Below are 144,179 nucleotides of genomic sequence, written 5' to 3'. Positions count from 1 at the left end.
ACTTGTGTCCAGGATGCATAGCAATGGCTGTGAAGATGTGTTTATACTAATTTTGATGCTATTCCCAGTAAAGTCTATTTCATTGCGGTATCCATACATTTTACGCTATCGTTTGTTTTATCTGACTTTGCTGAATACGTGTATTTATACTCGCAACAAAATAAATGTCAATCAATCATTAGGTGCTTGATGGTGATACTGCAGATAATATCAGTTTGTCAAGTAGGGCAATGCCTTTCACACTATAGCACTGAAATGACTGGGCGCCGCACCTTATTATCCTGACACTACAGTGCTTGCACCTAAAAGACGTGAATCTTTGAATATAGCTTTTTAGTTTCACTTTAAGAGTAAAGTAGGCTAGTGGTATCACATGCTACTTTTGGTCTGAGTAGCATTAACATGGTAGTATTTTGACATATTGTAGCGATAGCACATTACTTTCAAAGTAGCAGATGCCCACCTCTGGCTTTTTCTGCTTTTCTTTTACAAGTCAGTTCATGTTCACATCAATATTATTTATGTAACTTTTTGAACAGCTATGAATTCAACTACATGATTTTGAATTGTTTGTTGAGCACGTTTGCTTCTGCTCATTCTGAGGTGTTCAACATTTGTGCTAAAAATAAAACAGCTTGAAATTCCTCAGCTAGAATTGAAACTTTACCATTTTTACTGTAGCCTAATACAGCAACTGCATTCCTGGCTAACTAAATTGGTTGAACAAAGCACCTCTTAATTAGTTATTCTTTTACAAACCATCAAATTAAAAAACACCACCATCCCTCTTGCTAGATCGCTATTTGAATTTTCTTGATTTTTTAATTTGCGTGATGTTTCATTTATAGTTACTTCAAGAGTATCAGTAGTTGAAAGTGTTTCTTTATATTGTGATAATCGATATATATGTAATGGCAAAACGAATTTTGTTAATTTGTTCGGCAGCTTGACAATTGTATAGATCGGTAGATTAATGGTGATAGTGTCCACTTCTGAATTGGATGTAGGTTTGTTATTCTATTGGGTTACACTTTTATACTGTTGTTTATACGGTTACACTTTTTAAAAATGATACTTAATCGTATTCCTGCTTGGCACTCAGCAAAGGAATGGATTCAATGTAATTATGTATTTGCTACACCTTTATATGGCTGCACTGGCACTGTTTCCTATATAGATTTGTCTTAGTGACTGTTAAATGGTTGTTGAATGTTGGGGATGTTATTTTATGTTAGCCATGATTGTATATATTGTTTAATGTGAATCTGTTTTAGTGTAAATGATGCAAAGATCTTGTGCATTGTATTCATCGTAAAACTACTTCTTGTTCAACAATAGAGCACGATTTTGTTCATGATCTTGATTTATGTTTGCTCTGCAATTGTTTTACGTTGTTTTTGTTAAGAGTGCTGGATAAGATTTCAAATTATTATAGCTCAGTGAAAAGTTAATTTATTAAGGCCTCAATCAAACGAAATTGGAAGACCCAATACTCGAGTTTCACCCTTGTTTGAAACCATTAGTGGTGCATAATATCCAAAATCCATGTTTCTGAGCGGGAATCGAACTTCTAACTTGATGGAAATTGTGCACGTGAAAATGAAACAAGAGCAGTGCAACAAGTTTTCTGTTGAAACAAATTGTTGGAAAATATTTTGTTTCAAGCACTAGTAATAAGCCTGGATTGTTCGTATCTTTTGTTTTAGATTTTGAACTAATTGGATCGTTCTATTTTTAATGAAATGAAACCAAGATAAAGAATGTTGTGCTGAAGCGAACCAGGCTATGTTGAAGTATTTTCGTTTTGGACAGCCGAGAATGTGCAAACTGCAAAGCTTTACTTTCGATGAATAAATGCATGTGCAGGACATTACTGAACTGAAGTGTTGATGATGCTAGTTTTCATAATCCTGTTAGTATTCATGTTTTTGTGTTCATATTAATATAAAAACTCAAGACATATTAAACTGTTCAGTCAAGTTTTTGTTAAGTCAGTACCGTAGTCGTTTTTTATTTCATTTTAGCCAATTTGTTTGAACTGAGTAAATAAAAACTTACCCAACATTATTTTATTGTTGTTTTTGTAAATATTAATTAATCTTTTGCTGCATTTCAGATAGAAAAGTACACAACTCTTTTGGCTTTGTGAGAAATTAGTGTAGATATTTAAGTGTATTTTTTTTGCAATAAGTTTGGAAAACCAAAGAGTCTTTAAGAAGATCAAAATCAATCTATGCTTTGCAAGAGTCAGGTGTTTTTTTGTTATTACGTACTTGTTTATAAGCCATTGGATCTATGCAGTGCTTAGTAGACCTCCCCAATCACCGGACTTTCTTTTGTTTTCATCTATATTGTGACTTTTCTGCATGGGTTTTCAATGCTGATTTCAAAAATATCCATAAAATTTTTTTTCGATCAACGTCTGGGAAGTTATTCGCTGTTGCTTAGCAACAACTTTTCATAAAAATTTCAAAAATCCTCTTTAAAACCCCTTTCCTTTTAACCTAGTATCCTGATATTTAGATTATCTGAAAGCATTTGTTCTGCTGAAGAATTTAAAAAAAAAAATATTAAAATTGGACTATCCGTACCAGAGTTATGACCGTTTAAGTAGCCAAATTATGCAGTCACGCATGACTGATTTTTGTTAATTTATTGCCAAATGATACTAGAAAAATGGTGAAAGTTGCTGTCAAAGGGTTTTTGGGGGTAAGGAGTTCAAAAAATATATTAAAAAGTGTCTCAGAGCAACAGAAAAAAAGTTATTAAAAAATTGATACGAACAGTCATGCATGGATGATTTTGTCGCAGTTGCTTCATTCCTACAACGAGATGTATTCCTTAGGCACCACAAACGTTTTGGAATGTTTTAAAGGTGGCAAACATTTGGAATGTTTTAAAGGTGGCAAACATTTGGAATGTTTTAAAGGTGTTTTAAATGTTTTAAAGGTGGTTTTAAAACATCATGGAATGCAAGCAGGCTGCCATACTTTTGCTAGACATACTGCTGTATCCCAAGCTGCGAGCTGCCCACTCTGGTGGTTACGAGGAGTTAATTGAAGATAATATATGTGTTTCTGAAGAACATCTCCAGTAGTTGGTCTAAATTGTCCTTCCTTAAAATGTTTTAAAGGCTGCAAATTACCAAGCAAACCACCATTGTTCATTTTATTCTTCCTCAGCTCCATGATGGATACATAAATACACACGGAATATTAGACAGTAGAAGTGTATACAATACGTTATATAATAATCATACAAGATTCAAGTAGAAAATGCTAACTGATCAATAATGAAACTTGAAATGCATTACAGAAGGTTATCGTTAAGTTCAGCTGACTTAGTCCATTTTTTGCCACATGATTTAGATACATAGACTACATTATGCTGGGTGAGAGATGCTATTGAAATTGTGGCGGACCGTGACCATCTTGCACTTGATCAGAGCTCTTTCCGAGCAATGAAGTGTGTATTCCAACATCAAGTGCAATAGGTACCCAGATATTAGCTACATTGAGATGATCGGTTCCATGTTATACTGTATATGACTCCAGGCATTTAACGTTTGTGGTGCCTAAGGAATACATCTCGTTGTAGGAATGAAGCAACTGCGACAAAATCATTCATGCATGACTGTTCGTATTAATTTTTTAATAACTTTTTTTCTGTTGCTCTGAGACACTTTTTAATATATTTTTTGAACTTCTTACCCCCAAAAACCCCTTGACAGCAACTTTCACCATTTTTCTAGTATCATTTGGCAATAAATTAACAAAAATCAGTCATGCGTGGCAATAAATTAACAAAAATCAGTCATGCGTGACTGCGTAATCTGGGTACTTAAACGGTCATAATTCTGGTACGGATTGTCCAATTTTAATAATTTTTTTTTAATTCTTCAGCAGTAGAAATGCTTTCAGATAATCTAGATATCAGCATACTAGGTTAAAAGTAAAGGGGTTTTAAAGGGGATTTTTGTAATTTTTATAAAAAGTTGTTGCTAAGCAACAGCAAATAACTTCCCAGACGTTGATCGAAAAAAAAAATTATGCTTATTTTTGAAATCAGCATTGTAAACCCATGCAGAAAAGTCACAATATAGATGAAAACAAAAGAAAGTCCGGGGATTGGGGAGGTCTAGACTGCTTAACTTTCTCAAAATGTCTTCATAAATGCAGGTTTACTGTTGAGTTATTATCGGCTGCATAGCCGAGTGGTGAGAGTCATGGTTCGACGTTCGAAATGCCGCCGGTTCGACACCGCTCAAGAGTATGTGGCTGTGCCTTTGGCAGGACACTTGCCGTCGTTTGCGGAGTTGCGCCCCTTCGACTACATAGCCCTTGATTTCTCATGATTATGAGCAACTTATTAGCTGCTCTAGAAAGAAAGGCCTACGGCCCTTAGGGCTATGGCTTGCTGAACTGATTATTGTTTAGTGTGGGAGTTGTTTGCTAAAAGCATATGTTTGTGAAAAAGCAACAAAACTATCATATATCTCTTAATTAGCTACCTAGTACCTACCATGAGTGGGGATCCTGCCGCCTCTTTTAATCAAGGCCTATGGTAAAATATTGTTACAAAACATAACTGTGTGTTTGAACGATTTTAAGATGTAAACGTGACACATTGATCACTAACTTCGTATGGTTACAATATACAAAGTACAACTGTTTCGTCGTTGTATTTTATTTCAGTTTACCGGTATACTCCTTTTTACTTTATTTTCAGGTTTATTAAGTAATGAAAATGGCTGGAAATGTTGAAGATTTTGTGAGTAACGTGAGAACATTCTCTTCACAAGGCCAGTTTAGCCAACTGTGTGATTATATGAATAAATCATGGAATGTACTCGTCAAGAATATATGTCATTTGGATACGGCTTTAGAAGCACTAGATTTGCAAGACCATTCTCTTGGAGTTTTGTACATTATGTACTGCAAAGTGACAATGCTGGCTTCAGCTAACGCCACAGTAGAAGAATTCGAACAGGTTTTCTTTCAATATCAGCTCTTTATCACTCAATGCGTGGCTTCGCAAGTTCAATTCGCTACCGGCAATTTCGCTCAAATGTGTCATGTGATCACTGGTGAGTTGTGCAAGCGTGGAATGGCAATCCGAGGCATTAGAACACTGTGCAATGCTATTGAAAAAGTTCAGAACCACCCAACACAACTAACGTCTTTGCATTCAGATCTATGCCAGTTATGTTTGGAGGCAAAATGTCTCAAACCTGCTTTGAAATTCATTGACGTGGAAATGACCGAAATCGCGAAGGAGGCTGGCTGGTACGAGTGCAAACACTTTCTAACTTATTATTACTACAGTGGAATGATATACACCGCGCTCAAGAAATATAACCAGGCCATTTATTGTTTTGAACAAGCTATTACTTGTCCTGCCACGGCTGTAAGCCACATAATGTTGGAAGCATTTAAAAAGTTTATGCTGATTCGCATGATAACTGAAGGCGATTCTTTGCCCCTTCCTAAATACACGTCACAAGTGATAACCCGTTTTGTGAAGCTTTTTAGTGTGGAATATAACGAATTGATGCAAGCTTTCTGCACGAAAGATCCAGCAAAGATTAACGCAGTTGTTGAGTCTCACTCCAGCGTATATGCAAGTGACAAAAATCTGGGATTAGTCAAACAAGTCTTGGAGTCTCTGCAGAAGCGAAATATCCAAAGATTAACGAAGACATTTATAACACTTTCCCTATCTGACGTTGCGTCTCGCACTTTTCTTGAAGGTCCTGATCAAGCTGAGTTACATCTAAGACAAATGATCGAAGATAAAGAAATTGTTGCTCGAATAGACCAAGATAGCCAGATGGTGAGCTTCTTCGACGACTCTGAAAAGTACAACACGGAAAACATGTTTAGGGAAATTGACAGCCACGTGCAAAGAGTGATGGAGCTTGACCGTAAAGTAACTTCAATGGATCAATCAATACAAGTCAACCCGATGTACGTCCAAAAAGTGAAGACGAGTTCATCTCAAGAGGACGATTTTGATGGAGGCTTATTAACAAGCTCATCATCTGCATCTTCTTCTAGATCTATATCCTTACTTTCAAAAATGCAATTCAAGTGACAGTGTATTTTCTCCAAAGTTTACAATATGCTCGTAAATGAAGACCTGAGTTGAAGAACTAGGCTACTTTCCAAAATATCACTTTTTAATAAGATAAACCAAGTTTTTTCAACTTTGTTTAATCGTTTATTTCTATGCAAACACAAACGTGTGTTTAACGAAATTAAGCCGTTTTTCTAAATCAAATTTAGCTCGGGGACAAGCGTTGACCATCATACAACATATTTTGGTGATAATTCAATTTCCACAAAATGTAACTTAGGCTAAGTAGTTCTACAACTCTGATCTTCAAATACTAATAATGTTTTATTGTATAATGGTTCTTTGTATGTGAAGCTTGTGACACAGAAGATTGTTTTGACAGTAAAGATTGTCATTGCTAGTCTTATCAAATCATAGTGGCTTTTCAGTTCTAAACTTCAACTTTAAATCATTTAGTAGTTTTTATGCATAATAATCGGATGATAACAATTAACAAACATAAACAAATTGAATTTCTCAAACTATTAAGCTTATTTTCTTGTTAGCTCAGGTGCAAAAATAATGATACCAATTTTGTCTGATGATGATTAATAGTTCACTTTCCACATTGTGCATTGGTGAAAGCAGCGTATATCTGTGCTGAATAGGCTATTGAGAAATGTTACTTGGAAAAAACTGCTGCTTTTTCCCCGGAATATGACGATTCGGAATTGTCCAAATTCAGAGACAGTCTTTTTCGGAGACGACCGATTCGGTGCATAGATGTTATTCTGTTGTGTTGATTCACCGTAGATGCTAGAGCAGCGCTCTTCAATCTTTGTGTACCTAATCGCGGAACCTCTGATTTACTTTCGCGTTTGTCACGGAAACGCCACGAATAAATATTTAAAAATTACAAATTGTTTGTATGAAAATTAAATATTTCATTATTATCTACGCTTCAAACAGTAATTTCACACTTACAAATAAACAGTTATTACAAAAGTTACAAAGTCAGAAATTTAATGACTTTGCTGTTTTTGCAACCTCAACTTTCAACCTCTTGTTGCGTGAATGTGGCCACTGTGATCTGAAAATTGAAAATGACGCATCAAGTGAGTGACAACACACGGATTATGACGTCGGTTCGAGACAGACCGAAGCGACGATCGCTTTTCCAAGTCCTTTAGTTGTATTTGTCCTAGAAGTAACAGGGGTTCTTAACCAGGGGAACGAGACCTGTGCCTACAGGTGGTGCGGAGATGCTGAATTATCAAGGTTGTTATAATATGACGTAAAAAGCAAAGTTGTTTTACTAAATTTCAACAAAAAAATTCAAACTGTAGGCGATTATTACTTTTCAGCCAATCCTAGAAGGGTGTGCGAGAACTGGTTGGTAATTTCAAGGTGGTGCCAACAAGCATGGGCGCCGATCGCTCTCTAAGATTGGTGGGGACATTTACTAAGAAAGAAAGGGGAGACGAGCGAGCTAGAAAGATCGAGGTCTGTTCAACAAACAAACAAATACAGTAACTTAGGTACAAGTCCAATGCGATGTATTTTAATTGTCAGTGTCAGCATTGGACAGCAGATGTCTAAACACTGCAACATGGCAACGAGTCTCCGGCGAATTAAAAACGAAGTCCTTGGAGAGGTAATGGAAGTTGATCGAATTCAAAACTTTTTTGTGCACATGGCAGACCATTGCATGATTTGGCTGTTTCTGTGTCATAGTAGATCGTAACCAAGTTTTGACACGTCGCATAGGCTAGTTGAAACTGACCGTTCAGCTGAACACGAGCTGGCTGGTGAAATGAGCAAAAGTTCCACACTGCGGAAACATTTGCCGAACAGCGGATGGCATCTTCTTGAATATGCCATCCGCTGTTCGGCAGAATATGGCATCCAAGTTGGCATCTTGTTCAAAGAATATGGCATCCGCTGTTCGGGACTCTATTACACTTGTGCAAGGGACTCTGTTTCAGTGGGCAGCAGTGGCCGAGTGGTTAGCGCGTTGGGCTTGCAGTCAAGAGCCTGCATGTTCGACTCCAGCCACCCGCACTTGCTGTTTCTTTGGGCAAGAAACTACGATAATTGCCTCCACCCAGTGATCGATTTCGAGTAATGGGTAGTACCAAATTTAAGTCATAAATAGAGTAGACAACCGGAAACAGACATTGCAGTCGGCTGCAGCGTGGGTCAGGTGTACGTCGGAAGGCGTACACCGATGCATAGCGCTCAAGTCCGCTTTCCCGCAATGCAGGATAAAGATAATCAAACAAAATAAAAAACTCAGGATAATCGTATACCACATGTGATTGTAGCTTTCCACTAAAGAGTGATTCTTGTAGAATTTTGTAGTGCTCAAGATCGGTCGACTTGAAATAGTCAGTAAGATTTTGTGCGCGCTGTCAATGACTATAAAATACTCTGACCAATATTTCGTCTCTGGTGTTTGAAGTTTAGGAGGTTGACCATGTCCATACTGAAGACGATTTGGAACGTGACAAGTCTTTCAAAAATTGGTTAGGGTAAGAATTTTTTTAATTGAAAAAAAGCTGCCTGTCAGCCTTCCAACTGCTTCTTCTATCGAGTCTTCTAAAGTTCGTTGATACACCACAGATTGACACATTCTTCCGCAACGGAGTTATACACTGACAGGTCCCACCTACTACACCGGGTGGTAAGCAGAGGGCAAACAAGAAGGTGGTCCGCTGTTTGGGGCTCGGTGCCACAGATACATGCAACTGGGCCCGTGTCGTAGCCCCACTCTACCATTGCAGACTTAGTGCGTCCAACACCAGTTCGGAGTCGGTTTAATGTTTTCCACTTTGCCCAAGGAGCGTTCCACTTTCCTCTTTGCCCAACCTTCCAACTGCTGATTTGGCCTATAGGCTATACAATTTTTGCCAAACCGGCAAAGACGTTTCAGCAGCTCTTAACCTCAATGTAATAATAACTGAAAAAATAACTTTTTTCTTATACAAAATAAGTAACACAAGCTAAACTTAGTGCACTACATGCTTTTAGGACTCTTTCTAAGTACCGTACCGTAATTCTAAAACTCTGCACTGTCTGGCCCTGGCGTAACCAACACAAATACAATTTGCGAGTTGCACCAGGGTTTCTCCACCTAATAAAACATTTCTACTACGGTTGGGGCTTCCTCGCATAAAACAAAAATGTTGTCCCCTCTATTCAATATATTTTAAACGTCTGACTGATAAAATTGTGACATTCGGTTAATATTTTCCTGCATAGCCGAGTGGTAAGAGCCCTGGAACGACGTTCGAAAGGGCGCCGGTTCGACACCGCTCAAGAGCATGCGGCTGTGTCTTTCGCAGGACACTTCTTCTTCATCGTGTGTCACACGGCCGTAGCCCAGAGCATCACGCAGGCTCTTGCTGTATCGTTGAACTCAGCCAAATCCTGTGCAGAGCACCTTGCTTTTAGGTCAGGGCATTCGAGTAGATGTTGCATCGTTTGCTCCTGTCCGCATTTGCAACTTGTGCTCCCCATGGAATGGAATACCCATACTTTTTCGATATGGGATTTGTATGTGAGGGACCTATCTAATTTGACACCGAGGTATGTGGGACTGATACAGTGTGCCAGTTTGGTTCCATTCCAGGAAATGTTTAGTTGGCTTGATGCATCCCGGGATCTAAGGTGGAATGCGCAGACTTGGGTTTTATTGGGGTTGGCACGCAGGTGGTTGTCCGTGTAGTATGTTGTCAGCCCATCCAGAGCATCGCTGAGTACTCTCTCCGCGGAAGTAAAGTGTTTGTGTTGTGTTGTTATACACAAATCGTCAGCGTATATGAAGCTTCTTGTACCAGGATGGATTGGTTGGTCGTTTGTATAACACTTAAAGGCATGTCGTTTGCATGACACTTAAAGGCATGCCTGAAGGTGGACACGAAGATTGGCTTCCTTGCCTTCCCGTCCACTTAATCTAAATCTTCAAACACCGGGTGTAGGCCTGGATACGACAAACAAACAATACTTTTCCTTTTACGTTACAAAAATAATGTAAAAAGATGGTGGGGACATGTCCCCACTGTCCTATAGGGATCGGCGCCCATGCCAACAAGGCAATAGATTAAGAACCGCTGTCCCAGAGGAAGGGATTTTGATAAATTTTGTTGAGATATATATAAAAAATATAGTAGCCCAGCCTATGATTTCAAAAATTGTATCATCCAACTCGCCAGTAGGCCTAGGCTGTAGGCTACGCCAAAAAATTTTGGGAAATTTTTGACTTTGTTCGAAACAGATGACTAAGTTTTTAGCAAGAAATTATGAGATATCTCGATCTCATGTTACCAAAATTTGAAATTTTAAACAACAAAGCATGTACAAATACATCTGTTCACGAAATTATGCCCAAGCTATCTGTCTTTGTATTGTGACATAATTGTGGCTCAATCGTGACGTCATCATTGCGATGCACTGTCACGCCATAGCGACAATCACTCGTTATTCTTTCTCTATTTTTTGTAACTAGTGCTTTCGCGACTTAGCGAAAACGTGGTTCGGCTTTCTTTATGATGTGATGTGTGAATGTATCGGACGGACGTGCCGTAATAAGAGTGTGCAGTGACTATTCCACATCACAATTGAACCCGTCTCTTTTTGACAATATAGGCTACCGTCTTAATTCAACTCATGTGGAACTTGATGAGTCAAAAGTTAGAAAGAAGACAGGTTGGGTAACAGTTAATGCATAGCTGTTACCAGAAAGAAAGAACAACATCTATAAAGTATAGAACCATTAAAGCAAAAATCAAGATTTTTCTATTACTGGTTGGCTTACTTTTTAACTCTATTTGTTTTCGATGAACTGTGCAAAATTATTTCTAAATTTGCTGGTGTAGTGGTGTCTAGTCTACACATGTGAATATTTGCAGGAGGTGTTTTACAATTGGACGTAGTCACTAGGCCTATGTTTCGATGACGTGAGTTCGATTCCCAACCCTGCCATAACACTTTTTTGTTCTGTAATTACCAAACAAAGTTCAAAGTAAGATGAACTCTCTGGCTGAATGCTAGAGGGGTCACAATTGGACGGTAGCCTAGTCACTGAAACATGTTTTGATTGGTCGGCGGTGTCTTAGGCTACAGAGAATTGTCACGTTCAAGTGGCTACCGTGTTACATAGCGTTCTATATACTTCATAGTGTTTTAAAAGTATCTGACCTAGGTTGTAAAACAGCAGAAACCGAGAAGATTGGTAGCCTATCTGGTGGAGCTCAGATAGTCCAATGCTAAACAGTTAGTGTAGGCATATTTGTAATTTCGTGTTTTTTTTTTGTTAAAAGCAAAAACTCACTTGTTTTTGAAAAAAAACATACTAAGCTTAAAAAAAATTAGGGTGGCATTTTTTCTGAACATTTTTGGGCCACAAAATCCAAGATGGCGTCCAAAATGGGGCACAACAATAATTATGCAGTATTTTCGCAAGTATATAGGCTACAATTACAAATAAAATATATGTTTTCTGAGCCAGGAAATCTAATGGGATCATCGAATTTAGGTTTCATATATGATATACATGTGCCAAATTTTAAAATGTTATTCAAAATACCCCCCGCGCACCCGAAATGTATGCTAACCTACCTAGGTAATTTTGTAATTTTACACAAAGGACTGTATTAACTTAAATGCATGCATTTTCACAAAGAATACGCAACTAGAAAGCCAATGAACTGATATAAATACAATGAAACTTGAATTAATGTTCGATCCTTCAAGTCGTATTACACGCGAAAGATGTAAGAAGTCTTAGGCCTTCTGATTAAATGGCAGTTATCGTTAACAGTGACGATCGGCGAGGGAAAGCAAGGAAAGCAGTGCTTACCTTAGCAAAAACTATGCAAAATATAATGACTGAATTCTAGGTTTAGGCCTAACTTATTATTTTTATCACGTCTATTTTAACTTGAAAATTACTGTATTCGTGACTGGAATTACTCGTAACGCTTGTGAGTAGTCTAAGTCCTCACCAAACCGCATGTCTTGCCTATAAATGCCAATGAACGCAAACGCTTCTGTCAGAAACAATCACTGAGGCTCCAGGTAAGCAACTATCAAACTTGCTTTCCCAGATTCAAAAATGTCAAAAAACGCCTTCGTTTTAACCAATCCTCACCCGTTTTGCAAAACGTCACCAGCTGCTTAGCCAATCAGATGTGTTATGGTAGGTTAGTTGTGCTTTCCCAGTGACGTCAATGCGTACATTCGCTAAAGTGACTAGACTAACTCGTCAGAGTGGTATCTCGTCACAGCATCATAATGCCAAAAAGCTTGTTGCTGTTTCTTGATGTCTCCTCGCCATGTACTTTAGCCTACTGTACTAGCTTTCATAGTCATGCCTTTGCCCTTTTTACAGCGTTGATATGACGTTACTTCGCCAATGAACGTTCGGGTGCGGGTGCAATATTTAGTTTGTTAAGCTTCTATACGCAGGAGACAAACTTATCCAGCTTTTTGTACAATTTGCTTGCGGTTGTAATGTTTAGGCCTAAGTGTTAGTTTTTGTAGTGTAGGCTTAACTGAATATCTGAGAATGAACATTCATGACGAATTAAACATTTAGACAACTATTATTCCATGTCTAACTCAGGATTTTGGTCCTGCAACGTTAAAATTAAGATTGTTCATGACTTCTAAACATTAAATGGATGTATGATCACGACATAGGCGCAGCACAATTTGACAGACTTTTATTTTTGATTTGTTTTAGAAATGCTCTCACAGCGCACCAAATTGGAAGTGTTTTTCAAAAATTTGTTAGCTTTGTTATTCATAGTCCGAATTTCCTCCAAATCCTACGGTTATGCTCCGAAGTTTATTACTTTACTTCTGGCCTTTTCAATATCAAATTAATTGGCCCATAAAACATATTTTTTTCATATAATGATGTAGCCTAACCTAACTTGTAATATCGCCATGGTATTATGTGCATTTCTACATCACTCCTGTACGCAACGTTGGTCTTTAGCATACTAACATATCCAGTGGCGTACGCAGGATTTTCTCAAAGGGGGGGCCATTAACGGTTGCGTAGCCAGGAAATTTTGAAGGGTGGGTTTGATGACCGGCGGGCGAAGCCCGACGGCATTTTCGCCTAAGACGACACCCAGCGGCGGGGGGTCTGGGGGGCCTCCCCCAGAAAATTTTGAAAAATTACTTTAAATTTGGTGCATTCTGAGAGCATTTTCAACAAAAATGTGGGTATGAATATTCCTGTAGAATGGTGGTGTCAGGTGGCATAGCAAAAGGATAAGATCATGTTTTCTTCGACATTTTTCGGAAATAAAGCTAAGTCTACGTTTTCTTGTTGCTAATTCCTGGCTGAGATGTTTGAATGTTTGGTATTGGCAAAACTCGCTCTTTTAATTCAGTTTTGTTTAAAATTAGGCAAGTTTTTTTTAGACTGAAAGCATCATTCCCAAGCATAAAGAGACTGAAAGCATCATTCTCAATATCGTGACGTCACACAACATCTTAAGGGGGGGAGGCCATGGCCCAATGCCCCCCCCCCCTGCGTACGCTAGTGAACATATCGTAGATGTCGTTTTATTTGGACAGTTGCTCATAGTACTCCCAGAGCTAAATATATTGCCAACGTGTTGCAGATAATCTATATCGCACCTTTAGAGGAATTCATCATTACGATTTTACATACCGTAATTCAAGAGTTTGCCGCAATAATCAGGAATGCTTTGTGTCTTATTCAAAGTATTTTTCATCTCATAAATGACAAAGTGCCATGAGACATCAAAATGACGTAGAATAGCTGTAAAGTTTATAAGTTTTGCGCAAAGAAATTAAAATTAGCCAGGATACTTTGTTTTCTGTCCGATATAAACTCATCTATATTTGTCTAAATAGGTTGAATGACAGTAAATTGGCATGATTTGACGGTTACAACCGATTACACAAATTTGTGAAGCGTATAATGATTTTTAGCAATGATGGGACCGCTTGAAGTACCTCTCATTCTTCATTGTAGGGACGCTATGAACTCATAACGAAAATCAATGACCTAGAATTCATTACACCGTGGTGCTGACAAAACACGTTATGTATGTAGCATGACAGGTGTTATATTATATTGTATCGACGCTCTACGAGATAAATAAAAGTGAATATACTTACAAGAATCTAAGGTACGATAAGGCGTTGTGAAATAAATGATCGAGCAATTTTGTTATGATTATGGGAATACAACATGCATCAAAAAGAATCAAATCAAAAATAATTAAATTTGGGCTTCAGCATCTTCTAAGAAACAAGCGTATTTATGACTTCGGCAATGTCGTCGAACAAGGGTAGAGCACATAAAAAGATAAAATCGTAATGTTTGATTTGTAGTTTGTGCGATAGGCTACAATCAAAGTAAGCAACATATTGTTACAATAATGATCAAGCATTTTACGTTGATTCAACCATGATTCAACGTAGAAATGCATCGACAAAATATCAGGGACAGACTTTCTGTAACGGAATAAAGCTTGTTTATTCTATCTGGAAAGCAGCGAAATGTGGAAAGCAGTCGCAATTCTAAGGGCATTGTTCGAACACACACAAGATTGTAATTAAAACCCCACAATCCTATTTTACGCTTTTGCGGCGAAGCAACGCCTCGGGGTAGGATTAGAACGAATGTCCTAAAAGGATATATTGGATAATTGGATCACACAGCGGGAGAAAAACTTCCCACGACAATTAACTGCTGTAATGTAGGCAGTTTCATGAAAATGTCTAGCCACCTGGCAGGCGCGGATTTATGGGGGGGGCCCAGGGGGCCCGGGCCCCCCCCGAAATTTTGTGAAAAATTGTATGTTTCCGCATCAAATGGTTTGATATGCTTTTAAACAGCTGATATTAGTCCCTCGGCATCACAATTGATGAAAATGGTTGTTTTAATGTCTATTTTCTAGCATATCGTATATGTCGTAGTATCATTGTTCATATCTGTTTAGCTTTTTCTTTCTTTTTAATTGATTTTCAAATTTTCTGGCCCCCCCCGAAAAAAACTCTTAGATTCGCGCCTGCCACCTGGGATAAAATGCTTATTGTGAATGGTAGGAAGGTAGAAAAAAGACCAGGGTAGCCTAGGGTTAAAAAATTCGCAAAGAATAAAAACTAAAAGTCAAGAAATTTCACATTTCTAGCATATTTCCTTCTGTGAAATATTTCACTACTAGAGTGGGGCGTCCTCATTTGACCCCGTGTCGTCTTAAGATAGGGTTAATCTGCCCTTTCGCGTAAGGAAAGTTTTAGGGCGGAATTCAGAAACCAAACTTAAGGCGGCTTAAGTCTGTCTGGACAAAAGTCTGCGTTAAGCGTCGATTTTGCGATTCAGAAAGCAGGCTTACGCTTTAGCAAGGCTTATACTCGGCTTAAAAGCCGAAAGATATAAGCCAACTGCGGAGGTGGTTTAAGCCTCTGTTGAAGGAAAAAGTGTTTGGCTAATACTGTAGGTATTGAAAGTAGGAGGTTTGTTACAGCATTTTTTTTAAAAATAGACTATCTGGTGCAAAGGCCACGAGACTTTTTTGATAGTTTTTAATGTGAAACAGGTGTGCCTGTTATCTTAGCTTGGTTGCAGGCAGAGTTTCGGTCTGACAGTTGGCTTGGTTGTTGAATAACTACACTTCTTTCAGACGCTGACAATAGTAGGTTACTAGTGTTATCATAGCCGTAAAAGAGTAAAAAAATTTGGGGGGGCGAACAAAATTTGCCCAAATTTTCCAAACTTTGCCCAAATTTTGCCTTTGCAAACATATTGTGAAAAACACAATATTACTCACAACCTCTGAGATAGTGTAGTCTAAGAACTCCACAATCATCAACTTGGCAGTGTACAAAAACACAGGCAGCAAAACAAGGCTGAATTAACTTTAAACTAAATAAACCATCAAATTGAAATAAGTCATCAAATTCAAAAAACATTCATCAACTTGGCAGTGTAGGCTACTTTAAAAACACAGGCAGCAAAACAAGGCTGAATTAACTTTACACTTAATAAACCATCAAATTGAAATAATTTTCTTGTGGCACAAAAATATGTATATATATATATACAGGCCTAACTGGATTCAACAACAAATTAAACTGAGAATTCAACAATAACTGGACAGCAGTGGCTAAATATCCATGCCCTCAGATCATTTCAAAATCTCAAGACTCAAGGTTCGTAAATTTGCATTGAAAAAATCTAAAATGACAACCTATTTACTCATCAAACTAAAGTAACATTACTTACTCCATGCTACTTAAAACCTTGCAACCTGAAAAGAATTCGACAATTTATCATACTATGAGCATCAAATTTGCACCTTTGAAGAAAACTAAGTTGCTATTAATTAGTATGAATATTGATCTCATTACAGTGAAGTTGTAGCCAATGTTTTTTCATTAACATCATTACCAAGATATTTTAAGTTCATGATGAAGCAACTACTGAAATCGTAGGCACTGAACTAAAACAACTCATAGGCCTATCCTATAGGTAATAGTTTCAAACTCAATCCTTGCCAGAAAATACAGACAACATCATCAATATCATACTATCTACATTGCCCGATATATTAACTGCATGAATTGGATGCCAAAACAACATAACACTTGCCTGTATATTTGATCATTGATTGCTATAATACTGTGTCATTCATGGTAAATAGCTGAGCATATCAACCCTAGGACCAGTAAACACAAACAGCAGTTAATACAAAAAATTCTTTTTATAGAAAACAATTCAACTGTAGCCCACAAAAACATGAAATCAAACACTGGAAAATTCACAGGTACTAAAACTAAGCTTAACATTCTCCACAAATTGCAACATACCAAATACAATATTTTCCAAAATTGAAGATGGCACTGTTTACATTCATAGGAAAATTTTAATGTATGTCATACAAAATATTACACTATAACAATATACAAAGTTTTTAAACTGGTAAGATGTTCAAAACTCATGGTAAGATTGATTCTCTCAATAACTGGACATTTTTACAAATAAATTTATTAGTAGAATATAGATAAAGAAGCAAAAAACCTCATAAGATTACCAGTACAAAGCAGGGTTTCAAAATTCCACCAATGAAGAAATGTGTATATCCTAATGATTATTAGTAATAGCGTACCTCTGCCTTCTTATTGCATTATTTTACATTTTGCAGATATGATATATCATATATATACTAAATCGAAGCTTAATATTCTGCCCAAATTGCAATATACCAAATACAAAAGTTTTAAAATTGATGACACTACATTTAACATTTAAAAAAAATGTTAATGTATTTCATACAAAATGCAACACTATAAACAAATTCCTAAACTAGAAAGATTTTGAAAACTCATGGTAAGATTGATTTGCCCAATAACTGAACATTTTTGCCCAAATATTTTTACAAATACATAGGCTATCATACATTAGTAGAATATAGAGAAAGAAGCAAAAAACCTCATAAGATTACCAGTACAAAGCAAGGTTTCAAAATTCCACCAGCGAAAAAATGTAGGCTACCGTAGTGTATATCCTAATTCCAAATGAACTTCAGTAATAAGCTTACCGGTACCTCTGCTTGCTAATTGCATTTTTTTACATTGACGCTCTGCAGATATATACTGAATCGTGAATCGAAGCTTAACATTTTGCCCAAATTGCAATATAACAAATACAAAAGTTCCAAAATTGATGACACTACATTTAACATTTAAAGAAAAATGTTAATGTATATATTACGTACAAAATGCACATAAAGTAATAAGCAAAAACCTCATAAGGTTATTAGCAGGCTACCCAGCAAGCTTAGAAATCTCACCTGTGAAGAAATGCAGCCTATGTACATGCTGGTGAATATCGGTACTAATAAGCTTAACTTTGCTTGCCAATTATGTTCTTTTACACTTTACTTTTTGCAGGTGGTGTTGAATCGAAACTTATCATTGTGCCCAAATTGCAATACCACATGCAACAATTTTCAAAATCGATGAAAATGCATTTTACATTGATTGGAAAATATTAATGTATATATCTCATAAATTATAACAATTACGTAAAGTTTCTAAACTGGTAAAATGTCGAAATATCATGATAAGATTGATTTGCCCAAATAAGTGCAGATTTTTGCCCAAATTCGCGGCGTTTTTTTTTCAGCGGGGGAGCGACCGCCCCCCCTGCCCCCCATCTCCTACGGCTTTGAGTGTTATTGCTGGTGGTGTAAATTTTGAAATGCCTATTTTGTGTTGTTGAATTACCAGACGCTGACACGCAGTTTAGTAATACTGCTTGTAACATCACTTTTGCAAACATACAATTGTGATTGGTCATACTTTTTCCTTTGTCTGCAATGCCAGGAAAAGCAAGTCTATTAACTATCTTACATTTGACAGTTTTCAGACCAAAGAGAGTCTATGCGCCCGCCCTTTTAGTCATAAACTGGCAACAGTATTCCTACAATTGTACTATTTTTAACTTTCAAGGCATCAAAAAATAACCTGAGTTATCTGATTCTTTCAAATTGATGAATTATTGCAAACGAAAATCATGTGCGTATTGGCATAACGTTGTCTTAACGTTGTTTCAGTGCTGAGTATTACTTGCTTGTGAAGGAAATTTTTGCGCCAGATCTGTTGCGTCATGGATTACTTGGCATCTACGTAAACGAACGACTTACTGATGCAACTACAACGTTTCTATTTCAACGTCACAAAAAACGACTTTTTTTCTAGTTGTAGGTTTAAATAGCACAACATTGCATTATTTGCAACATTGCATTATTTATCATGAATATAGCTCAGCTATACGCAAACACTTCTTCGCGTCAGTTAGCTATCGCTAAGATATGAACTACTGATTTAAATTCAGTGAGCAACTTGATGAGCGAGTTTGCTGCGCTTTCAGATAAAGATAGTTTATACAAATTCCCGTAACCCTTTAATGTAAATTGCATTATCATTTCTTATTTCAATAAAAATACCAAGAGGATTTAATTACAACGATTCTGAACGCCAACTGCTTATTGACCTCATCAAAGACTTTCCAGTGGTGGAAAATAAATAAAAAAAGTGATAAAAAAGCCTTTCCAAAATAATCAAACGAGGAATGATTTAACTAAAGTTTTTAACGCGAACAGCTCTACTGAAAGGACCACCCAGAGAGCAAAACCCGTTATATTTACATTGATTCAACGTCTGCAGGCGTTGAATCAATGTAAAAATGACGAATCTTGCTGTCTGGGCACAGATCAGTTGAAAAAGTTAGGGTTAGTTAGTCCATCTGAAACATGCCGCTATTGACACAGATTTTGGTTTGATACTTAGGTCACAGTATATTATTGCATATAATTGTATTTTCGTTTTCTCACAAATTTTCAAACCATTGCTTTTAGGCAACTCTTCGATGAAGAGTATGCAAATATTTGCATTGAAAGGCCTGTTCGCGATCATGCAGATCCTTTTAATCAACTTAACGACAAGCAGTTTTGTCAACGTTTTCGTCTTAGCAAAACTGCAACTATGGAACTCTTTGAATTGTTTAAAAATGACGAAACGTTGACAGCCCGATTGCATGCAATACGCCCATACTGCAGCTATTGGTAAGCCTTCGATTTTTTGCAAGTGGCCATTTCCAGAGAAGCGATGGCGACTTGGCCGGGGTTAGTCAAAGTTCTGTTTGCAGAATTGTAGCGCGTATTTCTCGGTGCATACCCATTGTCACCCAATAGGATTCCATCAATTTCTCGATTCTCAAATTTATCTCGAATGATGCTGTTGTCAAAAATCCGCGCATCATGTGTCAATCCTGGCCATGATTGTGCAAGCAAAGTCAAAACTTTCCTATTTAGGCATCAAAAATAACTTGAGTAACCTGATTCTTTCAAATTTATGAATTATTGACTAAACGAAAGCCATGTGCATATTGCCATAACGTTGTTTTACGTTGTTTCATTGTTAAATGAGTATTCCTTGCTTGTGAATGAACTTTTTGTGCTAGATCTGTTGCGTCATGGATTACTTGGCATCTACGTTAGTTAACGAACGACTTACTGATGCAACTATAACATATTTCAACATCATAAAAAAGTGCTTTTTTCTAGTTGTGAGTTTAAAGCACAACATTGCCTTATTTGGTGGTTCAGCAGGAATGTCGCTCAGCTTTACAGCCTTCAGTTTCACGCTTCATTACCTCAACCAAAGAGTTGCTATAGCAATTTCTCTTTCGCGCGAAAACAAAGAGGCTTAATACGGTCTTATATAAGTCGCGCGTAAGTCAAGTTTCTGCATCGCAAATAAGCTTCTCGTATAAGCCTGGCCTATATAAGTCTGACTTACGCATAACACTGACTTATTTTGAGACGCAAATCTGAATTCCGCCCTTAGACCCGGGTAAGTGTGGATACATGTAGATGAGCAACAACAAGATGTCCGAGTCTGGGGAACTGACAACCAGTTCTGTTTCATTGGAAACAGTTAGAGCGCGCAGAACAATCAAAGTGTCTGCCTCTTCTTGCCTGTGAGTCAGGAGCGAGTCTGGAATATTAACATTGCTCTTGGTTTGTATTTCCGATGCCACCAGTAGTTTTTTCAGTCTGTTGTTGGAGCTCTTGCTGTGATGTACAACCTTTTCAGCTAAATACTCGGTCAATTCTCCTTTGGTGCGGATATCTGAGAGAAAGTCCTTCAGGGAAATATTCTGGATTAAAGTGTTGTCTTTCACGTGGTAATATGTTGACTTTCCCTTGGTCCTCTTTGTTCGCATCTGTTGCTTGAGTGATGTTTCGATGTACCGGTCAAACACCAACCTGATCTCGTCATGCTATGTACAGGGGCGTTGACAGGGGGGTCTAGGTGGTACTTTTGGACCCGGGCCCGGGATATTTAAGGGGCCCAGATTTAAAAAATTCCCCGCGACTTCAAACATTATCAAGATCTTGATATAATCAGATCTAAAGGAATTGCCATCAGAGGTTAAAACCGTTTTTCAGATTGCAGCAATCAGCAAATGTTTGAACCAGGCCCAAACATCTTTCCCAAATCAAATTGTAAACTTTCTGACTGTCTGCACCACCTTTGCTGTAGATTCTCTTCTGGTGAGTCTAGAATGACCAGTGAAACATCAATGGAATCGGGAAGTAATACTCTAGCGCCATGTGACAAATAAAAGTTCAAAAAAGCAACCGCAAGTTTTGCGATTCAAGAAATTTTAAGATTGCGCAAGATTTGTTAAATGACCATGCTTAAACGACATCTACAAAAGTTTGTACACAACCTTTATATTCCTAACATTGTCGATGAAGGGGGCCGAAAATAAATTGGTACCGGGCCCGAGAAATCCTGTCAACGGCCCTGACTATGTAGCCTACCCATGTTACAAATTATCTGAAGAAAGACTTCGGCAAAGTCTTGGCATGTTTTCATTTGTTCCGTTTTGGTAACTGCGTTTACCATAGCCCTCCCATCAATGATGATCACTTGGTGAGTTGTCAGTTCATCTGGTAGGTCCACAGTGGTATATTCAACTGCTGTGTCTGTCATCTTTAAAGGTACTTGGAATGAATGGTTATCAGACCGCTGGTAACAGTTACCTCATTCCTGTCAACTTGTACCCGTTGTCTGTTACTACCGGTATCCAGCAGCTTCTCAAGATGACTGAGTATAGCAGTGACGTTCGGTGGCTTAAACCATTGGGAAAGCAACTTGGAAATATGTTGCAGCAAGGTAGTAGGCACGAGGGGCGTAAACGTCGGGCGAAGCCCGAAGGCGTGTTGCCGAAGGCAACACTTCCAGCGGGGGGTCTGGGGGGCCACCCCCAGAAAATTTTGAAAAACACTTCCAATTTGGTGCGCTCTGAGAGCATTTCCAAAACAAAATCTTCGGACTTTCCCAGTCCGAGGATAAAGATTCAATCAATCAATCACTCAAACTGGGACTAGTCTAGAATGTTGGCTGCTTTTTTAGACTGAGCACAAAAACTTATTGTCAATGTCATCTGTAAGCATTTACGACATGCATTGGACTGGTGCACTAGTAAAGAGCAAATAATTAGCCTATAAATTAAGCTAGTCCATTCTTGAAGAACACAAGTATGTTTGCTCTGAACTTGTGATGTCACTCTATTGACCCAAAGAATTTAAAAAACACTTGTGCTGTTTCAGTACTGGTTGGTTAATGTACCCTTTGGAATTGCATGTCTTATTGTAGAATCTATGTTTTTTTTGGTAAGAGAACCAGCTTTATTTTCAGCGTACTCAGTAGCCTATAGTTACAAGCCCGAAAATCACTCATGCGTAGAGGCTGTATTCCTTTCGCCTGAAACCAAAAGCAGCCGCTATGAGATACGCATTGACGTCACTGGGAAAGCAACTTTAACCATAACACCAGATAACACATCTGATTGGCTAAGCAGCTGGTGTCGTTTTGCAAAACGATTGAGGATTGGATAAAACGAAGGCGTTTTTCAATGTAGGGTAAGCAATTTTGAAAGTTGATTTCCCTGGAGCTTCAGTGATGGTTTCTGACAAAAGCGTTTGCGTTAATTGGCATTTATAGGCAAGAAATGCGGTTTGGTGAGGACTTAGACTACTCACAAGCGTTACGAGTAATTCTAGTCACGAACACAGTAATTTTCAAGTTAAAATAGACTTGATAAAAATAATAAGAAGTTAAACCTAGAATTCAGTCATTATATTTTGCATAGTTTTCGCTCAGGTAAGCACTGCTTTCCTTGCTTTCCCTCACCGATCGTCACTGAATCATATGCCAGCAGGAGGGATCCATCTGAAGCAAACAGGGATCGGGGCACCACACCAAACTCATACGTTCCGATGCATTCCTTGAGGTGTATCTCCGGTCGACTTCTTGATATTACAATGAAACGCTGCAACAGTCCTTGCTCTTCTTTAATTTTGATTACCTTGTCTCCCATGCTGATTTTGCAATTGCATTGGCACTTTCGAATATAGACAGTTTCTTTCTGGTCATTTTGTCCCACATGGAAAGTTTTCCTTCTACAAGACGTTCACTCGTTCAGTGACGAAACTTTCGAAAATCTGTTGCCCAATCTCATCACGCCGAAGGATGTTGTTGGTAGCAGTTTTATTCATAACTGCTTTGGTGAGCAAATTGTAAATTTCATCTTCGTCGGAGGATTCAAATGGGTTTCTATGCTCGTGAAATACTACGCTGAGTTTGATAGCATTTTGCGTTATTCGGGAGAGTTTTCCTCCTGCGAGCTCATGGTGTTGCGTTCTCTTTGCCTTGCTACCAGAGTAGTACTTTTTCTCAAAGTCATGCTGCAAATTTGAGAGTTTGGGTGCGATGAGAAAGTATTTTTCCAGTGACTTTTGATTCTGTGTAATTCCAACTATGCCTCCAATAACCTTGAGTTCACGATTTTCTTGTTCAATCCCGTGGTCTGCACCTATTGATGTGAATCCAGCAACACCTTTGGTTACGCAGAAATTCCCTTTCATGAACTCTGCCAAGATCTCTGGGTGCTCCTTTTCTGTTTGCTGCATTGTAGAAATGTAAAGTGGTAAAAGGCGTGCATAATTTAAATGATCATGGGCAATAGTGGTTTATTTGTGCATCACATGTTATCATTAGACACTCTGGCTACTCGCAGACTGTTTGCTTCACAGATCATCGCCAGAAACTATTTCTACGTAAAAAGCAGCCACTATGAGTTCTTCAATTTATTAAAAATCTTTAACAGGCTGTTTCGCCCTTTACTCCAGCATTACTTCTTTGTTATTTTTATCCAGCAGCCTGAGTAAACCTGTAAAAACCGTTATGACGTCGCAAATTATAAAAAACAGCTGATTAAATGATTCAATAAGCTTGCTGTATGTGCGTCACAAAGTAACTTTGTTACAAAGTATTTACGTCATAAAGTTTATTTGCAAATTTTTTACTGTTAATGAATGGGGCCAAAATTTCATTTTTGCCATTTTGATAGAGGATTTCAGGTCATTAGAGTGCACAGAAAAAATGCCACCCTAATTTTTTTTCATCTATATTGTATCATCTGACAATATCAAGAAAGTTTAAACTAGCCGTTGCAAATTAAAACATTATCGTCAATGCAAGCTGAGTAGGCTACCTACCTATGCCAGATTGCCAGTAACCTATCGGCTTTTTATTAGCAAATGGGCGTTTTTATTTTTTTTTCGTTTCGATTCAAAAGCATTTTCAATGCCCCCCCCCTTGAGAAAATCCTGCGTACGCCACTGGCCTTCGGTCCTGGAAAAATTCGGCTTTCAATTTTATTAAGGTTAAATTTTGTAAGGCTGATAGTGATACAGATCCAATACCAGAACAGTATACACTATACAGTAAGCCTACAATTTTGCTTAAAAACGGATGACTGAGTTTAGTCAATAGGCTATATGAAAAACCCATTTTCAAAACCGCGTAGGCGCCAAATGCATTTTTGTAGCCTAGCTTGGTTTGCAGAATTAGGCCCTTCTCTAGTAAACAGCATTAGGCCTACACTACAGTACCCTTAATCCGGCCCTGGGCCTAGCTTATTGGAAGGAATTATAGGCCTACGACTACGTGCTTTTGTTATCGAAGCCATTTTCATTTTTGCAGTAAATTAATAGAAAATGCTTTTCTTAGCTGTTTAAAAATCGTTAAGCAATGCTTTGAAATTACAACCCTTCTATTAAAACTTTAGTTTCTTTGCAATTTGCATTGATTTCTTTTATCTGTTGTAGATAATGTTGCAACCTAACAAAATAAAGCTAAATGTTTGTTCATCAACAGACAACGTAGGAGTAAGATCACAAAGCTTTTATGAAAAACCATGCCTCGCGGAAGCAATTTTTATTACATCAGTCAAATATCCAAATGAAATGAAGTAACAAATGCAACCAGTGACGGACGCTTCTGCTACCTGTAGATTGAGATACGAGCAATGTCCGTTGGAAAACTTTGAAAGCCATTCTCTTAACATAGTTTTGGTTGTTTTAGAGTGGTAGGCTAATAGAACTCTACAATTCCTGTTATATTGGAACGGGAAAAATATTCCAATATTAGGACATAGGACATCTTGAGGTTGGGGTGGTGGCAGTAACAACTAACTTTCTTGAACCAATGGCTCAGCTGACTAAGACTGCTCTTCGTCGTGTATGTACAAATCAGACCCATGCTCATGTAGCTCAGTTGATTTATTTATCAAATTTGACAAAATTTAAACAAAATATCAAATAATTGACACAGGAAGTTACAAATTGATTTAACATCACGAGTCATCGAAACAATACAAAATTGTCTAAAGGTAACATTGAAAAAACAATCTATAAAACTTGTTGTGCCTAAAGTAAAAGATGAAACAAACCATTTAATAAATAATTTACACTAAGATATGGCTAGTGTGAAGTAGCTGCAAAGGAAAGTCTCGCATTTCTCAACAAAAGTGCGATTTTATTTAAACATACTTTTTATATCTCTGTATTGTTGCAATACAAAACGCAACAAACAATGAAATGCCACAGTGAATTGATTTATGACGACAGAAATGAAAATTAAATAAAAAAATTTGCAGGTAGATTGTTTCATGAAAAGCATAAGGTGAAGGTAAAATGTGTAACGAGTACGCAAAGAAAACACTGTAAAAAAAAACAAGATGCAAACGATAAACTAACTGGTACTTCAGATTTGCGGTCCGCTTAAACATTGCAATTTTATGAAATTACACAAAAATTTGCATGCAAAAAACGTTGATTGCGAGCTGTCGTTTTTTATTGATTTGAAATATCTATGATGCGGTTGAACAAGTTTTATTTTCAATTTTAGCACTGACGATAACAAGAGTTTTGAAGCACAATATAATTTAATAACAATTGGTCTACTTTCAAAATTTTGGTTATATTTTTTATTCGGTGTTTAGCAATGGTTAGGCTATAGCTTGTTTTTCCTTTTTCATTTACCAGTTGCACTCTTCATCAACAGAAAACCACCGCTGAGTTGAAGAACAAAGGAGGTAAAATGCTAAAGCTTTGGCAAAATCTTGTCTTTCAATTGACACTAATATACTTGTCAACACCAGACACGCCATTGCCTGATATTTACTTAAAATAAAAGCGCAGCGTCCATTGCCTGATATTTACTTAAAATAAAAGCGCAGCGTTATTAATTTATAAATTAATAATTTATTTTATAAATTAACATATAGGTTCCATCATCCAAGGTACGCGGGAAGGTAAAGTGGAAGACAATGTTTTCACGCATGCGTAAGTTTACGTAAAAAAATCTGACGTTTTATGTTGAAATAAGTTACTAAATCTTCACGAAAACGTAGGCTATAAACATGGCCACTTATAAACGTTTTGTAATGACATATGCTTGGACTTTCGTAAGACATAAAACACAGATTGGTAAAAAAAATAACGAAAAAGTAGCCTACTAAAGCAAAATTTTAATTTTTGCATTGATTACGATTTACAAAACGCACTTCATAAATTTTGAGAGGAAATTGCTGAACTTTTTTATACATTAAAGTTAGTTGATGACAAAACAAAACTGTTAATAATGCAAATGTTAATACGCGTTGCATTAAGAATAACAAAAACACATGTTATTGTTGTTTAAATTATAAACAGAAAACACTTTACCTTTTAACAAGGCCGAAAGGTTACAGGGTAAGTAACAACAAAGTCTTATTTACTGAAGTTTGATACAACAGGTCATTGTGTTCCACGCATTTGTAAATCCGGGAATTGTCTGTACATTAACATCACTTAACGTTTTCTTTTCCGATGCTGTTGTTATCTGTTGCATTATAATTACCATTGTCTATTTTCAGTCAAGCATCGTTGCAAAATAAAGTGTGAACATAAAACATAGATGAACTTAATCAAAAACACGTCAGGGGTAGAACCCTAATAACTTTACTGGTTTAGCGCTGACACCAATAATTTGGACAAAACACCGAATAGAGCTAGCTCAAAGGAGGCATATGCGAGTGTGAAACTGCTGCTTGAATCATTTCGTCTATGTTACGCTTGCATAACGTAACCATCCAGCAAAAGTTGCTATGTTTACATGCTTTCGATGTATCCTGAAAATGCAAAAATGGCAACGTTTGCTGTCTCGGTTACGTTAGATCAGAAATAGGTTGAGCAACTGTCACGAGAAAACAGTAACTGACAAGCAAGTTCTCAACCAGCGGTCAGCATTGTAGGCTCTTCAGAAAAGCCAGAAGAAGTTTTCGTTTTTGTCTCGTTGGACCGATAGTGTGTGGGTACTGCTGTTGCTATAGCAACCACTTTCGATAAGGCGGTAGGCTTGTCTACTGGTAGTCCCGTCGAACTAGTTGAGGCAAGATCTCCTCCCAAGATCGTGACTCCTTCCTCTTCCGGAAGGGGATAGAAAGATTCTTTTGCTTCACTAGAGGAGCCTTTTAATTTAGGGTCTTGAAGATTTAAAGCTGTATTCGGACCGGTAGAAGAACCAGAGGGGTAAGGCTTTTTCTGAGGTAATGGGGCTCGTCTGCTACTGAGTGGGTCGATTACTTTTCGTGGTGTTATAAGACTAGGTGACTGGGTTACCACGGGCACTTTTAAAGGGACTTTGTGACCCTTTGTCTCATTTTGCGAAGTGGGGCTAGTGGTCCCATCAGTAGTTCGAGGTGAATTGTCATTAACTCTCGACCTTAGACGCCAGATGACCTTTTCCTCTCCAGATAGACGCGGTCGACGATTGGTTTGGGTGGAGGAATCAGATTTTGTTTTGTTGCTTATGTAGGAGGCGAGCTTCGATTGAGCCTGAACAAAACAAACGTTTGAGGTAGGATACAGAGGTACAGTGTTTCGACAAAGATGACGACAAAACAAAAATTCACGTCCACAGTTGTCTGAATATACTAATTGCCTATAAAGATTTTTTTTTTAAAGTTGCTTTAAAGTTTTTTTAAAGTAACGTTTCAAATCGTTCTTTCCAAAACACTTGATAGGTTTTTATAAAAAATATTATAAGCTTCAGTAATGAAGGCAGTAAAATGTAGCTCTACACACCTGACCTGTTATGATGACAAACCTTGATGCAACTTCAGCGTTAACTAGATTTGTGTTAGTTAAATGGTGCCAGGAATTAGGCTCAAGGAATGAAGAGTTGTTCTTAAATGGCTCGGTACAATAGCATGGTCTCAAATTTCGACCATGTTTTGTTCTATTAGATTTCTCAATTGTCATATCAGAAGCGTCAACTTTGCTGAGGAAATATTCGAAGATCTCAATCCAGAAAGACTACACGACAAAGTATTTTGAACCCACTCACCATCGAACTGTTTTGTAACGGCACTCCTCCGTACACGACAGACCCCCCGGAGAGGTGACTCTGTCTATAATCCTGATCGGAACTGATGTTCGGTTGGCTATTGACGTGAGTAGCCGCCAAGTATATCAAAGCAGAAGAAGCCACAACCTCGTGATGACTTTCTGGAATAGCATAGAAATGATGTAAATGAGCAACAATACTACATGACAATAAGAGGCGAACCAGAAAGACAGAGTTTTGTCTTAATAAAACACGAAACTTAGTGTAGGAACTCCGCCCAACGAGCACAATTGATTATTTTTTACACTGATTAAGCGTCTGTAAACGTTGATTTAAAGTAAAAAATACTATGTTTGATAGCTGGGCAAATTTCAAAACGAAGCACAGTTCAACCAAGTAGCATTGTGCTAAGATGTAGAAGTAACGTAATTTGACATTCAAAGGTTGACAATTTATTTCAATAACTTTATTGTGTGACTTGAAACAACTGCCATTTATGGAAGGCAAGACAAGAATATGTCTGACCGAAAAAAAACAAAAAAAAAAAACGGAAAGAACTGGAAAAACAAGCTCAACATACCAACAGGGTGATGCTGTCCGGCATTCATTAGCTTTAATCGAGTCGCGTTGCTCAGTTTGCGGTTGGAAGGATACGTGTCATTGGACAACGAATTGGAAAGCTTGCCTGGAAAAACAAACTTTGTTACCTTGCGTTGTTGCACATAGTGTAGTTCATTATTTGCATGGAATACTGGGATTGGAAATGAAACACGGAAATGCACAATGTTAGGTTGGAGAACATGGGTAGAACAACGTCTATCGGTTTAGGAGAACCTAATAAACGGATCAGCGATATACAACACCACTTTAACTCAAGATTTCAACCTTAGTGTCAGCGCTTGTGGCAATGGTCTAATACCTACACCATTATGCGAACGTAGTTTTAAAATCCATCTTGATTTGATCGGCAAGTAGAATATTTCGGCGAGAAATAGTTGACAAAAAAAAAACAGTGTGACGTGATATTGTGTAGATTTATAACGAGCTTAATAACAAAAAAACTTGAAGACAATGTAATAAAAAGTAACTTTCTTTTGTTGAAGCAGGACGGTCTACTTGAGTCACGGTCTGTTCGTCACGCAGTTGAGCAGTCTAACAGTGCATGAAAATTTTTGGAAGTTAAGTAATTTGTTGAAATATAATGTTTCTGAATTACGTTTTCGTGCTGGATATGTGCATAGGAAGAGAACATGGATAAAATCGGAAATTGTGTTAAACCTTCAAAGGGGCTAAACTTGAAGAATCTGTGATAAACTGAGAAACTCTGGTTTACCTGATGAAGAAACAGCAATTAATCCTCTTCGAGATTTTGGCCCTATCTCTAGAGTGCACGTAGTGGCAGGCAAACTTTGCCTTATTCTTACAGTAGTAGGCGCTCTAAACTGCATCTGCAAGACAACAAAGTCGATGAATTGTCAGCTTAGCCAGCACAGTAGGCACAGATTCAAAGTCAGCGGAGGTTAACATTCCAATAAATTATGTATTTCAGCAAAAAAAGAAAATGATTGGTATAAGGAGATACAAGCCACCGAAGATACAATCCACCTTGCTTCCTGGGTCCAAGGATGAAGAGCATGGGGAAGATTGGGACATTGAAACGGATGGAAGAGGAAGATCTAAGAGAAAAACAAATTGATAAAAGCAGCATTTAGGTTGGTGCAAAGATGCCTTAAGCACATAATATTACGACTACTATTGTCCTCGGATTCTCAGGTTTTAAAGTTGACCATGTCGATTCAAATGTTTTGGGCGGATTGCGCTTTTTTAAGCATCGTGATCGAGCACGGTTCGGCTTTCGAGTCGCAACTCTCGAATCTCTTTGTTCACGTTTTTTTTCCGACTTTTTCGGACGTTCGCACCAGGAAGTTCATAAAACATGACACTCTTGGACCATATCCAGTCAAGCATGCGTTACTAGTGTCAACACCATTTCAAGCAAAAACCTCAAAAATCCATCTCAATACAAAATGAAAGTTTTTGACATCTATCTCCTGATCACCTATCTGACATAGTTCAGCTCAGCAAGCCATAGCACTAAGAAGGGCAGTAGGCATTTCTTTCTAGAGCAGCATACTGTTCATACATGCGAGAAATTTAGGGCTACTGTATAGTCGAAGGGGCGCCATTCCGCAATCGACGCCGTGTCTTTGCAAAGACACGGTCACATGCTCTTGAGAAGTGTCGAACTAGCGTCCTTTCGAACGTCGAACCATGGCTCTCAGCACTCGGCTATGCAGCCAACACCATATCTGACACAGATCATGTAATTTATTTCTCGATAAGTTGCATTGATGAAAAGTCTACTCGTCTTTCTTGTATCTAATGTTAAAATGTGATGCTCAGTTTCAGCAGTACCATTTGTATCTTCAATCTTTCGTGCCATAAAGTTTGATTTCTATTACTATCATTGCAAATTTAGAATTCCTAATGGTGGCTCCATGCAAGATGAAAATGTGAATTAAAATTATCTTCTATTCTCAGTTATTGCTTAGATTAATATATTTGAGATACAAAAATTAAACTTAACAAAAGTTCTATACCAGTTGATTAAAAAAAGATAATAATTACAGAATATTAGTTCCATTAAATTATTATGTAAGATAGTTTAAAGTTTAAGATATTTACAATTTTTAAGCAAGAAGACCTTTTAAGCTTAAAGTCAAAACCAAATCAAGATAATGATAACAATGATGTGCATGATGATGATGCTTACCAACATTACCCTTGACAGACAGAGAAGCTATTCGACTGATTTTCTTGTGTATATTTTGAAGAGGTTGGGAGGAGTTTCTTGACCATGTTGACAAACCATTGGCTGTTGAATAAAAACTTTTGAAATTTCGCAATAAAAAAACAGGCAAATTGTAACTTGAATGGTGAGTTTGAAAACTGCTTTGTTTTTTTTCTGTTGTTTTTTGTGTGTTGAAATCTAACCTTAAAATATCTTCAGAATCAAGAAATAAGATAAAGCTGTCAACGACTCCACATTCGATTACATTTTGTATAGCCTACAGAATACAGATGTAACACACGCTGCCCGTTGTAGCGAAAAATAGTTCTCTGTCTTTTAAAAAATCATGGAGCTTTGGTAGAGTGCTCGCTGTTGCAGCTACTACAAATATAACACTGAGTAAAGTCAATGGGTTTAACCAATTTGGGTTTAACATTTTTTGTTCCCAAAAATATGCGATGTAACATAAACAAACAATTAAAAAACGTTCAAACTTTTTAACGCATCGTTCAGTCCTTATCAAGAATAGGTTTTAAAAAATGTGTATCACATACTACAATATCAGCATACGGCGATGCAGACCAACAAATACCCACAGAGTATGAGTCCCCCAGAAATTGAGTTGTTGTGGTAGTATGAAGGCAGTTTTGCAGATGGACGTCGTATCAGTTCAGGAGAGGAAGACCTTACGATTCCGAGAATTTCTTCTTCATCTTCAGTGTCAATCTCATCCTCTTCTTCAAGTATTTGTTCGAATAACTTTTCACGTTCAACCTCTTCTGAAAATTTTGAGATTGAAAAATGTAAAAATTATATTCATGGTAAGCTGAATAAATACGAAATATCGTGTTTATCTGACAACTGAGAAAGCGTGTTTAGTTTTACATGCTGGAAGATTTTAAATAACTGACTCAAATCCAGTTCCTGAAGTTAAAGTTCTGTTAAGTAAAGAGTTGTCACTTGAAAATATTCCGCCATATATGTTCCACAAAGCAGAAGACTGTCACATGGACAAGTCGCCCATCTGTGGTTTGTGCAATCAAAATGATGCTCAAGCTATTTCGTATCGAATCCAGAAACTACAACAAAACAACCAGAAATTGAGAGTGTGGTGCTGTGCACTATAATTCACAGCACAATATGTTGTAACAATTAAGCAACTCATTAAAGTGATTGTCACGCATACAAGAAAACTAAAACAAGATTCGCTTTTTTAGCAAAAAATCAACAATTTCCATTCACCGATTTCTTCATTTAGATCCCTCAAGAATGCCTCATCAACTGCCATTTGGTTCTCAGAATAAATGTCCTTCATCTCCGATGAGATTCCGTCGTCTCTCTTAGGAGTGAGGAGAATAGATTTTGCTTGGTTCAGCTGCAAAGAAAAAAAAAAAAAGAATACGTTACAACAAAACCTCCTTGGCGTACATGCACAAGAAAGGGACTTACCACCTTAGAGCTAGACGCTGCGGTCAAAGCTGCGTTACTCATGCTGTCTCTCCTTTGGCTTTCAATCGGGTACAAGTTGTTGTGGCTCATAATTCTCGACTCGACTTGGGCGTATTTCTTGTTAAATTTTGGGGCTGAGTAAGGACGACTTGCGACAGTGCCTGTAGCAAACTATTTATTTAAGTATTAGAAGGGACAGCAAGTTGGAACGTTTTTGACAAATGTTGGTGAAAGATTAAGATTCGTGAGCAAAAAATGGCTTGAACCAAACACAGTACAAGGATAAAATTTGTTTCGCATCAGAAGCGGTTTCGGAACTCATTTACTTAGAGGAAACCGATTAGTATAACGTAAAATGACATCATAATAATAACAATTTTGCTGAAGCCTTCTTAAACATCTATGTGCCAAGTAACTATTCTGTGTTTAGTTGAAGGCACTTCCTACAGATCATTCTTAATTGCTTAAAAAAATTTAAGTAATAATAAATATTAATTAGAAAATTTTAATTCCAAATCATATAGTTGTAACTTGTAAGCAAAAGCGCTTTTTAAAAAGTGTTTGCCATCTTCCCACCTTCACAATGAATCAGGTATGAAAACAAAACATTCAAAATGATACCTTTACTTTGATTAAACTAGCCAGTTGTAAGAGATCACTCCGGCTTCACTTAGATAGTACATTAAGCAATAAAATTGTTCTCACCTCCTGCATAGAAAGGTTTTAAAGAAACATTCGGTGTACTCTTAGACTTTGTGACCCGCTGCTGGGACGAGGCAGTTAGGGCAGTAACGGTGGAAGATGGCAGGTTAAACGTGCGAAAAGACTGCGTTGTAAATGTAGTGCTTCCGGTAGGCGAAGTGTTAGTAGTAGGTACCACAGTGGCCATTGTTGAAGGGCTGTACGACATGCCTCTGTTGTTATAGGTAGAGTTTGATGTGGTCATAATAACAGTGCTTTGGCTAGACGACGATGGGTTAGGGTTACTAGTGGCAGTAGCAGTCGTGGTGCTGACTGTGGACGTGGTGCTTGTTGTCGATGGGTTAGTAACACTTCGCTTGTACTGAAAAATTAAAAAAAGGGTTGTTGATAAACGGCATGGCATCATTTTCAATGCTGTACGAAGCAAGCAGAGTGTGAAACAAAGTAGCAAGAGAATTTTTAACGTGAGAAAATATATCTATCGTCAAAAGACACATCCTTTGCAGCGGAAAGCTGGATAGGCTCCGACAAAAAATGAAAAAAGGGAAACATGAAGGCCAAAGCGCGCTCATGCAGATCAGAGTATTCATTCAAAATTCTAAAAAAAGATAAAACACCTGCTCTTTTTATTAAGAATATATTCAGAACACTCAACAAAACAAAAATACGAGTACATCATTTTCTTGCATATTCGTTCCTTAATCAATTATGTCACGTTTGTTGATACCTTGTTGAGGCCGATAATTGATAACACGGACCGATTCAAAACATCAATTATGAAAACACTTCGCTCTGTGAACTTCGGTGACTGGGTTTGCGATTTAAGTCTCGGGAAAAATACGAAGCTATTTGCATTGAAAGCTTTCTCGTGCTCTTGATCGTGTCACTTGTCACTTGTGACTACAACTTACCACAAATTGTCCGGGAACAAAACGCTTTCGTCTCTGGGCGCTCCTTGCTCTCCGTCTGGCCTCTGCAGCTGATTGCAAGCGCTCCCTTCTTTCTGCTGCCTCGATAGCATCGCCATTGTAAAGTAAGCTGAAGTGGCTTTGAGAGGCGAGAGGCATGATCCTTTCTTTTTTCAACGCTTTGTCGAAAATTTCTAACGATAGTTCTGTAAGAGAAGTAAAATAAAAACTTTATGATTTTTCAAAGTAGTAGCTATAGCTTTCAACGCATCATTTTTAGTGACAAAGTAGTAACCTAGCTAGCAAACATTGTCGTTTTAACATTATCAAACAGCGTTTTAACGTCGCCAGTTGTGAAAGCAATATGAAAGAACCAATTTTAGTATCTAAAAATGTCCGTTATTGGGCGATTTTATCTTTCATGCAACCATTGACTGTTTTATGAAGATAACTTGTTATTAATTACAAGCGACATGCTGAGCTTTAGCAGAGTAGGAAGTATTAACGACTGGGTTTTGGAATAAAAAGAAACTTAACAAAAAGCAGTTGAAGTAAAACTGTAAAAGTTTTATGTATTTAGTAATGCTTTCCATGTGATCACAACTTGCGCATGTTTGAAGTACGGACTCCACCAATACAGTGCATGACGAGTAACAAGACGTCACTCGACACCGAGCATGCTATCAGCATAAAATGCCAAATAATATAACAAGTCAATTAGCATAAGGTACAGAACACCATACTCTGCTAATCAAGATACGCTGCCACAACGGCTTTAACAAACGACGAGCAAAGTTTACTTGGTTTTCAGATATTGGTAACAACACTCACTTAAAGTTTCGCCAACGACTAGAGGCATTATTTCTCTAAGAGCTTCACAGTTCATATGCAACGCTGGATTGCAGTTCATTTCTAATAAAGACACCTGGAATAATCAATAACTTTAGCGATTTGTACTCTAGAGCAGGGGTTCTTATCTCAAGGGTGTAAAATCTGCTCTACGGGTGTGTGGATGCTATATGGATGAATCGTTAAAATTATTTATAAAATAGCGTAAGAAGTTATGGCGTGTTTACCTGAGTTTCAATCAGTATTGTGGATGATTATTACTATCAGCCACTTTAGAAAGTACTACGGGAAAAAGCAATGCATCCATTGCTTACATTTATTATTGTTATGGCAATAAAAGAACATGGTATTATTAATTTTTGTGCGACTGGCTACTACTATTTAATCGAAAAACAATGTAATAGTAATACATAAAAATCATGTTTTATTATGGTGAGGGCACTAACTAATCCGCCACCGAAAGGAGGAGGCTTGGTTTGGTTGCCTTGAAGTATAAATTGCAGTTTTCTGCTTCATGAAACAAATGTGAATGAATGAGTACCAGTGAAAACATATTTTAAAATCCTGCATCAAAATTTATGTAGAATGATGTTTTGTTGTAACTCTACCAACTCGTAAATCTCTACTTACCTTGAAATCATCATCGACAATAAAATCGCATCCAATAAGATCAAAGAATCCTAAGCGACATTCCAATTTATGCTTCACTGCTTGAAAGCAGTGAAGCATTATTTGTTGGCAACGTTTCTAAAAATCAAACAACCAGAAATTTAACACGTCAGCGTGGAAAGACCTCATAAAAATCTCTACCTACTTGAGAAAGGTGAAATCTTAACACTTCCTTATTTACACGGAAAAATTCCAATGCTAAGGTTACGTATTTTTTGTTTGTTGACGTTTCGCGCAAGATGTTACTACGCATCCTCAGTGAAAATAGTAGGCCACATACTACATATTAATTTATAACAAATTAAAAGGTAATAAACAATAGTTGTCTTTGCATATTAGCATGAGCTTTAAAATATCGGTTCAGGTTATACACAATTATTCATATTACTTTGCAAAGTACAAAAAATTCCACCGATCAATAAAAGAATACACACTTTCCACAAGAATAAATAGAGAATCAGTAAGGAAAAATATAAGCAAAATTTAAGTAAAAACATACAATGGCATCACACAAAATCAATCTTGTCTTGTTGAACAAGAGCACTGCATAGTTGAGAACCATTGTCCCACCTTTAAAACCGTATGGACCCAGTCCTCTGGTAAGTTTTTCGTTTGCATAAAATTTTCATTGACGTAATCATTGAACCTGTCCATGTGCCACACGGTGTCTTCCTTTACTTCTTCATAGAGAGGATTTTTCTTTTGCATGAACTGCGATGACAAACAAAATTGTTTAGCTGATACAATAGACTAGTTTGATAACAGAACCACCCCAGTTTAAGCCAATCAATTTATACAAAACTGATGCAAAACAAACAAAAGTAGAGCTTTACAGTTACAGAAAAAAAAGTAATCATAAAAATAGTTGCAAAACAAAAATCAAAAATTTGATCGATCTGAATCAGCAGCTCAGAACGTGCAGTTGCACAAAGATACCAAGCCAACAGCTTGACATCCGTTGATATGCTGCGCCTACCTGGTTGGTCAAGTGACCTGTTAGGTCAGTGCTGTGGTGATCATAGGCCATACAGGTCAGTCGGCAGTAACCATCTCCATAAAACACAACCAGTGGGTTAGCGCAGGCAATGAGTAAATAATTTCGAACGTCAAATTTCCTTCCATCCAGCAGCAAAGGATTCGTCACATATCTAGAAAGTATGAAATTTTTATTGGAAACGAAACCTTTGCCATGGAAGTCCACAAATTTCGCTTTCGGTTATAGTTAGTAGCCTACAGTGTGCTTTGGCACGGTTTCAGAATAAGCTATACATAAATATCAAAAGTAGTCCGATATACCTAGTTTTGTGCTGTATGATTTTCAGAAGACAAAAAAATCATAATGTTAACAATTAAACCAAATAGTAAGGTGGTTAGATTGGTTTTCCACTGGTCACAGTTTCGTTTTGTCGATGGCCAGAAGTCGTGTTATGGATTAACTATACAGAGAAGATCAATTCAATTGTCCGTAGATAAGCTAACAATCAACTTACCTCTGAACAACTCGGGCTAGGGGCATTTTGAAAGGGAGCTTCCTTGCCATTTGTACGTCTTCTTCAATCTCAGCTATACGTTCTCTGCAAAATATATAAGTTACTTGCCATGACTATGGGACTTGAATGTTCACATCTATTACGTAAGCAACGATTAATTTGTAACTCAAACAAAACTGTCAAGTGTCAGAACTTACTCTGAATTTCGTTTAATGCACTAAAAATAATACAGGGGCAAATCAGTTTTCTTAACATCCATTGAAAATAAGGGAAGCCTAGATATAGGAAATCACAATTTTCATTGAACAATCCATCAGTAGAATATTGCTTAGTCAATTAGTCATGCAATTGTATTTGTCTCGTAAGGTTTAAAATTGAATGAACAGATGTTACTGAACATACTGAAGCCTTTCAATGTCTTCTCTTGACCGGAGTAAGTAAATTCCTTTGCCTTGGTTCATTCCTGTTGGTTTAGAAATCCATATCTCATCGTCTAAAACAACGTTTCATTAGAAATAGTTGGATATTATTAAATAGCCTACCTACATTACGGAACTTATCAGCAATTTCACAAAATTTCAGATGGATCAAAAATTAGCGTGAAACAAAGATTTAGATACTTTAATTTTTTCAAAAAATTTTAAAAAATAAAACTTTACTTTTTATAAAAAGCCGAAACCATAATATTGTATTCAAAATAAGTTGGCAAATATCTTATAACAATTTAGAGTTAAAGCAGGATCGCAAATAATTATGTAATACAGCACGCTATTTACCAATATAAGTTTCGAAAAACAATTCTCGGTCGTCTTTAACATCCAACCTGTAGGTTTCAGGAAAGAAGTCTTGATATCTCATTATCCTGGATCGAAAAAGAAATGATTGTATAGTAAACAAAACATTTCAAATTAAGTAAGTTCTTTACAATTGAAAAACAGAGAGAATAGATCGTGCATTTCAGGTAAAAACCATGTAGAAATATTGGATATAGCCACTAAGCTAACAATTACTGTATCTACCTAGGTCGTCCTTTCTTAACTTTATTCATGACCCTGTCGTATTCTTGCAAGGTTGTAAGAAGGCCGATCTTTGTTGTCAGTAGCTTATTATTCGGGATCTGGTAACACATCTGGTCTCCTATTGAAGAAATAAATCAAATCAATCAGATTTTTGATTTAAAGGAGAGTTAGCTTTGCTGCAATACATCACCTAAGATTGTTGTTCAGGTGATATGCTAAAAAATAAAATCCAACGGATCTTGCAGCTAAAGCAATTGTAAATGCTAATAAATGAATACAAAAATTGTGATTGATAGAAAAACGCGAAAAAATGATGAACTCAATTTTGGGCTTAAAACTACAAATATGGGTGTGACCATATTTTACATTTTGACCGCTTTGAAACAGCTGACAAAATTAATGCTGTTTTAAGAAGTTTTGTCTCACAAAAGACTACACAGCATTCTTAATGAAAAAAGTGGATTGTTTGTGAAACAATCAAATCCTAACTTAAACCCCCAAAATAAACTCAAATTTCACATAACATCTTATCACAAACTTATACATGAAATAATTTTATATTAATACGACATAATTCTGCATATTCATGACACAAAATTCTTTGAGTAATAAGCTACTATGCTCACCTTCTCTGAAGCTGTGGTAATTGTTGTGGGATTTTATTTCACACCATTTCAGTTTAAAATCTTCTCTATTTTTGTCTGAAATCCTTTCCCAACCAAGAGAGGTCAGATTTTCGTCAACCCTAAACGCACAAAATGAAAGCCATCAAGTAGACATTTGGGATAAAATAGCCAACTTTTAACATGACATCGTGCATTGAACTTAGAAGCAACACAAGGCTAATAAACAAACTAAACAGTGGTAAGAAAGAGTTTCAAGCATGAAAGATGCTTCAAAGCTCTGCTGGATTGCAGAAACCAATGCTCTACGAAAACTCTAGTTGGGACAAAGCATGTCTTGAAAAAAAGTTTAACTTCTTTTTGTAACTTATTAAATTATAACAAAAATTGTTTTGTCAAAACAAACAGATCAAGCATTTAAAGGTTTAAAATCTACTTTACATAAATTTTTAGAACTTACACTTAGCTATAGATTGGGCTGGACATGATGAATAAGCAACAATTTCATAAATAACATGGCGAGCAGGTTTGTAAAGTCTAGTCACAATTGTCTTAAGACACTTTTGCAGGGTTCTTTGTTCTTTTGATAAATAATATCTGACGTTTTTTAACGTGAGTTAAATTTACAGCACATGAAATGGCATGCTCATTAAAATACAAAACAGGACATTTTAGTGCAATGCAACTTATTTCTCGCATAAAAATAACGACTAAACAATGCCGCTACTACTCACAGATGGGCTCCATTGTTGCCGCCTATGTAGAAGTAAATTTTAGGCTTCTTCACTTTCCTCCGACGATGGTGGGTTTTCTCCGATGATGAAGATGCCTCAACCTCGTCACCTTCAAGGTCTGCCTTCTCATTTTCTTTTGCTTCTTCAGTCACTGATGACCTTAGAAGGAAATTAAATGTCTAGAAGATATTTTAATTAATTTGTTGCATGTAATAATAATTTAATGAGTAAATAGTAGGAATAGTGAAGTTAAACAATTATTTGAATAACTTCAAAATAAACTTCAAATTAAACTTTGTGAAGAAAGGAGCGTTCTTCCTGGGTGTCAGTACAAGGCTGAATACTCGCTGGTACAGCGAGCAATTGCAATTTGCCAACCATAACGGTGTAGCTTCCACACTAGCTGTTTAGACCATCCAATCAACTATATGTTTCTCGGCAGCCGATAATAGCAAGAATTGACAACGATATAGACTGTGTTTCGCCCATGAGGCTGGGCTCTTTTTTAATATTTCTCGCAACCGCTCAGAGTTCAAGATGGATTGGATACCACTACACCTTGCAGGCTAGGCTTTTTTTGTCAGTATCGCACCACCAATTTATGCCACAAGGGTATTCGACCACCGGCTTTACCAGTCAATTTAACTCTTATTCTTGTGGAAAGAAAAGATTCAACAAAACCAGCAAGCACTAAGGGAGGACATTGTGAAGAAGGGAGCGTTCTTCCTGGCTATCAGCACAAGACTGAGTACTCACTAGTACAGCGAGGAATTGCAATTCGCCAACAATAACGGTGTATCTTCCAAGCTAGCCATTTAGAGTTTTAGACCATTCAATCAACTATATATATGTTTCTCGGCAGCTGATTGTAGCAAAAATTAGAGTTTAGAGTTGAACTGATTGAATAAGAGTTAAGAATAATAGTTAAGTTAATAAGAATAAGAGTCAAACTGACTGGTAAAGGCGGTGATTGAGTACCCTTGTGACGTGAATTAGTGATGTGATACTGACGAGCCCAGAATCATGGACGAAACACAGTCTCTATCGTTGTCAATTCTTGCTACAATCGGCTGCCGAGAAACAAAATATCTTTAGTTAGGAAGTATGAGTAGCCTAAACCAAAAGAGAAATGTTTTTAGTCGTTTTTTAAAACAAGTAGCAGAGCTGCCATTATATAATGCGATAAAAGTGTTCAAAGTGCTCGACCCAAAATATTGGAATGGTGTAAAACAAAAACGCATAATCTTTTGTGTTATCAAAGCTGGGCGACAGAAAACTGCATGGAAGTTTATTTCGTAAGTTTGTTTAGTAAACAAACAGTCAAACAACCAACCAAGTACTTAGTACATGGGCTAGTCCTAGTACTGTAGGCTACTACCCATCCACACAGTCTTAAACAAAAATTTGCAAGGATCCGCATCTCATTAATGTCACAATCCATTTAAGGGTTAATTTAATTTTTCACAAATATGAAAATATGTTATGAATAGATGCTTTAACAAATGAACTGGAAAAGACAATGAAAGAATTTTGTACACTGACGATTTATACAACTGGTTGACCCTGATGTCTCGGGATGAAAACCAGCTGTTGTTTAAAAAAAATAGAGAGATATGAAAATATGATATTGAACTTAAATTATATCAGGGATGCTACATCACATAACATCTTAATGACATTACAATCCATTTTAATACATTCCACTTTTGAAATCTAAGTTATATATACATTTTTTTGCTATTTCAGACAACAACTTCCGATCAACTTACTTTCGCGCAGAAGATTTGTTTTTTACTTCTTCCTTGTCATTATTTTCTTTTTCCATTTTAACTGCTAAAAGTAAGAAATGTCAATTAATTAGTTTTTAAACATCGATATGAGAAGGGGTTTGATCGTTTTTTAATGCTTCATTTACAAAGAAAACACTGTATTGGTATTTACAACTTAAAAGTAAAAAAGTGAAAAGTAAAATGAAAAGCATTGATCTTTGATCAAACACATATATGAAGTTGAAAATTTAAATTGGAATCATTAACTTCATTTCACAATATAGTTTGAAGTAGCATTATCAAGCATTAAATAAGGGAAAAGTGCTGAGACAGGATAATGTGCTATTATTGCAATGCTAGCCAATCTAACTGTTAATGTCATTTAGTGAAAACTGTGTACCGTATGTGAGAAAAGATGCTTTTTCTTGAAAGACTAATACAACAATTTGCCAAATACAGCATAACAATACTTCTCATCTCTTTGAAAAATGCATGTTTTGATTTAAATTTTGCAAACTAACTAACTACTAAGCTAACTACTAACTAGCTTAACTACCGAGCACTCGGCGGTATTTTGCTCTACTTCGGTATCACAGTTCCAAGAATTGCCACCGACTTCTGGCGTATGAGGCTATGAGCGCTTCTGACGAGCTAGTTTCCCTGATAGAGGAAATGCCATCTAAACACATCTGTTGGTTTACATTGAGGTAGAGATTTGCAACTGAGAGTGGTCAATATCTGAGATTAGTAAAGAAGGAAAACTTGTAAACCCAGCTTTTCTCTGACAGCTGTAAAATTATTGGAGTTGGTGTTAGGAAGGGCATCCAGCTGTCATATCTTGCCTCAATTACAAATGATAAAGTCAATCTTGAATAGTAGCTTACAGATCAGAGAAGGCCACCACCGGACCCTCGAAGGTCGATCAGGAATGCACATCGGCAACCCCGGACTGATGTGACAGAAGTGAACAGGGTTTCATCCCAGCAGCCTCAGACTGGTATGCAACTTCTGAACAGAGGAAGATTGACAGAAAAAAGAAAAATCAAACTACATATTGGAACTTAAATGTCGGAACCATGCGGGGAAGAGCAAGCGAAATTCGGGAGACTTTAACACGTAGAGGCATTGACATCTGTTGTATTTAAGAAACTCAAAGGAGAGGAGCATCCACAAGATTTATTTAAGGAAAGAATAAAAAATACAAGCTTTTCTGGAAAGGTGAAGAAGATGGTTTTGGTGGCGTGGGGATTCTTAACAGAACAATGGGTCGACAAAGTTTTGTCTGTATCTCGCATTTGCAGCCGAATAGTTGTTTTAGAACTTTAAATGAACACGATGTTATAAATGTGTTCAATGCTCGTGCTCCTCAGGTTGGTGGTCTCAAAAAGAGAAAAAGATGTTTTATGACATATTCCTAAGTAACCTTTCTGCTGTCCCTAACATTAAATTGTTTCTGGTTGGTGGTGTTTTAATTGTCACATTGGTGAATCTGCAAACGGTTTTACCAGCTTTTGAAGTGTCCATGGTGTCTTTGGGTTCGGTAAAATAAATATTGAAGGTATTAGACTGCTGGACTTTTAAAAAGCTGTTTTGCGGCTGATAACTTATCTAAGTCTGGGTCTATAACTACTCAGGTTGAGTACATTCTGGTGAGAAGGTCTAACCTAAAATTAGTAAGGAATGCTAAAGTTATTGGAAGTGAAGAATGCACATAACATAAAATGCTGATATTTGACATGAACATCAACATGAAAGGGCATGAGCAAAAAACTTCTGTCCTCAGACCCCAAGTTTCAGATTTGGTAGCTTAAAAGTCACTGGAAAGTCGCTCTGCATGTGAAGAGCATGTGTCTGACCAACTAGAAGCTGCTGATATCGATAGTAGTAGTAGATAGATAGATAGAGATAGTAATGAAATAAAAAGTGTAAGTATCTTTTTCATTTGAATCACATTATTTATAACTCTCTTCCCGTGACGACAACAACCTCAAAACCATTACTGACAATTCTCTTATCTGGCTCCGACACTGGCGTGACAAGCTACTATATTAGCAATTTATAACCTTCACTGCAGAACGAAGGAGTGTTTAATGTGCAACATTAACTTTGCATGTCACAAAATTATGTTATTACAAAATGACTGAAATTATCAGTAATTATCTGGGGTGGCAACTTGCAGGTGACAGCTGACTTTGGTGACCTTTTGGTCTTTCGTTGCCATCCTTATTGCGCAAATGATATATTTGTTTGTGTCAGCATAATTTTGTTTTATTGCCAACAAAACAAAATAAACAGAGCTGAACTTATCTGTCACAACATTTAGTTTCTACTGTAGTGCACAATTGCATGTTTATTATACCATTATTAGTAAAAAAAAGCGGCAAAAAAAACATGAAATATTTTTATCATCTTTAGCATAAACATTGAATAGCAAAAATTTAAATAAAAAAATGAGCATGTAATCAAAAAATGAAGAAACCAAAATGTAGATACAGTACTAAACAAACTCTTGTATTTATAATTAAAATCCATATTTTCTGCTCTATATTTTTTAATTAGATTGACAACGTATTTTAACCACTTTGCTCCAAAATAAGAAAGGTATACCAACATGGTTAATTTCACATCAGACAGGAAGCTGGGAAAAACTATAAGAGCCATTGAGAGTTGCTTTAAGCTTAGGATGATGAAATCAGACATTCATAATTTTAGACCATGAAGGTATAAAAATAAACTTAAAAAATAACAGTTAAGAGCAGAGTCAATTCTCTATCTTGCCAAAATTTTAAATCTGAATGTACTATGAATGACAAAGAAAAATGAAAAATGAATGAAAAATATGAATGAAAAATGACAAAAGTATCTATTTTTTCAAATGAAAACCTATCAGTAGAATTACTCCAAAATAAATTACACATGAAATTGGTTAAATGCATAAGGTAAATGCGCCAATAGTTTTATTGCATATAATTCTTGAACCTCAAACCATACAATGAACTTGTGTACTTTAACTCTTTTTTGTGATACACCTTTCTTAACATTACAAGAATGTTGTACATCTCAGTAGCCTACATACTGTTATGTTTAATTGTATTAAATGAAAAACAAAGAAAAATCTAAAAAACGTTTAGTAATAACCCTTTTGAATGTATGATTTTGTTAAGCTTAATAACAGGGTAAACATTATTTCCAATTGGCAGTACCAAAAGACATTTTAAATCATTTGGAAATCCGATTTGAAAAAAATCAATTTGAAAATCCTTATATGTCTTAATACATAGGCTACCGTACTATACTTTAATAATGTTTTACAAATAATGAAAAAAAGCGACATTAGAAATCCACAAGGAGGCTGTAACCTTTTAAATACCCTTTCTCAGTTTTATACTTTATTTAAATCTAATACATTTCAGTACACCTGGTAGAAGAGCACTGCAATGATCAGATAATCTGAATCAAATAAATACACATATCAGCTAAAGTAATGAAAAAGTTTTAAAGTTAGATTTACAGAAACCTGGCAATCAAATAGTCATATGGAAATTGACAAGCTCCTTTATGCGAATTCAAACAATATTTATATGCAATCATACAATATTATTAATAGGTATGCAATCAATCAGATAATCTTAAAATCCTTTAGTTTAAAAGTTAGGAATCTTTATGTTAAAATGGTATCTGACATGCTTTAATGCTTACGTATATATCATGGGATGCAACCTATACATCCCCTGAACACTTTGTCCCCCAATTTCGTCCCCTGAAAATATTGAGAAAAAAAATAGAACTAAGCCGATGTCACTGATCTGAGTTTCCACAAACATTTTAAAAGTTTAAGAGTTCCCTTGCATTAGTCGTTGAATTTTTATGGGCCACCACAAAATAAGTGTGACTAACCCTAACTCTGACCCTAATCTTAATTCGATAACCCTAAGTCAGTGGTTACCAAACTTTTTCTATTCATGTACCATTTAGCAGTTTCATACAGTGCACGCGTACCACCAACGACGCTACAACCAGAAAATCTCAAAAATGTACAATAAAAAGCAAGAAAGTTTAACAAATTTTAGCACAGCGCTTCAAGACTAAAAGATTTTAATATTAGACTAAATATAATTACAGTAAGCTATTGAGCTGTCAGATTATAGTAGAATACCCATAAATAGGGTGCACTACTAGTGCCACTATCAGTAGCAACATTGAAAACTGAAAAGTTTTGGCTTTTCTGTTCAACGACCTAGGTCAGAGGTTCTCAAAGTGTGCGTCGCCACGCTCTTGGTGCGTAGTTTTAATTTTTCAAGGGCGTCACACAATGATTCCGCTTCGTATCTAAACTCAATTGCATAATAAAGCACTCACAGATATTGTTATCCCCTCACATGTGCATGAGAACTCATCATTGCAAAACTGTAGCAAATGCTTATGGTTTAACAATCACATAGCGCAATTCTAAATTCATTTCGTCGAGCAACAAATAAAGGCTAGAGAGAGACACAAATAAATAAAAATTACTGAAATTCTTATCGCTGAGTGAGTCACAAGTCCAATAAAGATTTTCGAAAACGTCGCAACAAAAAAGTTTAAAAACTACTGACCTAAATGTTGCGTCATAAACGCTTGAATCTCCTATGAATAACATTGATTATGACACAATAATGCACATTGAGTAATTTGAAAGTTTGCACAAATTGTATTCAGTTATTTTACTTTAACTGCTGTCAACCATGGACGTCCACGTGTCAACTTCAGTGAGTTTCTCGCGTACCATCTGAAAGACCTTCGCGTACCACTAGTGGTATGCGTACCACAGTTTGGGAACCACTGCCCTAAGTAGAAAGTGAGGTTCGATTAATCAACTATTATTTTAAGATACTTAGCGCGGTCAACGATTTCGAAAACTCCGCCAATGGCAACTCCGATCAGCGACTTTGCGCTTCTGTATTTTTTCTTCTTTTCAAAGGAAAAACTTTAAAATTTTTGCGGCAACTCCAATCACCGACTTCGGCTCTATTGAATTTTTTTCTTGATCTTTTTAGTGGATAAAATCAGGAGACGAAATTGGTTACACCCTATATTATATTATGCATTCAACCAGAAGCCTGTGACATTGAGACTACCATACCGTAACTGATTTTGTTTGTGATAGTAAGGTGCAATTTTTTAATTCCCAAATTGCTATTGGTTTACTCATGACTTTTAAAATATGTGTGTTTTTATAGCCACCTGGTTGTTTCTATGCATTTTTGTGTGAGTAAATTGTGTGTATGCAGACAAAGTAAAACACTGCAAATATTGTCAATCTACTGTAACATAAATGCTAAGTGGCATAACAAAATAGTGATATTATGTGGCTTTTAGTATAGGACTGTATCATGTCAGTTTTTCATTCTCTTAGTAGCCTACTTTCAAGTCAGTTTCAGTGCAGTAGGAATGTAGTGATGTAGCAATTTATTTTAGGCTGCCTGATGCTAGGCTTAAACAATTAAAAATAATACGGTACAACATCTATTCAAATACAGATTATTATATAAACAACATATTTATGATAGTAGATAAATAGTATACTCACCAAACTTTGAATATTGCCTCGAAAATGCTTATTCCTTTACGTTTGTCATAGCAAAGATGCCAACACAGTAGAAACATACAGGTAGACTGGACACAGACGTAGTCACTGCCATGTGCAGGCTAACAAAAAAGAAATACCAAAGGATATAAAAAAAACTTTAGTTTATGTGGCCAACGTAATCTGTGCTCATCAAGCAATTTTGAATTTTTCTTATAGCAGGAGATTACCTCAATCACATCGGGACAACAAAGAAACGAATGGCACAAAACAGCCACAATCCATTCAGCACAACAAACAATTTGTACATACAAACTCTACGTATCCAACAGGGTCAAAAATATTTTTGGTCCTAAACAAAACAAAAATACTGCGTTAAATAATTTTAGATTTATCGCTCAAATTCAAACAACCATATAAGTTACGGTATCATTTTTTGTTAAAAATGTTATAATTCGAGTTTCTATTTTCAAGGTCAGGTTACCAAGACATCAACGCCAGAGAAATTGATGAAGCGTAACATTGCTTTTTTTTTAAACAGCGTCACCAAACGCGAAAATTATTATAATTCATATAAGGGAAAATTAATGGAAAATAAAGAAAAATTCATTGCTTCACCTCTATTTTACCAACAAAAAAGATACCCAAAATTCTCAAAGAAGCTCTAATGATTGTAATCTACAAGAAAGGTAATATACCCGATTACAGCAACTGCCGTTCAATCAGCTTACTCAGGTAGCCTATATCTATAAACTCTTTATCACTATTATCGATACACGAGTAGGCTAATAGTGATTTAAAAGCATCTTTCCCCCAAACACAAGCAGCTTACCAACCAGGAAGAGGAACAATCAAACAAATACTAGCCTTAGATCAAATTAGAAATTTTTTTATCGAATTTAACAGGCCAGTTCATCTAGTCTAGTCTTCGTTGACTTCAAAAAGGCCTTTGGTAGAGATAGCGTTATAAACTACTTTACCTCTGGCAACTTTTAGAGAGAGAGGAACCTTTTGTTTCGTCTGTTGCGAAAATAGTAGGCTATACGGTACAAATATAAACAATGCCAACAAAATACCACCATAACAATCTAGATTCCAAAGGAGATAAAACTTTCATCTTTTAGATAAAATTTTCATCAACAAAAGATAGCTTACGTCAATCTTTTGAAAGCAACCTACGACAACTCAAAAGCACTTATCACAACAAGCATCGGAACAACCAGGTCGATGGATATTCTAAGAGGTGTTAAACTAGGGGATGTTCTGTCCTATGTCCTGTTTTGCATCGTAGAGGCTGCTATTGTCTCAGAAACAGAAGACGTATCCTACAGTAGGCTATAAGCTTTGCTATAAGTGGATTCACGATTGGTGGTCACGTGCCATCTAACCTAACCAATGCAGACGACATGGTCATCACTTTATTTATAGGCCTATTGGATATAAAAACTTTTTTACTTAATTTATTGAGAATAGGCTAGGTTTTATAAAACTCTAAGCTACTTATGGCAGGAAATACGATTTTGGTTAAAATATCAAATTTTTTTTAAAAAGCTCATTAAACACATGAACATTCCTGCGTTACTTAAGTAGCCTAGATAAAACTGATTTATCGTATTATTCTAAGGACTGCTCTCCATTCAGCGGCACAAACTGGATAGAATAATTTTCCGCGGCTACAACACTTCTACGATCGGAAAACTTCACTCTATCAATCTCGGTAACCGACCCTGCGTCAAAAACCTCTGCAAGTAGCCTAGCAGTGCCGGTCTTTGGGATGTGCAAACCGTGCGATCGCACAGGGCCCGCAAATTAGGGGGCCCGCAATTTACTCAGAAAATGCAGTAATTTTTGTCATTTCCAATGAAGCATTTAAATATCTCAGCCAGGAATTACCAACAAGAAAACATAGAGACTCAGCTTTATTTCCGAGAAATGCCAAAGAAAATATGATCTTATCCTTTTGCTATGCCACCGGACAGCACCCAAATTTTTGTTGAACATGCTCTCAGAATGCACCAAATTCAAAGTAATTTTTCAAAAATTTCTGGGGAGGACCCACAAACCCCCCGCCGCTGGGTGTCGCCTTCTTAGAACACCCCGTCAGGCTTCGCCTGCCGACCGTCAAACCCCTCTCCTACCCTTTCGAAATAGCTAGCTACGCTACTCAATTGGATCATTATCATTGGGGCCCGCAAAGCATATTCCGCACAGGGCCCAAAATACCCTAAGACCGGCACTGAGCCTAGCCTATGCGAAACTATCAGGAATAACCTATCAAGGTTTTGTCAGTCCGAGGATAAAGATTCAAAACTAAACCACCATATCATGATCTTGATATTTCTCTGCCTATGGGTGAACATCAAAGAGCAAGATCCAAAAGTAGGCTACACAGTATGACGCGTTCGGTGTCCGACGTTTTTTTCGTAAACAGTTTTTCGTAAAACAATTGTTCGTAAGCAATTGTTCGTAAAGTCAATTCTTCGTAAAGCAATTCTTCGTAAAGCAATTCTTCGGGCATGCAATTGTTTCCCTGCATTGTGATACTTATTTTGGAGCGAAATTAGGCTGAAGAACATTTAGCCTACATCAAAGTGAAACAAAATGTTTCTATACCGGATAGACAGTCAGTAAAGCCTACCAGAGTAAATTCTTTTGTTCCCGATGTAACTTGTCTTCCAATCAATGGATTTATGAACTGATGCGAACCGACTGTTATTATCATTCTTTGTATTTTACATTACGACTCAGCTCCTCGGAGTTGAGTAGCCTACCGGTATCTGCTTTGTTTCTACTTTTTATGTTTGCTTGTAATATGGGCCATCTTGAGTGTGATCAAGCGACCTCACAGGAAAAGTTCTCGAATTTCTAACCTTTCGTTGAATCCACTGGAGCATAGCAGTAGCCTAGTAAAACATTTTAGGGGTGGGGCGAACATAATTTGCCCAAATTTTGAATTTGCATATATAATTTCAAAAACGCGAAATTACTCACAATCTCTAAGGTAACTGTACAGTCATCAACTTAGCCGTGTACAAAAACACAGGCAACAAAAATAGCCTACAACAGCAAAACAAGGAAAATAACTAATGACTCCCTGGTAATACCTTCAAACTCAATCCTTGCCAAAAATACAGACCACATTACCAACAACACTGTCTGATGCATCCACTGATTGAATTGGATGACAAGACAACATAACACGTATCTTTATTATTTGATTGTTGTTGTTCTGATACTGTGTCATAGATAGTAAACAGCTGAGCACATCAACCCTAGGACTGGTAAAGACAAACAGCAGTTAATAAGTTATAAAAAATTTCTTTATTAGAAAACAGTTAAACCGTAGCCCACAAAAAAATGAAATCAAATGCTGGAAAATTCAGACTGTTTTTATTTAATAAGTTATAGCCTAGACCTAATTTCTTACTTTGTGCACTGTGCAGGCTTAGAGTAAAATGCCCGGATGAAATTCCCACAAAAGTGGTGCAGGCTATAGCATAGCCTATGTAGCCTCACATCTGTTGATTTTTAAAGTTTATAACAAATGCTTTAGTTGTTTGGCCATATCTAAATTGATAAGCTATCTTCGTGGTATTTCAGTTAAGTTTTGTGAGCATAGCATAACTCATGGTTGGATTGATTTATCCAATTTTTGCCAAATATTTTTACAAACAACTAGATTAATAGGATATAAAAAAAGCAAAAAAACTAACCCAGCTGGGTTTCAAAATTCTACCGATGAAGAAATGTAGGCTAGTGTGTTGAGTGTAATCCTAATGAATACCTGTAATAGCCTAAGTTTACCTCAGCTCGCCAAATGCATTATTTTACATTTATTTTCTGCAAATACTAACTCGAAACTTAGCATTCTGCCTAGATTGCGATACAACACGCAATAGTTTCCAAAATCGATAATACATTTTACATTCATTGGAAAATATTAATGCATCTCATAAATTATAACAATTATATAAAGTTTTTAAACTGATGAGATGCCGAAACATCATGATAAGATTGATTTGCCCAAATGACTGGACATTTTTGCTCAAATGTGAGACGTTTTTATCCAGTGGGGTAGCGACCGCCTCCCTTTTCTCCATCTCCTACGGCTATGCACTGCAGACACAAATTACTACGGCATGTTCATGTCATTTAATCAGTTCTGCACATTCTTTAGTCATATGTCACTATTTATTAAAAGAATATCCAGTCACTCACTTACGTTTCACCCAGGGATATCTAAAGAAGGGGATACGAAGGCTTTTATTACGTCTGACAATAGAAGGGCTTTTGTTTATCGTAAATAATCTGTGTTTATCGTAAAATGACAATTGGCACCGCTAGTAGTTTAATAAATCTTATTATAATGACTTGCATTGCGCTATTAACATCAGGCCTGGATATTCACAGCATGCTCGTGGTTGCTTGTTAATTCAACTACCCATATACTTGCTTTACATCTAGCCTCCTGCAAAGGCTTTGTTATAAAAAACAGCTTACTGGTAACTTTTCAACTGTCTTTGTAAACAAGTATTCTTTAAATATACTCTACGTTACATTTGTTAACGGTCTTCTGTAGCTCGTTGTACCAGCTGCGCTACAAAACTTTCTAAGATTTTAAAAAGAATCACATGTTTAAAGCACTACAAACTACCGTCCTGGTAGTGTCACGAGAATAAGGCAATCGCTGCGAGCCTTCATATCCCCTTCTCTAGATATCCCTGGTTTCACCACGGCAACAAGCATGTAACAAGTGGCAATACAACAAACAAAAATTGCACAGACATATCGCAGTAGCCTACGGAATGAATAGAGTACAAAACAGCCAAATGTAGGCTAAACAAAAATCATGACTTTTTATCAGCCTTTTGACTCGAGAAGAAGTTGATAGTTTTTGAACAAAAACAGAAGTTATTTTACAAACACAAAGCTCAATCAAATCTGCAATTTGTAAACGTTATGTTGGTAAACGCTAATATTAGGGGGCATGTTTAACTTAACATTTCCAACGTAAAACGAAGTGATATTGTTGACTGAGAGACTTGGTAGGTAACCCTGATTTCAGTTTGCATCAGAAATAAAAAGTGCTGGCACGAGCAGAGTGATGTAATAAAGAACTAGTCTGGCGCTTTGTCAAAAACATTTTCACATTCAGGCCTCTTCAGGCTGGCATGCACTCATGCTTGTGGTTGGAGTGAGATTACACAATAAAAAGCAGACTTTGTATCGGGAGCATCAACGCGACAGCTAATTCTTCACGTTCATTTCCTAAGCTTATCAGTGTTCATGTAAATTTCATTCTTAGACAATAAATTTTGAGATGTTAAATCCGATGAACTCTTTTTCTTCGTAATCTGAACAGCATCAGTGAAACAAAGCAATCAAGTTTGAATAAACACTTTTGATTGAATCAAACTAATACGTTTGAACAACGTAAATTTCGAAACAAAGCGATGGAGTTGCAAAACTCTAAAAATAAACACATAAACGAAGAAATATAAACAATACATCTATGAAATCAATTACACAGACCAATCATGAAAGCGATAAACCTTTTGTCTACTACTATTTTGCCATTAGGCCTATAAGGCGAATGTATGTGTTATGTATGTCATGGTCAAAAATTATAAACAGGGCGCTATACGGGAAACACACACTTTAAAGCCTTTTCTTGATTTAAAACATGGAGGGAAAGCGAACAAAGTTTCTTTTTAGTGTTTTGTGTAAACGTTCGGTTAACTTTCAAAAAGATTAGACAAGTTTGAAAACCACACCGCTCTACAATTCCAAAGGTTTAAACAGGTTGAGATCATCGTCTGAGATTCGTCTTTCAAGCATGCAATCTATAAAACTGGGTCACCAAGCAATGTGAAAGCATGCAAAATATTCCATGAAAATTGCCGATCAAATTGGAGTTTTTCTTTTTTCATAATGCATCATCGCAAGCGCATCATGCAGTTGAAACAGCAGCATTGTCTTAAGGTAATTTTTCCGAACAATTGTGTTCGGTTTAACAACCAAAAGCTGATAAGATTAGGTCGAGAAACTTGTGCAACAACAACATCACGATAATGGCAAGCTACGGCAGTAGAAATAATAGAAAAAAATGTCTATGATCAATTAAAAAGTTAATCCTCATCTGAAGACAGTCACAAAAACTACATGAAAATTTCATTTTATTGTGAGTTATAAGCTTTAAAACTTGGCTGGATGTGAACGAGCTTTTGTGTCGGTATTTCAATAGTTTACAGACGGGCATCTACTGTATTTAAATGAAATGTCGTTTCCAAAGAAAGGCTTTAGACATTAATCACATTGTTCAAAAATGTGTTGTTTAAATCTGACCTCACACGTGCTGGTGACAATCGTAAACAAATGATAATACGCCCAAAGATTAAAAAAAAAATAACTGAATGGAAATGATCAAAAATGAAATCTGTGGGATCTTAAAGAATTTTCAGACAAGATGACTTGTGTACAAAAGACAAACTTATTTTAGAATCGGAAACAAACTGAAATTATATTGGCAGAGCATTGAGAAAGCGATAGAAAGCTATTTCGGCTTTCTGGGCCTCATCAGTAGCAAGCTGATTGATCACGTGATATCCACTACCACTCATCACCATCGAAAATCGATTGTTTTTCTCTCCGGTTGTAGAAATAAAACATTCAACTGTTTTAAGATAAGCACAGCTAGTAAGCATAGACAATTAAACACAACTAATTTTAAAATGCTTCCAATGAAAGAGCTTTGTTCAAACTACTCAGCTGATGATTTACAATGAAAAAGCAAAGATATGTTTATGAAGAGAACGTGGACATTCAGAGCAGGACTGGCAAGGTTCTAAGTAAAAGCATAATTTTGCAACGTTTCTTAAAAGGCACGTTGATACAACGAGCAATACACAAAGTGGGCGTGTTGCTAACCTTGTGTGCACAATTATACTAACTGCTAAATTCTTCCTAAAAAGTATACATACATTTGTTCAACATGCAATACAACGTGTAAATTTCACGCAAGTACGTCAACAAGAAGAAATAAACGGTAAGTCTAAAGCAAGGCAGTTGAGTCAACAAAATACACAATTTACAACGCAAAAATAACAGTGTAATAACTGAATGTGAGTGGGTGACAATATGTTGGCAAAGTATCTACCAACGCTTTTCTATACTTCAACAACAAACCAAAAATATCCTACACCGCCACACATAAAAAAAACAAACACTTTGTTAGCGAAAAATTAGATTTCTTTAAACTGCTGATTCAAAAATCGAGTCTCACAGAATGTCACGTCGCTTGGCAGAGAATGGCGCGTGCTGTTTGTTTCGAACAAATTTCTAGGTTTTTGATCAAATGAAACGTTTTCCAACGTTAAAAATGGAAACTTGACAGTGATAGAACGTTCTAAACAAGCGATTAAGACAATTTTCAGAATTATTGAAGAATGGCAATGTACGTCACGGGGACTTTCCCATTGCTATTACCTCGCTGTCCCATCATCCAGTCTTTGCCCAAACCAGGTGCTTCAGTGACGTGAATTATCTGAAATTATACATATATGCAATGTAAAGTTTAAATATGTTTGCTAACAAAAAACATCAATAACGATGCTTTTGAAATATTTTAAAGAGTTTTTAGTTGAAATTTTTTAAAATTGTTTCAAGGGCATCGATGGCAATGGTCGGTGAATCTCATATGTGAGCCTCATCATACCAGAGCTGTTTTGATTTCAGCTTGATATCAATGTAATAACCTGCCTCGGTCTTGACAACACTTTCAGGTCAGTTTAACTTTTTCTTGCATATTCGCACTAAAACAAAAGGTGATAAAATATGCAAAAACTTCCAAAACCTCGTCAGCTAGTAGCGAAAGTTCTGTTGTGTCGGTTGCATCATAGTCATATAGAACCCTCGCTTGCTTAGATGCTGCTGAAGAGATGGTGGAACCGTCAGCGATGTTACTGATCGGTATCGTGGTTCGTTTCGTCCCCGATCGGTTAAAAATCGGTGAAGGTACGGTGTGCCTGGAAAAGCCGTTTTTGTTACATTACAACTCGAGTATGAAAAAGTTCCTTTTTTTACATCGTTTCAACGTCACGATGTAAGTCATAGTAATTGATGATGGAAGAAGTTGTTGTGAAGGTTTAAATATTAATGAATAATATGATATTATTTCCTTTCAGAAAAGTTTCAATGGTTTAAAACCGAATTCCTTAAAGTTTGTACAAGAAAACAAGTGAAAATTTTTATGTGAGAATTAAACTCAAACTTACTTAAGTTTTCCTTGTAATTCCTTCATGCTTTGGTAGCATTTTGAGAAGTACTCAGTTTGTGCGTCAATGTATTCCTTTAAACTTCTTAAATGATGAGCCTTTAAAAAACACACCAAAACAAATTACCGAAAGTACAAGAATCGAATCAAAATAACGATGCAAGTTATTACGATTATTTCAAATAAACTAGCAATTAAAAATGCAACCTTCACTCGTCAATCATGACCAGAAACGGGTAAATAGAAGTGAAATCAACGCATCTTTCAGTGGAACCGCACCTGTGTACTGCTGACCCCTTCCAACAGCAGCCGAGTGATTTCCTGTTGTCGGTCAAAGTCGCTTTGAACAACCCGCAACTCATTCTCGATCTGCATCAACACATTATGTAGTAATTACAATTATGAGAACAGTAACTTTAATTATAAAGTAACAACAAATAAACGTCATAGTAAAAGTAAAAAACAAAATCAAATTCATGGAAAAAAATTTCCCAAAAATACATCAACATCAATTCGAGAACAATGAACGGAAAAACGTACCTACTTGGTGCAGCACATGTATTCAAATGTAAAATTTTGGGTTTCTTAATGTAATCTCATATTTCTAAACATGTTTAGTTTTTAACTTGTGCGGCTGCAAAAGATCATTATTCAGAGCAGTTAAGCTTAGATAGTATTCTTACAAATAGAAACGTAGCCTATGTACTACATTTCATACAAATATTACGTGTTCTTACGCTTTCTCTACTCTCTAATGAGGATGCCTTCCGAGCGCGACTTTTGCAAGCATCCAAATCAAGCCGCTTCTTTTCTAGGGTTTTCTTCTCTTTTTGGATGGTTTTGCAATCTCCTTCCAAGAAGTTGAACAGAGGCTGCAGGAAGTGATGCATCGTGGTGTGCATGAAACTTTGTTGCGCGTCACCTATTTGCATTTGAGTCTCCCCGCATTTCAGCAATACTCCCCCTGCGTAGATCGAATAGATTCACTGATTCGTAAGTGACAATTTGTTTGTCATCCAGTAGCTACTTATTATTACTAGAGACATATGACACAAGTTTAATTAAAATTGGCTACTGCAATCAACTGCAAATGAGTATCACGATTTTACAGCAAAACTTCACCGCACGAGATTTATCAGTATTTTGGTAAAGTCGTCAGACCACTCGGCAAGACTCTGATAAGATATATTAGACGGTATTTTCACCTTGTTAGTTGATGTGTGTAAAAAATAAGTTATTTTTGACCTAATTGCTTTGTCAAATGTCTTCTGAAAAGTCAGCGACAGTATCGGAAAATTTAGCCAACACTGATGTTTCACATTTGGCCGATACCACAGATGTCAATATACCCGAGCAGTATATATTATATATACCTATATTTAGCACAAACTTTATCTGCTGTTACAGAGTAATAAAAAAAACAGTTATTATATATTGGGACAGGCTACATGTCACTGTTTTTTTTTAACTGCCACTGACAAGCCAATACATTATCTCAGACAAAGTGTGAAAACAAGACGCATGATTTACATACAAGGATCGGTGTGTTAGTTGAAATTTTGATGAACTTTCCGAAATAGCACAATGACTTTGAATGAAATATGATACAACAAGAAGTGAAGCGTACAGTGGTGTGAAGATCACGCCACATTCAAATGACGACATGGACTAAGCCAACACAAGTCGGTGCGAAGTTCCATTCTTCAACAAAACTTTCCAGTTGATAAGTGACATATATAACAAAAGCAATCGCAACCGAAAGAAAAAAAAAACAATTCATTGTAATATATACGTATTTTTTTTATGTCAGAATAACCAAACTGCCAATAACAGAACCACGAAGATTAAGAATCTGAATTCTGAATTATATATATTGGAATGCTTTTTGCTATTTCAAGAACTCATACAATATTAAACAACTTCACAAACCGGCAGTAGCACACAAACTGTAATTTTATCTTCACTTTCTTCAGCATATAAATAAACGTCCTTTAGGTGTGACCGTGTGAGTGACATGTTTGTTGTTAACACTTTTATGCTATTATAAGTTAGATAGAAACAAGTCTTTAGTTTATGACGCGATCCGAAAGCCACGAGACTCGCGATCCGAACGCGCACAAGCAAGCGATAGACCGAGATTCTTTGCTGACAAGGTTTTGGTACTTTAGTACGGTGCATACATACATATAGTGTACACTATGCATACCATACTACTGCCTGGTGCATGCTATGCCAAGGTGGCTCATTGCTACCTCAAAGCAGAGCTTCAACTGTGAAAACTCATCAATAGCTTTCGAAAACTGCAAAAAGGTAAAGACGTCTCGACCACGAAATATGTTGGCCGGTTACGAATCGACACGCAAATGACAAGGTACCAAAGGGGGAACGAGAGCATTCAAATACTAGTAAATAGTAAATACTTTTCTTGGAAAGGATCAGCAATCTCAGCCTCACTAAACAGCGTGAGAATTAGAATTTCATACAATTCCGAAATGGAACCTTAAAAATTTGGATAAGGATTGTGTGTGTTATTTTCGTTTTGTATGGTGTCCAACAACTAGTAGGCCTAACGTGGAATGGTGGAAAGACATTGCAACTAATTCAAAACCGGGTATCAACTCAACTTGATTCTAACCATAGAAGCGAAAAATATTACATATATACCGTCAGAAGTCTAAAAACATATACGTAAGCGACAAAACGCAACTTCGACAATATCATGACAGACTAACGAACAGTGATGCGCGTCATTTAGAAATTAATAATTTTACAACATTACACTGTCTGTCACAAAACCATAAGCAATAACCGAGCCTCACACTCACGTCATTACGCCTCTCGCATCTTTCGATTACTGCGGCATTCAGATCATGGAGTTAGATAGTTCATCAATTATGTTGTTCATTCACATGCTTCATTAAAACAACAGTGCTAACTCACCGTATGAAGTCCCGACACCAACATCTTTGCCAGCTTCAGTCATAAGCATTCCCAGTTGCTGTGTGCTGTTGGGACGATCTGGTGGCTTGCGATCGAATTTTAAATATACAGAATCTTCCATTCGGGTGTCTAAAGCACAAAATCAAACACTTTGGCAGGTAATCTTACTGTAATTTGTATATATAATATATATTATCAACATTGTAAGCCTTTACTAGGAACTAGTTACCTTCTCATCATAAGCAAAAATTGCTTCAAAACTCACCAACAAATTCATGATAAAATAAAGTGACCCTTTATGAGCATTGACAGAAGTTAATTGCTATGAGTGTACACTGTGCAGTTCGAAATTAGCATATTTTTACTTCGGCAAAAACGTTGCCGAGGCCAAACGGCAAAAGTTGAAATTGCCTCGACAATTGCTGTGAACATTCATTACGGAAAGATTGTACCGTACCTAAACATGTTAAACGAGAAGCGAAATTCTAGAGTAGTCTATCACGACCGCATTGTTTGATTTGTTGTGATGTAATAATACCAAAAGTAGCGATAAAGCGAGCAACGCGATACGCACGCTGTTACGGTAATTCACGTTAAATTACTCCGGGGGGGGGGGGGGGGGAGTAAGTTAATTTTGGGTTGATTCAACGTTCGAGTCAGCACAAATCGATTTAATTTTCCGGCGGGTTATATTGCGTACCGTACCGGTAACAACAATGTCCAATAAGAAATTTATGTTTGTTTTACATTAATTCGACATCTAGCGACGTTGAATTATCATAAAATAACGCTAATTGCTCAACCGGTAACAAATTAATAGCTCCTTGGGAGTCCCTACGAGAAGATTGCCTCGGTTTACGTATAAGCTAGCTAACATAATTTCGTTACAATTTGGACACTGCGAACAACATAAAGTCTGTTTGATAAAGAACTAGTCAGAATCAGTATGATTAGATGCTGTATCAGCTGGACGAGACAACGGAAAGGGAGGCGCAATAAGGAGTAGATGCTTACAATAATTTGACGTCTACTGGTGTTAAATCAATGCAAATATGGTGATATTTCTATAAAAGATTCAATTCTCCCAGCTAAAAACATCCAGCAATAGTAAGATTGAATCAACATCCTAGTCTGGTGTAGTCTAAGAAAAAATTTTTTTTTTGTAATCTTGTGGTCCTTACAAGCACTCGTGTGGCTTCGGCATTTTTATTACCGACGCTAATGCGCCATTCGTTCATCTGCGTCGGCAATCACCCAGGTGATTGCCGATTGCCGACGCTAATTTCGAGGACTGGTCACTGTATGATGGATGCAGCAGCAATGAATGCCAATGGGAAAGGGTGGAAAAATTTGTGGAAGAGCAGTAGACTATCTCGGACAAGAACAGATTCAAAGTATACAGGCTGCAATAAAAAAATTAATTGAATACGTGCATTGTTTGTGGTCGAATGTATGTACGTTGCAAACTTGATAGCCAATCAGGTAAGTGATTTACGCAAAAAAATAATGATAGAGGTGACGGTCAGGGTGCACTTTAAAAAAAAATAGATAAAAAATAGATTCAATCAACAACTGAGGTAGGAACTTTAACATAGGGCAGTTTTTCTTACGAATCAGCAGATTGCAATCATGTGATATTGTGAGCATTCTTCTCGAAACATTTTTGATACAAAGCAAATTAAGTGAACGTTCGCCGTCGGCAGCGTGACTTAGTGGTTTAAGGGTTAGGAAAGTAGCCATATTGATCATGTGGGTTCAATTCCCACCCCCGCCATTAGCATATCGTACTCTTTTTTTCTTCTGTACGTCAACATAGTGAAAGAAGGATCTTAATGAGTGCAATCAGATGGGTTGACAAGGAAAAAAGTCCTACATTTCTTAACCAGTGCGCCCAGCGCACTGGTTCATACGGAAACTGTCCTGTGACAACCCTTTGAGGACCGCTGGGACATATGTGTCCCATGCAATTAGGCCGATTACCTCCCAGTTGACTTTAAAAATTTGCCACTGCTGATACCCTAACGTAGTATTTGATATCTACGGAATGGCCATTTCGGTGAGTCCGATCCCTTAACGGGGGATTTTTTTAAATTTTTTTTTAATTATTGGGTACCGTAGCCTAATTATCATTGCCGTTTTAGGGTTAGGGGTTATAGGTTAGGAACTCACCAAATCAGACTCACCGAATCGGACTCACCGAATAGTAGCAGACCCTGATATCTATGCTAAATTTTAGGATAGACATCCTTTTTTAATTTTTTTTGCGTAAGTGTTGTTTATATGACATATGAAGTGTAAACAAACAAATTCTACATAAATATTTTTTTTGGGAAAAAATGGTCCTCAAAGGTATTGCATACCAACAACTGAGACATACTAGGGTTTGGTTGCAAGGCAATTTCAGTTTGGTTTTTGAGTCGTTCAGTCCAAACTTTAGTCTTTTCATAGCGAAGAAGAAGGTTCTCAAAGTTTGCATCATACTCTGTTTTCTCTCCACTTCCAAGCATTTCCGCTGTGTACTGCAATAAATGATGCAAATATTAAAAACTCTACGGTGGCCAGCCCATGAGGAATTTGTTACCAGGCAGCGCAAAATCAAGACCAAATTGCTACAATAATTTCAAGGTTTCACAATAGCCTAACAATCATTAATCAACAGAGCCAAGTGTAAAAATGACAATTTTCTTTTCAATAATTACCATACCTGTACTGAATGTTTGCTGCCAAAAACACTCAAACCAAAAAAATAATTGCATAAAGCTTCTTTTCAATACAAATAAACAACATCAAATAAGAAAAAATACAAAATAATGAACATATGAGTGGCGTATTTGCATACGGGATATATAATCTGTAGTTTAAACAAAGCAAAATAAAGCCTTAAACCAGCCTTGCAAAAAAAAAGTGCAAAAAAGGTAGCCGACCCTTACTCTAGGCTGCAATGACCACTATTCTATGAAGTATCATCTCAGGCTAACATAAACTGAATCCATCAATCGATGGTTTATTTGTCAGAAACAGGAACATAGTACAAGTAAGCTACATGTTTCAAATACCGTATGCAAATAATACACACAATGCAAAAGTCGCACAAGTTCCCACTCTGATAGAGGACGAGATGACCATATGATCAACTGGTCAATCGTCACCCTACAACGAAGAAAGGAATGTACGCACAAACGCACTAGCTGAGAAGTATGCAAAATAAATCACCACTTAACCATTACCGGTACATGACATCTGGGCGAGACAAACTGGGCATACCCACTTGGGCAAGATTTTTTTTAGTCTGGGCAAAGATCAAAACCCTAATCTTATTCCTAACTCTAACCCTTACCTTCACCCTTCCTAACTTTAATCCTAACTCTGGCAACACGCCAGATTGTAACCATGGCATTAAGTGTGGAAAAATAGCCACTTCCTTTGTTAAATACAGTTGTTTGAAGTTGTAACGTTAATTATTGATGAACTAGGCCCGTAACTAGCTTGGAGCACCAGGGGGGGCAATAAGTATTCTAGAGGGGGCTCAACTTTTACCTTCCGTATTATGTACGTAAACGACATTTGTACACAATGTGGGTATATGTACGCAAAAATGTTAATCTTATTACAGCATTTACATTAGCATAGTTATCATAGACACAGTAGCGTGAACTGGCATTATAGAATCAATTGCATGCTGTAGCTTAAACAGTTATATATAATGACGACAGCATAGAAATTGAAAAGCAAAATCATTTTTAAAACATCCGACCATCAACTAGTGATAAAATGGATAAAATTGGAATAGAAACCGCAGTGAAATTTATGATTTTGTAGTTAATTATTTTGTTAGTTAATCCATTGCCTTTCATGGACTTTGAGTTCGTTTTACTTTTAGTATATATTTACATTTTCCTCTAATACCGATACGCCGCATAAATCAAAAAATATAATATAGCCTACTATAGGTAGAAAATAGGCGTTTATCTATGATCAAATAGGGCTGCAGTCGCTACACCTGTCACTCATCATTTTGTAAATAATTGTACAATGTGTACTTGTGTAGGCTACATTGCACCTCATTTTCTCTAGTGCAGAATCAACAATCATCTCTTCAAGATCAATCCAATCCTTTAATGATAATAGTGAGAATGTATTTCACACCATCACTGAAATGTATTCTCGCCATAGATAGGTTAGGTCCTACCTTGACAGAAGGCATGGATGGACTTCACTGAATCTATTAACAAGAACGTCCAGGTCTATTTTCTCGGTCATTTCTTTTTCAAACCACAACAGAACCAAGTTGTTTCTGAAAATTTTGCATTTTTGTGGGTGGTTACATGATACATAATTGCGTTAGACATTTTGCCAGCTATAAAACGTCATTGTATTTCTCTTTATAGACCTGCCCTGAGCTGTTGCGTCATTTTTTAATGAAATTGGGTTAATTTAGTAGGAAAAAGTGACGTCTTTTATTTGAATTTACGTCACTGATGAAGTTTGTAGTTATGTAACCACAAACAAAATGCGAAATTTTCAGCAAAATGAAATTTTCAGAAGCTGTGAGGAAGCTGAAGGAATAGTTCAAATGACTCCAATTTTTTTCTTAGGCTAATTAGATATATCTAAACAATATTGTATCTACCCAAACTAAAAATATTTTTGAAAAAAAAATGCGTTTTTGACCCCATTTTTTGATTTTGGGCCCCATGGGGAGGCTGAAGACAATTTTTACGAATCTCAAATTTTGTCATGAGCGTTTTCTCACTCATTGGCACCATTTCCCCACTACCACAAGAGAATTTAAAAAAAAAGTTCAAAAATGAGCCACCCTAATGTCCGCGGTGGCTGCCGTGAATTTCGAGGCCTGGATGGTCATGTAGGAACCGTTTTCAGACATGCAATTCCGCCTCTCATGGAATATCTATCTTCAGTTGCGTATATAGTGGAATGAGCGATTCACAGTCCAAGAAGTATTCAATTTTTCTTGAAAGGGCATGAACAGATGTGTAAAACCATGAATTGTCTACAAATCTGAGTGTCAAATCCAAACAATTTTGTCAATCACAGCATTCATCAGAAACTTTCTCAGATCCCTTTCCTCCTCCATTCCTGCAGCAACTGTTAACTTTTCCATCACCAGGAAATCAGTAAGGCGTGTATTTAGAGTGCGCTTACGTTTAGGTCGTAGTAGTGCTTCACCAGTTTCATTTATTTATGTTCTTTTGTAGCTATCTGATCATGCAATTTGTTGCATTCCTGCAGAAGTACATCATAGCCTATCCATCATCATTACGTAGTAACTGAATCACACTTCATAAGGAAGCGTAAAGGCAGAATAAGCAAAGCATTTTATGGCAAAAACAAGAATTATAAACTGCAAGTCAGCAAGTATAGAAGCATAGCCTAACTAGAATGCAAATGCCAAGGTGGTTGTCCGGAACTTTAGTAACGCTTATAGCAGGGGTCGGGAACCTATGGCTAACGAGCCATTATGGTTCTTTTGAAGACGGCATCTGGCTCGCAAAAAAAAATCTTCCAAAGTGCAAACCGCAACAGTTTTATCTTAACTTTTCATTACAATTTAGAGCTGAAAATGCGCCCAGAATGCACCCAATTAATTGTAATTTTTCATTTTCTTTTAATGGGGGAGACCCCCAAACCCCCCGCTGTTTTTCTCCTCTCGCTAAGACGCGTTCACACTTTTAAAACTTCACCAGTGCCACCACGTGTTAATTATATTAAGTGTTATAGCATTACCAGTACCGTACAGTACATATAACCTATGGCCCTGACGGAAATGTATTTCCAAAAATGTAGCTTTAAGGGCCCTCTTACTCAAAAAGGTTCCCGAACACTGGCTTATAATAATGCTTAGTTAACGCACAATGCTTACAATTAAACAACACAAGAAAATTGGGTATAATACTAAAATGTCAGCGAACAATTTAACTAATAATTAACATAATTTTTCCCAAGGAGGCCAACATTTTTGCAGGGGGGCTTCACCCCCCTGCGCTAGGGTGCATCATTTGCCGAAAATTTTTGATAAATGAGCCTAACTTTTTTTTACAAGTGAGGTTAGCTAAAAAAATGACTTGTACAAAATTTCACCCCGATTGAACAAAGTTTAGACCCCCCAGCCGGCCCTTAATTTTGGACTCCGATGTCATTTTTTCAACGTTTTTGCCACTAGGTGGTGCTATGTTTATGCTACATGCATGGGGTTACTTTTAAAAGATGCCCCTTCAATTTCCTCATCATGCTACAAAAAATTTTTTTTAAATCAGTCAAAGGGTCGTCAAAAAATGGGTAAATTGATGTTTTATTTTAGTCAAAACACTGCAGTACGACATCTAGTGGAGAAAATTGAATTCAGGATATCTGCTAAAGTTCTTATCCAAATAAAATAAAATTGGTATCTAGACCCCCATTTTCGAGGGTGGAGAGTCCATTTTTGCTGTTTGTTTTGCATTATTTGGCCACTAGAGGGCTTAATGCTCAGTTTCAAACTTTAAATACATTTGAATTGTTGCCATAAACTTCATTTTCACAGAAAATTATTATTAGGTTTATCCTAAAACTATACATTACACTGGTTTGTTATGTCTGACTTTAGCTTTAGAGAATCTATTCTTGAAACAATTGTAACAGAAGATGACAAAAGCATCAATAGAAGTAGGCTACCAACCGAGCATCAAGTCCTTCTTTGCTACTTGGCACATGGTCAATGTCCAAGTGTATCTTTTAAACGAGAGGCTGCGAACAAAACCGTAGATTCTGTGATTCCTTTTTTTGATAAAGCTGGTGTACCTAGGCCTAATGTTTATAAGCAAAAAATGGCTGAAGCTGTAGAAAAGTTATTGGGAGAGTTTGAAAGTTTGTTAAGATCAAAGCGAGTGCCCGAAAATCTGGAAAACCTAAAGAAAGAATCAAAATGTTTAGGAATAGAATAAAAGAAAAAAACATAAAGTTTTGGCCAAGAAACGTATGGAAAATGATGGCCAATGATGAGGACAAAGCTTTTTTGGAATCAATGATGTCAGACCGAAAAGCATCGCTAGCTGGAAAGGACAATGGCTGTTTGTGTCAAGAGGAAGAAGAAACTGGAAATGACCAAGAAGCTATGTAAAAGAAGAAAGCAGCATGAAGTAGATGCAGCCCACTCTGCCTCTGTTGTGCTCAGTGACAGTACTACTACGGACACAAGCACAGATGATGATAACGAATTTCATCAAAATTCCTCCTCCACTCAGATTATCAGGAAACACACAAGATCTGTGAAAATCGGAGTCAATGTCCATATCCCTCCTGATATACTGAAAACACCGAAAGTAGTCCTGGCCTTAGTACGCAACAAAGTTTCTTCTGCTATTTCAGCTGTGATGCATGAAATTATCACTACAACAGATGGAGATCCTTCCAGATTAAGCTTAAGTTACGCATCCACAGAAAGACACAGGATCGAAGCAATTCAAACAATCTCAGAAGAAATTGCTGATAATTGGACACCCCCTGCAATAGCAAATATACATTGGAATGGTAAGCTGATGGATGCATCAGATGGAGTAACAAAAGTTGAAAGATTACCTGTTTTTTAAAAACGCATCTTTAAATCTGGTCAAAATATAGGCTGTTGCAACAGTTTGTCTGGAATGGTATTTGATACCACTAGTTCCAACACTGAACCTCAAACGGCGGCATGCGTGGCCTTGCAAAATGCCATTTCAAAGCCTTTACTTTGGTTCGCATGTAGTCATCGTGTAGGTGAAATAAGTTTGAGCCATGTTTGGGATATTCTACAAATTGAAGTATCGAAGAGCCATGAAATATCCCTCCAAATAGATAGAAGCAATTCTTTCCTGCTATTCCTTCCTCAACTAAAGACCTCGAGTATATTAATATTCCGGAAAATTTGGCTACAAGACAAGCAATTATCAACCTCTGTTACAATTATCTGCAACAGCCATGCAGTAGGGGACTACAAAGAGTTGGTAATGTTAACCTTTTATTTTATTTTGTTATTTTATTCTTTTCCTAAAAATTTTGATTCTTTCTTTAGGTTTTCCAGATTTTCGGGCACTCTCTTTGATCTTTAACAAACTTTCAAACTCTCCCAATAACTTTTATACAGCTTCAGCCATTTTTTGCTGATGAACAGCAGGTACACCAGCTTTGTCAAAAAAAGGAATCACAGAATCTACGGTTTTGTTCGCCAGCCTCTCGTTTAAAAGATACACTTGGACATTGACCATGTGCCAAGTAGCAAAGAAGGACTTGATGCTCGGTTGGTAGCCTACTTCCATTGATGCTTTTGTCATCTTCTGTTACAATTGTTTCAAGAATAGATTCTCTAAAGCTAGAGTCAGACATAACAAGCCAGTGTTATGTATAGTTTTAGGATAAACCTAATAATAATTTTCTGTGAAAATGAAGTTTATGGCAACAATTCAAATGCATTTAAAGTTTGAAACTGAGCATTAAGCCCTCTAGTGGCCAAATAATGCAAAACAAACAGCAAAAATGGACTCTCCACCCTCGAAAATGGGGGTCTAGATACCAATTTTATTTTATTTGGATAAGAACTTTAGCAGATATCCTGAATTCAATTTTCTCCACTAGATGTCGTACTGCAGTGTTTTGACTAAAATAAAACATCAATTTACCCATTTTTTGACGACCCTTTGACTGATTTAAAAAAAATTTTTTGTAGCATGATGAGGAAATTGAAGGACCATCTTTTAAAAGTAACCCCATGCAAGTAGCATAAACATAGCACCACCTAGTGGCAAACACGTTGAAAAAATGACATCGGAGTCCAAAATTAAGGGCCGACTGGGGGGTCTAAACTTTGTTCAATCGGGGTGAAATTTTGTACAAGTCATTTTTTTAGCTAACATCACTTGTAAAAAAAAGTTAGGCTCATTTATCAAAAATTTTCGGCAAATGATGCACCCTACGGCCTGCGCCCCTTTTAGTTACGGGCCTGTCATGAACCTGTAGTCTATTGGCACTCTATTATTGTTTAGTATTTTTTAGATTAGGGTATACTAAATATGTAGTCGAAATATTGTTATTCAGCACCTGTAGCAGTACTAGCACAAATATTGACAAAGTCTTAAATTACCTGTCGTGCCCTGGAAAATATAGCAGTGGCATCGCTGGTGAATTGGCGCATATCTGGCAATCTAAAGTCCATTTGAATGCAATGCCTTCTTGACGCAATAGTTTAACAATATTAAACAGAAACGTCTGTCTATGTGTAATTTTATCAAACTATTGAAAAACAAACTTAAAAAAAACACAAATTTAAGTGTAGGCTTTCATCATCCATGCATGACTTTAATAGTCAACCTATAATGCAAATAACTTTTTATGAATGAATTTTGGATGGTTTTCAGAAAGCAAAATTCGTCATATTTACATAGATTCAACGAGACGTTGATTCAATGTAAACATAACGAATTTTGCTGTTTAGGATTTACAGAATTCAAAAGCCTTGATCAAAAAAACACCACCGTCATTCTGGCAGAATAATTTTGGAGCTTTCCGCCTAAAAAAGTTATCCGTGAATAAGTGCGAGGTATAAAATGCAACCAGACATACATTCGAAAAATCTTAAATAAAACTATAATCTGCAACACGTGCCACTTAAATTTTACATGCATCGGATTCAGTATTAAATTACCTTTCCAGGGATGTGCACCAATAGGTGCGCATTTAAAAGGAACTCCCAGCAGAACGCTTCAAAGATGGAGGATATATTTACGATAAATATTAAAATAATACGATTTTTGCATAATTGACACCTCTTCAAACATCTTGGAATAAAACTATAATCCGCAACACGTGCTACTTGAATTTTACATGCATCGGATTCAGTATTAAATTACCTTTCCAGGGATGTGCACCAATAGGTGCGCATTTAGAAGGAACTCCTAGCAGAACGCTTCAAAGATGGAGGATATATTTACGATAAACATTAAATAATACGATTTTTGAATAATAAACACCACTCAAACATCTTGGAATAAAACTATAATCCGCAACACGTGCCACTTAAATTTTACATGCATCGGATTTAGTATTAAATTACCTTTCCAGGGATGTTCACCAATAGGTGCGCATTTGGAAGGAACTGCCAGCAGAACGCTTCAAAAATGGAGGATATATTTACGATGAACATTAAAATAATACGATTTATGCAAAGTAAACACCACTCAAACATCTTGGAATAAAACTATAATCCACAATACGTGCCACTTAAATTTTACATGCATCGGATTCAGTATTAAATTACCTTTCCAGGAATGTGCACCAATAGGTGCGCATTTGGAAGGAACTCCCAGCAGAACGCTTCAAAGATGGAAGATATATTTACGATAAATATTAAAATAATACGATTTTTGCATAATTGACACCTCTTCAAACATCTTGGAATAAAACTATAATCCGCAAACACGTGCCACTTAAATTTTACATGCATCGGATTCAGTATTATATTACCTTTCCAGGGATGTGCACCAATAGGTGCGCATTTGGAAGGAACTCCTAGCAGAACGCTTCAAAGATGGAGGATATATTTACGATAGCCTAAGCATTAAAATAATACGATTTTTGCATAATAAACACCACTCAAACATCTTGGAAGAAAACTATAATCCGCAACACATGCCACTTAAATTTTACATGCATCGGATTTAGTATTAAATTACCTTTCCAGGAATGTGCACCAATAGGTGCGCATTTGGAAGGAACTCCCAGCAGAACGCTTCAAAGATGCTGAAGGATATATTTACGATGAATATTAAAATAATACGATTTTTGCATAATAAACACCTCTTCAAACATCTTAAAATAAAACTATAATCCGCAACACGTGCCACTTAAATTTTACATGCATCGGATTCAGTATTATATTACCTTTCCAGGGATGTGCACCAATAGGTGCGCATTTGGAAGGAACTCCTAGCAGAACGCTTCAAAGATGGAGGATATATTTACGATAGCCTAAACATTAAAATAATACGATTTTTGCATAATAAACACCACTCAAACATCTTGGAAGAAAACTATAATCCGCAACACATGCCACTTAAATTTTACATGCATCGGATTTAGTATTAAATTACCTTTCCAGGGATGTGCACCAATAGGTTGGCATTTGGAAGGAACTCCCAGCAGAACGCTTCAAAGATGGAGAATATATTTACGATAAACATTAAAACAACAAGATTTTTGCAAAGTACCGTAAACACCACTCAAACATCTTAGAATAAAACTATTATCCGCAACACGTGCCACTTAAATTTTACATGCATCGGATTCAGTATTAAATTGCCTTTCCATGTTGATTTGAGCATTTTAAAAAGGTTTGCCCAAATGCAAAATTATTTCATATTTTATGGTTGCCCATTGAATTAAAATGATATAGTTTCAAAACACACAAAATTTATAAGATTTTGTTAAGCCAGTCAAGCCACTGCTGGCAGATGGCATCCACCATTTTGTTTTTAGCTGTTCTCATCCAGGTGATGCCAATCTTTTCTTCAATGTTATCCCGCCATCTTCTTTTCACTCTCCCTCTAGTTCTTTTTGCATATCTTGATGTCCATTTTGTGGTAAATTTGGCCCATCTGCTTCCTGTCATTCTTGAAATGTCTGCTTGAAACCCACTGCCACTTTAGATTTGTTGTTGTTTCAATGACACCTTTGATATGTGGTAAATAGAGTTATCCTAGTCCGAATAATTTTTTGAAAAAAATAAACTCGAGATGAAACAAGTTTGTGTAAAAGTAAAGCATATTTGTCTTGAATAGTCTTGTAGGCTAAATCTGAAAAAGGCCTACTGTACCCTAATTAAAAAAATACTTAGGTTGGTAAACTGAAACTAGCTTACCTACCATACTATTGGTTTGGTTTTGGAATCTTTATCCTCGGACCAGAGGCGTAGCCTAGCAACCGCCCTCCGATCGGAGGGGGCCCCACTTTCCCTAGGCCCCGAAGGAATGAGAGCCCCTCCGCCGAAGTTTTTGAAAGACTATCGAAATACAGGATATAGGCTAACCACGTGGTCATAAACGCAGGCGAAATAGTAGAGCTTATTGGTATTGAGAAGGTGTTTTCAAAAAACACGGTACGACGTAGGAAGAGAATGTTTGGTTACGAATGTGCTGATGATTCGAGTCGTCTTTCTGCTGAAGACCCCGTTTTATTGGCACTGCATTTCTCAGTCAAAATTGATGGAAATCGAAAGTACGGTACCCTTCTTTTGTTTATGTTCTTTGTGCAAGAGTTCGTTTTTTAGCTGTCATTGAGATTTATTTGTTTGAAAACAATGTGAAACGATTCTCATTTGTCAGGAAGAGAAAGAATTTTGCTTGTCGATCCGTATTCTTGCCTATCACCTCAATTCTCACCAAATATTTTCTTGAGTTCACAAGCTGGTGAGCTCGGCAGCAGTGGCCGAGTGGTTAGCGCGTTGGGCTCACAGTCAAGAGCCTGCATTTTCGACTCCAGCCACCCGCACTTGCTGTTGTTTCTCTGGGCAAGAAACTTTACGATAATTGCCTCTACCCAGTGATCGATTTCGAGTAATGGGTAGTACCAAATTTAAGTCATAAGTAGAGTAGACAACCGGAAACAGACATTGCAGTCGGCTGCAGCGTGGGTCAGGTGTACGTCGGAAGGCGTACACCGATGCATAGCGCTCAAGTCCGCTTTCCCGCAATGCAGGATAAAGATAAGAAAAATAAAATAAATAAAAAAATAAACTGGTGTGAATGGACCAATTGAATGAACCAAAATTCAAATCACAATTTTTTCTTGTTTTCACTGATCAGGCCATGTCTTCTGTTTCTTTGTGCTTTGACCAACTCGTGGAGTGATACAAGTTGTTTGAATTTCTGTACAATGCTAACAGCCTGAAGAAGTGTCTTAAAGAAAATGGTTGGGTTGGTTGGTTTTGAATCCTTATCCTCGGACTGACAAAGCCTTGATTGGTTAATGGTTATTCCTGGAAGTTTCGCATAGGTCTACTTGTAGAGGCTCTTGACGCAGGGCCTATTACCGAGATTGGAAGAGTGAAGTTTTCCGATTATTGAAGTGTTGTTGCCAGGAAATTATTCCATTCACTAGGTGCCGCTGAATAGAGAGCAGTCCTGAAATGCGTTGCTCAAGCGCACACCCCGAGTGTCGAACTTGCGCCGCGTGGTCTTGAGCGGGCACGTAACCACTGAGCTAATGGGGCGGACAATGGAACTGGACAATCACCGCAAACAAATTAAAAGACAAATGGGAGAGTGGGAGACATTGATGCCAACGAACTAATAATGGAATTGAATCGTTTTATTTATGTCATCGAGAAAGAGAGAGGACTTAATTGTCACGGCAAGCATTTTTCGTGCAAGAACCGCCTTCAGGAGATATATCCGAATCTTTGCATTTGCACCAGAATTCTTCTGACCGACCACACCAGTTAGGCAGTTACTGTCGCCAGTGCTGAAAGGACCATCAGCAGAATGAAACTGATCAAGAATATCCTGCGCTTAACCGTGGCAGATGATAGGCTTTCTGCTGTTACAATTACCATCGAAAACAAGATTGCCAAATCCCCAGACTATGAGTCTATGACCCATTACAATTTGCGCAGAAGAAGGCGCGAAAGAAGCGCTTTGCGTAATTATGGAATAGCCTATATGTTCACACTGTCACCGTAGAGTAGACCTATATGTACACAGTGGAGGGCGCAGCTAATGTAAAAGTTAGCTTTCAACAAAGAAATCAGCGGATTTCCAATAAATTTACTTTCGCTAACGAGTCCGCTAAAATTTCTAAATATTAGCGAAAATGCCAACCAAAGCGTTAGCTTCGCTAATTAGCGGTTAACGGAACTGTGCCCTCTACTGTGTATACATAATATAAACCCTGCATGTTGTGTAAAATAAATACCACATTCCGTTTCTGCGTTGGAAGGGGCCCCGGACTTATGTTCGGAGGGGCCCACGTTCTTTGTTGCTACGGCCCTGCCTCGGACTGACAAAGCCTTGATAGGTTATTCCTGGCAGTTTCGCTTAGCCTACTTGTAGAGGCTCTTGACGCAGGGCCGGCTACCGAGATTGGCAGAGTGAAGTTTTCTATTATTGTCGGGGAATTGTTCCATTCACTAGGTGCTGCTGAATGGAGAGCAGTCGTGAAGTCAAGCGCACACTCCGAGAGCCGATCCAGTGCCGCGTTATCTTGGGCCAGGCGCGTATAACCACTGAGCTAATGGGGGGAACAAATCTTTTCCTCGGACTGATAAAGCGTCTTGTGAGGGATTCCTGGTAGTTTCGCATACAGGCAGTGGCGTACCATCGCCACTTTGCTTGGATGCTCACTTTTTCAGCGAGATTCAAACATATAGGCCTAGGTTACATTTACTTTGCATTAGTTTTTACTTATCAAGTCTACCAGATTCATAAATCTAATTTGATCCCGTGTAAAGTTTGATAAACTTTTTCCTGTGATAAAATGAGATTTTAAAACTAAAACCAGGCTTTATAAGCACAATTTTCGATCTCATGTGGCAACACTGACATCACAATCACCTAGCTAAACTATTTCTTAAAGCAATGGTGTCCAATCGTTTTCGCTAATGGGCCACATGCGGTTTACGAATGATTGCACGGATCACTTGGATGTTTAGGCCTACTGCTAATTTTAAACCTTAAAAAGGCTGTCTTATAATTTTTAATTAAAACCTTTGTAGCGACCGCTGCTGATTAGCTTGCTCGCCCATACACACTACACAGCCGTCAGTAGGACGGCGTCACTCCTGGGCATGATTGGATGACGAGAAGTGACCGGGAGACGGGGTCTTCACTATTGATTCGTTTATTGACTTATTTTAACTGAGTAGCGCTGAACGACAGAATGCAACAAGAACACCAAATGAAAACACCAGAACAACTGTAGCCTACGTTGGGGGAAAATCGAGACAGTGCGATGAGAGTAAAGCGGGACAATGTTCTGCTTTGCCCCAGCAGTGCATTTCTTGCTTTCACTTGAAACCATTGGTCATCAGCATAGCCTGAGCTTAACTTAGGTGCCTTAACTAGGTTGTTCAGTCTTTGCATTCTAATGCAAGAAAACTAATGCAAAATTCATAATTTTTCAAAAATTTCCAGTGAATGCTAACTTAAAAACGCCACAAACACGTTTTAAAAAGTGTCGCAACTCATAGATGGTATTTCTATATGGCTTTGTAATGTTAAAAACAATCACAGGATTACATATTTCAGCAATAAACGTAGGTGGGGCAAAGCGGGACACCTGTCCCATTTTGCCCAGAGCTTAGGACAAAGTGGGACGATTAAAAAAAAAATTCAATTTGACTTCATACGCACTTTAGAGTGCAGGTGCATATAATCGTTAAACACGTGTAACAGAGGTTGCTAGCTTCCATTTAACATCAAGAAACTGCTAATTTAATATTCTTCTACGTTGCAAAAAAAAAGATTTTTTCGAAACGCCCAGCTTTGCCCCACTTTCCCTTACGTGTGTCGTAATCAGGAATTACTTAAATCTGCAATATACATAAAATGATAAAAATTATAAGATAAATCTGACTGTAACCACTAACGACACTCCGGACTGAAAAGCACAAACTGAACAATACAAAAACGATTACGGCGGGAAACAGATCACATGAGGTGTAAAGTACAGGTTTTGTGACAAACGGTGTTTGACGTTTTTTTCGTAAACAGATGTTCGTAAGACAATTGTTCGTAAACAATTGTTCGTAAAATTAATTCTTCGTAAAACAATTCTTCATAAAGCATTTCTTCGTGCATGCAATTGAGAATTGATGTATACCAAGAAATGATTTACGAAGAATTGTTTTGGGGATTTAATTTTACAGCTTCGGTAGAGAGTTTGTCTTGTTGAACCATAGGCATACGAAGCCGAGCAACGTTATCAAGTTTAACATATTAAAGATTATTATATTTACAAAAAACACAAAACTACGCAACAATTAAATATCGAACGTTTTCGACATCACACGATGTCCTCTTCAGGAATAACATATATACAATTTTTAGGATTAAAACAATGAAAACTATCAATACTACAAAAAAGTGCTCAATGCTAAGCAAAAAAGCAAAGCAGAGCAAATTAATTCAAATATAGTTATTACTATCTGAAGCCTTTACAAATTGTTTCACCTAACGGATCTGTGATAAAACGGTTTTCTTGACGTCACTTTGAATTTGCTATCTGGTAAATTCTGGCCTTATAGAAAACCCAATAATGATCCAATTTACATCCATGCCCAGTCCAATCACCCACCCAACATTAAGAGACAAATCCCGACTATGATTTCAAAGCGATTGTCCGCCACATCATTTGGCCAAAATGAATTTGATAAGACCGCATCTGTTTATAACGATGCCCTTTTGAAAAGTGGTTTTGCGGAGAGAGTTTGCTACAACCCTGCTAATAACTTACGAACATCTAGGAAAAGGAGCCGGAAAATTTTATGGTTTAACCCTCCTTTCAGCTTGCAGGTTGATAGCAATATTGGTAAGGAATTTTTCAAACTTGTTTCCATACTAGTCCAGTCGCTGAATGATTTGACCCGGAAAAAAATAATACCAAGCTGAAACTTTGTCAGGAGGTTCGATTGGTGATGTGTAGTCACCAAAAAAAAAGCCCCATGATTCCCTCTTGGGAATAGTGAGTTTTGGCCATTTTTCCATAATGGCCGCAGCCCCCATAAGCCAAAAATTCGAAATCGTCTAAAATTGATGTTTTATACCTCATTCGAAAGATAATTTCATACTGAATCACTTTCACAAAAGAACTATGGTCAAAAAATACTCACATTTGAAGTTATTAGCCATTAAATGCGGACTATAAGGCAGAATCCACCATTAGGCTTTAGCCTGGTGGATTTTTGTGAGGAGTGACAAGCAATGAATTACTCCATGGTTAAACCAGAGCTGACGAAAAAGTGTACAATTTCACATCCGAAGTTACTCCTCAAACTGATTTAGGAAAACTTAATATATAAACAAAAAGTCTCCATAAAAGTGGAAAATTTAAACCAATTGTAGGTGTAGAAATTCAAAAATTGCTGAATCTATAATTTTTGGAATATTTTATCCTGACCTACTTCCAAACCAATATTAACATATTTTTGACATTAAAATACACCACACTGAAAAAGTGTTGACCGGTAAATAGCAAAATTGTAGAAATTATGTTTAAAAAAATATGAAAAATGTTCCATATTTTATATTAGAATAAATCAAAGATATTCCGTCGATCATCATCGTCGTTATCATCATCACTTGATTCGTAAACTTCGAGTATCTAAAATTAATAACATTGATCTTTATGAAATATCTGATCTGACTGCATGTCACCTGACATAGCCTATAAATAGTTGAAGTCACTCCATACAACTAAATTGATGGTCACATGACTTGCTTCTGTTGTAGCCTAATGAATTATGGCGTTATACACTTATTTTCATCTTAATTGACTAAAAGCTTGATTGTCCAAGAAATTAGAAAACATTGAACTGAAGAACTGTTTACCTCTTTATTTTCACATCCTTTACCATGACAACCACTGCATGCTGCTACACAACTGAGGCCATGCTTCTTACATGAACATCTCTTTGTACCACACTGATTCTTCGTTGATTGGCATTTGCATCTTATAACCTGCAGGAGACACTCTGGAGCAACTTTATTGTCCGTCATTATTGGAGAATAATTGTTGTCTTGAAGTTTCCAGCCCCACTCCTCTTCCTTTGACTCTATTTCCCTATTGCTTAAAAATTTCCATATGGTTACTTGATTATGTGCACGAAGAGCATGGTAATAAGCTGCTCTGCTTGTTGGTGGCATTTTTCTGGTTCCAACACACCCTGGGTTGCCATCTCCATATACTTTCTATCACTACCGGTATGTCCAAAGTAAAATTAGTAATGGAAGGTACTATATGAAATAATAACTTATTACAGGGATGTTTAAAAGATCAAGGAAATTATCTTAAATTGCCTCTCTTCTGCGTTAATTATTTAAAATGTTGCACCCTTATTCACAAATGCAATGTCTTTGAGATTCGTACTAAAATGCTGATTTGTTATGTGGTTCTTTAATTTTCTGTAGGCTACTAGGGCAATATAAAGTGATCTTCAGTGAGAAATACATATGTAGGTATACACTATACAATAACTGACTGAGCCAATACTAACCTGAGATTCGTTAAGGTTTCAAATTTCTTTCCACCATACATTGCTACAAAGGTTGGTTCTGCTAACATTGCAATTTGAGCTTGGTCTTCCCAAACATTGCTCATTTTTATGGATAAATCTTTCAGTTCATCAGATTTTTTCACAAGCTTGAGAAAGCTTACTTTTCCTTTTCCAAATGGAGCCGAAACAGTATCACAGCCGGACCATGCATGAATAAACAGAGGATGCTCTCTGATTGTCTCCAGTGGTGGTGGTACAGTTTTCATGCTCCATCCCTTCTGAGCCCTTTCTTGGAAAAATACAACATCTTGAAAATCTCCCTTCCAATGATACGGTAACATAACAATGATGTCTGTGTCGTCGGCTACAACAACAATAGGATTTCGTTTGCTTGCAGAAAGATTGATTGCTGTTTCCACAATTTCAGTGTCAGCATCACCATCGCAGTTACCGTAGTTACTTGCTGTCCATCTTTCTTCGAACTCTCAGAAATCAGATCAATAAATTGAGCTTTGTTGTGTTCATTCGAAAGAAAACAATCTTGTGTAGCTGGTACAGAATTGATAGACGCCACTTCAACATTTGGACACTTTTTACTAGCAGTTTGTCAAATATGTTCATATGACTTTGTACAGTAGAAGCGTATTTATATCCATCAAAGATAACATGAGCAGAACCATAGTGTCTTCTAACATAAGATACATAGAGTTGAGCCAATTCAGCGAATGTTGAGTCTTTCAACCATAAGATACATAGAGTTGAGCCAATTCAGCGAATGTTGAGTCTTTCAACCATCTGACTCTGTGAAGTAGGGCACCTCCATCAACAACATACAATTTGGTCCAATTACCAACAGCTTCTGTATCATTCATTAGTGCTGTTCTCAAAACAGCTTTCCTCATAAGTCCATCCTTCAACAGTGAAGGAGGATATGGTATCATTTCGAATGAAAAGTAGGCTACTTCTCAACATCGTCTTCACGTTCTGCAATAGCGGCCAGTATTGTAAAATGAATAATTGGAATGACATTTACGTGTTCCTTGTCTATCTTTACAAAAATTCCAAGTACCTCAAGTGGTTTAATGCAGGTTTTGTGTTGAATAGTTGCAGTTGCTAAATTTTGACCATCCAATGTTTTTTGAATGATTGCTCCTATCTCCTCTGATCTCAATTAACCAAATCTTCTCCAGATATAGAAACCCAGCCGGATGTCAAGGAATGTAGATGCTCATCAGAAAAAGTAAATGGATTGCGTTGTTCAAGCCAATCTCTAAACATTACATACGGTAACTTAATCATCATAGTCGCGCTTGCGTCTGGAGTCACCCATATCTATGTGCTGTTCACTTGACTTTATATCTAGTGCGGAAAGCACCAGGCTAAAGCCTAATGGTGGATTCTGCCTTATAGTCCGCATTTAATGGCTAATAACTTCAAATGTGTGCATTTTTTGACCATAGTTCTTTTGTAAAAGTGATTCAGTATGAAATTATCTTTCGAATGAGGTATAAAACATCAATTTTAGACGATTTCGAATTTTTGGCTTATGGGGGCTGCGGCCATTATGGAAAAATGGCCAAAACTCACTATTCCCAAGGGGGAATCATGGGGCTTTTTTTTTGGTGGCTCCACATCACCAATCGAAACTACTGACAAAGTTTCAGCTTGGTATTATTTTTTTCCGGGTTTGACCATTTTTTTCAGTTCAGCGACTGGACTATACACTTTCCACCCCATCATAGATTGCACAAAATATTCAACCGTAATACTATTAAGCTGAGCTACAGTTGTACTCCGAATGTTGCAAGCGTCATATCCTCCCACAATAAAGCAATATTGCAGGCTGATAATATACCATCGCAGCCTGGTTGCAATTGTAGGGTGAGGCTAGAATGTCCTTTGAATGGGCAATGCTTGCAGAAGGCCATTGTTTACAAAGCTACCATTGATAACAGCCCGAAGGTTCTTAATTACATTGGTTGTTGTGAAACTACTTTTAAAACACGTTTTTCCAACCATAAATGTACCTTCATGGATAGGTCTAAACGAAACAGTACCGAACTATCTAAGGCAGTTTGGGACCTTAAGGATAAGGGTGTTGATCCTAAAATAACTTGGTCCATCCACAGCTGTGCTCGGCCTTATAGTGGTGGTGGTCGTAACAATTGTGGCCTATGTTTGGCTGAAAAGCTGGCCATTCTGAAGGCTGATAGTGGCCACCTTTTGAACAAGCGTTCGGAACTGGTCGGCAAATGTCGTCATAGAAACAAATTTAAACTCAAGTACTTCAAAATAAAATAAATTCCTTTTGATTTTCACAGGTTTTTAAAATTTCATTTGATTTTTACAGGCTATAAATCTCATTTAATTTTTACAGGTTTATAAACAGATTTTATTTCATTTGTTCAGGACACTACAGGTTACATCATCACAATTCCTTGGGATTTTTACAGGTTATAATTTTGAAAAAATTGAATTTCATTTTTACAGGTTGTAAATCTCATTTAATTTTTACAGGTTTAAAAACAATTTTTGTTCATTCTGTTCAGATTACTACAGGATGCGCCGATCATAACAAGCATTTTGCTTCTTTGTGATGTCATAGATGTTGCCATCAGTTGCTTGGTTTCCATTGGAACAAATTGATTGAAACTTTATCGTGGCGGATGGAGGCTGTCCTTAGTAGTTCTGGAGTTTTTTCTGCAGATTGGATTACGGTTATAATATTTAATATCTTTTCAGGAATTCAGGTTTAGAGGTTTTTTTTGCAGATTAAATTACAGTTGTAATATTTAATATCTCCTCAGGAAGTACAGGTTTAGAGATTTTTTTTGGCAGATTAAATTACAGTTGTAATATTTAATATCTTTTCAGAATTATCGATTCTTCACTGTTTACATGTTTTTACAGACCTTCTGATGATCCGTTAGGTGAAACAATTTGTAAAGGCTTCAGATAGTAATAACTACAATTTTTAGGATGTATTTTTTTCAGAGGATGTATTTTATTCAGATGTAGTAAAAATTGTATATATGTTATTCCTGAAGAGGACATCGTGTGATGTCGAAAACGTTCGATATTTAATTGTTGTTAATGTGTATTTTGTAAATATAATAATCTTTAATATGTTAAACTGGATTTAATTTTACGAACAACTGCTTACGAACAATTGTTTTACGAACAACTGTTTACGAACAATTGTTTTACGAACAATTTGCCTATAACCGTGACAAACGATTCGAACACACACAAAAAGAACGATGAGCCACAGGCGAATAACTGCCTGTTGAGACGGATTATTACGTTTGATTCTTAAGGCTTCCATGATCTTAGTCTGAAAATCAGATCTGCCTCGAGAGATGATTTTAAATTGGTCGATCGAGACATTGTCAGTGCACGTTACACAAGAGGCGATGCGCTCTTTATGCACTTTTGGTTGTTTGGGTTTAAGTGCTCCCCGGCCCTTGTCAACAAATGTCTGGTTGGCATACCAATGTATGTCTGGTTTGCGTCACGCAAACAACTGAATTTATACACAACATACGAGAAGAAAGCGCAAAAGGAGTGGGCAACTTCAGTTGAAAATATTGGTGAACTTTGAATATAGGATGAATGTCACACAAAAATTTCTTTTTTTTATAAGTTAAGCTAGATTTCTTGCAAACCATGTTGAATATTTTCCTAAAAAGGATACACTAATAAAATACCTAAAATCTACTTCTTCAGGCGTGTGCTTTGGTTTATCAGCCATGAAGAATTGAAGATGTTTAAATAGGGCTCTGCTGATTCTCCATGCATTTTCAATAGTTTTATAAAATACTGATGTTTAAGACTTTATTGAAAAAATGAGAAGGAAATCCATTAAAATAAAACATGTTTTTCAATTTCTTAATTTCTTTCTTAAACAACTGATCATCAGAACACACCAAACGGGCACGAAATAACAGACACCATATTAAACCAGATTTCCACTTTTACGGCACAGAGCGTTATAATTTAAAAGTAAGCCAGTGCTGGTAAGTTTTCCCTCAAATCCAGGTGTCAAAAGAATTGTGTTTTCAATTTCAACATCTAAAAAAGCGATAGCATCATTAGATTTTTTCAAGTGTAAACTCGATATTTTTATGTTGCGAGTTTGTAAGAGGTTTAAACATTTTGAGCGCGACTCATCATCATTAAAAATTCAAGAAACATCATTGACATAACGTAAATACAGTTTGGGATAAAAATCACGATAAAATCGAAACCAAAAGATTTGAATTTTATACCTGGAAGGTAGGGCAAAACGGTTCAAAAATGGAAACCAATTTTCTACAAATTTTGAAATGAAAACTATTCTGTTTCATTGTCTGCTTATCACATTCCTTCCTGCCAAGATCATTCCAGGCCACCTTTCAAGTTTTCTAAAGTAAAAAAAATGGTCATGTTAAAGAGCCTACCACACCTAAATTAGATTGCAGGAAACTTGTTCAAGCAAATTCGGTTTAAACAAAAGGTATAATCATTAGCCTAAAGGAGCATTCATTCTGCTTGTACTTTTTACATGAAGGTCAGTAAGTATCAGTAAGTAAGTAAGGTCTCAAAATAATATTGCAAATGATTAGCATAAAAACGAATGTGAGCAGCTTAAACATCTTTAACTGTAGTTTTCATATCTGCGGTTGACAAAGTTGGAAGGTTTGCTTTTCTTTTGTAGTTTCTCATCGCCAATTGCCTGATGCAAGATTTTACGTCTAATCTAGGTTCCACAAACATTGAGATAACGCAGCATTTAGCCTTCAGCAAATAAGAAAAAAAAAGTAAACTAGTAACTGATCAGATTAGCATGGCATAGTCTAATTTGTAATCATTTAACAGCTTCCAGCTTAGTTGCTGGGCCTACCATTCAAAATTACATGTTTGATGATATATCTCTACTTGTAGCAACCGCAGACCACTGCCTAGTTTGTTAGGGATTTTTAAAACCCTTTAACTGCCACGCTTTTTTGATGCAGTTTTTCAGTATTTAGCTTGAGCAAGGTTTTGGTTTTGAACTGTAGTATTTTGAGAACGTTAACTGCCAGAAAAAAATCAAAATGTGCAAGTTGTTGCATTTTCAACAGTCTTTTTGAAATAGAGCTTCGGTAGAGAGTTTGTCTTGTTGAACCATAGGCATACGAAGCCGAGCAACGTGATCAGGTTTAACATCTTCAAGTTTATAACATATTATAGAAACACAAAACTACGCAACAAATTAAGTATATATCGAACGTTTTCGACATCACAAGATGTCGAAAACGTTCGATACTTAATTTGTTGCGTAGTTTTGTGTTTCTATATATGTTATAAACTTGAAGATGTTAAACCTGATCACGTTACTCGGCTTCGTATGCCTATTGCCTATGGTTCTTTTTGAAATGTTTAGAATTTTTTTTGTTTTCTTGAAAAGTTTGTTTAGAAAGTTTGTGTATTTTTTTTCTTGAAAAAGCCTTAAATGACTAAACTTTCTGACAAAATACAATTCTTTTTTTTGTTGTTTCCGTTTAGATATCTGAAAAAAAAAATGTTCAAACTGAGGTAAACTTCATCGCTAGGCCTATATGTCAGGCAAGTGCTAAGCTTTCCACACAAACGTTGTCACGGTGATGTTTATGCGTTATGAGAAGAACAAAATAAAACTTTGCACAAAAAATAAAAACTTTCTGTAAATGCAAAAATTAGAGATGTACCGATACCAATATTTTGGCCGATACCGATCCCGATATCACTTTTTTAGGCCGATACCGATATTTTGGCCGATACTTTGGTGTTACAAAAAGAAGCAATTTTGGTATTTGCAAGGAATTATATCAAATGCTAAGTTTTACCTTGTTTGCATAAAACTATTAAAAAAAGCTTTCAATTGGCATAATTTATTAAAGATTCAAGAATCCAATCTCAACCACATTGTTGTGTCATAATAGTACGTTTTAGTAATGAAAGGCCACCGTAATTGAGGAGTGGGGTATAAGGGAAGAAACATTACATCATAATAAAGTGTTTGCGCAAACTCTCCAAATAGGCTATCATAATTGATAATAAGATGTAAAATGTAAACCAAGTGATTTGTGTAGTTGTACAAAAACTATTTGACAAGTAATGTGCAACCTAAGGGCGCTTGTCGTGTGGTTGAAAAGCTTTTGCCAGGCCAAGACTACCCAGGTAGGCTCAAAATGAAAGCAATGGGACTACGAATCCTCACTAAACTAATCCATAAATGGTCTTGTTGCGCCTAAGATGACAACCTCATTGTGAAGAAAGGAGTGTCCTTCCCGGCTATCAGCACAAGGCTGAGCACTCATTAGTACAGCGAGCTGTTGCGATTCGCTAACCATAACGGTGTAGCTTCCACGCTAGCCATTTAGACCATCCAATCAACTATATGTTTCTCGGCAGCCGTTAGCTGCTGTTGAATTACTACATCCATTCACCGATCATGCCATCAGCACAGCACACTTCATGGAACATACTTGGAATGCAGCGTGGTGCGCCACCGACACCAAACTACATGGTTTTATACCCCACCCGGTGGCGCGCCCCCCTGGTATGGACCTGCCTCGGCCGACTTGGGTCAAGCTCAACAGAATCCGAACCGGAGTCGGTCGCTTCCATGCCAACATGCACAAGTGAGGTCTGGCTCCCTCATCGGCCTGCGAATGCGGCGCGGAGGAACAGACTGCTGACCATGTCTTTCTCAAATGTCCCATCTACAAGGCACCAAATGGAACGCATGGTATAGCAACGCTGGACGAAGCTACACTCACCTGGCTCTCCACCACCTGCCCTGAAATTTGATCTAGTCTCAAACGAAAGAAGAAGAAGGCAGCCGTTTTGTAGCAAGAATTTACATCGACAAGAATTGAAAGGTAAAAACGATGCAAAATTATACATTTTTGCTACCTGGGTAGTCTTGGCCTGGTTTTATCCTCTGCTGAGAGTAAAAAAGAAACACAAATGATAAATATTGGAGAAATTGAGTCTCCTTCACAACTTAAGAATCGAACAACGCAAATCTGCTGAAAGAAAACGTTTTGTTTGAGTGAAAGAATCACTGTAAGCAAACAATGTCAAAAGGTGCACGCATGAAGTCATGGGAGTGTGAGGTATCAAAAATTTGAACAGGTTATTTTTCTACTTCAATGTGATGTTAGTTACTACTTTAAAAAATCTATATATCTGGTTCTGCAGAAAATCCGCAGCAAAGGCCTTTTTTTACATGTTTAGTATCGGCCACAGTATCGGCCAAATTTTGCCGATGCCGATACCAATACTCAAAAAATAGCCGATATCACCGATACCGATGCCGATATATCGGTACATCTCTAGCAAAAATAATGAAAAAGGCAATATAACGCAAGAGAACAACTGCACGCCCAGAAAGCTGGTGCAAGAGAATTAATTAATAATTGGGCCTCTTTTTGTAAATGCTTGATAATTGCAGAAAAAATTTAAATACAAATCTAGTAAGTTAGTTTTTTCAAGTTTTAGAAAATACAAGTTTTTCTCTTTCTAAAAAGGTAAGACCCATGCAATTTGGAAAACAAATTATGGTGATTGCAAACAGAGTGTATTTTTTTAGAAATAAACACTTTTTTAAAATTGGAAAACGAAATTCGTTGGCGTTCAACACACGCAATACGAGGATAAAAGACGTTAAATCGTAGAGATAGAGATCATTATATTTATGACAAGCTTGAATTGTTTTGCGCCCTAGAGTAGAAGGTATTGCGACCCAAATTTGGGTCGCAACCTACTATTTCCAGACTGTTGAGTCACATTATTAATTGAACAGATCACTGGTACAACATCGCCTGATGAAAAGCTTAATCAATTGAAACGTCACAAAAAACATATATTCAAACCATGCAGCCTTGCAAAGATTGATTAAACGACAAAATACAAATATATGTGATCGATAGTTCACTAGGGGAGATGTTCCACCAACGGACAGGGTACGACCAATGGACCACCGTTCTACTTCTTAAAATAAAAGTTGGAAGCACGAAAAATGTTATTGTGGTATCGAGATTAACCTTTTTGGTTTTGGAAATCTTCCTTGCCGGGACCTGTGATTTTTTTTCTTATTGTTATGAAGGAAAGTATGGTTTACAAGGTAGAAAGTAAAATTTGAACATTTTTCTTCTGCAATTTTTTTCACCCATCGGTTTATTTTTTCACGACTGTTTTTTGTTTGCTGATTGCTTATTCATTGATTAATGAAATTGCAATGAGTTAAATGTTTAAATTTTATCCATCATTAAACTAGGCCATAAAATCCAAGAACTATCATGCATGTGACCAACGGACCACCCACTTGTTCGACCATTGGGTCACTAGCTAATTGTTCAACAATGTCTTCCTTTATGTATTCAGACTAAAGATGTCAGAAATTAAAACAACTAGCAATAAAACAAAGTTGTTTAGTTCGGAAAATCTTAACAAAGCTGTCGAAGATGTTTTGAAACAAAATATTTTTGTTCGAAAGTCGGCGAAAAAATATGATATAGGCTACCACGAACAACGTTCGCTCGTTATGTTAAAGAATAAATCAATGGATAGTGAGAAAACTACTGCACCAACAGAACACCCGTGGCATCTACAAAACGCCTGTCTGATATCTTAAAGGTTTCTGCAACTTTAAAAAAATATGAGATTTAAAAGGAATAAAATAAACACCAAAAACACTTGAAGCTCATATTATGAAATTGAATATGAAAATATGAAATGAAATTTCATAATAAAAATGCTTATTGCATAATAAAAATGCTATTGCTTATGTTGTTGTGTTGTTTGTATGTTGTTCATGCATTAAATAGTCCAAAATATGCTCCAGTGCATCAGCTTTTTGCCATGTAGAAGTGACCCGTTGGTCGAATAGCAGTGGCCCGTTGGTCGTATAGGGGTTTGACCAACGGGGCACTTTTTATTATCATTTAAAAGTTAATTTTCGGCAGTTAGTAGTTGGAAAATTAAGAAACTTTTCTGGCTGAATATACCAGGGTATGTAACCTACTGTTATGCCAAAAAAGAAGGACGCATGACCTTTGTATGGCCAGAAAATAACAAATATGTGAAAAATGACCCGTTGGTGACACATCTCCCCTACTATTTGATTTCTTCGCTGTATATCATTACGGTGCAACCTCACATGGTTAGCCGTGTAGTCGTTCAACGGAGCAGATATTCCATCCTCAACGTAGGGCCGTTGTCGGTGCACGAACCGACAATGAGACGAAAGTATCTACCGGTCACGGGAGTTGGAAACAGATTTGTAACGTGAGTATCTCCATCAACCGCGTTCGCATGGAAAGTCTAAGAAAACAAATAGCCAAGAATATAAAAACTTATCTCATACATTCAACCTGCAGTTGAATATGCGTCGTAAAATATGGTGCCCATTAATACAAAGGATATAGCCAGGGATAATTTAAGGATAATTTAGGATAATTAAAAAGGATAATTTAGGCTTCTGGCTGTCTAGTCTAGGGGTATGACTTCCTACAAAAAGCAAACGAATTAAATAGAATCATACATTTTATTGTTTATCAATATTACAAGTTTTAGTATTCGGGGAGTTGAGAAAATTGACTAACTAATCTAGTTTATTGAGACGGGTGTCGGATGAGTGACATTCTCCCGGCTTGAATTTAACCTTCTCGTTCTAAAATTCAGTCCGTTCGTTTTGCCAGTCTAATTTCGAATGCCTGTCCTTTTCAATTCCCCGCTTACTTCATAAAATACCGGTAGAGCCTTTTCATCAATAACAGCTATCGTAAGAATCAAGGGAAACGCTATACCGGTTTCATAGTTATGTCGCATTAGAAATACAGATGTGTTGAGCTAGATTCTGTGTGAGTGGCGTTTGTTAACAGGAAGCTTGACTTATGTTCTGTGAGAGCGTTAGGTTTTGAATTTGCAGCATTGAAATGCACTTTGCAATACTGATAATTTTCGGTTAAATGTTAAAATATAAATTTGTTAGTTAAAAACATGATACATGTTACACACTTCCCTCCTTACGGCAAAAATAACAGATAAGTAATATTACAACTACTCGGTTATACATGATGCAATAATATATAGGTGTGTGGTTATAAGATATGTTTTTTACAAAGAAAATTGACAATTGTAGGCTAACAAATGCTATAGGGGAAGACACATGACCCCCCTCCTTTCGTGGGATGAGGAGATTGGACGCACACATAAGTTAACAAGTAGTCGATAACGTGATTGCAGGGATAACAGTCGTTTATCATGAGAGATAAGGCGATGTCTTAAGTTCCCTGGGAGCCATTTTGGCTTAGTAGGCTACGATATCCAATAATTGCAGGACTGTAATAGGCTACAGTAATTGCGGTTACAGGGGTAACAGTCGTTTATCATAAGAGATAAGGCGATGTCTTAAGTTCCCTGGGAGCCATTTTGGCTTAGTAGGCAAGACAGCAGTGGCTGAACTAATGGCTTGGGTACAGTTTTACCTCTTGTCCAGGAGGGATGCAGTTTTACCTCATGCTCAGGAGGATCTATGAGTTGGGTACAATTTTACCTCTTGTCCAGGAGGGATGCAGTTTCACCTCATGCTCAGGAGGATTTATGGGTTGGCAGCTGCTACGTTGCTGCGTCATTCTTGAGTAAGTATTACGAATAGTTTCAAAATAAAATGCACAAATATAGTAGGCTATACACTATACAGGCAGGTGAGTGTCCTTGACTGTTCATGCCCCGTGTCCGGGGAGATAGGACTTGACACTCATAGAAGCAAACCATAATAGTAATAGGATAGCGGTGAGCTACGCGTGCGCGAAGGTTGTGCGAGACTGAGATGGCGTTCATACGAGTAATGTCTTTGAGGACCAGATATGCTATTGAGTTCGAGCAATGTTGAGTTCGAGACTATGACAAGCAGTGCTGATGAGCAGTTCAGTTTATGTCTGTTGACGGATGATGAGCAGTGAGCACGACATGAATGAGTAGTCAGCTTGTAAGGTCGCAAGCTGTAAAGCAGACGTCTTGAGCAGCTGGATGCTGGATAGACAGTGCAACTGTGGTGCACGTCGGTGTGTCGCAAGCAGCAGTGCTTGTTGTGTGAAGAAGGCTTGAGTGCGTAACAATGCAACTACGCGTGGTGTCGCAATGTAGCAGTGGACATGGGATTGACCATGTTGAAAGGTAACGATGCAGCTTCGGTGCATGTTGGCGACTATGAGGTTAGCCGAGTTGACGTCGTCTGCGCAGAGCTTCTTTAACCCATATCCTCCTGAATCAAAATTTTTTTGCAATTTTTTGTATGTATATTATTTTTAAGGTATCTTAACCAAATTGAACAATATTTTTGAAAAAAAAATTTGGGGGGGACAATTATCAACAATTTTTGGCCTGTCAGTTTAAACTGACGTTAGGAGCAGGAGGGGGCATATAAAATAAATACAAAAACGTTTTCTCAGTCAGTGTTTAGTCTAATACGTATTCAACCAAAGCAGTAATGGAAAAGGACAAAAAAGTCAAGAAATCACTACATGTTAAGGAATCAAATAAATGTTGCAGTATCAAAAGATAGGAATGTTCTTGGTTGATTCAACGTCTGGCGATATTGATTTATCGTAAAAATGTACTTTTATTGGCTTGAAACTATTTCGTCTCACATGTTCACCCGGCTTGAGTTCAGCTGAAAGAGCCCAATTCTGACATCATCTATTTCTTGTGGTACTCCATAAAACACTGAGGATGTAGGCCAACATTGCAGGTTTCACAAAAATAAAGAGATGTTCCAGAACATCCTGGTTTGGCGCAGCGGCGTTGCTTCCCTTTTATGATCCAGTGTTGGGCAGTGCTGTATATTTTATATGGGGTTGCGGAGATGCCCTGGGTCCGGAAACAGTATATCTGAAACATCTTTTCGATAAAGCTGGTGGTAACTTTCAACAACTGCTCTTCTGAAGCCCAGAGCATCTAAACAAATTTCACCAGCATTGGTGTTGCGATGGCAATGTATTTGAAAAGCATTGTTGACTGCCATATCAATACAAAAACGAAATAATGGCCACCACCATTTTTTGCTTCTCAAGTTGATCATATGCTTTGAAACATGTTGATCAAAACGGTCAACACCACCCATGTGTTGGTTGTAAATGTGTATTACATTTGGCTGCTGAATATCAATCTTTTTTCTCTCTTGCTTACTATATCATATCGCTTCGCTTTTTGCAGTGGGTCTTTTCCTGCAAAGGTTGACAGAACATTTACTACTTTTCTGTCTTTCCATCGGATAGCAGCAATGTTATATTGTGATGTCTCCACAGCAACATCCGAGGCACCTCTGTGTAACTTGTCAACTTCGTTAACACGCTTGAGGGGAGGATTTTCTATGCGGTTAACTCTGGCTGTTCCTGTAGCTGCAATAGACTTTTCACGAAGGTATCGCAGAAGTCCCGGACTTGTGAAAAAGTTGTCCATAACCACATGATAGTTGGAACTGGACTCGCTTTGTGGAGGTAGATGTTGCATCAAATGAGATTTTTTTTGTCGTATCCAGACTTACACCCGGTGGTTGAAGATTGAGATTAAGTGGACGGGAAGGCAAGGAAGCCAATCTTCGTGTCCACCTTCAGGCATGTCTTTAAATGTCTTGCCAAAGACACAGCTACATGCTCTTGAGCGGTGTCGAACCGGCACCTCGTACTCTTCCAGCTGGGAGTCTTTTCCTGCATGAGGGCGGAATTGTACGCAGTAGCCTAACGGCTTCACTAGCACCCACAGCTTATAGCTAAACTTTATAGGCTTCCCATGAATGTATTGTTTTGCGCCATGTTTCCCAAAGTATGGTACCATGCTTTCATCCACACTCACATGTTGTTCAGGTTTGTAGTTTGCAAGGCATTGTTTGTTCACTGCATCAAAGAATGGCCGGAGTTTGGAAAATTTGTCACTTTTGTCTAATTGCTGGTTGTCAGAGAGATGAAGAAATTGCTTACATTCTTCAAATACATTTTTTGTCATCAGTTCAGTTACCATTTGGTTGTTGGAATCCTTTCGCCTCTGCCAATACATCTCTTGTCATGACATTTGAGTATATCCGCTTAACAGAAGGATCGCTATAAATGATTTCAACTTTTTAACGTCATTGTAAATGTGTGATTGCCTTTTTGCCTGGCATACTTATTTGATTCCATCTGGAAGAGTACGCGATCCAATTCAGCATTAGCCAACAACTGTCTACCACATAGATTGTTTGGAAAACAATCCATTTCACCACCATCATCTTCATCTGTATCCATGCCATCATCTTCAGGAGGAAATATAACTAAATTTGCTTTAGACACGACTTCTGATATTGATTCTTCATCAGTTTCTAACCTTTCAAAAGCTTCCAATGCTTCAAAAACTGTCAATTTGTTGCTATCATGCATATGTTTTGCCATTGCTATGCTGTATGAAATCAAAAGATGTATGATATATCACTACTTTTAACTTCAAAATGAAACAGTTATACCATATTATGTTCACCAATTGACCTAGATTAAGTTTTCATTTGCTAATATATCAACGTTTTGCTTGAGAATCAAAATGTTTGCAAAATATATAACCCCTAAACTCAACTATTCTGCACATAATTTCTAAAATCATTTACTATTTACATGCTCCCTTCTGCCCCTAGCGTCAGTTTAAACTGACGGAAGCGGAAATGGTACAAAACTTAAACAAACAATTAATTTCTTCTAAGTATGCAAAATATGGATACAGCAATGTTAGCTCTAACTAATTTCGTGGTTTATGTCATCATAACGCGATCCAGTAAAAATTGACACCGCTATAATTTCGAACAACAAAAAATATCCATTTTGGAAATTTGATCCGTTATATCCAGTCGAAGGATAAAACGGAATTTCACTAAATGTGCTATGGTGTTAGGTACAGACCTTACGAACCTCATAACATACTAACTGGGTTTCGACAAAACGATTTGTAATCTAGAAACCATCTAAATGTGCTGTCAGTTTAAACTGACGGTAGGAGGATATGGGTTAAGTAAAGGCATCTCTGAATAGAGGCATCTCACGTGGAGGTAAGTTGATGGGGGCCACAGTGTGGTGGCGATAGAGAATTCTGTCGTGTCATCCGTCATAGTGCTGTAGTCTCTCAAGGTCTCTCGCATCTCATCTAGCAGCAACAGTGTGGTGAGGGGTGCATCTGAAAAAAGCGATACAGAGTAGCATCCGCAAGATACATGTAATAACTAAGGTACGTACATGGTAGTATAACACAATAACAAAAAATATAGCATAAAATTGTTGAAACCACTAGGCGACATGATTTAGTCATGGTAGCAAATGCCAGCTGATGAGGTTCTAGAAGCTGTTCAAGTGTGAAAACAGGCAGGAAAAATTGATAGACTGATGTAAGTGTGTAGGCTAAAATGTGATACAATACAGGGGATGCAATGTCAGTGAATGAGCGAAGTCGTTGATAACGAATAGCTTAGTTAACGTATAGGCTAGGTGAAATAATGAGCACCTAAAATTGTAATAAAATGCAGTGAAAAACAGGTGATGATGCGATATCAGTGAATGAACAATGTCAGTGAGACATGGCGTAGCTTGACGTACGATATGTAAAAGCGGTAAATAATAACATAGAATAAGTGGGAATACTACGTAACATGACAGTGTCATGGCGTAGGCTAAGCTTACGGCTAATAGGGTGAATGTAACAGGAAACAATAATGGTTCAATAGAACATACCGAGATAAATCGTTAGGCCTGGCTAGTATGTTTTTTAGTGGTTAATCAACGTTTGAACGACGTGTGATGAATGGTACTGTTTTATTGATCTAAGTAAGCTACGTGGCAGCGCTTTTGCGTTATCAAGAGATAAGAGAATTTACATGGCCAAATGCCAACCAAGTTTTTGCACACAAAGTTCCATATTCAGGGTAAATAACTGTGCATATACTGCAATTCCAAACAAAAGAGAAACAGCGGCTAAATTTGCTAAACAAATTCTCTCAAATCATGTTAGCTCCTAATAATTATAAAAAAATGGGGGGAACGATAACAACCTTATGTGTCCAGGCGGTTTCACATGATTTCCCCTTTCCTTTGCCCCAGGGAGTTGCACGAACTGATAGCTTCAGCTGAGAACGTATAAGGGTACCAAAGTGTCTCCTAGCCGGAGTAAAAAGACGCACAAAAATTACGATGGTTGCTTGGGAGCGAAACCACAACGCTTTGCAGAGCGGTGCCTGCACGTCTGTATAAAATAAGATTGGGACGGGGTGTCCTGCAATCTGCGATGCCGAGTAAGGCAAAATAAAAGGAATATTAAAATGAGCTAAAAATTCAAGTTACATTTGACACTGTGAATTTTAAACAAAAAATTACATGGTTATGTTTCCCTGAAACGGCAACTTGTTGGTAATTACTAATCAGTGAATCTAATTATTCTAATGTGAACGTTTAAAAATATTAAAAGTGGCAAATGGCGGTTTGGCATGTAAATAAATTGTTGACATCGGCGTCTAAATGGGCTGTCTGCCGCTGAACAATTCGCTTTATTACTTTCCATGAGCAAACAACAAAAATCAGTTACGTTTGACAAGCAATAAATTGCCGGCGTTGCGCTTAAAAAGTATAGTAGGCTACACAAAATTTATTGTCGAACTAACGTGTGAAATGTTATCAAGTAACATGTTTTTAAAAGGTATTTACTATTTATGATAAAAATTGTAGCATAGGGTACTTACCAGATTTTTTTATAGCTAGTTTGGAAAATCTTTCTAAACTTACTTGTTTGAGTGGCACCAATGTGGTAGGCTAACTCTTAAACTTTATGAAAATTGAATGAGGCTGTTCACCAGGCATTAAATTAAATAATAGGAGATGTTCTACTGGTGCAAATTGAGCTAAACTATCACAAGATGTATACAGTGACAATTTGCTTTTATTCCGACGTTTCGTCAATCAGACACGACTGACTTCTTCAGGGGCTAGACCAGGTAGTGACTACCTGTCTAGCATGGCAAAACACAGGACCATGTTGTTGAAACCAACTAAACACGCAAAATGAAAATTCAATTCTAGACAAAATTAGTTTGAATTAAGTTAGAAAAAAGGAAAGATTTAAATTTTAACAATTAACAACCCAGACAAAAATCTGTCATTTTCACATCTACCCAACGTCCGCAGACGTTGAATCAATGTAAAAATGATGGATTCTGCTGTCAGGGAAGAAACTGAAATACTGACAAGAGAGGAGGATGAACGGCATGAGTCATGATGAAACGAGTTTAAAAAACGCACTACTGCACAGTTTTACAATCAGCGTGAAACCAATTTAAAAAACGTAAAATAACCACTTACAATAGTTTTTTGTAGATAGCAGGAAAAGAGATGCCATCATTGCGATTCATTACATGAGGCTTTTGATTGATGAACCAACTTTCAGAAAACACTCGCTTTCTATAATCACTTTCAATTTCTTGTGATGATTGTAATTTAATTTATGTTGGCCAAACAAAACGAGATCTTAAATCTCGCATTAATGAACACAAAAGAGCTTTCAAATATCAACGCCCGGAACATTCTGCTCCTTGCATGCATGCCATAACTTCAGACCATAGAATAACTTGGAGCAATTCTAAAATTCTAAAAGTTGAAAGTGATTATAGAAAGCGAATGTTTTCTGAAAGTTGGTTCATCAATCAAAAGCCTCATGTAATGAATCGCAATGATGGCATCTCTTTTCCTGCTATCTACAAAAAACTATTGTAAGTGGTTATTTTACGTTTTTTAAATTGGTTTCACGCTGATTGTAAAACTGTGCAGTAGTGCGTTTTTTAAACTCGTTTCATCATGACTCATGCCGTTCATCCTCCTCTCTTGTCAGTATTTCAGTTTCTTCCCTGACAGCAGAATCCATCATTTTTACATTGATTCAACGTCTGCGGACGTTGGGTAGATGTGAAAATGACAGATTTTTGTCTGGGTTGTTAATTGTTAAAATTTAAATCTTTCCTTTTTTCTAACTTAATTCAAACTAATTTTGTCTAGAATTGAATTTTCATTTTGCGTGTTTAGTTGGTTTCAACAACATGGTCCTGTGTTTTGCCATGCTAGACAGGTAGTCACTACCTGGTCTAGCCCCTGAAGAAGTCAGTCGTGTCTGATTGACGAAACGTCGGAATAAAAGCAAATTGTCACTGTATACATCTTGTGATAGTTTAGCTCAATTTGCACCAGTAGAACATCTCCTATTATTTAATCTTAAACTTTATATTACATATGTTAAATTAAAGGTTTAATAAGTTAATTATATTAAGACTGTCTGATTATCTCTTAAACTTCTATATATTTTCACTATGGTACACTAAACCTTATTCACAGAGTTAATCAGAAGTAGGCTAATCATTTTTTGTTTGGACGAGCCCCCAGTGTAGGGATTTTACGTGTCTGACGAGCCCCCAGTGTAGGGATTTGCCTCTTCTAAGTCCCCAGCGTGGGGTTTTACTATCTAACTGTCGTATTATTTTTTTCAAGGAAAATAAAAAAGATATTAAAAAAGGCTAATTTAAAGGGATTTTGAGAGACTCTAAATCTCTAATTAAAAAAGGATAATTTAACAGGATAATTTAGGCTTCTGGCTGTCTAGGGGTATGACTTCCTACAAAAAGCAAACGAATTAAATAGAATCATACATTTTATTGTTTATCAATATTACAAGTTTTAGTATTCGGGGAGTTGAGAAAATTGACTAACTAATCTAGTTTATTGAGACGGGTGTCGGATGAGTGACATTCTCCCGGCGTGAATTTAACCTTCTCGTTCTAAAATTCAGTCCGTTCGTTTTGCCGGTCTAATTTCGAATGCCTGTCCTTTTCAATTCCCCGCTTACTTCATAAAATACCGGTAGAGCCTTTTCATCAATAACAGCTATCGTAAGAATCAAGGGAAACGCTATACCGGTTTCATAGTTATGTCGCATTAGAAATACAGATGTGTTGAGCTAGATTCTGTGTGAGTGGCGTTTGTTAACAGGAAGCTTGACTTATGTTCTGTGAGAGCGTTAGGTTTTGAATTTGCAGCATTGAAATGCACTTTGCAATACTGATAATTTTCGGTTAAATGTTAAAATATAAATTTGTTAGTTAAAAACATGATACATGTTACATGTTCACATATTTGCATTGTTTTTTGTAAATATCTCGATGAATAGATAATTTAGTTTTTCTCCATTTGTGTTCAAGCTTTTTTCGAATTTGTTTTTCTTTCTTGAGTTCCATAGTAAACCAGAGAGAATTTGTTCTGAGTGTGAGCAATTGGGAGCAGATGGGAGCATGATCATTAGAAATAGATTTAAGAGTTGAATCATACAATTTTACAAGTTCTTCACAAGAACAGTTCAATTTTAAAGATTGAAAAGCAAGAGAGACATCAGAAACAAAATCTTTATCAATAATGTTCTTCCATTTGCGAAATTTTACTTGCTTCTTGGGACGAGGTGGTTTGTATAGGTTTGTTTTTAATATTAATGCAAAATGGTCAGAAGAGAAAATACCCTGAACATTGGTCAGACATGGATCAATGACTAGTGGTTTATCAACAACAATGTTTGTATGACATCGCACTAACATGAAGTCTAGTGTGTGACCTTTTGCATGAGTTGGATCATTGATCAATTGTTTCAAACCAAATGTAGATGAAATATTGTTAAATTGCACAACATCCACTGAACCAATATTATCAAGATGCAAATTTTTATCTCCAGTAACAATAATTTCATTATTACATAAAGACAATTGTTCCAAATAGTTAAACCACTCATTAAAAAATATGCTTGTTTTAAATCCATTCTTTATGGAGGGAGGAGGTCGATAAATTACACAAATTAATACTGGAATATTACCATGCTTTGAAATACATTCCATATGTTCAAACTGAGAAAACTGATAGCTAGCAAAAATTTGACTCTTGTCAAGTTTGGCAGAGACATTGTACAAAAAACCTACACCACCACCACGCTTTCCTTGAGATCTGGGAACATGCAAAATGTCATAACCTTTAGCAGTGATGTTACTTAACACATGACCATCAATTGAACTTCCTAACCAAGTTTCAATCAGGGCACACACATCAATTTTGGAGTCAAAAATAAAGTCAGTTAAGGAAAGTGATTTATTATTGATTGATCTTATATTTAAACATCCAATAATTAAGGGGGAGTGAAGTTTACTAGAAGTGGGAAAACGTTGGACTGGAATTAGGTTAGTTAAGTTCAAGTCCCTTTGTTTTCGATGAGAAGTTATAGGCCTACCAGATGACTTTGTACATACAACTGAAATTGGTCTTCGGAAACACTTTCCTGCTTTCTTTCCTCTTCTGGTTGGCTTAATCCTGTTGATTTTCAATTTTAATAACTCATTTCAAGCTGTTTTCTCTAAACTGTACTTTCCACTTGATAGATTTTTTACTTGTAACAAACTGCATCCTAAATAAGTGTACTGCTGCTTTCTTGATTTTAATTTTCCATGCTCAAGGTCTGCTGCAGCCATAAGATAGCGCAAAAACAGAAGCCAAAAGTTAAGTCCGAGAAATCCATAGGATATTTCAGAGCAGCTTCATAAACTTTGAGCAGTAAGGCAATGCGAGGTACCAGGTGGTAAAGTCTTGTCATTGATGTTCATTTCCACCTAACGCTGTGCCTCCTAGTGGTGGCAGAAGACTGTCGTCACGATTTCACTTTTGCTAAGCTTCAGTTATTATTGATGGAGGTATTCTGATGAGGCCGTCATGCCTTGGCTCAACGTTACCGCTAAAAATTTCCAGCCTTTAGACTTAGAGGAATGCACAATGGCCAAGTCAGTCATTTGCCTAGCCTACATGCCGTTTGTTGTATTACAAGTGGCAGATCACGGAAATCTGCCATGACCTACAGCTTATGTACGAAGTACATGTAAAAAAAAACAGTGAAAAAAGGGGTGCAATGACTACTATTGACTAGTCTCTGTGGAACACAACCTGCCAGGTTTTTTAGCTGTGGCTTTGTGGTTCTAACTGCTTGCGGAGCTGTCTCTTCACGACTGCGGTGCTGGATAGATTTCATAGCTCACTTAGTACGTGCTATCTGAAAATTTTACTTGAGGAATTTTGTATCAGTTTAATTGGACTTTGCAACGCTCAGAAAAATAGGTTAAAACATCTTGAAAATTGATATATGCCTAACTTATTGGTATATAGCTATTAGCTACTGTTGTAGTTGACATTACTTTACGTTATATGGATGTACTACATAGCCAGCGTCAAAGCAACAATAATAATAATATTATGGTTTTATTATTGTCGCTCTACAACTGCTGTGGTCTTCTAGCGACATGGCTCATTTTTAATTTTATAACAGGTTTACGATGTCATCACATTATCACCGGACTTATTCTCACAGCGTTATGTAAGAAAGAACACAATCGGTACCGTTTTTAAAGTCTTCTGTTTGACCCGACCTTAGATCTACCAGCACAAGAGCCGAACGCGCTTACAACACGGCCAATGTGCTGGCAAATCAAAGCAACAAGACCTCATATGATTTTGCAATGGATTACATTCGTATTTACGCGTTGTAATCAGTCAACGTTCTGTACCACGTTTCTAATTTTACATTCTCTACCTTGCCTTACTATAATTATATTGGATTGCTTTCGTAGTCAATTTGAGCAAGTGTAAAAAGTCTGTAGCCTTCATTTTACTTGGTTCGCCAACAATGCTGTGTACTCCACTACGACAGTCCGTCTGTCAATACTGCCTAAACTTATTCTATTTTTTTTGTTTATGAAAATACAGCCACCGTAGCGTTTCAATTTATAAAAATCTTGATGAAAGATGCTATGATGTTTAAAGAAAAGTTTTTATCCGGATAAGATTGATCCAAAAAAGGTAGTCATCCCTAGTAATGAAATTCTTGCAATAAAATCAAACTCACGTAAAGTCATGATAAATACTGCATGAGATGATAGGTATTAAGGTAACACAAAAGGAACTTACTCTCACACCTCCTGTAAAATTCTGAATCACTTTCAACTGATCGGGAGAATTTCCATACGATATCGTAAACCCGGATACCCAACAAGCATGATATATCGCATGACCTTGAGTTATCAATCCAACAATCAGTCAACAGTTACCACTCCTCCAACAAATCAAACCCACGTGAAGCTATTATAAATAGTGCATGAGATGATAGGTATTAAGGTAACACGACAGGAACTTACTTTGACACCTCCTGTAGGTTTCTCAATCACTTTCAACTGATCGGGAGAATTTCCATACGATATCGTAAACCTGGATACCCAACAAGCATGTATCAAATGGCCTTGGGTTATCACTCCAACAACTCGGGTAGGAGTGAGAAAGTCAACTTGAAGCCAAGCTCCCTTATCTGTAAAACAAAAGCTTTTTAGACGCATGTTTTGCAAAAAGGCACGATGCATCCATAGCAGCGAAACATAGTTAGTTGGCATTATTATTATCAAGAGTAAGAAACTAAATAGCAACAAAATTGGTAAATTTTGTGTTTCCCAAAACCGTTGAAGCAGAATAAAGATAAAACCTGCAAACGACAAAGTTATTGACCTGCCTTTGAAATATGATCCTCAAGAACACATTGTCATGCAAATCCAGAATTTCTTAACCTGAAGAAAATTTACCTGGAGATAAATTTATGACTGTTTCTCTCATAAGAAAAGCTTATACCGCCTTTACGCGATTGCAACACGCATGAGTTGTGCTAAAATTGACAAGCTCTCGTGTTTTTCAACTACGAGAAGAAATCAAACAGTTTTTGGTTGCGCACAAAAAAATGATCTTTCGTTAGCATGTGGTGGAAACGGATTTGATATGTACTTAGCTTATCTTGCTGAATAGAAGCAACTTTTCACTATGATAGGCCTATGCACGATCGTATAAGCGTATTTTGGAAAAGATCTCATAACTTCAAAAATACTTACGTGGCGTTTTGGGATGCCAAGTTCCCCCTCCAGTACCTGGAAGTACTCGATCCAATCGAGCATAGTGAGGTAACCATAACCTGCCGTGGAAACTTGAGGCAGTAATTTGACAGTCTTTGATTCGTCCGTCTTTTAATCCAGCCTCGCATCTTTGTTCTGTTATAACGAGGTTTAACAAACACACTGATCGTTGTTGCAGTATTGCTTGTGTTAAATTGGTTTTAAATATTAGACATTTATATTGTTTACAACTTGTCTTACGGACGCTTTGGCTACAAGGTTGCATCAAGAAAATAGTCCATGAGGCTTTATAAAAAGTTTTGGAAATCTTATGGCTAGCGCCAACACTAGTCGGTAACGAAGCGCAAATACGCGCTGCACTAATCGGCCTAAGTACTCAACTTTGCATTTGCTTATTGGCAAAGCTCTTTATTTTATACAATATTATGCAAAAATGTTATTGCTTTACCTTCTTGCTCAGAGGCGACTGAATTGGTCATTTCATTTTTAAGACGTGAAACTGTTGATTGAAGTGCCAGCTTTGTACATTGGAGAGATTTCATGATTAAGTCCTGTTAGGCACAACGAGTTATTAAGTTTAATTTCGGCTTGCTATATTTATGTACAACTGTACATTGTACAGTCCGTAAAAGTATATTTCTGATTGTAGCCGTGACGCTGTATTAAGCGTGACCAAGCGTTAGCCCAATAACTGATTGTTCAATGTTCATCCGCCGCCTATTAGCTTAATGTGCAATAAAATATGATGTATCAGCAGCAAAAGAAAAACCGTATAGGTGTGACAGTTATTAACTTTATTAAGAGTCGCGCACTCAATAGGCTGCCCGTATTTTTGAAAATTTAAGAGGTGAAATAAAATCGGAGTTAAAAACTCTTTTACTGCATCGTGAAGTGAGGTGGCTTTCAAAAGTTAAAGCTTTAAAATGGCTAGCCAATTAACGTTGAAAACCAAAATCGTGATTTTTTCAACAGAATTAAATTCAGTCTTGGTCCACCATTTTCGCAATGACCTAGCTTTTGGAATTATACCATTGAAAAACTGAACGAATTTAATTTATCTCTCCTAAGAGAAGACATCGATATTTTGCATTGAAATCTAAAATTAAAGCGTCCATCAAAAAATTGAACATCTGGAAACAAATATTTTAAAATAATTTATCTGAAATGTTCTCACTTCGCCTACCGTTCCAGCCTAAACAACATTGAAACCGCCTTGAGACCTGCATTAACAAACACTGAGCCATAGCTGGACTTGCTTTGTGGCAGAAAGCAGTCACACCTATCACACTGAATAAATGTGTTTGCTTTTTTGTTTTGTTTCCAGTAGGCTGCCCATAGGCTTCGTTGTTATGGTCAGAAATAAATAAAAACAAACTGAACTGAGAACGGTTAATTGTTTTTGTTAGATTTAAGCTTTTCAATAAATATCACAAATGTATATTTCGCACTGTTCGTCGTTTTAATTGTAAGGGGCCACGAAACATTTTAGGAGATTAAAAGGGGTCGAGAGCAAAAAAGTTTGGGAAGCCCTGGGCTAGAATACAAGTATACCAGAAGAGTAGTTATAGCAATATGTACGCTATACGTAAAACAGTGTTTGCTTCATAATTGGACTAGTCGTGCATGTTCGCTTTTTTTAGTCGTTTTCACATTTTGTCTTGCTTATTTCATTCATGTGTAGCATAGTTCGGTTAATAAACATCGTATTGCAGTACTAAGCAATTTTTTGTTTTGATCGTTCTACAATGGCAGTGTTTTATGAGTGTGTTTAGTGTTCATTTCTGGAAGCTATGCCGTTGCAAAGCAGACGCTCAGCCTATGTAAATTTTCTACAAAACTGTAAAAACTACCCCATTGAGGAACTCAGACGAAAACAATAATCGGAAAATAAAAAAAGAATCTTTTTATATGAAACGTTCTCACCACTCGGCCATGCAGCCGGCATTATACGATGGAATGCGCAAAATTACACCTATTTTATGTTTTGTCGTATCCAGGCTAATGTCCGGTAGCAAAAAAATTCTGTACATTATAATCATGTAGGTAACATAATCATGTTAATATAGTGTTTGAACAATACTAACTATACCTCATTAATCTCATTAATTAATCTATACCTCATTAAGGAAGGTATTTTGTAAGAAATCCGGTGAGAGATTCTCCAACTTAAGGAAACTCAATAATTTGACGACATATTTTTCACGTGCCGTGACGTCATGCTTTATCCAGCCAATAAGAGCGCAATAAAGGTTTTCTTCAGTGGGCACCTGACCGGAGATGATAAAAAATGATTAGATTTAAAAACGACAATATTCTGACATTAACCTAACCGTTTAGTAGGAGCGGTCTACCTGACGTCAGCACAACAGCGTTCAGCGAGCATTGTGTTTCGCTAACCATGCCCGCGTAGCTTCCACGCTAGCGATCAAGAATTTTACAAAGACACATGAGAAACCTAACTAACTTGTGACTGGTTTTCGCGGCAACACGGGCGATTTCAACTGCTGTGTGGGTCAGTGATAAGAGTGTCCGTCTTTCAATCGCGGGGGTTTATGACCTTAGCTTTGGTCATGCCAAAGACTTTTTAAAAATAGTATCAAGTCCTATTCCTGCTTGGCACTCAACAAAGAAACCCAGAGTGATAATCTTAAGGAGGTGTGACATATAATTGTAAGCAAGTTCCCTATGGAATATGCTTGTTTACAAAAACACGGTTGACCGTACACAGCTGAAACACTACAGATTTTAAAAACACAAAAGTTGGACGGCAGCCTAGATTAGATGTGCTTATTCATTGTTTACATAAAATTCGCAGCACTGGGAACAAAAATTATATAAAGTGGTTCGCAGGCCACATTTAGCACAACCCTAGACTTTACACACCTGTTTTTCTTGCAGTTGCATTAATTCAGAAACCTGGTCAAAATTCAATTTGTTAAATTCTTCTTCTTCAATGATAGTCTGAAAATTTTCAGCAGTTACAGCATCAGCTTTTTTAGCAAGTTCTTCGATGTCGTATCGTTTTGCATAGGCACGAACGCTTAAACAGTTGGTGGCATCGATTTCGTCAAGCAGAAATGCAACACAATAGTCTTTTAAATCTAAAGAATACATTAGAAAAATCTTTAAAAGAAACAGTAGGATCAGGAAGGAAGAGTCATAATTTTGATGCAAATAGTATCTAGAGATACTTACATCTAACTAAATTTCCAGTCAATACAAAACTTTACCAAAAATTAAATTTTACATGCATTTAACATCATATTAAAAGATATCACTTACATGGAATCTCCATATAATTCGAAGCTTCCAACAAATCATAAACATTGTCACTGGTTATTTCCACGTCACAAGTATACATAAAATTGAGTACAATTTCCATGGTTTCTTGACTGACCTCTTGAATGTTAGCCTTGTTTTCATATTTTTCCTTCATCTGTGCAAGACACTGTTAATTTTTTTGAATTAAAAACAGTTCAGTTATTTTTCTTTCATGAACGAACGCTACCAATTGCGCTACCGTAAAATGGCTAAAACATTACAGTCAATAAAAACAACATAACAAGATCCCACAGTGCACAGTTCTAACATGGATCCTGAATTTATTTGTTAACCTAGTTTGCAGTAACAATTATCACGTCCCTCTGTGTTGCTGTTTATTTATAATCGTTCGTAGTCAGCACCAACATAACACAGCAACACTTACTTCAGCTCTCAGCAATTTGTCAAAGAACGAGGAAAAACTCCCCAAAATACATTTGTGTGAGTGGAAATCATGTAAATCAGCAGTCAATGTCATATCACAATAATGCTTGGATGATTTTCTTTCCCTAAAAAAGTAACATATACGGTGTATTATAATTAGGTTAGTCTTTGTATTGCCATAAAAGGATTTTTATTTTATTTTTGTTAATTTGGACTTGCTTTTTTTCTAACAATATTTCATACTTATCACATCACCATTTATAGAGAACTAGAGCCATGTTCAGCAGCATATTGTTTTTACTCAAAAAAAGTATTTACAAGACTAGAGTATTGATTTAACGTACGGTATACAGACTATCAATCAATGGTAAAGAAGATATATTTCCAGTTAGAAAAGATATTTTTTTAATCATTTTGATGAAGGTAGGTGTCAAAGATGGTCCCATAGTCAACTATTGAGGTTCGGGAATGGTCGAAGTTAGGCCCACCCAATTTATTAGGCCCTGAGTAGAGGTGAGCGGTGTTTATCAACAACCAGCTTAAAACGGATGTAAAATCTGGTTTGCACTATTGGCAAGCCAACGCCTTATGCGCTACGCCATTCCACCGCATTTTACATAAAGTCCATTCGTTTAATTGAAAAACAAAATACTTAAGTCACCACTGATGCAACTAGTGGTTTACTTTCACACGCAAAACATCATCGATTTACTCTTCAACTTAAACATACGTTATCAATTACAATAGTTCAAACAAATGCACTTAGGGCACACCGGTGCCTGTGTTGACAAACATTCACTATCTTAGGTGTAAAAATCTCATAAACAAGAAACGGTTCATTATCTCGGTGTATCCTGACCCCAGTTGGAGACTGATCAATAGGTAAAAGTGGTCGAATACTTGATTTAAGAGTCGGGTATGAAAAAATAAGGTTCACATTGTACTAAGCCTTCGGCACTAAGGAGAGTACTGGTGGCCAGTTTCTTTCTTTCGGTCGTCTTTCCTGCAGCAATTATGCCCACCCAATATATTACACCGTTGGTGGAGGTGAGCGGTGTTTTCAACAACCAGCTTAAACAGGAAGTGCAGGTTTGCATAATTGGAAAGCCAACGCCGATACAAGTGATGCACAAATACGAACAATATCATAATACTTTTAATAGACTATGAACTTGAATTACAGTAATAAAAGATAATGTTATAAAGTCATAAAAAATTTCATATTCAAGCATACATCTCTTACTTGTTCAATTTGGAAAAAATATCCTTCAAATGATTGCTTGAAAACACTTGACTTCTCATTATTGTTTTTCTCAACCTGAAAACGATACTTGCATAGTTTGGTCATGTTTGCTTAATATTAATGCGTGGTAACAGTAGTTACACAGAAAACTATAATCCAAAAGCCATTTATAAAATACATAAATATAACAAAATTTTTTGTGTACCCCAGACAGCAAATCAACAATCTTTTGCATTCAATTAAATAATGGTTTATTTGCTGCCTGGAGTAAGCTATGCCATAGCAAAATGACTTACCTATGATGTGACCTTTCTGAAAGAAAAAGTATTTTCACTTGCAAATCGTCGCCTAAACAGTTTATTTCAATACCAAACCACTTGTAGAACGTATCAACAATAGGCTGCAAAACAATCATTTATCACGATTTTGGCCAAAAAAGTAGGCTAGATTCTGAAAATTGAATGAGACTGTTCACCAGGCATTAAATTATTGTGATAGTTTAGCTTAATTTGCACCAGTAGAACATCTCATATTATTTAAAGTAGGCTAGATTATTACATAAAAAAATCAAGTATAGAAAAAATGTGGAAAATCTAGGACACCTCTTACACAACCTGCATATGAAAACCTAGAATTTTCTACAGTTACAATGCAAACAGAGTCAACAAATTTATCCGAAGTTTTTTTCATGAAAAGCAAACTTAAAGGGTTACCAAGAGACAAATCAAAAAAATGATCTGACTCGACAGAGGGGTATTGTTTGTGTGGCTTGCAGACTACAGTTTAAATAAGCCCGCTATAGACAATAATCAAGACATATTTTCATACAGACTTGAAGTGTATATACTGTGCAGCTTTACAAGTTGCGGCTTCCTACTTCCATATCGAAAGTGCACACACAGTCTGGCATATGAGTAACAGAGCAAAAAAAGCTTTGCTACAAACTGAGTGACAAACATATTCCAAAGGATTCATCTATCCAAGATTTAGCATGAGAGTGGATATGTAGTTTTTAAACCGATTTTCGAAAAATAAAATTATGTGCATAATAATAATACAATGCAATAAATATCTTCATATTCTTCATATTAGAATAAGTCACTTTGCAAACTTCATCGATTCAATGTCACCACGTTTCAAGGTCATAAAGTGTCTACAACAAATAATTACTGGAATGCCTTAATCGCCATCCTTGACCTTTACCAAGGTAATTATGTAGGCTATCGAAATATCGATGACAGACCTCCACCTAATTCCTGCCACAATGCATCACAGGCTACGCCGCTAAATCACAATGTATAGAAATTACAAGTTATTAGGTTGGATACTGCGACATTTTATCGAAGCAACAAGGATGTTAATCGAGACGACATCTTCAGCAAAAAAAGACGTCAATGCCCCCATGACGGACGGTTCGATAAATTGTGGAACAAAACTCATTTTCGATGAATTCTCGAACACATTACCGCATCACGATTACAGTTTATTTAAGAATTATTGCATATCATGTGAAGACATTACAGTAGATGATGTACAACAAGCCCAATTGCAACAAGCTCACTTTGGAATTAGAACTTTATGTTTTATCTAAAACTTGGCAGCACCTCATGTGCCGATACATATGCCTTAAAAATATAAAATAAGTTCACCACATAAGTCAAAATCAAGCAGTCCCGATGGGGCGTAATTAGACAGGAATGTAGTGTTACTTCGCTACATGCATGCAAGCATGGCTCGTGTGCATACCAACAACACAAATACAAGTTTGAACCCAAAGTATATCATGGATAAATGCATGAATAAACTAAATTATAAAAATTAATGAAGAAAATATCATGAACAAATGCAACTACGCGGTAGTCAGGGCATGCTATGGAATCAAAGAGAAGAGCATGTGATATTTCAAGTAGATTATAGAAATAAGGATTTTCTAGAATTGAATATTTTAATGTGGCTTTCGTATTACAATAACATACGTAAGTTTCAGGTGACTTCAGTTGACTACAATTTGAAATGCTTTGTTCTATATTACGTCATAAGGTATTTGGTTATCTGATAAACACAATTTGTGAACTTCGACTAAATAATGCAGCAACACAAGCGTTTTCAACAATTTGTGATTTTCTAAACTGCGGTTTGTGGCAATATCGCAGTTAAAAGTGTGGAATATGCCGAAGAAAAGTTCTCCTTTCATTTCATAGCACACCATGACCGTAGCACCATGGAAAAGATTTAACGGTAAAATCGCAACGAGTGGCATTCCATAATTCACTCAGCGCATACAGTGAGAAAAAGTGCTTTAAGTGAAATAATGCAAGTGCATAAACAATAGTATACTCTGTACATTTATACAGTCATAAAAAACATACAGTATGGGCTAATTAAACGTGCGGAATAATGACAAGTAAAATTCACTTGGAATCAGAACAAACAGTCTTAAGAGAAGTAAAAATGAAGCAACTTTCATAATTATGCAACAACCACACACTAAAATCGTCAATGATTTCTATTGTGTGTTTGCAGTTTGCGTAAATTGAGTTAAATTTCAAACATAAAGTCCATTTTCTCCAACCCAGAAATGTTCCCTTCCATCTTCCAAGTGTTCTGAATAGAATCGTAAACTTCTATTGTGTCATTGAACCTGTAATTCACCATAAGAATCACATTCATGAACTTTGAAGTGAACTTAAAAGGTAACATTGTGACGCGACAATATAACATTATAAAATAGAATCGTAGAAACACTCTGTTCCAGAATTTGCAATTTGTATTAACAAAAGCAATCGGTTTGTCATCAATCGAAATATTTATTAGCTAATAATCTTTGGAACTGTTGCATCAACAAAAGTTTATACTCACCCTCCGGCGACATAGATTTTCCCTTCCCTCGCACAACTCACAGGGCGAAACCTTTCCACATTCATTGGGGCAACGTTAATCCACTTTTGATTTCTCGGGTCGAATTGTTCCGCAGTGTTGTGAGTTATACCCAGAGTATGATTACGACCTCCTGTATTATACAATTCAAGTTTGAGTGAGAAGTAATTCAGCTGTAAGCCTACATGACATAAACAGATCATTGACAACAAAAGAATCCGGTTGAAAAGATTGTTCGAACTATGACAAAGTCAACAAAGCAAGTTTTAGGCAAAAAACGGAAATAGTGTCAGAAACTTTTTTTGTCAGGAATCAATTACGTTTGAAGAAAAAAGGCATAATGTTAAAAAATGAGGTATTGAACTTGAACCAAACACTACTTGGCTGTAAATCATTACCCATTACGTAAATTCCATTGTTAAGAACACAAGAGGAAAACCAAAATCTTGCAGAGTTCATCGGTGGAATCTTTGTCCATAGACCTTCTCTGGGGTCAAGAGATTCTCCTGTGTGTAACCCATCAACTCCTTTGCAGCCCCCAAGAGCAAATATCAATCCTGTTATTTCAATTTATGTGTGGTAAAATTGATAGCTGTACAAGGGTTAGAAAAATAAAGTCATAAAAAACATACAAATATTTTAGATGGTAAAATAATAAAGTTAGAGTTGCTTTAAAGCATTAAAAAACTGCCGTTGCTGATGAGCTACACGTAATCGAGCGAGGTGAAGACAGAATTAAGTGGCGGTAAAATCATGAGAAAGTCTAACAAAGCGATAACAAAAGAAACGTATAATTAACTTAGAAAATAAATCAATAGTTTTTTTTCAAGTCTAAACCTTAAACCATTTGACCAGGTTAACACTCACAATAGTATTTCAAAATTTTTTAATATAATTTATGTTGTGGAACCGGTTTTCTTCCTAACTTAGAAAACTTAGAATTAACTTAGAAAATGAAATAGTTCAGTTCAGTTGGTTTCTATTTCTGACCATCACAACAAAAACAATATATGCCAAAAACTGAACATAACAAAGGCCTAGAAAAAGGTAGAAGCGACAAAACGCGGACGTTATAACGTGCGCGATACCGAAGCAGGACAATCAGTAAAATTTGACACGGTCGCAACAGCTCAATAGAATTTTAAAAATTAGATAAGACAAAGAGAGAAAAAAATTCAAGTAAGTGAAAATAATATGAGATGAAAAAAATAAGAACGCGTTTCGTGTAGGTGACCTGATGTGGAAGCAAAGAGAAAAAAATTCACAAACATTGTTTTGAATGTTGTTTATTAATCATCTTCGTTTCGTTTTACAGTATATGCGCAAACATGATAATATCTCTGCTCTTTTGTTTCACAGACCTCTTGTATATACCAAGGAATGCCAGCGGCGTCTGACATTCATTTCAGCAATAGGACTCCATCTGTTCCCATCAATGTTAAAACTTTCACATACTGATGAAGAAGACCCACATGCACCGCCACCCACGTTAAAGATGGAATCTGTTGATAGAAAGAGAACTACTTTGCTTATATTGTCGTCAATGTTAAAAAGTGGTGTCGTAGGTCTAAAATCGATTTTGTCCATTTTTGTGCTTTTAAAGTTAGTTCGCTTTTTTATATGTTTCGCATGTCCAGCTGCTATTGTTTTTTTTTTCATTGATTCAAGATATTCTACAATCACTTAGACTTAGAGAATTCTGCCAATTTTAAGTTAAAAGCAGTTCTGGTGTCGAATCGATGTCATTTTGGTCTTCATACAGACGCTCTCCGCAAGCGCCCGCGTAGCCGACTAGTTATTATAATCATACTGTAAAAAAAGAAAAAATCTATTTGATCAATAGCTGGGCTGATGCTCTGGGTTACGGCCGTGTGACACAAGACGAAGTAGAGTAGGTAATTGAAAAAAAACTTGAAGGACAATCTTACCATTGCAAACAACAGAAGCAGCTCCCCATCTGTGTTTATCTGGTGGAGTTAGTTCAATCCAATCCGCATTCTTCTCTCCCAAATTTAACCACTCAAGATGATTTTGTTCTCCCCCGATCAAGAAAACCATTTTCTCGTTATGAACAGCCGATCCATCGGAATGAGCAAACTTGGTGCTCTAGAGAAGAAATAAAAATGTGATTTCACTGAGTCCTTACTTACTTACAAAGAAAACAGCTTCATCGAAGATATTATAGATTTAATATATTGAACATTAGGTTTCAGGGCATCGTAACTAGGGTTAGGATTGGTTTTGAGTTGAAATAAAAAACGTTTTAATAAAGTTGGAAAAACTGAGTATTCTGTGATAAATTGATTGAATCAATATGTATCCACCAAGTATTTCTTAGACAAAATACGCAATTAGAAAGGACCTTATTCATAAAATCTAAACTCAATCCCAAGATCTAAAGAACCAAATGGTAAATTGTTACTGATCGTCAAAGTTAAAAAGATTTAAAACACATATTTTATTTTAAACAGATCTCACAAGCCTACACTATTACTTTGAATAATGTCCTGAAAAGAAGTAAACAACTTTATATGAAAAGTGCGTTTTTAAAGCTAACTACCACAATTACATACTTTTTGCATTGAAAAGACATAAAATGAAACTTTTACAATATTATTTTAAATGTACTCGGTTGAGTCTCATACGGCAGCATTGACACTGTTTGCTTGCAAAGCGCTGAGAAGCAACGCACTCTGCGGTGGATTTAGAGCTATATAAAAACCAGGGCTGTAATATCGGGTGAAAAATACACGACTCCGATTCCTCAGCGCTGTGAAATCGGACGAAAAATTTAAGACTCCGACTAAGCCTTATTGTCGGCTGCGTAGCCGAGTGGTGAGAACGTCTGCGCGACGCTCGAAAGGACGTGGGTTCGACACCGCTCCAGAGCACGCGGCTGTGTCTCGGCAAAAACACTTAATGGTAAGCCAAAATAAAGGGAGCCGCTGACTCGGAGACGATATGTCACTTCGCTGCTTCCTGTCGTCTGTTGTATCGCATCTGTGATCGCAGTGTACTGTATGTTATCGCAATGGGCGCAAATGAAAACACGATTATTATTATTAAACACACAATATTATTATTTAGCGGCAGCTTTCATCGATAAGTTGCAAGCAGTTTGTCAGTGACAATGTCACTAAGAAGTAAATGAAAAAAACACCTAATTTCAGCAACTTGAGGGACTGAAACGATGCGTTCTAACTCTAGTAATAAGTACAAGAAAACTTACCGGCATTTTAGTGGCAACTTTCCTCTTGATATCATATTTCTGCACTTCTTTAAGCAAATATCCTAATACATTGACATCTAAAAGCAAAAATTAAGACGTTATCAATTGAAAACTATTATTTACTATATTATATACAAATTATTTTCAACTGAAGTGTTTGCTTTTGGACCAAACACGACAACTACTTTGGAGATGTTCGCCAGATTTCCTGAAAAGTGTCATAGAAAATTGCAATATGGAGGCGTGTTGCTTCCAAAAGCGAAGAGAAAGAACAGAGTGAGTACTGCCTCGTGTCACACAAACCAAGAAACAAAAACATGATGATAATATTGCAATTTGTGGTAGAAACTGACTATATTGAATTAGTTATTGAACATCTCTGAAAACTACTTTGTTTGATAGTCACTTTAACATGACAACTCTTGTAGAGCCCAGCGAAACTTCGAACTAATTAACCAAACAGAAGTTACGTTGTTTGTGACGTCAGGTTGTGTTTCCAGGCAGAACGAAGAAGAAACGAAAATATTAAGTGAATTAAGCCATCGCTTCGCCATCAGCTGAGTGGTGTAGAAGGTTAGGGCAGTAGTGGTAATTTCGATGACTTGAGTTCGATACCAACTCCTCTCATAGCCCTTTTTTATTCTGTAATTACCAAACAATGTTCAAAGCTCTCTGGCTGAATGATAGAAGGGTCTCAATGAAACGGTAGCCACTTAAACATGTTCTAATTAATTGCTGTAACTGGGATCTTGAACTGGTAATTGACCTAATAAAGTGGCTACAACTTAATTATTTACAGTACAGTACCATGAACAGGGTTTCCAACTGGAACATTCGCTTTAGGAACAGGAGCGACAACTTTTGTGATAACTTTCTTTGGGAAGGTCTTACGGTCCTCTGCAAAAATCATGAAAAGTGTTCCTTTATTGTCATTTATCAATACACTTGAAAGCATAAAGCAAGCAGTAAAAACATCGACAAAAAAAATGTGGACAAATAAAACCGAACAACTACACGGCATTTAACATAATTCAAACACTAAAAATTACGAACGTTTTCGGTCATAGTCAATTACTCATGTTAGCCCTTATCAAGTAACCAACTGACTGATGTTATACATAAATTGAAATTACAAAACTGATCTACATTATTATGCTCAATCGAGAAAAAAAGAAAAGAAACGCACAAGAATGAAACGGCACGGCAGAGGCAACATCACATGACGCTTATTTCAGGCGCTTCTTATCTGCTAAATATCTTTACGTAATTTTGCGTCATGTGATGTGTTTTTTTCCTTGCGCATTTACGTGTAATGTGATTTGCCTCTCCTCTGCTTTGCCGTTTCATTCTTGTGCATTTTTTTTGTTGGTGTAGTATTATGTAGACCAGTTTTGTAATTTCAATTTACGTATACCATCAGTCAGTTGGTTTCTTGATAAGGGCTAACATGAATATGACCGTAAATGTTCGCAATTTTTAGTTTTTATTCTACGTTAGTGTATTATGTGAAATGCTCAGTTGGTTGTTACGTTTTATCTGGCTAGGGTTAAACAACATCACCTCTTCACCAAAACTGTAAAGAAATGAGATAATGCAAAATACAAATTGCGATACAAAATGTCGTTGGTAAAAAAAAAACCTTGTATTGCGAAGAATAGGTATGTATGGCGAATGTATAGTATATGTATAGATTGTATGGCGAAGAATAACCAGATTTTTATTATATTTTTCATCTCAGGTATTTGGCTGAAAATTTTGAAAGTAAAAAGGAGCTGTAGTCCAACTCTTATAAAACTGCAAAAGTGTGACAAACCAACATCAGCTTACTTCGAGATTCAGAAATTACCTTAATGATGACATATTTTAAACAAACATTATTTTTGTGTTAGCATTAGGCTCAAGATCGTTCCGACTTTTTTGGCCAAAACAAAATATTTTAATAGAAAAAAATCGAAACGAAAATGTTCATTAACAAATTTATTTCGAATAAAAAAAGAACGACAGCCAGACAAACAATCAACATCGAAATAGAACAAAAGTTTTGTGGATTTTTTGACAATGGCACAAGAACAGTCTGACGCTTTCTGCGTTCTAAAGGTGATTTGACCACGTTTCAAACAAAATTACTTGGATTTAAAAAACAAAATTCTTGGTTAGAAAACTTGTTTTAAAACAAAAGAAGCATTTTGTGGAAACAAAATTTTGTAAGTTTAAATTGTACCCCAATCCAAAGTACCAACCCCAGGTAAAAGACGTGCGTCAAACCAAAGATTGTGTTTGAGAAACGTAAGCATGGAAATCATGGATGTTAGAAAGACGTAAAATAAGGCAACAGAAACTACTTTTTATTCCACAACACTCGAAATCATAAAAGCATTACAATATTCTTAAAACATTAGAATCAGAATAGGCTAAATTAAATTAATTAAAAGCACTTTCTTTTAAAACTACAATTTCCACCAACTGAGTTTCCAACACAAAAATTTGCTTTTGCAACATAAGAAGCGGTAACATTTTTGGGGATGATCGCCAGGTTCTCTGAAAAATGGCATAAAAATGTTTCAGTCTTTTCAAACATAAATTCAATAAGCTAAAATAGCACTGAGTCGAATCATTAAAACTTAAAATGGTAAAACAAACTAACAATGAAATTCAAGACACTAGTGAACGACTAAAGTAAGCAAAAAAATGAAAAACCGCGATTAAAAAATGCAGAACGAACGTCAGGGCACTTCAGGAAAGCAATAAATTGGGATGTTTATGGTAGAGATGAGATCCCGAGAAATCTCAGGATTTTATGTACTTTTTTAGATTCCAACACAAAGAAATAGGAAAACTAAAAGGCAAAAAAGGCTGTGAAAACCTGAAAAAATGTGATTTGACGATTAATTAAATTGTCAAACCTGGTTAAAAAGGAGTTAACATGTTTTGTAAAATCCCGGTTTCTTCGCCAATAAAATCAGCTTATTGACGACATTTTTAATGCAGATTTTTTTTGCTTTATGATTAACAAAACATTCACTTGTTTAGCCAAAATTGCGAATCTACGACCTCGTATGTTTGAGCATGCACGCTTAGAGTTAAACAGTAACCTAAGCAGAAAATTATTTTACATCTTAAAAAAATTCGTAATAGGCTACTCTTATGGTATGACCACCATTTGCAGAAACTGAGTGTTTTAAAGTTGTTAGAACTATTTCCATTGAAAAAGCACTTTATTACCATTAACTTGGTTTTGAACTGAAGCCCTTGCTATTGGAACAGGAGCGATAACTTTCTTGAAGATGTTTGCCGAATTCTCTGAAAAGTGCCAAAGTACAAGTTGAAACGTAGGTTCTAGATAATTTGATCAGCATACTGTTTCTAAGGGTGTGCAGGAAGCGAATAACAGCCATCTCGCACAAGAAGTTTGAGACCTGGACCTCAAACTGCACATATCACGTGTCAGAAATAAGAAATACAAGATCACACCTACGGTTGTCGACCACAGTCAAATGTCTAAATAAGCAACTAATTTTAGCATGCAAACTGCAAAGGCAACACTCTCAGAAGATCATTGTACAACATCATGTTCAGAACGAACATTAAATATGGTGCATATTTAACACACCATAAAATAAGCTAAAACCTCAATTGCTGAGGTAACAGGGATCAGTTGTCAGAAGATGTTACAGAAAATATATTTCGCTGAAATATATTTTCTGTAACATCTACTGACAACTGATCCCTGTTACCTTAGCAATTGAGGTTTTAGCTTTCTAGATATGGAACAGGGATCGTTTCAGAATAAGACTAGGTCAGAAAGCGAGGTAGACTCCGACGCAGCTCAGCATCAGCCTAGAGCAGTTAGCTACACCATAAAATAATAAAGAATGTTTCACGTAAAACTTAATACTGTATCTAAAGTGGAAAATTTTAGCTAAATAGTCAACATCAGCGGTTCTCAACTGGGAGTCCACCAGACAACTTGACGCGAATTCGTTACTAATCCTATTAACGCTTCTTCCTTCATCATAGCATGCTCGTGGCTTGTTTGGCTCGAACCATGAACACCTGTTTTAGAAAACAGCGACAGAATGATCTTAAAACTTTTAACTTCAATATAGGTTGAATGCTGATGCTTTTAATATTGCATTATTAAAAAAAATAATTAATATTGATCACAAATAAAAGCCGCCTCCGAATCTAAACGCACAAATGATGAAAAACAAAAAGTTTATAAGGTACGGCTTACAATTCAGTAAATTTATAAGTCATCAAAGGTATTGTACACTAAAATTAGTGTTGGTTGCTCAGGCTAGTTTTATTGGTCAAATTGTTTTCTTACAATTCTTCCGAATTACTTCTCTCCCAAAGCTATATAACTTTTCTGTACACAAAAATTCCGTGATTTAAGTGTCCGTCAATGGTTGTATTCGACTTTTGACTCGCACAATTTAATTTAAACCAACATTTATGGCATATCTCTAGCTACTAGCTCGGCTTTCATACGCTATTCTGGTAAAAAAAAAGCGGAAAAACGAACGTAAAATCCACCGCAACTCCACAGGCTACCAGATATACAATACTTTTTTACTGGTGGATGACGTTCGCATTTTTACATCGATTTGATGTTACCGTACCGAACACTACAATGCATTATCGTTTCTAGCTTGGAAGTAAAAAGAACACTACGAAATTATTTGATACAATAGTTTCTATTAGCAAAAACAGCTTATCTTTTTGATCAATATATTAAATACTTTTCATCGATAGTACAATATTAAAAACATCGGCAATCAACCAATATTGGAGTTAGAAGTTTTAAGATTACTCTGTTGCTGTATCCTAACATACATCAACGGGTGTCCACTGTCCAACTGTCCATGGTTCGATAAGCCACGAGCATACGATGACAAGAAAGTGTTAATCAGATTCGTGAGGAATTCGCGTCAAGTCGTCTAGTAGTGAGATGTCCTTGCGACAGATGTCGTGTACCCGTAGCCGATTGTGAATTATTATTATCGAACCTAGATCAAAGGGGAATTCACACGTTTTGCAAGCTCTTGGTTTCTTAGCCAAACAATCAGCCTTTTGATGACATTTTTAATGCACATTGTTTTTGCTTTATGATTAATAATAATATTCACTTGTCCGGCTTAATACACGATTCTATAACCTCGTACGTTTCAGCATGCTCGCTTAAAGTTCAACGGTAACCGAAGCAGGAACTGCTATTACGTTTTAATAAAAAATTGCAATACTCTTATGATGTGACAATTATTTGAAGAAACTGAAATATTTTAAACGTGTTGGAGGTATTTATTTAAAGTATTTTACTTACCACCAGCTTGGTTTTGAACTGAAGCCCTTGCTATTGGAACCGGAACGATCACTTTCTTAAAGATGCTCGCCGGATTCTCTGCAAAGTGCCAAACTACAAGGTGAAACGTGGGTAATTTGATCAGCATATATATTGTTTCTAAGGGCGTGCAGGAAGCAAATAACAGCCATCTCGTTAAAGAAGTTTGAGACCTGGACCGCAAACTGCACATATCACGTGTCAGAGATACAAGATCTTTATCAATCATGCGGTTTGTAAGGTCTTTGGAGGTTGTTAAATATATTTGCTTTATATGTTGAAAAAAAAACGTACTTTGGTCTGGATTCTCTGGAGTCTTGGCATGAGAATTTTGAACATTCTGTTCTTTTCCAATGCGTGGAACGGTGGATAAAAGAGCCATCTTTGTACATTCGTGAGACTTCATGATCAAGTTCTAGATAATATTGAGACACATTAATCCGCTATTGTTCTGCGTTTGTTCCATCGCGTAAACAAGCTTTTACAAATGACTTGAAGAAAAGTAAAAAAAACTAAGGCAAAGAACAAGATACAGTAATAACAGTATATCATAAAATTGCAATGTGAAAATTCGTCAATTGAATATATGAACTTCTAATGGATTGTGTTCATACTATTATATATATCATATTAGTTTCTTTCACAAGACAAACACAGATTTTCAAAATTATGAAAACTTGTAAAAGTTAATTTTTTCAGGCGAATCACTTTCAACCTCCATACAACACAAAAACAACCAAATCACAGACAGCAATGTACCAGTCTGCAACACTTTGGAAATGTTACCTCATTGAGAACAACATTTTGTATGAAATTTCCAGGTAGTCTATCCAATGTAAGCAAACTGAATAACTTAACAACATGCTTTTCACGTTCTGGTACATCATGTTTTATCCAGCCAATCAGAGCATGATATACGCTCTCCTCCGTTGAAACCTACGTCATAGCAGGCTAAAGTTATTAGGACTCCAAAACATACAACAATACACAAAAAGAACGTTACAGCAAGCAAACAATAATAAAAAAGCTATATCCAAGTCCCATGATACGCTCGAGGGTAGTGAATAGTGATTAGAGATGTAAAAAAACGTTTTTTTTTTGTTTTTAAAAAAAACGAGCTCGTTTTTTTTGTTTTTTATCGTTTTTTTTTGTTTTTTATTCGTTTTTTTTACCTATTTTGACATTAAATGTCACAATATGCAGCAATTAGGGTAAATTCATTGCAATAGCGTCTCTTTCAACAAAGAAACAGTCTCATAACTCGTATATATAACTTACTTTAAATCAGACTATAAGTCTGGTATAAGCCTATTTTTTCATTGCAATTTTGTAGATCCCAAGTCTCGACACACGAGCCATAAAGATTTCTCACCGTCTCAAATAGCAGTAACAGTGTCCTATGGTTGGCACATCTCAAGTATTGTCTGTAATTTGGTCGAGCCAGTTGTTAAATGCAGTACCACACTCGTGTACAGTTTTGAAGCCACCTGGGATTTTGGTTAATGGGCATGTTAGGACCAGGTGGTCAGTGTCCTGTTTTTCTACTTAACAAAGGCACTTTTGACCAGCACTCCACACCTTTTCCAGTACAACGCCAAGAGGTTGTTCCAGTTGATGTGCATTTGGTGCAAACTTGATGAAAATCCCACAAACGGTTCTCGAGTTATAAGTGAAGTAACCTTGGCCACTAGGTGGCTTCATAGATAAGGAGCAATAGAGAAATGGCAATATCTCAAGAACCGCTCAACATATTTGGATAATTTTTAGCTCTACCCCATGTTTTCTGGGGTGGGCTATTTGTTTATGAACATTAAGACAAGTTTTGGAACTATTTTTTCAGATAAAAAAAAATTAACCTCTTGTCGTTATGCACCAATAAAACCATGATGCGAAACTTTAAAAAAAATTTTTTTTTTAATCGGGTAGAGGAAAAATTGATGAAAAGTTTGGCAAAAGCAGTGTAGTGCTAAAGCCCCAACTTTTAGCCTAAATCACATTTAAATGTAGTGAAAGATGGAAAAATTTTGATGTTTTTTATTTTGCCTGAAGAGGTTCAATACTCCATTGTGATGTCATAGTCATGTTTGTTTTCCCTTAATCACACCATTGTGCTGTCATAGACATTTTTAAAAGAAGTATGGTTGCACTTATCTATCCAAATTGAACTACTGTAGTTTTCAGGACTTTGAGACTTTAGCACTTTTCTTTTTTTGCCAAACTTTTCATCAATCTTTCCTCTACCCAATAAAAATAAAAAAAATTAAAGTTACGCATCATGGTTTTATTGGTGCGTAACGACAAGAGGTCAATTCTCACTCCTTTTTACTCCAGCGTAGTTCCCAAATAAAATATGTTTTCATCTTTGATGTTTGTTTTGTATCTTTATCCTGCATTGCGGTAGCCTAATATGGGTAAAACTTTATTCTTATCAGGAAAAGTATTATGAGGCATTTATTCACTATGTGAACACTGCAAGTAGTGCTGAAAAACTCCACTTAAAGAGAAACTTTCTTCATTCATGATTGGTAGTTACTAGCAATAGTTAACATGGGTGGTGGGCATTTGGAAGGAACATTAACCTAAACCTTTTCTGACAAATGCACTTACTTTTGACAGCTAAAAATATCAGTGATAAGATCTCTTGCATTATGTCACAAATGATCTGCAGGAAGCATCAATGACAAAGTGTCTAAGACCTTACAACACACGAAAAGAATACTTCTGTTTCAACATTTATAAAGCATAAATACATCGTTGTTAAGCCATCAGTTAAAAAACATGTTTAAACAAGCTATTGGCAATAGCTTGCATTAGTAAATTACCACAAACAAGGTAATGTGTGTTCTGAATACTGCCATCTTGTTTTTGCCAAAATTTCGTCAACCCATTGAGTGTGTACAAGAATAACCAGTAGGCCTACCGGTATACTAACATCGTAGGCTACCTTCCATAAAGGGCACTTCCATAAAAGGAAAAAGAAATTAACTCATCTACATTATGTCATGTATCAAATTGCATTAATTCAATGTTTGTCAGGTCTACTGCCACAAACATGCCTGAGAATGAAAAAGAAAGTGAAACAACGTAGGCTATAGGGCTATGCAAAAAACATATATGCTGCTGCCAAGCACACACACTTAGGAATTTCAGCACACCAATAAAAACAATTTTACTAGTTTAATGTTTTTCAAGAGCACTATAATGAAACTAAGCTGCAAATTGTAAAAAATTTGCAACTTTTCCAGAAAAATATGAAAAAAAACAAAAAAAAACAAAAAACGCGTGTTTTTTTTGGCCCAAGTTTTTTTTTGAAAAAAAAACACGTTTTTTTAAAAAAAAAAACGGTTCGTTTTTTTTGCATTTACAACTCTAATAGTGATGCCATCAAGTCATAATGTAAATAATCGACGATGAAGTGATATGAACACTTCTGGGGACAAATTATTTCAAAATGACAAAAGTTTTGTCAACACTCAATAACAGGTTGTATCAAGATTTAGATTATTCGGTTGCTTACAGTTCAATGTATTCAATGCATGGCGCTCTATACTACTGGCCTTCCCAACGTGGCAACAGCCAAATAATGTGGGGGCCTATACGAAAATTCAATTTACCAACTGAGATAAGTGTTATGTACAACATATAATCAGCGATTGTCATTGGTCAAGTAATGTTTTTTGGTGTCCGGTCGTTTGGTCGACAGACATTTGGTCGACAGGGCGTTAGGTCGACAGAACGATTCATTTTAGGGTTAGGGTTAGAGGTCTGCTACTATTCGGTGAGAGCCCTCTTCAATGATTTTTTTGAAATTATTTTTGCAAATTATCGAGTACCGTCGGAATGGCCCGTTTCGGTGAGTCCGATTCGGTGAGTCCGATCCCTTAACGGGGGATTTTTTCAATTTTTTTTTTAAATTATCGAGTACCGTAGCCTAATTATCATTGCCGTTTTAGGGTTAGGGGTAAGAAGTTAGGGTTAGGGGTTAGAGGTTAGGAACTCACCGAATCAGACTCACCGAATCGGACTCACCGAATCGGACTCACCAAATAGCAGCAGACCCGAGTACCGTAGCCTAATTATCATTGCCGCTTTTACATCGTTTTAACGTCGCTAAACGTTGAAATAAGACCCTAACCCGTAACCCCTACCCCTTAACCTCTAACCCTAAACCCCTAACCCTTTACCCCTAACCCTATAACGGCAATGATAATTAGGCTGTGGTACCCAATAATTTAAAAAAACATCACCGAGTAGGGCTCTCACCGAATAGGGAACTCACCGAAACGGGCCATTCCATAGGGTTAGAGTTAGGTTAGGATTAGTTAACTAACCCTAACCCTAAAATAAATCGTTCTGTCGACCTAATGTCCTGTCGACCAAATGTCTGTCGACCAAATGACCGGGTGCCTGTTTTTTAGCCTAAAAATTGTAAATACAGTGCCAAAACGTAATTAAGATGTAATATTATTAAATAAGTGGCAAGAAAGCATTACAATAGCTGCATGTTAAGAATACCATGAGAATCACGATATCAACAGAATCAAGGTACACGAAATCAAGAGTGACCCAACTTTCAAAACACTCAGTATGTTAAAAAATTCGTTTTCTTACCAGAAGTATTTGTTTGTTAGTAATAATTCATGCAAAGACGCCTGTTTTACGCCTAATACCGGTTAGTTGCTAAAACTTAATAGGCCCCGACATTATTTGGCTGTTGCCACGTTGGGAAGGCCAGTAGTATAGATCGCCATGATTCAATGTCGTTTTGGATGCTCAACATCATTTGATTTCAGGCAACATTGGCAAGTAAATTACAAGAAGCCTTTTTTCACGGCAATCTCACTTTAAAGTAGTTTCACCTGTTTTTCCTTCAGTTGCATTAAGTCAGAAACTTGGTCGATATTCAATTGTTTAAACTCTTCTCCTCCTATGATGGACTGGAACTTGTCAGCAATGACAGCATCAGCTTTTTTAGCAAGTGCATCGATGTCGTATCGCTTTGCATAGGCACGAATGCTTAAACAGTTTGTGGCATCGATTTCGTCATTCAGAAATGCAATGCAATATCTTTTTAGATCTGAAAATATTATGAATGAGTTTTTGAAAAACATTTTAATTTTGAACATTGAGTGCCAGTATGACGTCATTATTGGTTATAAAGTTACAAAGGTATGCGTATCAACATTTTCTTCAAAATTACACATTTTTCTAGTTCTTCAGAATGATGATGGATAAAAATTTGATAAATCGGCAAAACGAATTATTACAAAAAGGTTAGTGTGCCAGCTAGGAGTAACATTCTACTGTTCATATTGTTGTTGTTGCAACCACCAATGGAAAAGACCTTCATAACATAACGCGGTTTTGTATGTTTTCAGTCAAATTTCGTTATAACAACGATTAAAACAACAACCAAAGCCGCTTTGTGTAATATCTAATGATTTTAATTTCTCGCCAAATGGTTGTAAAGCAAATTATTTCATCAATTTAAAAATAAAAAATGTGTAAAAATACTTCTGCAAATGCGATAGGTCTACGTCAGTTTCACTACCTCAGCACGTCAGTGCCGAAGCTCCGTGAACAAATGGCCCAGGTAACAATTTCTTTACTCGACTGTGTTTTTAGCTATATAATTATTTCAATCGGACAGCAAGGAACATTAGCCTACGTGGATTTTTTTTTAAAATTCAAAATAAATTTGTTTTGAACAGAACAACTAAGGGTGATTGAAAAGTAACTCCCTATTTTAAAAAAACTATAATTTATTTTTTAAATATAATTTCTACAATTAATGAATATGAGAAGGAAGTATAATGCATGGGCTTTTATTTAAAATTCGATATGGGCGCCTTTATTTGCCACCAGCTTCTCAAGTCGACCAGGAATCGCATCAACTGATTTCGCAAGAAACTCTTGCGGGATGGAAATCATAACTTCTCGTATTCGCCCTTCAAGTTCTTCCAAATTTCTTGGTTTGGTTGAGTAGACTTCCTCTTTCAGCCAACCCCAGAGAAAAAAGTCGCAGGGTGTTAAGTCAGGACTTCTGGCCGGCCATTCGTGTGAACCACGACAACCCATCCATCTTCCAGGAAATTGAGCATTTAGCCATTCACGAACAACAATAGCAAAGTGTGGAGGAGCTCCATCTTGCATGAAAATCAAATCTTCAATATTTTCCCAAGCACTGATAATTGGCCAAATTTCATCTTTCAACATAGCGAGGTACCTTTCGGCATTCATGGTATCGCGAAGAATGAAAGGACCCACAATCCTATCAAAAGTCATTCCACACCATACCGTTACTTTGGGTCGATTTTGCATTTTTTCACAGGTAACACGAGGGTCTTCTTCCGCCCAGTAGTGGCAGTTATGACGATTCACAAATCCACCTATGTGGAATACAGCTTCATCACTCCATAGAATATTTTTAAAGAGGTTGGGCCAATCTCTAAACCAAGCCAACATTCAAGCCAAGCCAACGTTCCTGTAGAGTAAGACGTCCAGCCATTTTTGTAGGGTTTTGAAATAAAATAAATTTGAAAAGATTGAAATTGAACAATATTTAAACAAATCTGAAAGGAAAACAAGAACATAAATTAAATTGCCATACATTAAGTAATATATACACAAAAATTGTGAAACATGATATAGCATTTGAATAAATTGTATTTATTTTAAAATAGGGAGTTACTTTTCAATCACCCTGTATATAACTTGTCAAGACAGCTTTGCAATCACACATGAGAATTGACAATAATATCATTACTTACATGGAATCTCCATATAATTTGAAGCTTCCAACAAATCATAAACATTGTCACTGGTTATTTCTACGTCACAGGTGTATATAAAATTGAGTACAATTTCCATGGTTTCTCGACTGACCTCTTGAATGTTGGCCTTGTTTTCATATTTTTCCTTCATCTGAAAAATTGTTATTAATGCAAAACATGGCAATGCGTTGTTTCTTATCTCTCACCAGAACATATAAAATACACGTTACATGAAGCTGACAACTAAATTATAGCATTGTTGATTTGTTGTTTTCAATTATCGTCAGTGAAAGCCAATTCCATATAAACTAAGGTTACGTAATTTGTAACTTGAAAACAGAAAACCTACATAAAACATGAGTTTGGTTGCTGGTTTGTGCACATTTCCTGGTTTCGTCTTTAGCTATTGTGTTACAAACTAGCTTAAGCAATTCATACGTAAACCATGAACTATCGAACAAACAAGCCACTAAGTAAAGCGGTCTGCCACTATTGGGAGAATCCGATTCAGAGAAATCCCTATTCAGAGACAGCCTTTTTCAGAGAATGGTAAAATCGCAGCGGCACATAGGCTATGTATATTGAAAGGAATTAGCTTAAAATAGAGAAATAAATGATCACCCAATTTAAAAGTTAGATTTAACAATCTTGCTTACTGTTGCTTGACATTAAGATTAAGGTGTTTTTATAACCTACCTGATAATAGAAAATAAATCAATAGTTTTTTTTCAAGTCTAAACCTTAAACCATTTGACCAGGTTAACACTCACAATAGTATTTCAAAAATTTTCTTAATATAATTTATGTTGTGGAACCGGTTTTCTTCCTATAGGATTCATCAGCACAACTGGATCGAAACGAAAAAATTACAGAAGATTACTATCAGCACAACTAGCCCAAAAAAAACGCAAATTTACATGTTAAATAAATAAAAAAATAAAAGTCACTGAATGTCCAAAACCTTCATATCCTATCATATATTCATATATATTCATATCCAGGCCTCGAAATTCGATTTTGTTGACGGCGGACAAACGTGTCCGGTCTGAGCAGCTATCTCGGCGGACAAATTAAGTCTCACGGCGGACACACCAGTTTTAGCGTCGATCGTCATGCTTAATTACTTTATCTTGATAATTCTTCGCCATTTGAGAACTATAGCTACGGTTTTGAAGGCTTTTAAAAATTTCAGCAAAGTCGCTCTGAAAGGCTTTCATCAGGCCAACTGCGAGCGCTTGAAAAGTCAAAGCGCCGTGTAGCTGCTCAATACGTTGCACAACTAATTAACCCTTTAATGCCCAGTGTAGCCAATTGGCACATCTTAATTGAGGGGCCCCTGTAACTTTTTTAAAAACAAATAAGTTTCCTTGTCATGGTTTAATCCACCATTCTATCTCTTGTGAAGACAATAATAGCAAAGAAATTTATTGGAAACACTAATTACCCACAATTCCCTTCCGAAGAAAGCATGGTGATGAGGTGACCATTGAAAAGTTGAAATAGTCAGAAAATGAGGCAGCTTCAGAGCACTGCAGATTTGTTTATTTGAAGAAATTATTGCACTTTTGTGTGTTTTCACAAAGTCATATCAACAAATAACTAGACTAAATACTTTAATTTTGAAGTTAATGTTTTTAATCTTAGTTATGTTACCCGAAATTTTGATGTAGCCAAATGGCTACATTGGGCGTAGAAAGAGTCCAAATTCGATGGAATAGAATAAATTTCTGATTTTTTTTTACTTTTTATGCAGATACGTTCTTTACTGTAACGCTGCCTGAATTATCTACAATTGATGAAAATAATGTAGATTTGGTGTTGAATGGGATATTGCGATAGTTGTGCCCGCTGGTGACATTTCAGAGTAAGAGGATGAGTCCGATGAAGATGCGGAATGCCTACTTCTTCAGTTCTTCATCAAGGTTATCTTCGGCGCCTTCTACTACAAGACAGCCACAAGTTGAAGTGGTTGAGAAAAGTGTGAAAGAGGTTCAACCGACAAAACGCTCAACCAGTAAAACCACAAAACGCCAGAGTACGTGGAAGAAAGAGGTATTTAAACCCAGTTTGGATGTTCAGTGGGAGGATCAAGGGTATACTCTATCTGAATATGAAACCTCTTTGGAGTATTTTTTAGAGTTTTTTGATGACGAGCTGTTTGGAAATATTGTCCGTGAATCAAAACTCTACGCTCATCAAAAAGACGGACATGTCTTGACTACATCTATTGCTGAAATGAAAAGCTTATAGGAGTGCTCCTCCTACACATCAGTATTGTAAAGATGCCTTCGAGAAGGATGTAATGGGAAAGACGAACGAGATACTCTCTAATAGCTGACTGAATGCCACGCAACAGATTTGAAACGCTGTTGCATGCACTTCAATGATAACACAGATATGAAGAAAAGAGACGAGGAAGGCTATGACAATCGAAGTGAATCCCTTGATAGAGCATCTGTAATCGAAATGTCAGCAAATTCCTCCGGAGGAATATAATATAAATTGCAAATAGCCTGCCAAAGAATCTTAAAGCCATTTTAGTTTTCTGGTTACTCTTTGTAAAATGCATATAACATTTCTTCTTCGGTTTTTGACCTTCAGCGATCGAATTTACAGGATAATTTGCATCTACGAATTTTCATATTTGCGCACTCTGTATGCCCAATGTAGCCATTTGGCAACATTTTTAATTTTTTTATTTAAAACACAAAAAATAAAATTTTTGATAAAAATGGATTTATTGGGTCACAAATGTCACTAAAAAACAAAAAAAAAATTTTTTTCGTTTGTAGAAAGTAGTCCGGGCATTAAAGGGTTAACTTCTACCAAACAAGGTCCTGTGGCTTCTTGCGTCACAATGCTCTGGGCACGAGTCGGAAAGCTTCTATACTAACGCTACTATTTTCTGCTGTGCAAAGTTTCACAGGCTCTTTTCTTTAAGTTTATTTTTGCGTGTCATGTGAGCGAAAGTGAATTTTCCTTGGGGTTTTTCTTTCTTACTGTAATACCAAAACTTAACAAATTTTGTTGCATCTTGCTGTAATAGCCTACTCGTATAATCTAATTTTGTAACCAACCTTGCCTTATCAATATTACTCGAAGATCAAAGTCAGACATTGTGACGTAAAACTTGAACTAAGTTGCGCTGATTCGTGTAGAAGTGCCCTTACTCCCATCGATTCTTAGCGAAGAATTCACCTTTGTTACGCTGATTCAATGTCATTCAATCGTTGAAGTAACGTAAATACCGAAAGTTTTCCCCCTTGAATGGAAGCTAAGGATACAATATTCACATTTTGTAGATGCGCGCTAGAATGCGCGGGAAATTATATTCTCGGAACAATTGTTCGTGCTATGCAATGACGATTTGTATCGCTAGTTCCTGTGTTATTTCTCGGCGGACAAATATGACCGATCTAGATGGTACTTCCCGCGGACATCACATGCTGTGACGGCGGACATGTCCGCGGTGTCCGCCGTGAATTTCGAGGCCTGCATATCATATCATATTCATATCATAGCAAGGATATGAAGGTTTTGGACATTCAGTGACTTTTATTTTTTTATTTATTTAACATGTAAATTTGCGTTTTTTTTGGGCTAGTTGTGCTGATAGTAATCTTCTGTAATTTTTTTCGTTTCGATCCAGTTGTGCTGATGAATCCTATAGGAAGAAAACCGGTTCCACAACATAAATTATATTAAGAAAATTTTTGAAATACTATTGTGAGTGTTAACCTGGTCAAATGGTTTAAGGTTTAGACTTGAAAAAAAACTATTGATTTATTTTCTTAATGATTGCTTTCTGTGTTAGGTTGATCGCCCATTTGAGGAAGTGTCATAGTACCTGATCACCTTTACCAGTTAGTTTTTCTCACTTTTGATACCTGATAATAGCATACGATACGTACTGTCACACAGGAAACTGCCCGTAATTATGCAAATAAGTAACTTTTGTGCAATTTTTTAACTAAAAAATAAATTTAGATAACAGTAACTGGGTCATTCCAGCCCAACTCAACCAACATTAATAAAAGTTCCATGGGTACCGTGTCAGATTTTGCTCAAAATTGCACCAAACGTACATCTATGAGAGCAATGAAAAATCCCCAAGTTTCAGATGAAAATTCCAAGCAGCTTAGATTTTATGGCCGTTTAAACTTTACGGGCCTCATCCCTTTTTCATTAACAGTGGACCGCCGCATTCATTTTCAATGGTTTTTGAAGGCACATATCTTCATTTCTATGCATGCAATATGCCTGAAAATCGGCTGTATTATGAGTATTTCTGGGCTGCTCTTTCAGAATCTGCTGTCATAATTGGACTAGGATGTGTTGATAAAAAGTTACAGGTATCTCAAAACTGGATTTTTGTTGGTCAAAATGTAAATTTTTCACATTTTGACCATCAGCTGTGAGTCCCCCTTCTTGGCCAACATCACCAAATTTGTGTAATTTAGGCAATAAGCATTGTGTAGAAGCAATAGAAGCAAAATGTCTCGATACAAACAGGGAATAATGGTTTTAGAGGCTACTGAAAATGGTCACCACTTAAAAAATACCCCCCTTGGGCCCCCCTTTTTCGGGGGTGTAGATAATCATGTAGATGGTACCCCAGAGTGATAAAACTTTCACTATTTAAAGATACATGTCTTAGCTATGCCTGATATAAATTAGAACATCTCAACTCAACTCCTTCCTATATTACTCAGCTATTGAAAAGAAGCAGTTTTCCTGTACTCGGCCTGTATATTTTTAGGGTCATTCCATACCAAAACAGCCAATATGAAGATATCTTGTATATGGTACTTCTCAGATTTTGCTTAAAAGTTGTCATACTATGCCTTAGGCTACCAAACGAAAAAATCCTAGATCAACATTTCAAACGGTTTTCCTATGGCGGCTATTTGAATTTCGGGCGCTACCGACTTAGGGGGGGGGGGGGGGGGGGGTAGCAAATAGAAATTTCAGCCATTTTCAGAGACCCATAACTTTTATTGTAATTGTGTTAAAGGACTAAAAATTGCTGTGCTAGTTCATTATAAACTATACCACACAATTAAATAGTAGAAAACAACATCTCTTGATGCGTAAGTGTTAAGTGGTAGGGTGTGGCTGGTGCCGTTATGTTACTCAAATCAGCTCTTCTTTTAGCATACTCTGTGGATGGGTGATACAAACTCACCTGCAAAATTTCAGCTGATTTCGACAACATGTAGGTGTAGCACACGGGATTTAAAGATTGCGCAATCACGCGGCACCATATAGATAGGAAAAGTGAAAACAATTAGATAGGCCTACTATGCTTAGAGATCATAAACATTGGAATGCTGACACTGCTTTCCATTAATTTTTGTTCAAAATGATGCTTTCACCCTTCTCACCTTATGAAAAAGTACCCACCTGCTATCAATAAGCTATGATGTGGAGATAAAATTTAGATAAAATCTAATTGTTTTCACTGTTTTCATGATAAATCATTGTTGAATTTTCTCTGACCTACATTACGGACTTGAAATTATTTGCCAAAAATGACCAAAATGTTACGTTTTAAAGACATAAAATTTATAGTGAAGAAGTTTGATAATCAAAGATTTTATTTCATGAAATGAAAGAATAAATGTATGTGTTTGTCTGGTATAACTTTCAGCATGACCATAAAACGCCCACGTGGTCATTTGGGGCTCTAAACATAGGGGTAAAAAGGGCCATTTCTGCCTGATAGGGTTTGCAAACCACCATAAGATCTCTGTTAATGGCACCACAACTCCCAAATTCAAGTCGGCAGAAGAAAAGTTTCCCAATATTACAAATAATTAGGTTTTAGAGAAATATTTTGATTGGTTTGGGTAGTAGAAGCATTTGAAAATTGAAAAAAAAACACTTATACGAGGCAAAAAAGCAGGATTTTGATGACCTACTTAACATTTATGCATCAAGAGATGTTGTTTTCTACTGTTTAATTGTGTGGTATAGTTTATAATAAACTAGCTCAGCAATTTTTAATCTTCTAACACAATTACAACAAAAGTTATGGGGCTCTGAAAATGGCTGAAATTTCTACCCCCCAAGTCGGTAGCACCCAAAATTCAAACAGCCATAGGAAAACCGTTTGAAATGTTGATCTAGGATTCTTTCGTTTGGTAGCCTAAGGCATAGTATGACAACTTTTAAGCAAAATCTGAGAAGTACCATTATACAAGATATCTTCATATTGGCTGTTTTGATATGGAATGACCCTAAAAATATAGAAGTCGAGTACAGGAAAACTGCTTCTTTTCAATAGCTGAGTAATATAGGAAGGAGTTGAGTTGAGATGTTCTAATTTATATCAGGCATAGCCAAGACATGTATCTTTAAGTGGTGAAAGTTTCATCACTCTGGGGTACCATCTACATGATTATCCACACTCCAGGAAAAGGGGGCCCAAGGGGGGTATTTTTTAAGTGGTGAACATTTTCAGTAGCCTCTAAAACCATTATTTCCTGTTTGTATCAAGACATTTTGCTTCTATTGCTACTACACAATGCTTATTGCCTAAATTACACAAATTTGGTGATGTTGGCCAAGAAGGGGGACTCACAGCTAATGGTCAAAATGTGAAAAATTTACATTTTGACCAACAAAAATCCAGTTTTGAGATGCCTGTAACTTTTTATCAACACATCCTAGTCCACTTATGACAGCAGATTCTGAAAGAGCAGCCCAGAAATACCCATAATACCAATTTTCAGGCATATTGCATGCATAGAAATGAAGATATGTGCCTTCAAAAACCATTGAAAATGAACGCGGCGGTCCACTGTTACGAAAAAGGAATGAGACCCGTAAAGTTTAAACGGCCATAAATAGCAGTGGGCTATAAATAGGCAATTTTTAGTTTTGCTTTAGGGACAGTTTTTTGTGTTTCATTTAACCTATCTAAACATAAAATGACAAAAGTTTTGGTCTAAGTTCCAAGAAAAAAGTGTGCAGAGCAAAAATTCAAAATGGCCGCCATTTTCCCTAAAAAATCACGTTTTTAGCCATAATTTGGTCATTTTGGGGTATTTTTACCTGATTGTGGTGTCTTACCCCATGTTTGTGGGATCAGGCAATCTGTTTAAGCAATAATAAGTAGGGTTAACTTTCACTTGTAGAGGGATGATATAGTTTGACAAAATTACCCACGTTTTTAAACCTATTTCGTGGTTTTTGTTTTGAGCATCAGCAGACTACAAACTGTATGAAATTGTCCTGCTTTCAGCTAAACCAATAAAAAACTTCAAAGGCACTCTATCAGGAAGTAGCTGCTGGGTCAGTCTATGCCAAATGAGCAAATGGGTTACACCACATGTCATAGGTTTTATTGAAATTTGGCATACTTGTAGATGTCAAAGAAATATTACGAATGCAAAAAAAAATTTTGGAAAATTTTAAATATTAGTAGAGTTATGGTCATTAGAAAAATCACCATTTTTGCATGTTCCGCTTCAGTGATTTTGTCCAATTTCTTATTATATTTCTAATTTCTTAACCTGTGATCAAACAAAGTGGCTGAAAATTGCTAGACAGACATTTTAAGATCCAAGGAATCCAAAAATGTAAATTAAAAAGTTGACAGAGAACTTCTTGATATGATTATAAAGGTTTCAATTTGCTACATGCATTTTTCGGAGGCCAAACTTTAGGGGCCTATAAAAAAATGGGTATAAAAATTAAGTGGCGAAAGCTCTACCAATAAATTTTTGTAGTTACCAAACCTGGTGATTTTTTATTGATTATTATACGTTTGGTTGAATCCTCTCGCATGGATCCTACAATTATTTATGATTAGCAATTCCCATCACCGAGAAGCCAGAACTGAGGTTAAGAGTCTGCAGAAACCTTTTATTACTATAAAAATTAAGAACTGAAATTCACATATTTTATACTTATATCAATACTCTTTCATGTCAAATAAGTTGAAAGTTGGAAGTTGACACAGAAAATGGTGACATCTTTTCATTGGCCAAGAAACAAAGACAAATGTTGGATCCCTTTTGAACATGTTTTGTGTGTTGTAGATAGTCCAACCCTTGCAACTACTCGAGGCCAATACCAATTTTCCATGCAATGTTTGCAACAAATTCAAACTTATTGGAGATCAGCTAATAAATAATTAATTTCTGTCACACATATGCTTTGGAATATATTATATATATATATACATTAATATCCAGTTTGACCTAATTATTTAAATTGGGAATATAAATTGAAAAGCAGCTCAACAGTTATCATGGTTCAACACTGCAATGAGAGTTAAATATATATCGTAATTAATTATCCTTTGCTGACGAATTTTGTGATATATTTTTCTTAAATATTTTTCTTAATATATTTTTCTTAAAATTTCTCAAAGCATGATAACCTTTTTTGTTGATTAAATTGCATCTTTGGACCAGGTAAAAAGAGTCACTTCTCTATTAGTATTCTTGGTTTATTTCCTTCGATCATTAAACCACATATGTACATTATACAATCATTAAAAACCAGTTTCAAGTGAAACATTTTACACATTGAATTTCAATAATCTTTGCTTTGATTTTCAGTAGTCATAGTATGGTTAACTGACTAATCAAGATATTCAAAGCTTTCAACTTACCTATTATGCCTACTAATGTATTGTGCCTACTAATATTTTGTGCATAATTGGAAAAAAGGGAAGCAAAGCACTGTTGAACAATTATAAAAATAATCCATTTAGCCACTTTGTGTATATGGTACATTTCAACTTACTACACCTAGATTTTCTCAAATACACAAAGATATCTTTGTTTCACTGAATAGGGGAAGTCAAGACCTTTCATATGATGTATTACTCGAAAAAATTGAAGAGGGGCCTTTTTCAGTATAGTGCTTGGAAGTTACGTCATGGTTGATTGATTTCAGTTTCACAACAATATTAACTTGTCTTCAAAATCATTCAACCATGACCAAAATTGTTGAAAGTTTGTAAATGTGTTGACTTTAACCAAACTTAAATTCTCACAAAATTTGAAGTTTGTAACATTAATGGTGTATGTTTTATTTACGTTTAAAATTTGTTGTACCCACCTTTCACTAATTCCATGCTTGAGCGAACGCAAAAACACCTCATTTTCAAATGGCCATATCTCGAAAACCGCTGAACCGATTTTGCTGAGATTGGTGTAATTTTCCCTAGAATGACTTGCTCTACAAAGTGTCAAAATTTCATCAAAATCTGAGACCATGGGTTACATAGCTTGGTCAAGTTGACAAAGACTTGCCCAAGAGGAAGTAGTGCAAACACTTACCCAGGAGCTAAAGAGGCAGAGGGTCAGTATAAGGAAGGCCTGGTGTTCCAGCCAAACCAGTCACTTGCCGTCATATGCGATGTGGGAGAAAACAAAAGATGGTACGTTGGGTTTTACCTTGACGATAATAGGGATACAACATTTCGAGTGGATCATTTCGAGCTGGCATAGGAGACGAAACTTGGCAGCGGCCACCTGGCACTGATGACATTCAGGACACTATGAAGCAACAGATTGTCCCTGTGACAGTTTCAGGAACTTGGGTCTTTTCTCGGAGAAAACCATGTTACATTTTAAACAATGCCCCTGAAATTGAAACTGTGTTTAAAGAAATAACCCAATAAAGGTGAAAAAAAAACAATAAATTGGTAAAAATTAGTATCAAGTCAACCTCCAATCGTCAGTGACTTTTCTGACATGCACAAACAGATTGCCTGACCCCACAAACATGGGGTTAGACACCAGAACCAGTGAAAACAACCCTAAAATAGCAAAGTTACGGCTGAAAATGTGATTTTTTTTATGGAAAATAGCGGCCATTTTGGATTTTTGCCCTGCACACTTTTTTCTTGGATACAAGATCAAAAATTTTGTCATTTTGTGTTGAGATAGGTTGAATGGAATAGAAAAAAACTGTCCCCAGTAAAAAATAACAAAAAAGTAATTTTGACCCATGTATAGCCCACTCCTACCATAAAATCTAAGCTGCTTGGAATTTTCATCCGAAATACCCATGGAAGCACTGGTTGAGTTGGGCTGAAATGACCCAACTTATATTTTAAACTCATGTAGATGCGGGATAAAAGAAGAGAGGTGAAAAACATATCACAGTACTTGATATAAATAGTCAGAAAACAAGCTGTCATGTTTCGATCAGGAGAAAGAACATTTGTTGTCTCATAGTGCAAGTGGCATTTAGACACATATATATGTCCAATCTGCGTCCAATAAGATATATACACATCCAGTATGCACCATGCAATCTCAAAGAAAAGCGAAAAGCAACAACTGATGTTCATCTAATTTTGATGTATATACTAATGCATTGATGGATTGGATTGTTGTAAAGACTATCTGTATGCATAAGCATTTTAATTTAAATAGTTCAAAAATAAATTTAATTCTCTTTTTATTTTTTGCTAAATTTCAATTTATTGTGGAATAAAATGCAAAATTCTCTAAAAATCTCCAAAAAGAACCTTCTCCGAAAAAGGCTGAATCCGAAGAAGCCGATTCTCTGAAACGAGCCATTCCGAAATAAAGAGGTAAGGTAAAGCGACAAATGCGTGGAAATTTGAAGAAACTTTAATGTAGCTTAAATAGTTCTTGCGCATTTCAAGTAATTTTTATCCTGTAGCTAGCCTAACATCTTGGGTATGTACTCCCAAAAAATTACGGCACTTCCGGTTCGGGTTTTTAAGCACGTAATTAAAGACTCACTACGCGCATTTTCACTCAAAAATATTAATGCGCGACGCTTATTACGGTAATGCGCACGTGGAATTTCATTGCGCGAAAACCACTAAAATAAATAGGTTTACATCATCTCTTGCACAATCGAATGAATGAATAACGGCACACAGAGCTTAGGGACGTCGGAACGCTCAAGCAGTGCCGGTCTTAGGGTATTTCAGGCCCTGTGCGGAACATGCTTTGTGGGCCCCAATGACAATGATCCAATTCAGTAGCGGCGGGAGCAGATGCCCCCTGGCCCCCAATTCTTCTGTGGATGGGTGGGGCAATGATGACAGAAGCCTTAACAGTTCTGCTGCTGGAAGCGAGTTAGCTCGTGCAATTGTGATGTAATTTAACTTCACGTGATGTCACAATGCCCCAAAAATCCTAATGTGTTGCCAGTCTGGGGGCTTGACAGGTTGCTTCAATTTTAAACCAAAAAAAAACGATTTTTAACCCATTTCCCCGCCAAATTCTTAAAATTAAATAAAAGTCAAAACACCAATCAGTGTGAACAAAGCTTGAAATTCAGCAATGACTTTGAGGTCTAGAAATTCTTAGACTGGGATAATGATGCCAGGCTACTAGTATATTGATCAATGCACATAGGTCATGTAAAAGAGCTTACTTTTTATGCAGCAAGGTAATTGAAATTCGGTCATTGAAATTAGTCGGCAGCTGTGGCCGAGTGGTTAGCGCGTTGGGCTCGCAGTCGAGAGCCTGCATGTTCGACTCCAGCCACTCGCACTTGCTGTTGTTTCTCTGGGCAAGAAACTTTACGATAATTGCCTCTACCTAGTGATCGATTTTCGAGTAATGGGTAGTACCAAATTTAAGTCATAAGTAGAGTAGACAACCGGAAACAGACATTGCTGTCGGCTGCAGCGTAGGTCAGGTGTATGTCGGAAGGCGTACACCGATGCATAGCGCTCAAGTCCGCTTTCCCGCAATGCAGGATAAAGATAAACAAACAAACAAATATTCTATTATTTTTTAAGGTTTAGACTAATTTACCTATTCATTTAAAGTCACTAGACTAGACTGCTTACTGGTACTAGCTAGAAGTCCTGTAGGCTATCTAACCCTAGTCGCTAAAAAAATCCAAGCAAGCATTTTCTTATGAATATAGGCTATGACTATGCTATGATGTCAACAAAACTTTTGAATGTAATGTAAAGGCAAACCAAACGTGGTAGCCTATAGGTTTCATCGAAAGGAAATATGCTTGCAATCGCCTAGTTGGTTAAGCTAAACTTCGGTAGCCTACCGTACAGTAGCCTAGCTACCGGCCAGCATAAATTGTCATTTTTACATCGTTTCATCGTCGCCAGACGTTGAAATCGTGTAAAAAAGGAACTTTTGCTGATCAGGTATAAGTTGCAACTGAGAAATATTTACAAAAGCCATTCGATTTGTTCAAAGATCCGAATTAGCCTAACAGTTCGTATTTACATTGATTCAATGTTTGAATACGTTGAATCACTCGGTCTATCGTTTTTTTTTTTTACATTGATTTCACGTCTGAACAGGTTGATTCGATGCAAAAAAAAAACTGTTTTGCTGACTGGCGCGCTTGTAAATGCAATGGTCATTTCGACGATCAATTGCAACACTGATTTGCTCCAAAATTTCAAAGTGCGTTTCAATAGTTTGGCAACCCATTTTTTCATTACCATGGCAACCAGAGAAAAAGGAGAACTCCTCTCACTTTTTCAAAACGCTGGCAGCTAAAGTGTTAATAGGTTTGGATGTGCCTACAGATTATTCCTGGTAGTTTCGCACAGGGGCGCCGGAAGCGGGGGGCAGGCGAGGGCGGATGCCCCCATGGCCCTCAATTCTTCTGTGGATGGGGGGGCAATGATGACAAAGCCTTAATAGGTTATTCCTGGTAGTTTCGCACAGGGGCGCCGGAAGCGGGGGGGGCAGGCGGGGGCAGATGCCCCCTGGCCCTCAATTCTTCTGTGGATGGGGGCAATGGTGCCCTTTTACTTTTTTTTGCTATATCTTATCTTAAAACTTAATAAAAAATTGGCCTTTCAGCAACAAAAGTGCCATTTTTTATAACCCTGCCCCCAGTCAAAAATCGTTCCGCCGCCCCTGGTTTCGCATACTTGTAGAGGCTCTTGACGTAAGGCCGGTTACCGAAATATATATCGTAAAACTTAATAAAAAATTGGCCCTTCAGCAACAAAAGTGCCATTTTTTATAACCCTGCCCCCAGTCAAAAATCGTTCCGCCGCCCCTGGTTTCGCATATTTGTAAAGGCTATTCACGTAAAACCGGTTACCGAGATATATATCTCAAAACTTAATAAAAAATTGGCCTTTCAGCAACAAAAGTGCCATTTTTATAACCCTGCCCCCAGTCAAAAATCGTTCCGCCGTCCCTGGAAGATGCTGTCCTACAAGCATAGTAACCGACATCAGGGTTGCCAGCATACGCGCCGACTCCCGGGGGGCGGCGCCCCCCGTAAATTTATGGTTGAGGGGCAACAAAAATCTTTTACAAGTGATGTTTCAAAGATAAAATACTTCGTGAGAGATTTAGATCATTTTAACGGACTTAGAGAATGCCGAAAGCGAAAAACAGCCTGCGTTACTCTTGCCCGCAAAACAACAGCTGATCACATGGCTTTCTCTGGAACGTGAATTACTACTGAGATGCGCACCGCACGCACGCTCACAGTCACACACTGCTTATCTTCCGCGCGTGAGGACCAACTTCAAAGTCAAAACGCGTGGTAGCGAAAAAGCGAATGCGAGGTTAAATGTTTATTCTCATTTTACGAGTTATTCAAACGTCCGTTAGATTTTTTGTGACTTCAAACATGAAATCGATTTTAGCAAACTTTATCGAGTTGAAACTACGACACACCGAACAATTACATGAATACAGCTTGGAAATCATACCGTATGGAAATTTCAAAGTAGAGTGTAGAGTAACTTACGCTGCTGGAATAGTCACGTAACTATTCACTGCAGTATTACGTAAACCAGCTAAATTAGACGAGCTATTTTCAACGAGGTCGCCCGGCTGTGAGATCAATTATGATTCAACAGAACGCATTGCTTTGTTCGCAATGTGTGAGAATTAAATTGAAAACCGATAAAACAAAAGGTGTTTAATGGTCTTGGTCGCAGATATTGCCTGCATTCACGTCTCTTACCTCTATTATCACCTAGCCAACCTGACATCATTGTTTTATGCGGCCGCTAAGGTTTGACATCGACTTTAATGATCATGGAATGTTACGTAATAAGAACGATTATATAGTACACGCAAAAATAAAAAAATTGATCTCTTAAAACAGCTCTTTTTGCTGTTTTGTCTACTGAGCTTTGCATATTGCTCAACAAGTGCAAAAAGTTTAGAATTGACAAGAAATCATTAAATTTGAAAGTTAAGTTTGAATCTTTGCAAATAAACGTATTCAAAACTTTTACTTTGGCCGACGCCATTTCACCTTCTGTAACCTACGTCGGCAATGATTTTGCCGCTGCAAAAATGCGTTAATTTTGAAAACTGCCGAGCTGGGGACAACAGCTTGTCCCGTGTATAAGTTGAACCTGTCTTTTTGAGATGAAAACCATTTGTGAAAATCTCGATCCATATTCGAGTATATACGGTATTCGATAAAAGACTATAAAGACTTTCGATAAAAAACAGAAGAGAAAACACTTCGCCGTTGTTAACGCTTTGAAGGAAAGTAATTAGCAAAACGTGCGATACGAGGTTAATAAAACTGATAGCGGGTTTCCACTCTGCTTGAAATCATGATTGTTTTGCGTTTTATTTCGATAACTTCACTGTCTTGATCGTTGTTATTCACTCGCACGAAAAGGAAATGAATCGGCTTGTTTTCCAGCTGTTCTAATTATGAGCTAATAATATCAAAATTATTACGACTAGGCGTACTGTATGCGTAAAACTAATCGTTTCAAGCAGCGGTTGTAATAAATTCGGTTTGCAACCTAGGTGTCAATATAAACAAGATGGTAAGCTTAATCAAAGACTACTTATTGAGTAAAGTAGCGTTATGGTCATGATGTCATCACCTTTCTCGCCCCCCAAGGTTTTTTGAAAAGTCGGCGCCTATGGTTGCCAGATTATGAAAAGGTCTTAAAGCCAAATTAATACAAAAAAAAACCCAAACTGATATTTATCTGTTTCTATTGAAAATAATACATGACTTGTGACTTTTCTTTTTAGTCACACGTTATCTTTTCAGTTGTCTGAGGTTTACTGTAGCCTTTTTCTGTTTTCTAGATGTTGTTCTTTAATTTCTTTACCTGTCATAAAGTAACAGTTAAAAGTAGCAGTTAAGATTTTCAAAGCAACGGTTAATAATAGTTACTAGAAAAATAAAAGTTGGGCACATCTCTATTACGAGTATTAAACAAGTATAAACAAGATTGGCCTTAAGAAGTAATAATAATATATTATAATATTGAAACAATGAAAACTATTAATACTACAAAAAGTGCTCAATGCTAAGCAAAAAGGCAAAGCAGAGCAAATTAAATCAAATATAGTTATTACTATCTGAAGCCTTTACAAATTGTTTCACCTAACGGATCATCAGAAGGTCTTATTCAAATAGAATTTAATTTATTTAAAATAGATTCTATTTGAATAAGACCTTCTGATGATCCGTTAGGTGAAACAATTTGTAAAGGCTTCAAATAGTAATAACTATATTTGATTTTATTATAATATTGAGAAATATTGATTATTATGCATTTTAAAGAGTATTTAATTGTAAAAAAGGCTAAATTTAAGGCAAAATCTAGAAAAAGGCCAAATGTATAATTTCTAAGGCCAACAGAATCTAAAAAAACATTGGTGGAATCTGGCCTTAAAAAGTCCAATCTGGCAACCCTTGCCGACATGACGCACGTGTCTTTGGCCTGGCGCGCATAGCAAGATCTGATGCGATTTGACTTCGATCATGTGCTTTCGTTAAAAACGAAGCAATGCAATGAGATTTAGTTTGTTTCTTTTGATATGACGATAGTATCTACTCTTCACTGCAAAACAAGAAGAAATGGCGTTCGTACAGTTTCTGACGAGGCAGCACAAGCAAAGTTAATTCGACTACCAGCAAAGTAGTTATTGGCGTGAAATTAGCTAGCTAGATTTAGTTACATTTGAAGAGAAAATTTTCTACGAAAACAACCTCGCAGCTTGACCATCCAAATGCCATCTCTGGAATAGTCGCTGAGCACCTCACAAAAAATTACTCAGAATTTCTCAACATATATACAGACGGATCCAAGACCAACACGAAAACCGGATCTTCCTTTTTTGTAAACCGCCATGGAATAAAACGCTGTTTCACAATTAATAGATCCGCATCTGTGTTCAGTGCCGAACTGTTTGCAATAAAGGCTGCACTTATATGGGTAAAAGAGACCAAACAAAGTAAGTCGGTCATCATTAGCGACTGCTTAAGTGCACTACGGACGATTTCAAATCCAACTTGGACAAAACACAGCTTAATCAATGACATACTTCTGCTTCACTCCAACATTATGTATATCAAATACAACAAAAGTAAAGTTTTTATGGGTTCCTAGTCATGTAGGCATTCCTGGAAACGAAACTGCTGATTTCTTAGCAAAACTTGCTTCAGGAGCCATACCAGCAATACCAACATCAGCCATTACCCCCATCTCCGCAAACACAAAACTCAGCCTAAGCGAAGTCAAAAACCTCACCAAAGATCTAGCTCTGCAAAAATGGAATAATCATTATATAAACAGTACCACAGGCCAACTCTACAAATCTATATATCCTGACACCAAAAGTGCAGGAACAAACAAAGTGCCTGACCATCCAACCGTTTTTAGACTCATCACCGGTCACTGCCGTTTAAACCAACACCTCTTCAAGATCGGATGCCACACTTCTGGACTATGCGACACATGTATGACCCCTGAGACTGTGAATCATTTTCTATTTCATTGCAGTAAATATGCAACTCAAAGGAAGTGTCTTGAACAAAATCTGAGCAAGCATGGAATAAACATATCGGTGAAAACTTTTGCTGAAAATCGTCCAACTACTACACATCTGCTGGCTTTTATAAACTCCTGCAATAAGCTCATTTAAATTATTGTTTTAATCACTGTAATCATCCATGTTATGCTGTAGTGCACCCGTGTCGTGTCTGCTCCCAGCCAGAGATCGATCGCTTTTTACATTGATTCAGCGTCTTTAGACATTGAGTCGGTGTGGAAGGCAATTGATTTGCTGGCTGGGCTTTCCTTATTTTGTTTCAGTTTGTAACACCAAGTGTGCAATTCCAAAGAAGTACCTGACTTTCGTGGGCCTAACCTCCTACAAGAATTTCTTTTCCACTAATGATGTGTTTAAACTACTGTATCGTATTATGTTGTGTTGTGTCGTATTGCACCCTTCACTATGCCCTGTTGTGTTCTAACTGTGCTAAATAGCTATTATAATAATGACTGTCGCTAAAAGACCATAGATGTTGTAAAGCGACATAAAACAAACCATAACAATCAATCAATCAATTTGAAGAGAAAATTTTCTACGAAAACAGAAAGGTAAGATGTTACATTTTGTATCATTGCAAGAATGATGCTAGTGCTACATAATTCACCAGTCAGAACCTAAAATATTTTTGAATGTTTATTATAATTTACACCTCCGGGCATTCGAGGCCTTTTAGCTGTTACGCGCATTTGTCGCTTTACATATACCACAAAAAACAATCAGGAAATCAGCATTAAAAAGGCAACAAACAATAGACGGTTAGCGACCAAGCGTGTTTTCCAGAACTTTCATTTTCTGACAAGCATACCAATTATTGTTTTTAACATTTAATTTTCAAAATAATCCAGTACTGATGCAAGCATGTATTTAATATTGTTAAATCATTGTGAAATCACATTTTGCATGCTTTTCAGTCATTGCAACAAGCACTTAAAATCCACTTATCATTCTGCTGTTACAGTAAAATATGATCTTTCTATGTATGGCATGTCATATGCGAAGAATTGCCAATGCTTGCATTAGTTAAATATCCTTGATGAAAAATACTTGTTGCTTTAATAAGCATCATTTCACTTACTTCAGATGTAAATAATTTGTCATAAAATGAAGAAAAAGCTCCCAAAATGCATTTGTGCGTTTCAAAGTTACTTGATTCAGCAGTTAATGTGACATCACAGTACGTTTGCGATGATTTTCTGTCCCTTCAAGATAAAGGACATCAGAAATTAATAAGCAAGTTAAAAGATATATATTAATAAGCTTTGCTGCTCAGCTAGATGGCAGTTTGAAATATAAATTTATCATACGTTTTTTGTAATATGTATCATATGATATAATATATAATAAAAGATTATTATAAATTTAGTCAGTTTTAATGTACCGTAACATATACAATATGATATACAACAAATATATATATATATATACCGGTATAGTTATATATATATAATACATATATATATATTATACATTTATACTGTATAATATTTGAAATGCAAGATTGCAGGTTGATTAAGAATTGTATGGCACTTTATAAGCACAGTTTATTTGAAAAAGTTTTTTCCCATTAGGCTATTCATTTAGTTGAAAAACTAAACACGTTGTGGATTTGCTCAGACAACAAACTGTCAAGTTTTCCAACCAAACTTATTACAGTACGGATGTGACTTATTAGCGGAAGAGGATTTAACTCTTTGAATCTGTGGAAGTGAAATTCTTGATAATACAATAACAAATGATTCAAATTAGTTTGTTGTCAAAACTTTTTAATTCATCATGCTAAACTTTCTAAAAAGTTGATTGCATTAATTTATTATGTCTCTAGGAAATTGAAAAGTAGAAAAACAAGCTTGATTTGTAGGTTGCTTCTTACTTATTCAGCTTAGAAAAAACTTCCCATAAATGATCACTTTTATAAACTTTCTTTCTCATGATTGCATGCAAGTCTGTAAAAAAAGGTAAAAAATTAATATTGGTAATCACAAAAAGGTTAAAATTTTGTCAAAAGCAAACTGTGATAAAATGTGATTTAGGAATAATGCTGTTGATGTTTTGTGAAAAAAATGGTATATATATATATACATTGTCAACACAAGTAATTCTCCCAGCATTAAAAGTAAAATTTGTTGGTAAAAAAACAATAGATTTACACAAAAGTTTCAATCTAACAAAATGCATTTATCTGAACATTTAGCTGGTTTCAAAAGTTTCAATGTTAGCATTAGCATGCTGTACACTAAGCAAAACTCATATTTACTTTTATAATTATGCTCATCTTATTTCACTAAAAGTACAACTACAAAAATACGAAACTGTGTTTTACTGCTACAGTGACAACTATTACATTCATCATAAAGTGCATTCTTAGATTAAAACAATGTAGGCGTAAAACTCAAAATCTTCACAAACGTTGTAAGTGATCAGAAAATATAAATGGCTTAGTCACTACCGTATGTACAATGTACAGTATCTACAAAGTACAGGGTCATCAATAATAATTGATGTTATAACTTCAAACAAATGTAGCTACGGTAGCCTAGATTTAACAAATGGTAGACGATTTTTGAGTATCATAATAAACATATATATGTATACAGTAATATTATTGTCAAATAAGTACATATATATTTAGGAAAAACAAGTTTTACTCAATGTGTCCGCCATTTGCATTGATAACAAGTTGGAGATGCTTCAAAACAGACCTGCATTCCTGCAAGAGTCACAAATAACTGTTTAAGGTATTTTGGCTCTATCTATTTTCAGATTAGCCTTCAGTGCTTCCAAACTTTGGTGGTGTTTAGTCGAAGCCTTGCTCTCCAGGTAAGACCAGATGCCAAACTCTAGGGAGTTCAGGTCTGGAGATGAATGAGGCCATTCTTCCTTGGAAATGAAGAACGGTACATTGGCTAAAAGCCAGTTTTGCGTTCTCTTAGCTCCATGTGAAGGGGCAAAATCTTGTTTGAATGACCAATTACGTTTTTTGAAGTGTTTCTTTGCCCAAGGCAACAGTGAACCATCAAGAATATCATTTCAGTAGTTTTCTTGGTTCAATTTCACTACTTGGTCCACAAAAATCAATGGACTCTTTCCTGATACGTTGACTGTGGCCCACACCATCACTGATGCCGCCCCTTGTCTCTGAGCGACTACCCGGGGTTCCACATCACCATCTCTTGATGAAACACGATCATTGTGACTGTTGAAATGATGCTGGACATCAAATTTCTTTTCATCGCTAAACACAAGGTTTGGCAGCGTGCCTTCTCCTACAATGTGTGAGAGCAGAAGTCTGGCTCTGGAGAGACGTTTCTCAATGGTATTGGCATTTAGCAACTGTTTCTTCATGTGTTTGAATAGGCTCATCTTCAAATCCTTCTTGAGAACTGTGAACATGGCACCATAGGCCACGTTCGCCTCCTTTACTAGTTTTTGAATTGGATCTCTTGTAACGTTAATTATTGATGACCTTGTACATATTAAAAAACAACAAAAAACTTGTTGAACCTTATTGTTTACCTTGTTAGCAGTACATTAGGGTGCAACCTATTTCGATCGATCTGCAATCAGCGACTTCGGCTTTTTTTTCTCAATTTTTTCAGGGTTCGAAATGAGGGTATGAAGTATTCAGGGTACAAAATATGTTGCATCCAGTACAGTAGACGATGATATCTCTTACAAAACGATTATTTTGTGCAAAATTTCAAAGATGTTTAATTGTTTAGGCTATTAATGTGTGGAAAGAAATATATATAAATAAAGCGTTCATCAATTACTATAATATCATATATATAAATAATAAATAAATTAGAAATGAAATTAAACCTTAAAATTGAAAACCCACCTTTGGTTTGTGGTAAACAAATGTTGACTGCTACTCTGATCAGCGACTTCCACTTTATTATATTCTCTTGATCTTTTCAGTTTGTTTCTTGTTTGTATGCGGAAACTACAATCAGCGACTTGGGCTTTGTGCTATTTTTTCTCTCGATCTTTTCAGGGTACGAAATAGGTTGCACCCTAAGTAGTGCATACAGGAGACGTCTAGACAAGTTGTAATTCTATCTTAATTAGCTGTAAAATAATGCAATATATTTGTACTGAACCTGCACAACAGCTATGTAACCCCCAGCCTTTGTGTGTTTAATTTATTAGATATTTTGGGTAGCAAAAGATAAGTTTAATGCAATAAACTTTGCTATCACAAATGTCCTGTCTGTTGAAAATTGTGCATTGTTTATAGGCAGTGGCTATTTGACCGGCTTCGATCTTTTAATCTGAAACACTGTTTGACCGGTCATGACGTCACTATATAGGCACTTTTTTCTTTTTCTCTTTCAAAGCAAAAGATGAGAAGTGCCTATATAAGTTTTAAATTTGACAATTGTATTCAACTGGGTCAGTGGTGCGTACCCTAGGGATGGGCAATTCAGAATAATTCACTATTCTAGAATTATTCCGGAATACTAAACCGAATCCAGAATCGAATCCAGAATACTGAATCCTATTAACTTCCAGGCTCCAGCAACACAAAAAGTAAAAAATTTCAGACACAAAAGCTACACAATCAAAGTAAATGTTTGTTGCAATGCAACACATTAAAGCTGGGTTTAGACTACGTGCGTTTTACGTGCGGTTTTGTTGCGTTGCGATTTCCGTGCGTGTTGTCTCAAACAGCTCGCGTTTACACCACAGTCTCTATATTACTAGTCTGGAAGCTCAATGACGTTGCTATGCAAGGGTGTGTCTTAGGATTTGAGACAGCGCCTCAAGTGGAACGTTGGAACTTTGCAATTCGTAGCCAAAAGTCTAGGTAGGTTTAGCCGAGTAATGTCAACTGCAGGTTGTTTTAACTTTAAGTAGGCTAAATTCTTATTTGCAGATTACCGCTAAATAGGCCTAGGCCATTTTTTCTTATTATCAGTTTATCCTACTAAGTTAGTCTAAAGTTTACACTTTTAGTTAGCACGCTAGTCACTGATTAAAAATGGGGTTTGTATAAGGTTAGGAATGGAGATGTCTGAGTTATCATATGCAGTTCACTATTCTAAATATGTTTGCCCACAATCTTAGGACAAATCTAAACCACTTCAGATGCAGATATAGATAAGATATTAATACTCACTCTGTCTTAATGTACTGAAACTACCATGTAATGCTATATTTAGATAATCTTCAAGTTTGGTATGATACCGTATGCAATTTAAAAACAAAGTCAAATGTGGAAAGATTTATACGTGAAAAACTCTTCAATGGAACATCAAATAAGTCTTGGATCAAGCTGGGTTGTATACTTTCATTATATGCCAATAAATTCCATCCAATTAAAAACAACAATAAAGCAAACAAGCATAAGACTGGGCTCTGCCCAGGTTAAGCAAGCAAGGAATCAAATTGACTGCTTGCTCCCATTTTCATGGAGTCAAAATGAATTTTAGGTGCCATTCAAATACTGGTGAATTTTTTTCTAAACCTTGTGTTTTGTTAATTCAATTCTGTAGGCCTAGGCTATTTAAGCTAATTACCTTTTAGCCTACTAAGCTACCATCAGCTAACTGTTGTTTTAGGTTTATGTTCTTAGTCAGCACTTCAGATTGGATTGAAATGTCTGCTTCTGAATCGAGTGTAGTTTGTAAGTCTAGTAATGGAAGGTATTGTTGCTTGCCAGGATGTAAAAGTTCTTCTAGTAGCGGTATTAAACTGTACAAAGTTCCCTATGGTCAACGTCGTTTTGGTATATCAACAGCAGAATGGTCAGCCAGATTTCATCAGGTTAGCAATCTCATCAATAAAAGTTAGGCTTTAATCAACTCTTTGTTAATAGATTTTACAATGCCTTGTGCTGTTTT

General features: G+C 36.6%; 5 protein-coding genes and 1 long non-coding RNA gene across 9 annotated transcripts; 1 reads left to right on the top strand and 5 right to left on the bottom strand.

The window, feature by feature from the left end:
• Positions 1 to 2,132: 2,132 nt before the first annotated feature.
• LOC145764891 (COP9 signalosome complex subunit 3-like) lies at positions 2,133 to 6,680 on the top strand. The gene is made up of 2 exons (XM_082576586.1): positions 2,133 to 2,251; positions 4,729 to 6,680. The coding sequence occupies exon 2, from the start codon at positions 4,741 to 4,743 to the stop codon at positions 6,091 to 6,093; it is 1,353 nt and encodes a 450-aa protein (XP_082432712.1). The 5' UTR covers positions 2,133 to 2,251; positions 4,729 to 4,740; the 3' UTR covers positions 6,094 to 6,680.
• Positions 6,681 to 25,229: 18,549 nt separating this feature from the next.
• On the bottom strand, positions 25,230 to 47,268 carry LOC145764690 (uncharacterized). Its single transcript, XM_082576341.1, has 24 exons — positions 46,929 to 47,268; positions 41,916 to 42,038; positions 41,360 to 41,423; positions 39,591 to 39,749; positions 38,860 to 38,978; positions 38,234 to 38,351; positions 37,991 to 38,076; positions 37,617 to 37,707; positions 37,215 to 37,298; positions 36,701 to 36,872; positions 36,295 to 36,435; positions 35,686 to 35,802; positions 35,038 to 35,131; positions 34,210 to 34,412; positions 33,302 to 33,659; positions 32,597 to 32,757; positions 32,390 to 32,522; positions 31,744 to 31,926; positions 31,130 to 31,231; positions 29,962 to 30,032; positions 29,690 to 29,804; positions 28,937 to 29,041; positions 28,357 to 28,517; positions 25,230 to 27,845 (listed from the first exon to the last, which is right to left on the bottom strand). The coding sequence occupies exons 3-24, from the start codon at positions 41,413 to 41,415 to the stop codon at positions 27,240 to 27,242; spliced, it is 3,435 nt and encodes a 1,144-aa protein (XP_082432467.1). The 5' UTR covers positions 41,416 to 41,423; positions 41,916 to 42,038; positions 46,929 to 47,268; the 3' UTR covers positions 25,230 to 27,239.
• A 3,799-nt stretch (positions 47,269 to 51,067) lies between these two features.
• Positions 51,068 to 67,406, bottom strand: LOC145764611 (endophilin-B1-like). Its single transcript, XM_082576242.1, has 8 exons — positions 67,250 to 67,406; positions 60,515 to 60,656; positions 58,138 to 58,266; positions 55,935 to 56,161; positions 55,477 to 55,566; positions 55,199 to 55,296; positions 54,778 to 54,949; positions 51,068 to 54,468 (listed from the first exon to the last, which is right to left on the bottom strand). Exons 1-8 carry the CDS (start codon positions 67,319 to 67,321, stop codon positions 54,361 to 54,363), a joined length of 1,038 nt encoding a protein of 345 aa, XP_082432368.1. The 5' UTR covers positions 67,322 to 67,406; the 3' UTR covers positions 51,068 to 54,360.
• A 12,887-nt stretch (positions 67,407 to 80,293) lies between these two features.
• On the bottom strand, positions 80,294 to 92,686 carry LOC145764626 (uncharacterized). Of its 2 annotated transcripts, none has more exons than XR_014288496.1 (3): positions 90,444 to 92,686; positions 85,536 to 87,644; positions 80,294 to 80,772 (listed from the first exon to the last, which is right to left on the bottom strand). It is a non-coding gene; the product is annotated as an uncharacterized LOC145764626 (long non-coding RNA). The 2 variants fall into 2 exon arrangements; XR_014288495.1 differs by having other exon boundaries at positions 85,536 to 85,699.
• Positions 92,687 to 97,357: 4,671 nt separating this feature from the next.
• Positions 97,358 to 103,511, bottom strand: LOC145788388 (kelch-like protein 12). The gene is made up of 9 exons (XM_082600157.1): positions 103,345 to 103,511; positions 102,103 to 102,226; positions 101,679 to 101,832; positions 101,280 to 101,497; positions 100,514 to 100,663; positions 98,845 to 98,947; positions 98,376 to 98,531; positions 97,641 to 97,807; positions 97,358 to 97,369 (listed from the first exon to the last, which is right to left on the bottom strand). Exons 1-9 carry the CDS (start codon positions 103,401 to 103,403, stop codon positions 97,358 to 97,360), a joined length of 1,143 nt encoding a protein of 380 aa, XP_082456283.1. The 5' UTR covers positions 103,404 to 103,511.
• Positions 103,512 to 103,744: 233 nt separating this feature from the next.
• LOC145764770 (uncharacterized) lies at positions 103,745 to 142,366 on the bottom strand. 3 transcript variants are annotated; one of them, XM_082576436.1, is made up of 16 exons: positions 142,175 to 142,366; positions 140,207 to 140,279; positions 139,412 to 139,535; positions 121,562 to 121,715; positions 119,651 to 119,868; positions 115,578 to 115,727; positions 115,086 to 115,206; positions 114,774 to 114,851; positions 112,673 to 112,750; positions 110,258 to 110,347; positions 109,451 to 109,527; positions 108,150 to 108,327; positions 107,583 to 107,723; positions 106,620 to 106,778; positions 106,204 to 106,354; positions 103,745 to 105,985 (listed from the first exon to the last, which is right to left on the bottom strand). In XM_082576436.1, exons 2-16 carry the CDS (start codon positions 140,263 to 140,265, stop codon positions 105,883 to 105,885), a joined length of 1,881 nt encoding a protein of 626 aa, XP_082432562.1. In that variant the 5' UTR covers positions 140,266 to 140,279; positions 142,175 to 142,366; the 3' UTR covers positions 103,745 to 105,882. The 3 variants fall into 3 exon arrangements, with proteins under 3 accessions (XP_082432562.1, XP_082432564.1, XP_082432563.1); XM_082576438.1 differs by lacking the exons at positions 139,412 to 139,535; positions 142,175 to 142,366 and having other exon boundaries at positions 140,207 to 140,250; XM_082576437.1 differs by lacking the exons at positions 139,412 to 139,535; positions 140,207 to 140,279; positions 142,175 to 142,366 and adding an exon at positions 121,914 to 121,979.
• Positions 142,367 to 144,179: the final 1,813 nt, after the last annotated feature.

This window comes from Aplidium turbinatum, chromosome 2, assembly GCF_918807975.1.
Source record: "Aplidium turbinatum chromosome 2, kaAplTurb1.1, whole genome shotgun sequence".
Taxonomy (NCBI): Eukaryota; Metazoa; Chordata; class Ascidiacea; order Aplousobranchia; family Polyclinidae; genus Aplidium; species Aplidium turbinatum.
This window is presented reverse-complemented; position numbering and strand designations above follow the sequence as displayed.

Bases quoted from the DNA above. Each gene is read 5' to 3' on its own strand.
- LOC145764891 (XM_082576586.1), top strand. From the start codon at position 4,741: ATGAAAATGGCTGGAAATGTTGAAGATTTTGTGAGTAACGTGAGAACA.
- LOC145764690 (XM_082576341.1), bottom strand. From the start codon at position 41,415: ATGGAAAAAGAAAATAATGACAAGGAAGAAGTAAAAAACAAATCTTCT. The intron at 37,708-37,990 runs GTAAATAGCGTG...ACGTTGTTTTAG, and splicing joins GTTTTTCGAAACTTATATTG to ACGATGAGATATGGATTTCT. The intron at 37,299-37,616 runs GTATGTTCAGTA...TATATTTTGCAG, and splicing joins GAAGACATTGAAAGGCTTCA to AGAACGTATAGCTGAGATTG.
- LOC145764611 (XM_082576242.1), bottom strand. From the start codon at position 67,321: ATGGACTTTAGATTGCCAGATATGCGCCAATTCACCAGCGATGCCACT. The intron at 58,267-60,514 runs GTATGTCTCAGT...TTTGTGCTTTAG, and splicing joins TGCCTTGCAACCAAACCCTA to ACACCCGAATGGAAGATTCT. The intron at 55,567-55,934 runs GTAAGAACACGT...GTGTTGATGCAG, and splicing joins CATTAGAGAGTAGAGAAAGC to ATCGAGAATGAGTTGCGGGT.
- LOC145788388 (XM_082600157.1), bottom strand. From the start codon at position 103,403: ATGAGAAGTCAAGTGTTTTCAAGCAATCATTTGAAGGATATTTTTTCC. The intron at 100,664-101,279 runs GTGTGTAAAGTC...ATCTCCGGTCAG, and splicing joins TGCAACTGCAAGAAAAACAG to GTGCCCACTGAAGAAAACCT. The intron at 98,532-98,844 runs GTAAAGCAATAA...TCGTTATAACAG, and splicing joins AGTCGCCTCTGAGCAAGAAG to AACAAAGATGCGAGGCTGGA.
- LOC145764770 (XM_082576436.1), bottom strand. From the start codon at position 140,265: ATGAGAAAGAAAGTTTATAAAAGTGATCATTTATGGGAAGTTTTTTCT. The intron at 139,536-140,206 runs GTAAGAAGCAAC...TTTATCTTGAAG, and splicing joins GTTTTTTCTAAGCTGAATAA to GGACAGAAAATCATCGCAAA. The intron at 112,751-114,773 runs GTAAGTAAAATA...GGCACTTTTCAG, and splicing joins AGTTCAAAACCAAGCTGGTG to AGAATTCGGCAAACATCTTC.